At 46.0% G+C, this 127,394-nt stretch overlaps 1 protein-coding gene across 3 annotated transcripts; it reads right to left on the bottom strand.

Moving 5' to 3' along the window:
* Positions 1-13,499: 13,499 nt before the first annotated feature.
* On the bottom strand, positions 13,500-102,955 carry LOC117964831 (tenascin-like). 3 transcript variants are annotated; one of them, XM_059010780.1, is made up of 19 exons: positions 102,864-102,955; positions 84,103-84,692; positions 81,651-83,057; positions 80,089-80,204; positions 72,471-72,624; positions 68,784-69,053; positions 64,283-66,163; positions 58,585-58,707; positions 54,469-54,591; positions 52,680-52,823; positions 49,173-49,292; positions 48,719-48,865; positions 48,162-48,304; positions 47,428-47,560; positions 46,921-47,072; positions 27,780-27,876; positions 27,444-27,605; positions 26,234-26,397; positions 13,500-15,893 (listed from the first exon to the last, which is right to left on the bottom strand). In XM_059010780.1, exons 2-19 carry the CDS (start codon positions 84,566-84,568, stop codon positions 15,792-15,794), a joined length of 5,904 nt encoding a protein of 1,967 aa, XP_058866763.1. In that variant the 5' UTR covers positions 84,569-84,692; positions 102,864-102,955; the 3' UTR covers positions 13,500-15,791. The 3 variants fall into 3 exon arrangements, with proteins under 3 accessions (XP_058866763.1, XP_058866764.1, XP_058866765.1); XM_059010781.1 differs by lacking the exon at positions 64,283-66,163; XM_059010782.1 differs by lacking the exons at positions 58,585-58,707; positions 64,283-66,163.
* Between the last annotated feature and the right edge of the window lie 24,439 nt (positions 102,956-127,394).

Genomic DNA, 127,394 nt, shown 5'->3' with positions numbered 1-127,394 from the left:
TGACCTCAATGGAAGCCACTGTTTGTTAGTCGATTTTAAATTGGCTTCAAACGATAGCAGTTGAACGATCGGAAATGGAGTGAGGTAACCAGTGGTGTACCACAGGGATCAGTATTAGGTCCTCTGCTATTCCTAATCTGCATTCATGATTTAGATTCTGGTATAGTAAGCAAACTCGTTAAATTTGCAGACTACACAAAAATAGGAGGAGTGGCAAACACTGCTGAAGCAGCAAAGGTCATTCAAAATGATCTAGACAGCATTCAGAATTGTGGAAGACACATGGCGAATGAAATTTAATAGAGAAAAGTGTAAAGTATTGCATGCGGGCAAGAAAAATGTGCATTATAAACATCATTTGGGAGATAGTGAAATTGAAGAAGGGAACTATGAAAAAGACCTAGGAGTTTATGTTGAGTCAGAAATGTCTTCATCTAGACAATGTGGGTAAGCTATAAAAAAGGCTAACAAGATGCTTGGATATATTGTGAGAAGTGTTGAATTTAAATCAAGGGAAGTAATGTTAAAACTCTACAATGCATTAGTAAGACCTCACCTAGAATATTGTGTTCAGTTCTGGTCACCTCGTTACAAAAAGAATATTGCTGCTCTAGAAAGAGTGCAAAGAAGAGCAACCAGAATTATCCCGGGTTTAAAAGGCAAGTCGTATGCAGACAGGCTAAAAGAATTGAATCTATTCATTCTTGAACAAAGAAGACTACGCGGTGATCTGATTCAAACATTGAAAATCCTAAAAGGTATTGACAAAGTCGACCCAGGGGACTTTTTCGACATGAAAAAAGAAACAAGGACCAGGGGTCACAAATGGAGATTAGATAAAAGGGCATTCAGAACAGAATATATTATTATTATTATTATTATTATTATTATTATTAATTATTTCTTAGCAGACGCCCTTATCCAGGGCGACTTACAATTGTTACAAGATATCACATTATTTTTACATACAATTACATTATTTTTTACACATTATTTTTACATACAATTACCCATTTTATACAGTTCGGTTTTTACTGGAGCAATCTAGGTAAAGTACCTTGCTCAAGGATACAGCAGCAGTATAGGAGGGATATAGGAGGCACTTTTTTACACAGAGAATTGTGAGGGTCTGGAACCAACTCCCCAGTAATGTTGTTGAAGCTGACACCCTGGGATCCTTCAAGAAGCTGCTTGATGAGATTCTGGGATCAATAAGCTACTAACAAACAAACTAGCAAGACGGGCTGAATGGCCTCCTCTCATTTGTAAACTTTCTTATTTTCTTATAAAATCTACAATATGTATTTACTGAGCATGCATTAAATACAAATACATGCAAGTCTCTGCACATGCTACACCTAGAACTCCCACATGCAGTTTATTAAAGGAAAGTGATTAACCAAGAAAAGCAAGTACTGTTCTATAGAAGGTAATTATTCCCCAAGTAACGCAGTTCAAAGTACTTGCCATGTCAAAAGCACTGTTTTACTATATAAAAAAAGACTTCAGTATGAAGCAAATGCAAGACACCCTTGTTAAAAAAAAACAAAAACATAAATAACCGGCTGAATATAATTTAATTAATAGAGAATAAAACAAACTAAACTAACAATTACCTAGCCTATATTTAATGAATCCTTTTTTGTAGTCTCCACAAACTGCCCAGCATCTTCTGCTGCAGTCACACCGCTGCTAACGTTAGCTGTCGTAAATATTGAAGAGGGGGCGTTTTATTGTGGGTTTCTATTGATTTATTTTTAATGTTGGACTTATGGCGTCTTATGAATGATGACTTCTTTTTTTTTTTTTTTTTTTGGTTACATTTTAAACCGTTTATAGGCAAAACCATAACAAAACATAGAATAATAGTGTGAGCAAAAAAAGTAGAGTGGCAAAATAAATCGTTCGCCTCTCCTGTGCTCTATGGGCTAGGTGCCTATGGTTTCTGATTCAAACATTCAAAATCCTAAAAGGTATAGACAATGTCAACCCGGGGGAATTCTTTGACTTGAAAAAAGAAAAAAGGACCAGGGGTCATAAATGGAGATTAGATAAAGGGGCATTCAGAACAGAAAATAGGAGGCACTTTTTTACACAGAGAATTGTGAGGGTCTGGAACCAACTCCCCAGTAATGTTGTTGAAGCTGACACCCTGGGATCCTTCAAGAAGCTGCATGATGAGATTCTGGGATCAATAAGCTACTAACAACCAAACGAGCAAGATGGGCTGAATGGCCTCCTCTCGTTTGTAAACTTTCTTATGTTCTTATGTTTTTAAACTTAATGTCATCATTTAAAATGCAGGTCCTTTCACGCTGGGTACACACGGGGGGGGGGGGGGGGGGGGGGTGAGTCATACCCAGTGTGAAACGGTTCTTTAATTTAATCTCATCGCTTCATATTGTATCAACATAGAGATCCTTGCAAAAGTTTTTTTTTTCTCGGGACAGAAGAAGGGGGCTAATGAATCAGTCAAAACAGAGAATGCAACTACATAGAAAAAATAAATAAAACGACTTGCCCGCCCCAGGTAAGAGAGCATCTCCACTTTTTAACTGGCCAGTGTGTTACCCAATTTACAATGCAATTATTCATGAACAGTCTTACCTTGCTAGCCCTCTGCTGCTGCTGCTGCTGCTGATGGTGCTGATGGCAATCAAGGGAGAAGTTGATCTCGGTTAGTGTTAGAAAAGGGCGCTCCCGCTGGACCTTCTCGGCTCTCCATTTCCAGCACATTTTCCCGAAGAGCCTGGCACAGGTCGTGGGGCCCTTGTTGCGGGAGACGTCCGCCTTCCCTGCGTTGGCGTGAGGCTCATCGAGATGTTCGGCACTGGAGCTGCCCGCCGGTGACTTTCGGGCGTCGAATTCTCTGAGCCGAGCTTTGATCCTGGACATCGCTTTAGCCTTGGTCTCGGCTCCAGCTTTAGCACACAATTCAGCCAGAGCCCTGGCCTCCGCTTCAGCCTCAGTCTCAGGCCTGGCAGTCTCAGCCTTGGCCTCTGCTGCAGCTGCAGCCTGGCACCTAGCCAGATGCCTGGCTTTGATCCTGGCCTTCGCTTCAGCCTCCATTTTGGCCTTTGGCTCAATCTCAATCTCGCTTTTCTCCGAGCCCTAGCCCCAGTCTTAGCCTCAGTACCGGTCTCTGGTTCAGCCTCAGCCCAGGCCTCTGGCACAGCATTGGACCCAGGCAGATGCTTAGCTCTTCTCCTAGCCCGAACCCTAGACCCAGTTGTGGCCTGAGTCTCAGACCCGATCTCTGGATCAGCCTCAGTCTTGGCCTCTGGCTCAGCCTTGGGCCTGGGCAGAAGCTTAGCTCTGATCCTAGCTTTAACCTCATCTTCAGCCTTAACTTCAGCTTCAGCCCTGGCCTTGGCCTCATTCTCAGCTTCAACCCTGGCCTTGGCTTCAGCCTCAGTACTGGCCTTAGCCCTGGCCTTGGCCTCATTCTCAGCTTCAACCATAGCCTTAGCTTTCGTCTCGGCCTCAGTACTGGCCTTAGCAGCCCTGGCCTTGCCTTCAGCCTCGACCTTGGCTCTCGCCCGGGCCCTGGTCAGGGTCCGAGCCTCCCTTGCTCTGTCAAACTTGATCAGGAGCAGCGTCAGCTGGTCATGTTCTAACTGGTCAAGCTCAGCCCCCTCCTCCTCCTCCTCCTCCTCCTCTGCTCTGAACGTGAACACATCCTCATTGTCTCGGAACATCACTATCTTCATCTTCTCCTCTTTCTCTTTCAGTTCGGGTGTTTTTAAGCTTCCAATACTCCGGCGTGACGGAGGGCTGTCCAGAAGCTTGTCCATAACGTGGCTCAGACCCTTTAAATCCAGACTCTCCAAATCCTCCTCCTCTGCTGGGGTCACCTGTATAAAAAACAACAAACAATTGGGAGCTGTGCCTCCTAAAGAAATGAAATCTCTGAATAGGAAAGACTGCAGCTGTTTGACAAAATCTCCAGTGACGTTGACCAGTATTGATATATCTGCTGAGTCTGAAGGGTGTGACATCAGTATAAATACATTTTGAGCATTCGCCAGCTATAAATGTCTGCGATTCATACCTCAGCTTCAGCCTCAGCCCTGGCCTCTACCTTCAGCCTCGGTTCTTGCCCTGGCCTGGTAATCTCAGAACCTCACCTTCTTCTCCTCTTTCTCTTTCAGTTCGGGTGTTTTAAAGCTTCCATTTCTCCGGTGTGGCGGAGGGCTGTTCAGAAGATCGTCGATAATAAGGTCGAAATCCAGACTCAGCGCATCCTCCTCCTTCTCTGCTGGTGTCACCTGTATAAAAAAAAAAAGATTTAGATCAATGACACTTGCTGCTGCAGAAAAACAGCTGCGCTGCCGTGCACGCCGTGATGCAGAGCCGTTCAAAAGGCAAGACTATCTGATAAAAGAATAGCAGGAATGGAAAGAGAGGGAAGGTGAAGCCAGGTTCACTACTTGGCAAAAGACACACTCGTAATAAAAGGAAATACTGGAGGAAAGCTCAGGGAAAAGACAGCAATCGACTCCTTAGCAACACCTCCAGAAACCCTGAGCCAGGACCTTCAGGTCAGAGTCAGGCTACAGATTGTTATATTTGAACTTAATTTGAATTATTATTTATACAGGCTTACTAGTTGCATAGTTTTAAAAAAAGCATTGTTCATTATCATCTTGTATTGCAGTTGCATAGTTAAACAGCTCGGCTCAGTTAACAAACTCCAGCGTGCTCTAATATTATAGCAAGACAACATTCTGTTTATTACAACTGCTAAATGCAGATATTTGTATGATTGTATTACAATGACATTTGTGACTTCTATATCTGTGTTAAAAATCAACAAAATAACTGCTGCACTTACTGTCCTGTCAATTATGTTACTTTTGTCAACACTGTTACTCTGCTGTCAACTATTTACTTGCAGATATATTTCTCCAAATATTTAATTTTGTGTTTTGCTTTATTGCTTGGCAAAAGGGAAGAAAATGATCCATCCTGAATATTTTGTGAATTATGCTGGTGTCTAACACAATGTAAAATGTCAGTGCTTCAAAGTGCTGTTTGTAGATTCTGTAATATTATTTAAACTAAAAAGGGAATTCTTTAATTATTTTACACTTCATGGTATTTGTCTGAACATGTTTGATTTAAAATGTATAGAGCTTAAACACTTTGTCAGAGTCACTTATGTGTCCGTAAAAGAGTTGACGCAAAATATAGTTTAAACAGCAATTTATGGCTTTTAATTTACAGGCTTTTTGTTAAGCTTGGCAACAGTGTTTTCCGGTCCATTTTAAATGTTTTTATGAAAAACTTTTTTATTTTTTTTAAATACACAATGATTTTCAGTTTTTACAAGGTGCAAAAGGATGACCCAGGCACGTTATTTTTCTGGCCTGAAAACTAGTAATGTGCAGTTTGATTCATTTTACTGACACGATTTCATTCAGTTTAGTGAATCAATTCAGATTTGTTCATTTGATTCACTAACGCAAAATAAATACATCTTGCTGAATTACTCTTCAGTTCTGGCTGCCTGTCACAGACATGTGCTACAGAGGCAAGATCAGCCAAAGAGGTGCTGCGTGTCTCTGGCCTGACCCATGATGTCATCGCCAGTGCTTTTATGACATCATTGTTTTATTCTGATGTCGCTGAACTTCTCATAACAGACAGAGAGGAGAGAAAGAGCAAACATAGGGCAGAAAACAATGAACGCAAGAGAAGATAGCTGAAGAGAAAAACAGAGATAGACACACACACACAGGCAGACACACAGGCAGGCAGACTGACACACACACACACACACAGGCAGACACACAGGCAGGCAGACTGACACACACACACACACACACACACACAGGCAGACACACAGGCAGGCAGACTGACACACACACACACACACACACACACAGTCCCGGAGTGGTGATGTATTCTGTGCTCACTCACAGTGTTTTGCTCCTGGTTTGTGTTTGCCTCTCTGTCGGGGCTGCTGATGTCACTCGCCCTGCACAGCCTGCCACTGCTGAACGAACCAATGAGGGAGTGTCAAAACCAACAGAGATAGCCAATCAGAAGTCAGAACATACATCTGGGATAACCAATCAGAAGCCACACATTGAGTCTGGAATAGCCAATGAAATTAAGGACACACCAACTGAGACACTAGCACTGGGAGCTATGATTACCAGTTACATTGCTTCAGGTAGGTCCCTCTCTCCTCTCCTTCCTCTCCTGTCTCCCACCAATTATCTCTTCTCTCTCGCCTATTGAAATTCAACCTCGGTGATATTGCCAAAGCAGTTAAAAGTACAGTATATAATATACACATTCCATAAACATTATGAACATCAATATCCCTCGAATCCCTCTGTCCCCTCCCCTCCCCAACCCTGGCTCTCCTCTGCGCTCCGCTCAGCAAGAATCACACTGCGATCTGCTGAAAAGAAGTGGAAGAGAACCAAACTCTGTTGCCCTAGACTTTTACCGCACTCTCCTCTCCTCCTTCTCCTCTACTCTCTCCTCTGCTAAATGTACTTATTTCCAATCTGTAATCTAAGCCTCCACCCACGTAAACTATTCTCTACCTTCTCCTCCCTCCTAAACTCTCCCCCCGTCCTCCTCCCTCCTCTATCTCCTCTGATGACTTTGCCTCCTTCTTCTCGTCTAAAATCTCAGATATCCGCAAACATTTTAACACCTCTCCCTCCCCCGCACCCCCTCCTGCTCCAACCCCTACACCCACTGCATCCCCTACTAAACCACCCTCCTTCTCCACCTTCTCGCCCCTCTAAGACTCTGACCTCTCCTCCCTGCTCCAGGGTCACAAACCCACCACGTGTGCCCTGGACCCCCTCCCCACTCACCTCTTTCAAGCTGCTGCTTCTGCTCTACTTCCCTTCATCTCCTCCCTTCTCAACACCTATCTCCTTTCTGGTCTCTTTCCCTCTGCCTTCAAACAAGCCTCTATCACTCCCCTCCTCAAAAAACCTACCCTCGACCCCACCTCCCTCCAGAGCTACCGTCCTGTCTCCCTCCTACCCTTCCTCTCCAAAACCCTCGAGCGGACTGTACACCGCCAGCTCTCTGCTTTCCTGTCCAACCACTCTCTGCTTGACCCTCTCCAATCTGGCTTCCGCTCTGCTCACTCCACTGAAACCGCCCTCCTGTCTGTCACCAACTCACTTAAGTGTGCCCGAGCTGCCTCTCTCTCTCCTCTGTCCTAATTCTCCTCGACCTCTCTGCTGCCTTTGACACTGTCGATCACTCTGTTCTACTATCCTCTCTCGCTGACCTGGGAATCTCTGGCACTGCTCTGGCCTGGTTCTCCTCCTACCTCTCCAACCGCACTTACCAGGTAACCTGGCGTGGAGCAACATCCACACCTCGCCCTCTCTCAACAGGAGTCCCCCAAGGGTCAGTCTTGGGTCCTCTCCTGTTCTCTCTCTACACCCGCTCCCTGGGACCTCTCATCGCATCCTATGGTTTCTTATACCATTTCTATGTTGATGATGCTCAGATTTTCCTCTCCTTCCCCACCTCTGACTCCACCATCCCCTCCCGTATCTCTACCTGTTTGTCTGCTATCCTCCTGGATGCACTCGCATCACCTCAAACTCAACCTCTCTAAATCTGACCTCCTTTTCTTTCCCTCCTCCTCCTCCTCCTCCTCTGATCTCTCTATCTCTGTTCCTCTGGAATCTACCACACTCTCTCCATCTTCCTCCGCTAAAAACCTCGGAGTCACCCTGGACCCCGGCCTGTCTTATTCCCAGCACTTCTCCACTCTGGCACGCACTTGCCGATTCTTCCTGAGCAACATCCGAAGAATCCGACCCTTCCTCACCAACTACGCCACCCAGCTCCTGGTCCAGGCCTTGGTACTCTCCCGCCTAGACTACTGCAACTCCCTCCTGGCTGGCCTCCCTGCGTCCGCCACCCGTCCGCTCCAGCTCATCCAGAACTCCGCTGCTCGCCTGGTGTTCTCTCTGCTTCGCTTCTCCCACGCAAGTCCACTACTCCGCTCACTCCACTGGCTCCCGATCACCGCTCGCATCCAGTTCAAGACTCTTGTACTAGCCTACAGATGCCTTGACCAGACTGCACCCAGCTACCTCCAGACCCTCATCTCTCCCTACACCCCCACTCGACCTCTCTGCTCCTACTGCACTAGAAGACTGGCCTCTACGCTCCCCTGCCTCCAGAGCCCGCTCCTTCTCCACCCTCGCCCCGCAGTGGTGGAATGACCTTCCTACAGATGTCAGGACTGCCCAGTCCCTGACCACATTCTGGTGCCTCCTCAAGACTCACCTCTTCAGAAAGCACCTGTAGAACTCCTCTGTTTTTCCCCTGGGACACTTATCACCCTTCCTTAATTGCGCTTTACTTGCTCTTATCTGCCCCCTATTTTACTGCATTTAATCCTGTACTTCAGAGTACTGTAATCTGCAAAGTGTTTAATCTGTAGTATTTTGTATTTAATCATATCCTGATGTAACTGACACTGTTATCTGCTGTATTATTGAATCGTATTTTGTCACACTTGTACTTGCTTGAACCAAAGTCATTGTATTTATCTTGCTCTTAATTGTTTCATTACTTGTACTGTGATTCTTGAAATGTATTTTTGTTTACGACTGTAAGTCGCCCTGGATAAGGGTGTCTGCTAAGAAATAAATAATAATAATAATAATAATAATAATAATAATAATAATAATAATAATAATAATAATAATAATAATAATAAAATACCCCCCCACTCCTGTCAGTGCCCCTGTGCAGAGCGCTCACTGTGTGTCCCTCAGCCTGTGACAGGCACACACATACTGTGCAGAGTGCTCACTGTGTGTCCCTCAGCCTGTGACAGGCACACACATACTGTGCAGAGTGCTCACTGTGTGTCCCTCAGCCTGTGACAGGCACACACACATACTGTGCAGAGCGCTCACTGTGTGTCCCTCAGCCTGTGACAGGCACACACACATACTGTGCAGAGCGCTCACTGTGTGTCCCTCAGCCTGTGACAGGCACACACACATACTGTGCAGAGTGCTCACTGTGTGTCCCTCAGCCTGTGACAGGCACACACACATACTGTGCAGAGTGCTCACTGTGTGTCCCTCAGCCTGTGACAGGCACACACACATACTGTGCAGAGCGCTCACTGTGTGTCCCTCAGCCTGTGACAGGCACACACACATACTGTGCAGAGCGCTCACTGTGTGTCCCTCAGCCTGTGACAGGCACACACACATACTGTGCAGAGCGCTCACTGTGTGTCCCTCAGCCTGTGACAGGCACACACACATACTGTGCAGAGCGCTCACTGTGTGTCCCTCAGCCTGTGACAGGCACACACATACTGTGCAGCCAGTGGGTCTGTGTGTCCCTCCCTCAGTGGGGCTGTCACTCTCTGGACGGCTCATGTGTGAGAATCCTCTCTCCCCCTCTACTTGCTCTTGCCTCTCTATCCCTCCTCCACCCTCCTCCAATTGGACAACTCGACTGGGGGCCAAAATTACCAGTTACATCACCTTTTTAACTCTAATCTTCTCTTCCTTCTTCTCCTATCCCTTCCTCTCTCCTCTGTTCTCTCTCAGTGCTAGGGGAGTGTATCTGATCTCCTTTCTCAGTGCTAGGGGAGTGTATCTGATCTCTCTCTCCTCTCTCAGTGCTAGGGGAGTGTATCTGATCTCTCTCTCTCCTCTCTCAGTGCTAGGGGAGTGTATCTGATCTCCTCTCTCCTCTCTCAGTGCTAGGGGAGTGTATCTGATCTCCTCTCTCCTCTCTCATTGCTAGGGGAGTGTATCTGATCTCCTCTCTCCTCTCTCAGTGCTAGGGGAGTGTATCTGATCTCCTCTCTCTCTCCTCTCTCATTGCTAGGGGAGTGTATCTGATCTCTCTCTCTCTCCTCTCTCAGTGCTAGGGGAGTGTATCTGATCTCCTCTCTCCTCTCTCAGTGCTAGGGGAGTGTATCTGATCTCCTCTCTCTCTCCTCTCTCATTGCTAGGGGAGTGTATCTGATCTCCTCTCACTCTCCTCTCTCATTGCTAGGGGAGTGTATCAGATCTCCTCTCTCCTCTCTCATTGCTAGGGGAGTGTATCTGATCTCCTCTCTCCTCTCTCAGTGCTAGGGGAGTGTATCAGATCTCCTCTCACTCTCCTCTCTCAGTGCTAGGGGAGTGTATCTGATCTCCTCTCACTCTCTCCTCTCTCTCATTGCTAGGGGAGTGTATCTGATCTCCCCTCACTCTCCTCTCATTGCTAGGGGAGTGTATCAGATCTCCTCTCTCCTCTCTCATTGCTAGGGGAGTGTATCTGATCTCCTCTCTCCTCTCTCAGTGCTAGGGGATTGTATCTGATCTCCTCTCACTCTCTCCTCTCTCTCATTGCTAGGGGAGTGTATCTGATCTCCTCTCACTCTCCTCTCTCAGTGCTAGGGGAGTGTATCTGATCTCCTCTCTCCTCTCTCAGTGCTAGGGGATTGTATCTGATCTCCTCTCACTCTCTCCTCTCTCTCATTGCTAGGGGAGTGTATCTGATCTCCTCTCACTCTCCTCTCTCATTGCTAGGGGAGTGTATCTGATCTCCTCTCTCCTCTCTCAGTCCTAGGGGATTGTATCTGATCTCCTCTCACTCTCCTCTCTCAGTCCTAGGGGATTGTATCTGATCTCCTCTCACTCTCTCCTCTCTCTCATTGCTAGGGGAGTGTATCTGATCTCCTCTCACTCTCCTCTCTCAGTGCTAGGGGATTGTATCTGATCTCCTCTCACTCTCTCCTCTCTCATTGCTAGGAGAGTGTATCTGATCTCCTCTCTCTCTCTCCTCTCTCAGTGCTAGGGGAGTGTATCTGATCTCCTCTCTCCTCTCTCATTGCTAGGGGATTGTATCTGATCTCCTCTCACTCTCTCCTCTCTCTCATTGCTAGGGGAGTGTATCTGATCTCCTCTCACTCTCTCCTCTCTCAGTGCTAGGGGAGTGTATCTGATCTCCTCTCTCTCCTCTCTCAGTGCTAGGGGAGTGTATCTGATCTCCTCTCTCTCTCCTCTCTCATTGCTAGGGGAGTGTATCTGATCTCCTCTCTCTCTCCTCTCTCAGTCCTAGGGGAGTGTATCTGATCCCTTCTCTCTCAGTGTATCTGATCTCTCTCTCCTCTCTCAGTGCTAGGGGAGTGTATCTGATCTCCTCTCTCTCTCTCCTCTCTCTCAGTGCTAGGGGAGTGTATCTGATCTCCTTTCTCCTCTCTCAGTGCTAGGGGAGTGTATCTGATCTCCTCTCTCTCTCCTCTCTCATTGCTAGGGGAGTGTATCTGATCTCTTCTCTTTCCTCTCTCAGTCCTAGGGGATTGTAATTGCTCAGAGCTCCCTCGTGATGATATCCTGGTTCTGCTGCTCTTGTCTCTCAGCTCAGGGATCGCCATGGCTGCTCTCCTCCAGACTCTTTTGCTGCTGGCACTGGCAGTCAGGAGAAGGTGAGTCACTGAACAGCCAGGAGAATGAATCTCTTAAACACTCCCTCCCCCACCCCCCTCCCCTTTATCTGCCTCCAACTCTCCTCCCTCCCCTTCCTCACCCTCCCTCCCCTCATTTCTCCCTGTTTCTTTCCCCTCTCTCCTCTCCTCTCCTCTCATCTCCCTCTCTCCTCTCCCCCTCCTCTCCTCCTCTCTCCTCTCCCCCTCCCCTCTCTCCCCTCTCTCCTCCCCTCCCCTCCCCTCCCCTCTCTCCTCTCCCCCTCTCCCCCTCTCCTCTCTTCCTCTCATTGTTTCTTCTCTGTTTCAGTGGGGGGAAGCCGGAGGAGAGCAGTGCTGAAGATGTGCGCTGACTGGATTCACGCTCACCCCTCACTGCTGCCTGTCCTCTCAGCCTGCCTGCCTGCCTGTCCTCCCTCCCTGTCCCACGCTTCTCTTCACTCTATCCTGTGGGGCTCTGGGGTGGATATTGCAGCAGTGTGACGTCACAGTAGCAGCTTCGCCAAGCTTTGAATTCAGAGCTCCTCACAGCGACTTTAAATAAACAGCTTTATTAAATCTATGATCAGGAGTAAGTGTTTAATAACTGCGCCTGCTTTCCCTTGTAGTTTACCACTGTGAACGTGCACAGGAATCCCTCCCCATGCTTTTACCATGGTTGTACTGTGCATTTACTACAGTGTACCATAAGAACATAAGTAATTCTACAATGAGAAAAGGCCATTCAGCCCACCTCTGCTCGCTCGCTTATGCAAGCGTGTTCCGTTAGCACTCAGAAGAGGAAAAACAAACCCCCCCCTAACCAAGTTATAGGGGAAATTAAACCTCTGAGAATCCGTGGCTAGACGGAGCGCCCTTCCTCCAGGTCTTATCACTCCTTCTTTCTAGGATCTACAGATTCAGCTCTTTCAGTCTATCTTCATTTGACATACCCTTCAGTCCTGGAATTAATCGTGTTGCTCTCTGTACTCTCTCCAATGCCTCAATGTCTTTCTAATGATAAGGGGACCAGAACTGGACACAGTATTCTAGGTGTGATCATACCAGTGCATTGTATAGATTTGAATTCAACTGTCTTGGCTATATAACCTAACATTTTATTTGCCTTTTTTGGCTAAAGAGATTCATGCACTACTACCCAAGTCCTTTTCATACACAGCCTCCTCTGTTTCGTTACTATTTATGTTGTAATTGCCTCTAATATTTTGGGGCCCTACATGTGTCAGCCCAAGCTTTACAACAACTCTCTTGTGTTTTAAAATGCTTCCCTATGCTTTACCACACCTCTCTGTGCTTTACAATGCTTGCCTATGCTTTACCAGACCTCTCTGTGCTTTACAATGCTTCCCTATGCTTTACCACACCTCTCTGTGCTTTACAATGCTTCCCTATGCTTTACCAGACTTCTCTGTGCTTTACAATGCTTCCCTATGCTTTACCACACCTCTCTGTGCTTTACAATGCTTCCCTATGCTTTACCACACCTCTCTGTGTTTTACAATGCTTCCCTATGCTTTACCACACCTCTCTGTGCTTTACAATGCTTACCTATGCTCTAACATGCTTTCACTGTGCTTTATCACACTTTGCTGTGCTTTTACTGTGGGAAACTTCACTGTGCTTTATCACACTTACTGTGCTTTACCATGCTTTCACTGTGCTTTATCACACTTTACTGTGCTTTACCATGCTTTCACTGTGTTTATTACGACTTCTTGTGTTTTCCTTCTCTCCCTCTCCTTTCTTCCTTTCATTTTTTCGATGTGATAAATATTAAAAGATGATGGTGCTCACATTGAAAAACAAACATGATCAGAACTGCAGAGGATTCGAGACGCACAGAAATAAGAATGTGGCAACAGACAAGTTCTGCTGCTGTCCCCCCTGAGGCAGCTCATTACAGGGGAAGCAACTTCCATAGGAAATGTTTCCGCTTTCACTTGTAGGACCTCTTCCAGCCCCCAGTCCTCTGAGAGTCAGATCATCTCTCTGAAGAGAAAGCAGACTGTCTTTGTGTATGAACCTGTGATAGCTGGAACAGCACTGCGACACACACACAGAGTATGGAGATGTTTTATTATATAAACCTACAGCTGGGATCTGTTTCCCCAATTACGTTTCTGCATATATGCATTTATAGATATCAATGTAAATATACCAGACACACAAAACAGTGACCTGATACTGCCAGATAGGAAGGGGACGTCACACCTCACAATTAACTTCCTGTTCATGTGTCACTATGGTCCAGCCAATGGGGTAAGAGAACACAGACACACAGACAGAGAGAGATACAGACAGACAGACAAACAGATAGAGAGACACAGACAGACAGACAAACAGATACACAGAGAGACAGACAGACAGACAGAGACAGAGAGAGAGAGATAGGCAGACACACTTCTCGGAATAGTTAAGGGAGTTATTTTTGTTTATTTTTTTTAGACACACAGACAAACAGGCAGACACACAGTTGGCCTGGTTTTAAAGGGAGGTATGATGCCACCTGTCCATCTGAAAAAGAAACACACGTGATACCAAGAGAACAACACGCTAACAACGCGCAACCAAAGGACCCAGTGTGTGTGACATTAACACCAAACCGAAAAATAACATATAGAGAGAAAAACTGCTTCAGCATCTCCTCCAAAATTAAAAAAATAAAGCAGGCAGCTGGTAAGGATGCAGAATACATATTAGCAACATTAAGAAACATATAAGAACTCCAACCAGAATCAATCGAACTCCAATGAGACAGATTCTGACACTGTCCCTGATTCAAATAGTGTCCTGTTCTCCTGGTACACCCTGGGTCCCTTGATTACTCAGGAATGTTGAACCCTGATACTGCCAGTGAGGCGCGAGACAGAGAGACTTCAGGCATCGTGCACGGCCACCACAGTGATCTCAATCCAGCCGAGCATGGATGGGATGAACTTCAATCATCTGCCTGCCTCTCTGCACTAAATATGACTGAATGGGTCCCATTTGTCACCTTCCAGCACCTCGTGGCGTCTAGGCCATGTCAAGACTGTGATCAGGGCCAACACTGTCCCAATGCTAAAGTGGCTTGCCAGTATATATATATATATATATTATATATATATATATATATATATATATATATATTGCAAAGCGTTCTGTGATGCTTAGATGAAACGCGCTATAAAAATGTAACTTTGTATTGTCTTCAATTGAAGACATTGAGAAAGACTTCTGGTCAAAACATTTCTCAATTCATTTTACAATGTCTTTAAGGCTTTGCTGCATTTATCAATAGAGGTGTACAATAAAATACACACCAGCATTTACAAAAAACACAACTTAATACTTATATATATATATAATATATTTATATATAAAGACATTTATATAATACAAAATGTAAGCTTTTTGAACAAGTGCTGTGCTGTACAATTAGAAGCCCCGCCCCTCTGTATATAAAACACATTTAAAACAGCAAACCACGCCCACATCCAGTATTAGCCACTCCCTCACCTCTTTATCTCTGTAAACAGTGGCTGTCACACCTGCCAATCTGTTTCAGCTGCCTAGGGGAGATTACTTTTTTTTTTTTACAATAGAAATATACCGGGAGGGTACCCTTTACAAAAAAAATGAAGCTGAGTTTCTCAAACTGTGTGAAATGATTCCTGTTATAATAAGACATCACCACATGCCACACATTAATTATTAAAAATCACAAATGACTGGGACTGTATTCAGGAACTGCTGCTTAACATAACGATAAGAATGACCTCCGGGGTGAGACACTCACTGGCACTGCAGTGTCACAGTGTCATAGAAACGAGATAGGAGTGTCTTCTCATGAGGCCCGTCAAGATCAAATGAGAAGAAAGTCTTGCCTCATTTCCACTGCCTTCTCCAGGTCTAGCTGAGCTGGCCGGTCTGGGCGAGGTGTAGCTGGAGGGTTTTAACAACGTGACCTTTACTGTCACACGACTACTTCCTGGTTCAGCTATACCTAGGGAAAGACAGGGTCAACTGGACTATTAACTGAAAGTAAAGAACGCTTAATTAATGGCTGTCAGTTGCTAGGCTACTGTGCACACTTAAAATACTGGAATGTTGTGAAATGTGGCGTTTTGATTGGCTGAGAGGGGCTTCATCGTTTCTGTTGTGAAGAAGGGAGGCTGAGGCAGGATAGTCTCTATTGCGAGAGAGGGAAGCTCTGTTAGGATGGTCTCTATTGCGAGGGAGGAAGGCTGAGGCAGGATAGTCTCTATTGCGAGGGAGGGAGGCTGAGGCAGGATAGTCTCTATTGCGAGGGAGGAAGGCTGAGGCAGGATAGTCTCTATTGCGAGGGAGGGAGGCTGAGGCAGGGTGGTGACTACACGCTCCTCCTCGCTGGCTGGAAGTTGGCGGGTCTCATCTTCATTTCACTGAAGGGGATGGAGTAATCCAAACCTTTCCAGTCAAACCAGTTCACTCCCTGAAATGAGAGGAGGGAGAGCAGAGATGAGAGAGGAGAGAGGGGTGAGAGAGAAATTGGTTTTACACAAATCTGACATGACTACACCCCCATAGAAACACACACAGACCCAGAAACATCACAACGACACCCCCATAGAAACACACACACACCCAGAAACATCACGACTACACCCCCATAGAAACACACACACACCCAGAAACATCACGACTACACCCCCATAGAAACACACACACACCCAGAAACATCATGACTACACCCCCATAGAAACACACACACACCCAGAAACATCACGACTACACCTCCATAGAAACACACACACACCCAGAAACATCACGACTACACCCCCATAGAAACACACACACACACCCAGAAACATCACGACTACACCCCCATAGAAACACACACACACCCAGAAACATCACGACTACACCCCCATAGAAACACACACACACCCAGAAACATCACGACTACACCCCCATAGAAACACACACACCCAGAAACATCACGACTACACCCCCATAGAAACACACACACACCCAGAAACATCACGACTACACCCCCATAGAAACACACACACCCAGAAACATCACGACTACACCCTCATAGAAACACACACACACCCAGAAACATCACGACTACACCCCCATAGAAACACACACGCACACCCAGAAACATCACGACTACACCCCCATAGAAACACACACACACACCCAGAAACATCACGACTACACCTCCATAGAAACACACACACACCCAGAAACATCACGACTACACCCCCATAGAAACACACACACCCAGAAACATCACGACTACACCCCCATAGAAACACACACACACCCAGAAACATCACAAGTACACCCTCATAGAAACACACACACCCAGAAACATCACGACTACACCCCCATAGAAACACACACACACCCAGAAACATCACGACTACACCCCCATAGAAACACACACACACACCCAGAAACATCACGACTACACCCCCATAGAAACACACACACCCAGAAACATCACGACTACACCCTCATAGAAACACACGCACACACACCCAGAAACATCACGACTACACCCCCATAGAAACACACACACACACCCAGAAACATCACGACTACACCCCCATAGAAACACACACACACACCCAGAAACATCACGACTACACCCCCATAGAAACACACACACACCCAGAAACATCACGACTACACCCCCATAGAAACACACACACACCCAGAAACATCACGACTACACCCTCATAGAAACACACACCCAGAAACATCACGACTACACCTCCATAGAAACACACACACACCCAGAAACATCACGACTACAACCCCATAGAAACACACACACCCAGAAACATCACGACTTCACCCCCATAGAAACACACACACACCCAGAAACATCACGACTACACCCCCATAGAAACACACACACACACCCAGAAACATCACGACTACACCCCCATAGAAACACATTCTTATCCCCATTAGTTAGAGAAGTGTCCAGAGAGCAGGGCAGGGTTAAACAGCCTCACAGAGCTGCCTGCAGGGCAGAGTCGCTGTGCTTCAACATCTCATTGAGGATCTTCTCTGGGTTTCAATTTGGAAATGTGCTCTCTGATCTCATCAGTGGTAATGGGGGTGTCTAGAGGGGTTTGGTCGTCTTCACTCTCTGCCTCCAGGGAGCTCAGTTTGTTTAGAATGTCAGTTTGTTGGGGTGTGAGGGTGTCAGTTTGTTTAGCATGTCAGTTTGTTGGGGTGTCAGGGTGTCAGTTTGTTTAGCATGTCAGTTTGTTGGGGTGTGAGGGTGTCAGTTTGTTTAGCATGTCAGTTTGTTGGGGTGTCAGGGTGTCAGTTTGTTTAGCATGTCAGTTTGTTGGGGTGTCAGGGTGTCAGTTTGTTTAGCATGTCAGTTTGTTGGGGTGTGAGGGTGTCAGTTTGTTTAGCATGTCAGTTTGTTGGGGTGTCAGGGTGTCAGTTTGTTTAGCATGTCAGTTTGTTGGGGTGTCAGGGTGTCAGTTTGTTTAGCATGTCAGTTTGTTGGGGTGTCAGGGTGTCAGTTTGTTTAGCATGTCAGTTTGTTGGGGTGTGAGGGTGTCAATTTGTTTAGCATGTCAGTTTGTTGGGGTGTGAGGGTTTCAGTTTGGGTTCCTTTATACAATCACTGGAAATGTTCTGTCCAGATTTGACTATTCTGGATTGCTAGGGAGCTTTTCTGTTTGTTGGGGTTCAGTTTGTTCCAGGTTTTCCAGAATGAGTTGTGTTCCACGGCCTCTTCGATCTGGTCCAGTTTGTGTTGCATGTAGCTGTCCTGTTTGTGTCTGACAGTGGCTTTGTACTCTCTCAGTGTCTGATGATACGAGTCCCTCAGGTCTGTCCTGATTAATTGTCTTAATTTTACACAGTCTCTGTCAAACCACGGTTCTCATTTTTCTCTTAATTTTTCTTAGGCTTTTTTGATGTTTTTTTGTTTAATGTTTTTTTTATATCGTGTTTAAATCAGTAACTGCAAGATTGGTATAATTTTGAGTCTGATAGTAATTTTTGTTAAGGGAAGTATTAATCATGTCTTATTTCTCTCTCTCTCTCTCTCTCTCTCTCTCTCTCTTTGTATCTCTCAGTGTCTCTCTCTGTGCCTCAATCAGTTTTTCTCTCAGTGTGTCTCTCTCAGTTTGTGTCTCTCAGTGTGTGTATCTCTCAGTCTTCTCAGTCTCTGTCTGTCTCTCAGTGTCTCTGTGTATCAGACTCTCTCTCTCTCTCTGTCTCTCTCTCTTTCTCAGTCTCTCTCTCTGTCTCTCAGTATCTCTGTGTCCCAGTCTCTCTGTCTCTCAGTATGTCTTTGTGTATCAGACTCTCTCTGTCTCTCTCTCTCAGTCTCTCTCTAAGTCTCTCTCTCAGTCTCTCTCTCAGTGTCTCTCTCAGTGTCTCTCTCAGTCTCTCTCTCAGTCTCTCTCTCAGTGTCTCTCTCAGTCTCTCTCTCAGTCTCTCTCTCAGTGTCTCTCTCAGTCTCTCTCTCAGTCTCTCTCTCTGTCGCTCTCTCTCAGTCTCTCTCTCAGTCTCTCTCTCTGTCTCTCTCTCTCAGTCTCTCTCTAAGTCTCTCTCTCAGTGTCTCTCTCAGTCTCTCTCTCAGTGTCTCTCTCAGTGTCTCTCTCAGTCTCTCTCTCAGTCTCTCTCTCTGTCGCTCTCTCTCAGTCTCTCTCTCAGTCTCTCTCTCTGTCTCTCTCTCTCAGTCTCTCTCTAAGTCTCTCTCTCAGTGTCTCTCTCAGTCTCTCTCTCAGTCTCTCTCTCAGTCTCTCTCTCTCTCTCTCTCTCTCTCTCTGAGGATTGTGGGAGGGCTCTGCTGCGGCAGGGTTTGTGAGCTGTGTGAGAGCGGTAGTGGTGAATTTATCGCCATTTACTTATATATTTATTTATTATATATTTATTTAAACGTTTTTTAAAAGTATTTTTTCTATTCTTAGTACTTTTTAAACGTTTTAGCCAGTGTGTGCCCGAAGATGGGCTCCCACTCCGGTGGGTTGGGGGGGCTTACTAGGCGCCACGGTTTTAAAGTTTTTTCCGAAAATAATGATTCTGTTGAAGATGTGCTGCTTGCCGTGGGGCGGGTGGTCGGTTTTGAAAAAATCAAATCCGCCTCACGGATGAACAAAGCTATAGTCGTTTTTCTTAATCAAGAAAATCTGGTTAACAAAATTGTGGAAGAGGGATTTATGTTGAATGATTCTTTGGTAACTGTAACACCGTTATCTACGCCTCTTACCAAAGTGATATTGTCAAATATTCCCCCTTTTATTAATAATTCATTAATTGAAAGAGAACTTTCCAGATACGGTAAAATAATGTCGCCGATTAAAATGATTCCCCTTGGATGTAAAAATCCAGAAATTAAACACGTTATGTCTTTTAGGAGACAAGTTTTTGTACTACTTGATAACCCGGAAAAAAGTTTAAATGTAGCTTGGCGTTTTAATATAGAGGGCAGGGATTATGTTGTTTTTGCTAGCACAGAGGTTTTTAAATGTTTTTCTTGCGGGGAACAGGGGCATCTTAAACGGACCTGCCCCAAGCTACAAACTGAAGAAGGGACAAGTAGTCGTAATGATGACGGGAAGGCGGCCGCGGTTGTTCAGAGAGCGGAGGTGGAGGAGCCGCCGAGACCTGAGCCGCGGCCCAGGAGGAAGAGACCGGAGGAGCTGGGTACCAGCGCGGCTGCAGCCGAACCGGGGGCTGCAGCGCCGGCCGACGCAGACAAGGAGGGGGTGTACGCTGCAGTCATTAAGAAAAGAAAATTAAAAAAAAGAACATCTGCTGCTGCCGACCCGGCGGCGGGTGAGGAAGAGTCTGTGTGGGGGCCCATTATGGTATCTCACGACAGCGGCGTAGGGTCTCAACCCTCCGCTGTGGTGGAGCCGAGCACCGGGTCTGAAGGGCAAGAGAAAGGCGGGCCTCAACCCGCGGATCTCTTGTCTGAGGACTCGGTGCAGGAAGGGAGCGATGTTGGGGGTGATAGCCTCGGGGCTCAGGCAGGCCCTGTTGATGTCCCCCCCAGTGATGAGACTCCTCAGCCTGCTGGGTCGGTAGCGGAGATGCCGGCGGCTGATGGAGATTCTGCGGGCGAGGAGGAGGACGGATCAGCGGGATCGGAAGAGGATGGATGGGAGGACGGGCTCTCCGACACCTCGCAGCTCTCTGACATCACGGCCAGCCAAAGGGGGAAACTGTATTCACTAACAGAGATCAGCGACTTTCTCGAAAAAACAAAAGGTAAGAGGCGAGTAGACATTAAATCCTTCTTCCCAGACCAGAAACTGTTTTTGTGTTCTGCAGATTTAATTTTAAGGAAATCGACTATAATTGAGTTTGAACAGAAAAAAAGGTTCAGACTTAAAAAATATGTCAGCTTAGTTCGGAAAACGTTAGCCACATCTAAACATTTTTAATGGCTATTTTTATTAAGAATTTTTGTTTTTTAACGTGTTTGTTATTTTTGAATAATCTATTTTTATCAATGGAGAAAATTATTTTAGGCTCTTTTAACGTGAACGGGTGCAGGGATTTTAATAAAAGAGCACAATTATTTGATTTTTTAAACAGTAAGCATTCAAACGTGATTTTATTGCAGGAGACACACTCAGACAGCAGTAATCAGTCTCACTGGCAGTCTGAGTGGAGGGGCGACTGCATTTTAAGCCACGGTTCTAATTTTAGTGCTGGGGTTGCTGTTTTATTTTCTCCAGGATTTGGGGCGGAGATTTTATCTATTGAGGAGATTATTCAAGGTCGACTTTTAAAAGTACAGATAAAACACGCTGGTATTTTTATTGATTTTATTAATATTTATGCACCAAATGTTGGGGAGGAGAGGATTTTATTTTTTAAAAAGCTCAGTCAGGTACTCAGGGGTTGCAGTACAGATAATTTCCTCGTGGTGGGGGGAGATTTTAATTGTACTATGGATTTTAATAAAGATAGAAACCACGGGGAACCCCATCCCCAATCTGTCAGGGAGCTGGCCACTGTATTAAATATTTTTGACCTGGTTGACATTTGGAGGATTTCTCATCCCACAAGTAGACAGTATACATGGATCAAATGCAATCAAAATCAGCTGTCAGGGGCACGCCTGGATAGGTTCTATACTCCACAGCAGCATATTAACAAATTCATTAAAAGCAGTATAGTACCCAGTAGCCTTTCTGATCATCATTTTGTTTCCGTCACTGTTTCACTACCAATCCAATCATATTCAAAATCATATTGGCACTTTAATAACAATCTGCTACAGGATAAAAACTTCACTGATTGTTTCGAGTTGTTTTGGAAAAATTGGCAAAATGAAAAAAACTAATTATAGTAGTTTAAGACAGTGGTGGGATATAGGGAAGATTCAAATAAAACTTTTCTGTCAACAGTACACACTCAATGTCACCAGGTCAGTGGATGCAGTGGTCAGTGAGCTGGAGAGAGAGATTGTTGAGTTTGAGAGCCAGCTGGCCAGCGAGAGCGATGAGGGGGCGTATCGGGGCCTGCAGGAGAGGAGGCAGCTCCTGGGCAGCCTGCTGGAGAAGAAGGTGAAGGGCTCTCTGCTCAGAGCCCGCTTTACTGAGCTTAAAGATATGGACGCCCCCACAGCCTTCTTCTTCGGCCTGGAGAGGAAGACAGCAGAGCGCAAGACAATGTGCTGTCTGAGGCTGCCCGGGGGGAGAGAGGTCTCCAGCCCTGCGGAGCTCAGGCGTGTTGCAGTGAGCTTTTATTCTGATCTCTACAAGGCTGAGGGCTGCGACCCGGGAGAGATGGAGCGGCTTCTCCAGGGTCTCCCCAGCCTTGACAAGGAGGAGAGCAGCGGACTGGACATTCCGTTGGCATTCCCAGAGCTCACTGCGGCTGTGGTGCAGCTCTCCAAAGGGAAGGCTCCCGGACTGGATGGACTGCCTGCAGAATTTTACCAGAAGTTTTGGAACTGTGTTGGTGAGGACCTGTACCAGGTCCTGCAGGAATGTGTCCGGGATGGGGAGCTGCCGCTGAGCTGCCGCAGGGCAGTGATAACACTGCTACCCAAGAAAGGAGACCTCTGTAACATCAAGAACTGGCGCCCTGTCTCCTTGCTGTGCTCCGATTATAAACTACTTTCCAAGACTCTCGCTAATCGCCTAAAGACCAAGATTGGATCAGTGGTGCACACAGACCAGTCATACTGTGTGCCTGAGAGATCGATTTTTGATAATTTGTTTTTATTAAGAGATCTTTTTAATGTATCCAAAGTTTTTAATGTTGATTTTGGTCTAATTTTGCTTGATCAAGAAAAAGCTTTTGATAGAGTTGACCATGAGTATCTGTTTCGTGTTTTAAAAGCATTTGGTTTTGGCCCTGTTTTTACTTCTTTTATAAGACTCCTTTATCACAATGTTTTTAGTGTTGTGAAGATTAATAACAGTTTGACTGTCCCCTTCCCTGTGCAGAGGGGGATACGGCAGGGCTGCTCCCTCTCAGGGATGCTCTATGCCCTCTCTATAGAGCCCCTGTTACACCAGCTGAGGGAGAAACTGCCTGGGTTGGCAGTGCCAGCTGCACCCAATGCAACCCCTATTAAACTCTCCGCATATGCTGACGATCTCAGCGTGTTTGTTACAACTGACCAAGACGTCGCTGTGCTGGAGTCATGCATTATAATGTATGAAAAGGCAACCTCAGCACGAGTAAACTGGGCAAAAAGTGAAGCTTTTCTTGTTGGCAGCTGGGAGGATACCCCCCCTCCTTTACTGCCTTCGTTTTTAAGCTGGAGTAAAACTGGGGTCAAACTTTTAGGTATTTATTTTGGGAATGAGCAATTCATGCAGCAGAACTGGGAGGGGCTGCTGGACAGGGTGAAGGGGAGGCTGCAGAGCTGGCAGTGGCTCCTCTCTCGGCTCTCCTTCAGGGGCAGGGTCCTCATCATTAACAATCTTGTCGCCTCCATGCTTTGGCATAAGCTGGTGTGCCTGGATCCTCCCCTGTTTTTGTTAAACGAAATACAGAAATGCCTGGTGCAGTTTTTTTGGAGCGGGCATCACTGGCTGCGCCCGGCTGTTTTGTATCTCCCCCGTGAAGAGGGAGGGCAGGGGCTCATTGATATCCCTAGCAGGATGGCAGCGTTTAGGCTGCAGGCTGCCCAGAGACTGCTGTACACACCACAGCTGAGCTGGAGAGACCTGGCGTTTTGTTTATTGCAGAAGGCAGGGAGGCTGGGCTTTGACAGACATTTGTTTTTAATATCTCTTGATTGTTTTAGTGATGCAAGGTTGGAGGGTTTTTATAAGAATCTTTTAAATGCTTGGAGACTTTTAAAGATCACAAGGTCAGAAGAATCACAGAGCACACAGTGGGTTTTTGAAGAGCCCCTGTTTTTTAACCCCATTTTTAAATGCGAGGTTTTTAGCTCTGTTTTTTTATCCACTTTGTTTTTTAAAGCCGGTTTTACTAAACTGGGGCATTTAATTGACTTTAACCTTTTTAGTTGGAAAGCCAGCAGGGTTTTAACCCCTGCACTGAATATTAGATCAGAGCGTTTCCTGGAGACAGTGCTGAGTGATCTCCAGGCATCCCTCTGTCCGGCACTCTCCCAGTTTCTGAGCAGGTTTCTGGCGGAGCGCGTGGCTCCAGAGCAGGAACCCCTGTTCCCCGCAGTGCTGGTCTCCCCTTCAGTGACAGTGGAGGAGGAGCCGGCTGGAAAGCTGCTGTCACTTAGGAAGGTCACTGAGGTGGCCTTCCACACAATTGAGAAAAAGGCATTGTATGAGATCTGTGTGAAAACCAGACATTTTAATAAGCTGAAAGACCTGGTGGACACTAAGTGGAGGGCTCACCTTAGTGTCCCTGTTGATGAAGTTCCTGCCTGGAGGGTGCTGTATAAGCTTCCCTTGCCTAAGCGCTCCGGAGACCTGCAATGGAGAGTGCTGCATGGCATTTTTGCCACAAACCGTTATCTTAGCCGAGTGGAACCGGGGGTCAGTGTCCAGTGCCCCTTCTGTCCCGCGGAAGAGACTGTTTTCCATTTGTTTGTGGATTGCCCTCGGCTGCAGCCCTTCTTTTTATTATTATTATTATTATTATTATTATTATTATTTATTTCTTAGCAGACGCCCTTATCCAGGGCGACTTACAATTGTTACAAGATATCACATTATACATTATTTCACATTATACAGATATCACATTATTTTACATACAATTACCCATTTTTACAGTTGGGTTTTTACTGGAGCAATCTAGGTAAAGTACCTTGCTCAAGGGTACAACAGCAGTGTCTCCCACTGGGGATTGAACCCACAACCCTCCGGTCAAGAGTCCAGAGCCCTAACCACTACTCCACACTGCTTTTTGTTTTTAGAGAACCTGCTGGCTTCCTTGGGGGTTACTTTTACTAAAACTTTTTTTGTTTTTAGTGTAAAGTATAGTTTTGCACGGAGGGATAGGTGCTCATTGGTTAACTTTGTCCTTGGTCAGGCGAAATTAGCTATTTTAAAATCCCGAAAAAATAAGATTTTAGCCACTGGTTTTATAAATCCTATTAGTGTTTTTAGGATCCTGATGGTCTCCAGGATCAAAATGGAATTTGCTTATTTTAAAATGGTGCACGACCTGGACAATTTTGAGAGTCGTTGGTGCATTGGGGAGGGGGTGTGTGCCGTGACTGAGGAGGGGCAGCTTGTTATGCTCTTGTGAGAAACTATGAAAAACTAAGATCTCATTGAACTGGACTTTTTTAAACTGGGATGAGAAATGTTGGATTTGTTATGTTTTTTTGCACCAGTGTTTTTTTTTGTTTGTTTTGGCTTCATTTAGTTTTTATAATTGTTTTCTAATTTATAGAATAAAGGGATTTTAAAAGTCAAAAGTCTGTCTCTCTCTCTCAGTCTCTCTCTCAGTCTCTCTCTCAGTCTCTCTCTCTCAGTCTCTCTCTCAGTCTCTCTCTAAGTCTCTCTCTCAGTCTCTCTCTCAGTCTCTCTCTCAGTCTCTCTCTCTAAGTATCTCTCTAAGTCTCTCTCTCAGTCTCTCTCTCAGTCTCTCTCTCTCAGTCTCTCTCTCTCAGTCTCTCTCTCAGTCTCTCTCTCAGTCTCTCTCTCTAAGTCTCTCTCTCAGTCTCTCTCTCTCAGTCTCTCTCTCAGTCTCTCTCTCAGTCTCTCTCTCTCTGTCGCTCTCTCTCAGTCTCTCTCTCTGTCTCTCTCTAAGTCTCTCTCTAAGTCTCTCTCTCAGTCTCTCTCTCTCAGTATCTCTCTCAGTCTCTCTCTAAGTCTCTCTCTCAGTCTCTCTCTCTCAGTCTCTCTCAGTCTCTCTCTCAGTGTCTCTCTCAGTGTCTCTCTCAGTCTCTCTCTCAGTCTCTCTCTCTAAGTCTCTCTCTAAGTCTCTCTCTCAGTCTCTCTCTCAGTGTCTCTCTCAGTCTCTCTCTCAGTCTCTCTCTCTAAGTCTCTCTCTAAGTCTCTCTCTCAGTCTCTCTCTCTCAGTCTCTCTCTCAGTCTCTCTCTCAGTCTCTCTCTCTCTGTCGCTCTCTCTCAGTCTCTCTCTCTCAGTCTCTCTCTAAGTCTCTCTCTAAGTCTCTCTCTCAGTCTCTCTCTCTCAGTATCTCTCTCAGTCTCTCTCTAAGTCTCTCTCTCAGTCTCTCTCTCAGTCTCTCTCTAAGTCTCTCTCTAAGTCTCTCTCTCAGTCTCTCTCTCAGTGTCTCTCTCAGTGTCTCTCTCAGTCTCTCTCTCAGTCTCTCTCTCTCAGTCTCTCTCTAAGTCTCTCTCTCAGTCTCTCTCTCAGTGTCTCTCTCAGTGTCTCTCTCAGTCTCTCTCTGTGTCTCTCTTTCTCTGTGTTTACCTGGTGGTCCTTGTTGTTTGCGTACAGCCCGTTCAGGTTGACCCGGTGGCAGTTCTTGTACCACCAGCCCCCCTTGTAGGAGATGGCACAGCGGGTGAAGAAGGGCTTGGGGTCGTGGTCCTTGGTTGAGAACGGGCGGTCGTCATGGTAACGGAGAGAGTCACCTAGGGGAGAGGGGGATAACAGGGATTACCGAGGGAGTAGAGAAAACAGAAGGGTTCACTGCTGAATATATTACAGTGTGAGGAGAGAAGGAGAGAGGGGGAGGAGGAGAAGTTTAGTGGAGTTAAACAAATACATTTGAAGTTGAGAAGGGGTGAAGAGGGAGACAGGAAGATATAAAGAGAAGGAAGCATAAGGCTGTGCGGTCCTGTGGATAAAGAAAAGGGCTTGTAACCAGGAGGTCCCCGGTTCAAATCCAACCTCAGCCAGACTCATTGTGTGACCCTGAGCAAGTCACTTAACCTCCTTGTGCTCCGTCTTTCGGGTGAGACGTAATTGTAAGTGACTCTGCAGCTGATGCATAGTTCACACACCCTAGTCTCTGTAAGTCACCTTGGTAAAGGTGTCTGCTAAATAAACAAATAATAATAATAATAATAATAATAATAATAATAAGGGAGAGTGAGGAGAGGGAGAGAGGGTGAGGGGGAGTGAGGGGGAGTGAGGAGAGGGGAGTGAGGAGAGGGAGAGGGGAGTGAGGGGGAGTGAGGGGGAGTGAGGAGAGGGAGAGGGGAGTGAGGAGGGGGTGAGGGGGAGTGAGGAGAGGGAGAGAGGGTGAGGGGGAGTGAGGAGAGGGAGAGGGGAGTGAGGAGAGGGAGAGAGGGTGAGGGGGAGTGAGGGGGAGTGAGGAGTGAGGAGAGGGAGAGAGGGTGAGGGAGAGGGAGAGAGGGTGAGGGGGAGTGAGGAGAGGGAGAGGGAGAGGGGCGTGAGGAGAGGGAGAGGGGAGTGAGGAGGGGGTGAGGGGGAGTGAGGAGAGGGAGAGGGGAGAGAGGGTGAGGGAGAGTGAGGAGAGGGAGAGGGGAGTGAGGAGAGGGAGAGGGGAGTGAGGGGGAGTGAGGAGAGGGGGAGGGGGGTGAGGAGAGAGGGAGGGGAGTGAGGAGAGGGAGAGGGGGTGAGGGGGAGGGAGTGAGGAGGGGGTGAGGGGGAGTGAGGAGAGGGACAGGAGCGAGGAAGAGGGGAGTACAGTAGGAGAGAGGTATAGAGGTACCAGCGTTTCCGCTGTAGCCTGCGATGTGCAGGGTGTAGTGTTTCTTCTCAGAGTCGACTCTGAAGGTCTTGTAAACAGCGTGTGCCGTATCGTTCCCTGCCCTCAGATCCACTCTCAGGCTCTGGGGGTTGTGAGTTGTGAGGCTGTGCAGGTTCTCATTGCCTGAAACACACAGGAACCGGGCGGAGTTAACCCCTTCAGCAGCAGGGCACAGCAAGGTCTCCATATTATTGTTAAGCGTGAAGGCTGTAACAGTGTGCAGCCCACAGAGACACACACCGGCTGCTGTATGATACAGGCATTGTTATTAATCTAATGAATCAGTTTGACACTTACCCAGCCAGAACTCCTCGCTCACATTCCCAAAGCCAGCCTTGTACTCCTTCCAGCGCCGATAGAAATTGGTTTTACCATTCATCCTTCTTTGGAAAACCTGGGAGAGGAAGAGACGGAGGGAAAGGGGAGACGGGGAGAGGTGTGATGGAGAGAGCAGATGGGTGAGGGGAGGGGGATAGAGGAGAAAGGGAGAGGAATAGAGAGATCTTTTTTCTATATATCTTGTGGACGGACAGGTCCCACTGTTTTAATGAGGGTCTTTACTTATTGAACGAATAAAGCTTTAGCTTCTCTCTCTCACTGTTTCTCTCATTTTTTTCTTATTGTGTGTTTATTTGTTCATCGTTTTAGTTTAGTTTCTTATGTGTTTGGTTGTTTAGTGTTTTGTGTGTGTCGACCCCATCATGGGGTCTCTCTCCGGAGGGCTGGGGCTCTGACCTGACGACACGGTGTGTGCTGCTTGCTGAGTGCCGGGGTGTCGGGGTGTCAGTGGAGGAGTGCCTGCTGGCAGTGGGAGGGGTGGTGGTCTTTGAAAACAGCAAGTTGACAGCTCGTATGAACAAAGCTATCATCTTTTTGAGAGAGGTGCCACTTGCCAATAAACTAGTAGAGGAAGGCTTTTCAATGAAAGGTGACTGTGTTCAGGTGTCCCCCCTAGTAACTCCTGTAACAAAAGCAATAATAGCAAATGTTCCTTTGCTTTTGAAAAATGAGACACTGGAGAAAGAATTGGCATGATATGGGAAACCCAGGACAAGTGATCGATGTGGCCTGCAGCTTCACTGTCGAGGGTACCGGGTGCGCTGTGTTTGCCAGCTTGGGCACAATGCGGAGCTTCGGCTCTGGAGAACAGGGGCATCAAAGAAAAGCCTGCCCGAGATAGGAGGCAGGGCAGGAGCAGGGAGCTGCTGGAGGGGGGATGTTGGGGGTGAGTGGGAGGAAGAGCCGTCTCTCACACCGCAGCGGACTGGGACAAAGCCTCCGACACCATGATCGCAGCAAAGAGACCAGCCACAGCCTGTCAAAAAGAGACCAGCCACAGCCTGTCACAAAGAGACCAGCCATAGTCTGTCACAAAGAGGCCAGCCACAGCCTGTCACAAAGAGGCCAGCCACAGCCTGTCACAAAGAGACCAGCCACAACCTGTCACAGAGACCAGCCACAGCCTGTCACAAAGAGACCAGCCACAGCCTGTCACAAAGAGAACAGCCACAGCCTGTCACAGAGACCAGCCACAGCCCGTCACAGAGACCAGCCACAGCCTGTCACAGAGAGACCAGCGACAGCCCGTCACAGAGAGACCAGCCACAACCTGTCACAGAGACCAGCCACAGCCTGTCACAAAGAGACCAGCCACAGCCTGTCACAAAGAGAACAGCCACAGCCTGTCACAGAGACCAGCCACAGCCTGTCACAGAGAGACCAGCGACAGCCCGTCACAGAGAGACCAGCCACAGCCTGTCACAGAGACCAGCCACAGCCTGTCACAGAGACCAGCCACAGCCTGTCACAAAGAGACCAGCCACAGCCTGTCACAGAGACCAGCTACAGCCTTTCACAAAGAGACCAGCCACAGCCTGTCACAGAGACCAGCCACAGCCTGTCACAAAGAGACCAGCCACAGCCTGTCACAAAGAGACCAGCCACAGCCTGTCACAAAGAGACCAGCCACAGCCTGTCACAGAGACCAGCCACAGCCTGTCACAGAGACCAGCCACAGCCTGTCACAGAGACCAGCCACAGCCTGTCACAGAGACCAGCCACAGACTGTCACAGAGACCAGCCACAGCCTTCACAAAGAGACCAGCCACAGCCTGTCACAGAGACCAGCTACAGCCTTTCACAAAGAGACCAGCCACAGCCTGTCACAAAGAGACCAGCCACAGCCTGTCACAAAGAGAACAGCCACAGCCTGTCACAAAGAGAACAGCCACAACCTGTCACAAAGAGACCAGCCACAGCCTGTCACAAAGAGACCAGCCACAACCTGTCACAAAGAGACCAGCCACAGCCTGTCACAAAGAGAACAGCCACAACCTGTCACAAAGAGACCAGCCACAGCCTGTCACAAAGAGACCAGCCACAACCTGTCACAAAGAGACCAGCTACAGCCTTTCACAAAGAGACCAGCCACAGCCTGTCACAGAGACCAGCCACAGCCTGTCACAGAGACCAGCCACAGCCTGTCACAAAGAGACCAGCCACAGCCTGTCACAAAGAGACCAGCCACAGCCTGTCACAGAGACCAGCCACAGCCTGTCACAGAGACCAGCCACAGCCTTCACAAAGAGACCAGCCACAGCCTGTCACAGAGACCAGCTACAGCCTTTCACAAAGATACCAGCCACAGCCTTTCACAAAGAGACCAGCCACAGCCTGTCAGAGACCAGCCACAGCCTGTCACAAAGAGAACAGCCACAGCCTGTCACAAAGAGAACAGCCACAACCTGTCACAAAGAGACCAGCCACAGCCTGTCACAAAGAGACCAGCCACAACCTGTCACAAAGAGACCAGCCACAACCTGTCACAAAGAGACCAGCCACAGCCTGTCACAGAGACCAGCCACAGCCTGTCACAAAGAGACCAGCCACAGCCTGTCACAAAGAGACCAGCCACAGCCTGTCACAGAGAGACCAGCCACAGCCTGTCACAGAGACCAGCCACAGCCTGTCACAGAGACCAGCCACAGCCTGTCACAGAGACCAGCCACAGCCTTTCACAAAGAGACCAGCCACAGCCTGTCACAGAGACCAGCTACAGCCTTTCACAAAGAGACCAGCCACAGCCTGTCACAGAGACCAGCTACAGACTTTCACAAAGAGACCAGCCACAGCCTGTCAGAGACCAGCCACAGCCTGTCAGAGACCAGCCACAGCCTGTCACAAAGAGACCAGCCACAGCCTGTCACAAAGAGACCAGCCACAGCCTGTCACAGAGACCAGCCACAGCCTGTCACAAAGAGACCAGCCACAGCCCGTCACAGAGAGACCAGCGACAGCCCGTCACAGAGAGACCAGCCACAGCCTGTCACAGAGACCAGCCACAGACTATCACAAAGATAACAGCCACAGCCTGTCACAAAGAGACCAGCAACAGCCTGTCACAAAGAGACCAGCAACAGCCTGTCACAGAGACCAGCCACAGCCTGTCACAGAGACCAGCCACAGCCTTCACAAAGAGACCAGCCACAGCCTGTCACAGAGACCAGCTACAGCCTTTCACAAAGAGACCAGCCACAGCCTTTCACAAAGAGACCAGCCACAGCCTGTCAGAGACCAGCCACAGCCTTCACAAAGAGACCAGCCACAGCCTGTCACAGAGACCAGCTACAGCCTTTCACAAAGAGACCAGCCACAGCCTTTCACAAAGAGACCAGCCACAGCCTGTCACAAAGAGACCAGCCACAGCCCGTCAGAGAGACCAGCGACAGCCCGTCACAGAGAGACCAGCCACAGCCTGTCACAGAGACCAGCCACAGCCTGTCACAGAGACCAGCCACAGCCCGTCACAGAGAGACCAGCGACAGCCCGTCACAGAGAGACCAGCCACAGCCTGTCACAGAGACCAGCCACAGCCTGTCGCAGAGACCAGCCACAGCCTGTCACAGAGACCAGCCACAGCATTTCACAAAAAGACCAGCCACAGCCTGTCACAGAGACCAGCTACAGCCTTTCACAAAGAGACCAGCCACAGCCTGTCACAGAGACCAGCCACAGCCTGTCACAGAGACCAGCCACAGCCTGTCACAAAGAGACCAGCCACAGCCTGTCACAGAGACCAGCCACAGCCTGTCACAGAGACCAGCCACAGCCTTCACAAAGTGACCAGCCACAGCCTGTCACAGAGACAAGCTACAGCCTTTCACAAAGAGACCAGCCACAGCCTTTCACAAAGAGACCAGCCACAGCCTGTCAGAGACCAGCCACAGCCTGTCACAGAGACCAGCCACAGCCTGTCACAAAGAGACCAGCCACAGCCTGTCACAGAGACCAGCCACAGCCTGTCACAAAGAGACCAGCAACAGCCTGTCACAAAGAGACCAGCCACAGCCCGTCACAGAGAGACCAGCGACAGCCCGTCACAGAGAGACCAGCCACAGCCTGTCACAGAGACCAGCCACAGCCTGTCACAGAGACCAGCCACAGCCTTTCACAAAGAGACCAGCCACAGCCTGTCACAGAGACCAGCTACAGCCTTTCACAAAGAGACCAGCCACAGCCTGTCACACAGACCAGCCACAGCCTGTCACAGAGACCAGCCACAGCCTGTCACAAAGAGACCAGCAACAGCCTGTCACAGAGACCAGACACAGCCTGTCACAGAGACCAGCCACAGCCTTCACAAAGAGACCAGCAACAGCCTGTCACAGAGACCAGCTACAGCCTTTCACAAAGAGACCAGCCACAGCCTTTCACAAAGAGACCAGCCACAGCCTGTCAGAGACCAGCCACAGCCTGTCACAGAGACCAGCCACAGCCTGTCACAAAGAGACCAGCGACAGCCTGTCACAAAGAGACCAGCCACAGCCTGTCACAGAGACCAGCCACAGCCTGTCACAAAGAGACCAGCCACAGCCCGTCACAGAGAGACCAGCGACAGCCCGTCACAGAGAGACCAGCCACAGCCTGTCACAGAGACCAGCCACAGCCTGTCACAGAGACCAGCGACAGCCTGTCACAAAGAGACCAGCCACAGCCTGTCACAGAGACCAGCCACAGACTGTCACAGAGACCAGCCACAGCCTTCACAAAGAGACCAGCCACAGCCTGTCACAGAGACCAGCTACAGCCTTTCACAAAGAGACCAGCCACAGCCTTTCACAAAGAGACCAGCCACAGCCTGTCAGAGACCAGCCACAGCCTGTCACAGAGACCAGCTACAGCCTTTCACAAAGAGACCAGCCACAGCCTTTCACAAAGAGACCAGTGACAGCCCATCACAGAGAGACCAGGAGAGGAGGAAGGGGTCGAGATGTGTGCTGTGGACTTGGGGAGAGCTGCAGAGGGCTGAGCGTCTCTGATACCCCTGATAGTTAAGAGCTGAACTGCCTTAAACAAGTTAAACAGGTCATGGAAGATACAAAAGGGAGAAGGGGGAGGGGGCTGAAATTGAAAACTTCTTCCCTCATTTATGTTTACACATATTATTACAAAGGAAGCAACTTTAGATGAATTTGATCAATAAAAAAAGATAATGCTCAAAGAAAATTGTACAAGTGATAAAGAGAAAAGTCACTAATGTTTCAAAGCATCATTTTTAAAAGGCTTCTTTCAATATTACTTGTTTATTACTGCTTGTTTTGCTCTGCTGGTTTTAAGTTTTTTAGTCAGCACAGAGAAGTGCGTTTATATATCTTTTAACCTGAATGGCTGCAGGCAGTCTTTTAACAGAGCGCAGCTATTTGAGTGTTTAGATCAGAAGCGGGTGGGGTGGGGTTTTACAAGAAACACATTCTGACAGGGAGAGTGAGGCGGAGTGGAGGGGGGGTGATTCTAACAGGGAGAGTGAGGCGGAATGGAGGGGGGTGTGTGATTCTGACAGGGAGAGTGAGGCGGAGTGGAAGGGGTGCGATTCTGACAGGGAGATTGAGGTGGAGTGGAGGGGGGGTGTGATTCTGACAGGGAGAGTGAGGTGGAGTGGAGGGGGTGTGATTCTGACAGGGAGATTGAGGTGGAGTGGAGGGGGTGTGATTCTAACCGGGAGATTGAGGTGGAGTGGAGGGGGGGTGTGATTCTGACAGGGAGATTGAGGTGGAGTGGAGGGGGTGTGTGATTCTAACAGGGAGAGTGAGGCGGAGTGGAAGGGGGTGTGTGATTCTGACAGGGAGAGTGAGGCAGAGTGGAGGGGGGGTGTGATTCTGACAGGGAGATTGAGGAGGAGTGGAGGGGGTGTGATTCTAACAGGGAGAGTGAGGCGGAGTGGAGGGGGTGTGATTCTAACAGGGAGAGTGAGGTGGAGTGGAAGGGGGTGTGTGATTCTGACAGGGAGATTGAGGTGGAGTGGAGGGGGTGTGATTCTAACAGGGAGAGTGAGGCGGAGTGGAGGGGGTGTGATTCTAACAGGGAGAGTGAGGCGGAGTGGAAGGGGGTGTGTGATTCTGACAGGGAGAGTGAGGCGGAGTGGAAGGGGGTGTGTGATTCTGACAGGGAGATTGAGGTGGAGTGGAGGGGGTGTGATTCTGACAGGGAGAGTGAGGTGGAGTGGAGGGGGTGTGATTCTAACAGGGAGATTGAGGTGGAGTGGAGGGGGTGTGATTCTGACAGGGAGATTGAGGTGGAGTGGAGGGGGTGTGATTCTAACAGGGAGATTGAGGTGGAGTGGAGGGGGGTGTGATTCTGACAGGGAGATTGAGGTGGAGTGGAGGGGGTGTGATTCTGACAGGGAGATTGAGGTGGAGTGGAGGGGGTGTGATTCTAACAGGGAGATTGAGGTGGAGTGGAGGGGGTGTGTGATTCTAACAGGGAGAGTGAGGCGGAGTGGAAGGGGGTGTGTGATTCTGACAGGGAGAATGAGGCGGAGTGGAGGGGGGGTGTGATTCTGACAGGGAGATTGAGGTGGAGTGGAGGGGGGGTGTGATTCTGACAGGGAGAGTGAGGTGGAGTGGAGGGGGTGTGATTCTAACAGGGAGATTGAGGTGGAGTGGAGGGGGTGTGATTCTGACAGGGAGATTGAGGTGGCGTGGAGGGGGTGTGATTCTAACAGGGAGATTGAGGTGGAGTGGAGGGGGTGTGTGATTCTAACAGGGAGAGTGAGGCGGAGTGGAAGGGGGTGTGTGATTCTGACAGGGAGAATGAGGCGGAGTGGAGGGGGTGTGTGATTCTGACAGGGAGATTGAGGAGGAGTGGAGGGGGTGTGATTCTAACAGGGAGAGTGAGGCGGAGTGGAGGGGGTGTGATTCTAACAGGGAGATTGAGGTGGAGTGGAGGGGGTGTGATTCTGACAGGGAGATTGAGGTGGAGTGGAGGGGGTGTGATTCTAACAGGGAGATTGAGGTGGAGTGGAGGGGGGTGTGATTCTGACAGGGAGATTGAGGTGGAGTGGAGGGGGTGTGATTCTGACAGGGAGATTGAGGTGGAGTGGAGGGGGTGTGATTCTAACAGGGAGATTGAGGTGGAGTGGAGGGGGTGTGTGATTCTAACAGGGAGAGTGAGGCGGAGTGGAAGGGGGTGTGTGATTCTGACAGGGAGAATGAGGCGGAGTGGAGGGGGGGTGTGATTCTGACAGGGAGATTGAGGAGGAGTGGAGGGGGTGTGATTCTAACAGGGAGAGTGAGGCGGAGTGGAGGGGGTGTGATTCTAACAGGGAGATTGAGGTGGAGTGGAGGGGGTGTGTGATTCTAACAGGGAGAGTGAGGCGGAGTGGAAGGGGGTGTGTGATTCTGACAGGGAGAATGAGGCGGAGTGGAGGGGGGGTGTGATTCTGACAGGGAGATTGAGGAGGAGTGGAGGGGGTGTGATTCTAACAGGGAGAGTGAGGCGGAGTGGAGGGGGTGTGATTCTAACAGGGAGAGTGAGGTGGAGTGGAAGGGGGTGTGTGATTCTGACAGGGAGATTGAGGTGGAGTGGAGGGGGTGTGATTCTAACAGGGAGAGTGAGGCGGAGTGGAGGGGGTGTGATTCTAACAGGGAGAGTGAGGCGGAGTGGAAGGGGGTGTGTGATTCTGACAGGGAGAGTGAGGCGGAGTGGAAGGGGGTGTGTGATTCTGACAGGGAGATTGAGGTGGAGTGGAGGGGGTGTGATTCTGACAGGGAGAGTGAGGTGGAGTGGAGGGGGTGTGATTCTAACAGGGAGATTGAGGTGGAGTGGAGGGGGTGTGATTCTGACAGGGAGATTGAGGTGGAGTGGAGGGGGTGTGATTCTAACAGGGAGATTGAGGTGGAGTGGAGGGGGGTGTGATTCTGACAGGGAGATTGAGGTGGAGTGGAGGGGGTGTGATTCTGACAGGGAGATTGAGGTGGAGTGGAGGGGGTGTGATTCTAACAGGGAGATTGAGGTGGAGTGGAGGGGGTGTGTGATTCTAACAGGGAGAGTGAGGCGGAGTGGAAGGGGGTGTGTGATTCTGACAGGGAGAATGAGGCGGAGTGGAGGGGGGGTGTGATTCTGACAGGGAGATTGAGGTGGAGTGGAGGGGGGGTGTGATTCTGACAGGGAGAGTGAGGTGGAGTGGAGGGGGTGTGATTCTAACAGGGAGATTGAGGTGGAGTGGAGGGGGTGTGATTCTGACAGGGAGATTGAGGTGGCGTGGAGGGGGTGTGATTCTAACAGGGAGATTGAGGTGGAGTGGAGGGGGTGTGTGATTCTAACAGGGAGAGTGAGGCGGAGTGGAAGGGGGTGTGTGATTCTGACAGGGAGAATGAGGCGGAGTGGAGGGGGTGTGTGATTCTGACAGGGAGATTGAGGAGGAGTGGAGGGGGTGTGATTCTAACAGGGAGAGTGAGGCGGAGTGGAGGGGGTGTGATTCTAACAGGGAGATTGAGGTGGAGTGGAGGGGGTGTGATTCTGACAGGGAGATTGAGGTGGAGTGGAGGGGGTGTGATTCTAACAGGGAGATTGAGGTGGAGTGGAGGGGTGTGTGATTCTGACAGGGAGATTGAGGTGGAGTGGAGGGGGTGTGATTCTGACAGGGAGATTGAGGTGGAGTGGAGGGGGTGTGATTCTAACAGGGAGATTGAGGTGGAGTGGAGGGGGTGTGTGATTCTAACAGGGAGAGTGAGGCGGAGTGGAAGGGGGTGTGTGATTCTGACAGGGAGAATGAGGCGGAGTGGAGGGGGGGTGTGATTCTGACAGGGAGATTGAGGAGGAGTGGAGGGGGTGTGATTCTAACAGGGAGAGTGAGGCGGAGTGGAGGGGGTGTGATTCTAACAGGGAGATTGAGGTGGAGTGGAGGGGGTGTGTGATTCTAACAGGGAGAGTGAGGCGGAGTGGAAGGGGGTGTGTGATTCTGACAGGGAGAATGAGGCGGAGTGGAGGGGGGGTGTGATTCTGACAGGGAGATTGAGGAGGAGTGGAGGGGGTGTGATTCTAACAGGGAGAGTGAGGCGGAGTGGAGGGGGTGTGATTCTAACAGGGAGATTGAGGTGGAGTGGAGGGGATGTGATTCTGACAGGGAGATTGAGGTGGAGTGGAGGGGGTGTGATTCTAACAGGGAGATTGAGGTGGAGTGGAGGGGGGTGTGATTCTGACAGGGAGATTGAGGTGGAGTGGAGGGGGTGTGATTCTGACAGGGAGATTGAGGTGGAGTGGAGGGGGTGTGATTCTAACAGGGAGATTGAGGTGGAGTGGAGGGGGGGTGTGATTCTAACAGGGAGAGTGAGGCGGAGTGGAAGGGGGTGTGTGATTCTGACAGGGAGAATGAGGCGGAGTGGAGGGGGGGTGTGATTCTGACAGGGAGATTGAGGAGGAGTGGAGGGGGTGTGATTCTGACAGGGAGATTGAGGTGGAGTGGAGGGGGTGTGATTCTAACAGGGAGATTGAGGTGGAGTGGAGGGGGGTGTGATTCTGACAGGGAGATTGAGGTGGAGTGGAGGGGGTGTGATTCTAACAGGGAGAGTGAGGTGGAGTGGAGGGGGTGTGATTCTAACAGGGAGAGTGAGGCGGAGTGGAGGGGGTGTGATTCTAACAGGGAGAGTGAGGCGGAGTGGAGGGGGTGTGATTCTGACAGGGAGAGTGAGGTGGAGTGGAAGGGGGTGTGTGATTCTGACAGGGAGATTGAGGTGGAGTGGAGGGGGTTTGATTCTGACAGGGAGAGTGAGGTGGAGTGGAGGGGGTGTGATTCTAACAGGGAGATTGAGGTGGAGTGGAGGGGGTGTGATTCTGACAGGGAGATTGAGGTGGCGTGGAGGGGGGGGTGTGATTCTAACAGGGAGAGTGAGGTGGAGTGGAGGGGGTGTGATTCTAACAGGGAGAGTGAGGCGGAGTGGAAGGGGGTGTGTGATTCTGACAGGGTGAATGAGGCGGAGTGGAGGGGGGGTGTGATTCTGACAGGGAGATTGAGGAGGAGTGGAGGGGGTGTGATTCTAACAGGGAGAGTGAGGTGGAGTGGAAGGGGGTGTGTGATTCTGACAGGGAGATTGAGGTGGAGTGGAGGGGGTGTGATTCTAACAGGGAGAGTGAGGTGGAGTGGAGGGGGTGTGATTCTAACAGGGAGAGTGAGGCGGAGTGGAGGGGGTGTGATTCTAACAGGGAGAGTGAGGCGGAGTGGAGGGGGTGTGATTCTGACAGGGAGAGTGAGGTGGAGTGGAAGGGGGTGTGTGATTCTGACAGGGAGATTGAGGTGGAGTGGAGGGGGTTTGATTCTGACAGGGAGAGTGAGGTGGAGTGGAGGGGGTGTGATTCTAACAGGGAGATTGAGGTGGAGTGGAGGGGGTGTGATTCTGACAGGGAGATTGAGGTGGCGTGGAGGGGGTGTGATTCTAACAGGGAGATTGAGGTGGAGTGGAGGGGGTGTGTGATTCTAACAGGGAGAGTGAGGCGGAGTGGAAGGGGGTGTGTGATTCTGACAGGGAGAATGAGGCGGAGTGGAGGGGGGGTGTGATTCTGACAGGGAGATTGAGGAGGAGTGGAGGGGGTGTGATTCTAACAAGGAGAGTGAGGCGGAGTGGAGGGGGTGTGATTCTAACAGGGAGAGTGAGGTGGAGTGGAAGGGGGTGTGTGATTCTAACAGGGAGAGTGAGGCGGAGTGGAAGGGGGTGTGTGATTCTGACAGGGAGAATGAGGCGGAGTGGAGGGGGGGTGTGATTCTGACAGGGAGAGTGAGGTGGAGTGGAAGGGGGTGTGTGATTCTAACAGGGAGAGTGAGGTGGAGTGGAAGGGGGTGTGTGATTCTAACAGGGAGAGTGAGGCGGAGTGGAAGGGGGTGTGTGATTCTGACAGGGAGATTGAGGTGGAGTGGAGGGGGTTTGATTCTGACAGGGAGAGTGAGGTGGAGTGGAGGGGGTGTGATTCTAACAGGGAGATTGAGGTGGAGTGGAGGGGGTGTGATTCTGACAGGGAGATTGAGGTGGCGTGGAGGGGGTGTGATTCTAACAGGGAGATTGAGGTGGAGTGCAGGGGGTGTGTGATTCTAACAGGGAGAGTGAGGCGGAGTGGAAGGGGGTGTGTGATTCTGACAGGGAGAATGAGGCGGAGTGGAGGGGGGGTGTGATTCTGACAGGGAGATTGAGGAGGAGTGGAGGGGGTGTGATTCTAACAAGGAGAGTGAGGCGGAGTGGAGGGGGTGTGATTCTAACAGGGAGAGTGAGGTGGAGTGGAAGGGGGTGTGTGATTCTGACAGGGAGATTGAGGTGGAGTGGAGGGGGTGTGATTCTAACAGGGAGAGTGAGGCGGAGTGGAGGGGGTGTGATTCTAACAGGGAGAGTGAGGCGGAGTGGAAGTGGGTGTGTGATTCTGACAGGGAGAGTGAGGTGGAGTGGAAGGGGGTGTGTGATTCTGACAGGGAGAGTGAGGTGGAGTGGAAGGGGGTGTGTGATTCTGACAGGGAGATTGAGGTGGAGTGGAGGGGGTGTGATTCTGACAGGGAGAGTGAGGTGGAGTGGAAGGGGGTGTGTGATTCTGACAGGGAGATTGAGGTGGAGTGGAGGGGGTGTGATTCTGACAGGGAGAGTGAGGTGGAGTGGAGGGGGTGTGATTCTAACAGGGAGATTGAGGTGGAGTGGAGGGGGGTGTGTGATTCTGACAGGGAGATTGAGGAGGAGTGGAGGGGGGGGTGTGATTCTAACAGGGAGAGTGAGGTGGAGTGGAGGGGGTGTGATTCTAACAGGGTGAGTGAGGTGGAGTGGAGGGGGTGTGATTCTAACAGGGAGACTGAGGCGGCGTGGAAGGGGTGTGATTCTAACAGGAAGAGTGAGTCGGAGTGGAAGGGGTGTGATTCTAACAGGGAGAGTGAGGTGGAGTGGAGGGGGTGTAATTCTAACAGGGAGATTGAGGTGGAGTGGCTAGCGGAGTGCAGCAGCATGTGTGCTAAGCCACGGCTCCAGCACTACTGCAGGGGTGGCAGTGCTATTCAAGCCCAGCCTAGGAACCCTTTTATTACACATTGAAGAGATAAAAAAACAGAGGCTTTTAAAAGTGAGGACTAGGCTGGGCGATACTGTGTAAGTTTTTATTCATATTTATGCTCCTAATCGGGGGCAGGAAATTTTAATTTGTAATAAATTAAAGCAAGCACTTTTTAGAATTAAAAAGTAATGACAATTTAATCAGTTCTGGAATATTTGGAAAAAGGAGAAAAAACAGGAAATCCTGCTGGAGGAGAGGGTGAAGGGGGACCTTGTGCGCTCTCGTTTCGTGGAGCTGAGGGACATGGGGACGCCCCACCAGTTTCTTCTTCAGCCTGGAGAAGAGGAGAGCAGAGAGCCGGCAGCTGTGCTGCGTCCGGACGGCCTGCGTTAGAGAGCTGTACAGCCGGGAGGAGATCAGCAGGGAGACAGTACAGTTCTACAAGAACAGGGCACTGACCCGCTGCTCCAGGGTCTGCCCTGCCTCAGCGAGGAGGGACAGTGTCACCTGGATGAGCCGCTGACCTACGAGGAGCAGACTGCTGCTGGCACACAGCTCTCCAGTGGAAGACTCCAGGGATCGACAGACTGCCCGCTGAATTCTTTTTAAAATGTTGGAATGTAATGGGGAAGGACTTGCTCCAGGTACTGAGAGAGAGCCTCACACATAAACTGCCCCTCTGCTACCGTAGAGCAGTGATCACATTGCTGCCCAAGAAGGGAGACCTGTGCCTGCTTAAGAACTGGAGACCTGTATCGCTTTTATGTTCTGATTTTTACATCATTTCCTGTAATACATATGACCAAACATACATATTTGATAACTTGTTTTTAATTTGTGACTTTTTATCTGTAACAAATATCTGTGATCTTAATGTAGGGCTCGTCTCACTGGACTTAATGTTGTACTTTTACTGTGTTTATGAAGTTTTCATGGATTCTACCAAATATTTTCAATAAAGGTCAACATCTCTCTCTCTCTCTCTCTCTCTCTCTCGGATTGTGGGATTGTGGGAGGAGCCAGGTGGTGAGTGGAGGTGAGTAGAGTCTAAACTTTTGCAATTATTTATTTATATATATTTATATTTTTGTGTTTTATGTAATATTTGTTTGTTTGTTTATCTGACTATCGTAATAGTTTTAGTATATTTGTGAGTCGTTGTTGTTTGTGTAGCTGGTCGTAGATCAGCAGAAACGCCGATATGGCGTGTAGTTCAGGTGGAGGGGGGGTGCTGACTCGCCGGCACGGCTGCCGCTGTGTGCCTGATATCGGGGTGTCGGTGGAGGAATGCCTGGTAGCGGTAGGAGAGGTTGTGGGCTTTAATAAAATAAAATCAGCATCAAGGATGAATAAAGCTCTAGTCATCTTTTTAACTGATGTAGATTTGGTAAATAAGCTAGTGGAGGAGGGGTTTAGTGTGCAGGGGTCTTTTATTGAAGTTTCACCTTTAGTAACACCCGTAACCAAAGTAATACTGTCTAATGTCCCTCCCTTCTTAAAAAACGAGTTACTGGAAAGAGAGTTATCAAGATACGGAAAATTAATGTATCCCATTAAAACGATTCCTCTGGGTTGTAAAAATCCCAGTGTAAAACATGTTTTGTCTTTTAGAAGACAGGCGTTCATTTTACAGCATGATCCTAATTTAACTATTGAAGTAGCGTGGAATTTTAATGTCGAGGGGACGAATTGTGTTGTTTTTGCCAGTTCAGATATAATGAGGTGTTTTAAATGTGGCGCTCAGGGACATCAAAGAAAGCAGTGTCCCAGAAACAGGGATCGGGCTGAAACAGAGCAGGATAATGGAGCTCCTGGCGGGGAGGAGGTCGGGGGCGATCGGGGAGAGCGGGAGGATGAGCAGCCCCCGGAGCCAGCAGAGCCCGGGTCAGCGGAGCCAGCAGAGCCCGGGTCAGCGGAGCCAGCAGAGCCCGGGTCAGCGGAGCCAGCAGAGCCCGGGTCAGCGGAGCCAGCAGAGCCCGGGTTAGCAGAATCAGCAGAGCCCGGGACAGTAAAGCCTGGGTCAGCGGAGTCCGAGTCAGCGGAGTCCGAGTCAGCGGAGCCCGAGTCAGCGGTACCTGAAGCAGAGTTGATACAACTGAAAAGACACAGCCAAGCGAAAACAGCTTCGGGGCAAGAGGCTGGGCAAATTGATGAAGTGGTGGCGAAAAAAAAGAAAAAGAAAAACAAGCACTCTGAGGAAGGAGAGCCAAGGCAGGACTCTGGGTCTGTATCTGTGAGCAGCAGTGAGAAGACTCAGCCTCCCGGCGTGAAAGTTGCGGAGAGCGGAGGCGATCCACAACCGATGCCTGAGGGGGAACTGACGTCTTCCCCGGAGGCTGTGCCACCTTTCCCTGAAGAAGGAGGCAGAAGCACAGATCTCCCCCAGTCTGGCTACAAGACAGGGGGTGCTGAAGCTGAAGCTGTGGCTGTGGAGAGCAGCGAGGCCGCTGAAGAGGATGGGGCGGATGGCGAACAAGATGAGGGCATGTACGAGTCGGATGACGAGGGGCTCTCTGATTCCTCGTTAATCTCGGACGTCCCTGACAGCCAACCCGTCAGGAGAAAACTCTATACACTGCAGTACATTAACAACTTTCTCGACAGTACTAAAGGTAAGAGGGGAGTGGACATTAAAAGTTTTTTTCCCCGATTTAAAATTGTTTTTACATTCTGCGCATATAGTCTCCAGGAAGTCTACGCTTGAGGAGCTAGATCAGCAGAAGAGGTACCGTTTAAAAAAAGTAGTGCAGACTGTTAAGAAAATGATGGTACAATCAAAAACTTTATTTTAAAATGGATTTTTTTAAAAAAAGGAACATTTTATTTTTTAGTGTTTGTTTTAACTTGATGGTCTTAAATATTTTATCCGCCATGGAAAAGTGTACTTTTATTTCTTTTAACGTTAATGGTTGTAGACAGTCTTTTAAAAGAGCACAGTTATTTGAATTTTTAAAGCAGAAAAGGGCTGGGGTTGTGATGGTGCAGGAGACGCATATTGAACAGGAGAGTGAGGCGGTCTGGCTGTCAGAGTGGGGCGGTCAGGGTGTGTTCAGTCACGGCTCCAGCACCAGCGCGGGAGTAGCGGTGCTTTTTAAATCAGACCTGCCTGTCAGTGTACAGCATGTAGAAGAGATTGAGAAGGGGCGGCTTTTAAAAGTAGAGACACAAATAGCTGGTTTTAACTTTACTTTTATAAATATTTATGCACCAAATACGGGAAGAGACAGAATTTTATTGTTTAACAAGTTGAAACAAACTATTTTAAAATGCAGTAATAATGACGTATTAGTGGTTGCGGGTGATTTTAACTGCACTATAGATTTTACTAAAGATAGGAATACTGAAGAGCCACATCCTCAATCCTCCAGAGAGCTGACTGCAGTTTTACAGTCTGGTGACCTGGTTGACGTTTGGAGGTGTCTGCACCCTCAAGCCCGACAGTACAGCTGGTCCCAGTCCCGTAACAACTATACATCTAGAGCACGACTGGATCAGTTTTATTCATTTCGTTGTCACCTCAATTCTTTTGTAGGGGCAAGCATTATTCCTAACAGTCTATCAGACCACCACTGCCTGTTAGTCAGTGTACTTATTCCAACTGAAGGACACAAATCTTCTTATTGGCATTTCAATATTCAATTATTAAAAGACTGTAAATTTGGAAAAGTTTTTAAAGAGTTTTGGAAAGTTTGGCAAAATCAAAAAAACAATTATCAAGATTTAAGGCAGTGGTGGGACATTGGGAAAAAGCAAATTCGAATTTTTTGTCAGCAGTACACCCTGGAGGCTACCAGGTCACTGGACAAGGCAGTCAGGGAGTTAGAGAGAGACATTCTAAACATAGAGAATAATGGGGATCTCTCTAATGAGCAAACCTTTCAAAAAATAAAAGAGAAAAGACATGTGTTGGGCAGCTTGCTGGAGGAGAAGGTGAAGGGGGCGTTGGTGCGTTCTCGCTTCGTGGCGCTGAGGGACATGGATGCACCCACTTCCTTCTTCTTTGGCCTGGAGAAGAAGAGAGCATACAGCCAGCAGCTAAGGTGTGTGCGGACGCCCTGCGGCAGAGAACTACACAGCAGAGAGGAGATCAGTGAGGCGGCGGTGCAGTTCTACAAGCAGCTGTTCACAAAAGAACAGTGTGATCAAGATGACACAGAGACCCTGCTCCAGGATCTACCTAGCCTGAGCAAAGAGGAGCAGGGTGGACTGGACAAAGAGCTGACCTTTGAAGAACTGACCATTGCGATGACACAGCTCTCCAGCGGGAAGGCGCCTGGGATAGATGGCCTCCCCGCTGAGTTTTTCAAACATTTCTGGACAGTGATCGGGGAGGACTTCTTCCAGGTGCTGAAGGAAAGTCTGGAGAGAAAAGAACTGCCTCTCAGCTGCCGCAGGGCAGTGATCACACTGCTGCCTAAGAAAGGAGACCTCTGCCTTTTAAAGAACTGGAGACCAGTTTCGCTGTTATGTGCCGATTCGAAAATAATTTCCAAGTGTATCGCAAATAGGGTTAAGAAATGTATAGGTACTGTAATACATAGGGATCAAACATATTGTATCCCAGGAAGATCTATTTTTGATAACCTGTTTTTAATTAGAGATTTTTTAACCCTGAGTGAAATGTCATTTTAATGTGGGATTGGTCTCCCTTGATCAGGAGAAGGCTTTTGATAGGGTCGACCACACCTACCTTGTGAAAGTCCTGAGAGCCTTCGGGTTTGGCCCTGTTTTTATTTCTTACATAGAGCTTTTATACTCAAATGTTTTTAGTGTCTTAAAGATTAATAACGGGTTGAGCAAACCTTTCTCGGTGAGCAGGGGCATTAGACAGGGCTGCTCTCTGTCTGGCATGCTGTATTCATTGTCTATAGAGCCACTGTTGCATCTTCTGAGGGGCAGGTTGTCTGGCTGGGCGGTGCCTGCCTCACCCGTCCCTGTCTCTGTGAAAGTATCAGCTTACGCTGATGATGTGAATGTGTTTGTGTGCAGTGATGGGGACGTCCAGGTCCTGGAGGAGAGCTTGGCAGTGTTTCAGAGAGCATCTTCAGCACGGATAAACTGGGAAAAATGCAACACCTTTCTGTCAGGCAGATGGCAGGAGGGGGGTCCCCCCATGCTGCCTCAGGCCCTGCAGTGGGATCGGACTGGGATTAAGGTGCTGGGGGTGTTCTTTGGGACAGAGCTTTTCATGCAGAGGAATTGGGAGGGCCTGGTGGAGAAGGTGAAGGGGCGGCTGCTCAGCTGGCAGGGGCTGCTGGCTCAGCTGTCATTCAAGGGGAGGGTCCTGGTCATCAATAATTTGGTGGCCTCTATGTAATGGCACAAGCTGGTGTGCCTGGACCCTCCACGGGGAATGGTAGAGGAAATTCAGAGAGTACTGCTGGATTTCTTCTGGAGAGGGAGACATTGGTTGAGGCCGGCAGTCCTGTACCTCCCCACTGATGAAGGAGGGCAAGGCCTGGTCAGCATTGCCAGCAGGGTGGCAGCTTTCAGACTGCAGGCAGTGAAGAGGCTCCTGTACGCCGAGGAAGGGGCTCACTGGAGAGAGATAGCTTTTTATTTTCTAAGACGGGTAGGAGGAATGGGGTTAGATCGCAGCTTGTTTTTAATTGATTTCTCCAGGCTAGACAAGACAGGTCTCCCCTCTTTTTATGTGAATCTGTGTGGCAGACAGTAAGCGTGGAGAGGGAGGAGGGGTCGGTGACAGGTCAGTCTCTACTGGAGGAACCCCTCTTCTTTAATCCCCTTTTTCCCATTCAGTTTTTTCAGTCGGGGGCACTGTGTACCAGTTTTGTCAGGGCTGGTGTAACCCGACTGGCTCACCTGATCGTGTCAGGGCCCCCCTGTTGGATCTCAGCAGCTCAGCTGGCTAGGCGGCTGGGCTGGCACTCGGAGAGGCTGGCTGAGAAGATGATTCATGAGTTGAAAAACTCTCTCTCACCAAAGCTCAAGGAGGCTTTGGGGGAGGGAATAGCTGGGGGGCCTGATCAGGGAGGGGACCCCTTTTTTCCCACAGTTTTTTTTTATCCCCAGGTTTAGGTGAGGAAGAGGGTAGGGATGGAGAGAGAATAAGGAATATGGAGGGAGTTAAAAATATAGCACTCCAAGAAGCAGAGGGGAAAAAACTATACAAGCTGCATGTTAAAACAGTCCAGTCCAGCCACCTAAAAGGGACTGTGGACACAAAGTGGAGAAGCCATTTGCAGGTAGCAGAAGAGAGACAGCCAGTATGGAGGGTGCTGTATAAACTGCCTTTAAGCAAGAGAGCAGGGGACCTGCAGTGGAGGATCCTGCACTGTGCCGTATCTACCGGTAGGTTCCTCCACAGAGTGGACCCCAGCATCAGTGCTGAGTGCTGCTTCTGTGGGGAGGAGGAGACCGTGTTCCACACATTCACTGACTGTGTCAGGCTGGGGTCGCTCTTTCACCTCTTGCAGGGGCTCCTGCAGATCCTTGGGGTGTTTTTCAGCAAAGATACTTTTTGGGTTCCCGTATAGTTTTAAAAATAAGGATAGGTGTGTTTTAATTAATTTTATTTTAGGGCAGGCAAAATTGGCCATTTTAAAATCTAGGAAAAATAAGATTTTAGAGGCAGGGCTAGCAGATGCTGCCAGATTATTTCGTATTTTAGTTGTCAGCCGGGTAATGGTGGATTTTAACTATTTTAAAATGGTCAGTAACCTGGAGGGCTTTCAGGAGGGGTGGTGTGTGGGAGACGCCTTGTGCTCATTGAGTGAGGAGGGAGAGCTGCTGTTTAATTTCTAGTTTGAATTTATTTTTGTTTTATTGTTTTTACAGTGTTTTTATCACTTCACTATTTTTACAGGAAAACACTGTTTAGGTTTTTAATATTGGCTTTTTTGTGTTTTATTTATATTTTATGATCCTTTTATTTGGTTAAAATCTGGTTTTAAAGGAGAACATGATGTTGTTTTTTAGGATTTTATGCTGATGCTCTGGGGAGGTTTCGGCTGTTCCCAGGAGCCAGCAAGTATCTTAATCGTGTTTTACCTTATTATTGTTCTTGAATGGATTTTAATTGGAATGGTTTAATAAAGGATCTTAAAAGTCAAAGTCTCTCTCTCTCTCTCTCTCTCTCTCTCTCTCTCTCTCTCTCTCTCTGTGTTTTTTCCCTCAGACTCACAGTCCAGCCTCCCCCATCAGTCTCCATGTCACAGTAGACCTGTAGTGGTGTCTCCCTGCTCCCCCCCAGGTACACTGTGGTCTCTCCCGACTCCCGCATTCCGTTCAGCAGCTCCTGAGAGCAATCGACAGGGTGGGGGAATCGAAGCACACCTGAGAGAGAGGGAACAAGAGAGGAGGTGAGAGAGAGGGAGAGAGGGGGGGAATGAGAGAGGAGGTGAGAGAGAGGGAGAGAGGGGGGGAATGAGAGAAGGGGCATAAGAGAGAGAGGGAACAAGAGAGGAGGTGAGAGAGAGAAGAGAGTACGAGAATGAGAGCGGGGGTGAGAGAGAAGAGAGAGGGGGAGAGAGAATGAGAGAGAGAGAGAGAGAGAGAGAGACAGAGAGAGAGAGAGACAGAGAGAGAGAGACACAGAGAGAGAGAGAGAGAGAGAGAGAGAGAAACAGACACACAGGCCAACATACAGACAGGCACTCAGACAGACAAAAGGATAGACAGAGGGACTGACCGGTAGTGAATGCAGTTGTGATGGCCGCAGTCCTCTCACCCCCCCTCACTCCCATCACGCTCACAGTGTAGCGCGTTGCTGGGACCAGTCTGTCCAGCCTGTGACTGCTCACACCGGGGTCAAGGGTCACTTCCTGTGAGGGACAGACACTTTAAGCAAAGCACAGAAACCAGAACCAGAGGACAGGGGAGGACAGGGGACACTTCTTCACACAGAGTGGAGATGGTGTGGAATGGGTACCTAGTCATGTTGTTGAGGCAGAATCACCGGGATCTTTAAGACCCGACTTGACAAAGTTTTTAGATCAATCAGCTGTTAGGAACCAGACGAGCTGATGGGCTGAATGGCTGAATGGCCTCCTCTTGTTCAGAAACATTCTTAGGTTCTTATTTACACAGAATTGTACAGAAAAACTCCAGCATTTGCTGTTAAATTATTCGCACACTTTCACACAGACTCATACATTCTCATACACCCACACAGATTTCATACACACTCTCACACACTCACAGATTCATACACACACACACTCACTCACTCTCTCTCACACACACACACTCACACACTCATCACTCACCCACCCCCACACTCACACTTATTTACTCTCACACACACACTCTCACACACACACACACACACACACACACACTCACACACACACACACACACACACACTCACACACACACACACACACACTCACACACACACACACTCACACCCTCTCTGGTCTCACCTTGATGATCTCCCCGGCTGCACCCTGCACTGTCAGGATGTACCCCGTCACTGCACTCCGGGGGGGCCTCCACTGCAGGGTGGCAGAGCGAGGGGTCACCTGACTGGCTGTGAGGTCACGAGGCCCCTCCCCTCTCGATACGGCTGCAGAGAAACGGAGAGAGAGGGACGGTTAAAAAAACAAAAACAAATAGAATCAACAAAACTGGCAGAGAAAACACATATTAAACTGTGAACCCAGTGACAGACAGTGGAGAGACTGAATCAGAGACACACTTCATCCTCCACTGAACAAAACACACAGAAAGTGGAGAGACTGAATCAGAGACACACTTCATCCTCCACTGAACAAAACACACAGACAGTGGAGAGACTGAATCAGAGACACACTTCATCCTCCACTGAACAAAACACACAGACAGTGGAGAGACTGAATCAGAGACACACTTCATCCTCCACTGAACAAAACACACAGTGGAAGTGCAGAGTAGAGGCCTGTCAATACATTGAACACATCTGCTCTGTTCAGACTGGGATGTATGACGGTCAGGGGCTGACCTGTGGTGGTAAACGTGGTGCTGGCCGGAGCGCTGGTCACTCCTTCCCGCTCACTGGTCACTGTCACTCTGTACAGAGTGTTGACCTTTAACCCCTTCAGCTGCAGTTCGGCTACGTTGCCAGACCTCGTCACGGTCATCTCTGGGACTGCGGAGGGAGAGATTGTGTGAGACAGAAAGGGGGAGGGCAGGGAGAGTCAGGTTAATGGCTTCATAAAACTCGAAGATGAAAAAACACTGCAATCATTGTCGAGAGAGGTGGAGATAATGTGCTGCTGAATATGTAGCTCTGCCTGCACATCTGTTACTGTTAAATTAAATATGTACAATAACATGCATGCTCTAATTAACACAGCCCATTCCACAGTCAGTCTGCTACAATGTTTTTTTTTTTTTCTGAGTGGACGTGCCCCCCCTCATTGTAAAGTTTAATAAGCAGAGTCTCGTGAGCTCACCGCCTTGGGCGTTGTATGCAATGATGTAACGGTCCACTGTGGCCAGCGCCGGTCTCCATAGCAACAGCGCCATTGAGTCTGTCACATTGACAGCACGCAGATCTGTGGGAGCGTCCGGCACTGGAGACAAGACAATAAACACTGTGAATAACACACTTCCAATAACACACTGTGAATAACACACTGCCAATAACACACTGTGAATTACACACTGTGAATAACACACTGCCAATAACACACTGTGAATTACACACTGTGAATAACACACTGCCAATAACACACTGTGAATAACACACTGTGAATAACACACTGTGAATAATACATTGCCAATAACACACTGCCAATAACACACTGTGAATAACACACTGTGAATAACACACTGTGCATAACATAGTGTGAATAACACATTGTGAATAGCACACTGTGCATAACACACTGCCAATAACACACTGTGAATAACACACTGTGAATAACACTGTGCATAACACACTGCCAATAACACACTGTGCATAACACACTGTGCATAACACACTGTCAATAACACACTGCCAATAACACACTGCCAATAACACACTGTGAATAACACACTGTGAATAACACACTGTAAATTACACACTGTGAATAACACACTGCCAATAACACACTGTGCATAACACAATGTGCATAACACACTGTGCATAACACATTGTGAATAACACACTGTGAATAACACACTGCCAATAACACACTGTGAATAACACACTGTGCATAACACAGTGTGAATAACACATTGTGAATAACACACTGTGCATAACACACTGCCAATAACACACTGTGAATAACACACTGCCAATAACACACTGTGAATAATACACTGCCAATAACACACTGCCAATAACACACTGTGAATAACACACTGTGAATAACACACTGCCAATAACACACTGCCAATAACACACTGTGAATAATACACTGTGAATAACACACTGTGAATAATACACTGCCAATAACACACTGCCAATAACACACTGTGAATAACACACTGTGAATAATACACTGCCAATAACACACTGTGAATAACACACTGCCAATAACACACTGTGAATAACACACTGCCAATAACACACTGTGAATAATACACTGTGAATAACACACTGTGAATAATACACTGCCAATAACACACTGCCAATAACACACTGTGAATAACACACTGTGAATAACACACTGCCAATAACACACTGCCAATAACACACTGTGAATAACACACTGTGCATAACACACTGTGCATAACACACTGCCAATAACACACTGTGCATAACACACTGCCAATAACACACTGTGAATAACACACTGCCAATAACACACTGTGAATAACACACTGTGAATAACACACTGTGAATTACACACTGTGAATAACACACTGCCAATAACACACTGTGAATAACACACTATGAATAACACACTGCCAATAACACACTGTGCATAACACACTGCCAATAACACACTGTGAATAACACACTGCCAATAACACACTGTGAATAACACACTGTGAATAACACACTATGAATAAGACACTGCCAATAACACACTGTGCATAACACACTGCCAATAACACACTGTGAATAACACACTGTGCATAACACACTGCCAATAACACACTGTGAATAACACACTGTGAATGACACACTGCCAATAACACACTGCCAATAACACACTGTGAATAACACACTGTGAATAACACACTGCCAATAACACACTGTGCATAACACACTGCCAATAACACACTGCATAACACACTGCCAATAACACACTGTGAATAACACACTGCCAATAACACACTGCCAATAGCACACTGTGCATAACACACTGCCAATAACACACTGTGAATAACACACTGCCAATAACACACTGTGCATAACACACTGCCAATTACACACTGTGAATAACACACTGCCAATAACACACTGCCAATAACACAGTGCCAATAACACACTGTGAATAACACACTGTGCATAACACACTATCAATAACACACTGCCAATAACACACTGTGAATAACACACTGTGAATAACACACTGTAAATTACACACTGTGCATAACACACTGCCAATAACACACTGCCAATAACACACTGTGAATAACACACTGTGAATAACACACTGCCAATAACACACTGCCAATAACACGCTGTGAATAATACACTGCCAATAACACACTGTGAATAACACACTGTGCATAACACACTGCCAATAACACACTGCCAATAACACACTGTGAATAACACTCTGTGCATAACACACTGCCAATAACACACTGTGCATAACACACTATCAATAACACACTGCCAATAACACACTGTGAATAACACACTGTGAATAACACACTGTAAATTACACACTGTGCATAACACACTGCCAATAACACACTGCCAATAACACACTGTGAATAACACACTGTGAATAACACACTGCCAATAACACACTGCCAATAACACACTGTGAATAATACACTGCCAATAACACACTGTGAATAACACACTGTGCATAACACACTGCCAATAACACACTGCCAATAACACACTGTGAATAACACACTGTGCATAACACACTGTCAATAACACACTGCCAATAACACACTGCCAATAACACACTGTGAATAACACACTGTGAATAACACACTGTAAATTACACACTGTGAATAACACACTGCCAATAACACACTGTGCATAACACAATGTGCATAACACACTGTGCATAACACATTGTGAATAACACACTGTGAATAACACACTGCCAATAACATACTGCCAATAACACACTGTGCATAACACACTGCCAATAACACACTGTGAATAACACACTGTGCATAACACACTGCCAATAACACACTGCCAATAACACACTGTGAATAACACACTGTGAATAACACACTGTAAATTACACACTGTGAATAACACACTGCCAATAACACACTGTGCATAACACACTGTGCATAACACACTGTGCATAACACACTGCCAATAACACACTGCCAATAACACACTGCCAATAACACACTGTGCATAACACACTGCCAATAATACACTGTGAATAACACACTGCCAATAACACACTGTGAATAACACACTGTGAATGACACACTGCCAATAACACACTGCCAATAACACACTGCCAATAACACACTGCCAATAACACACTAAATAACACACTGTCAGTAGCACACTGTCTATAACAGACTGCCAATAACATACTGCCAATAACACACTGTGAATAACACACTGCCAATAACACACTGCCAATAACACACTGTGAATAACACACTGTCAATAACACACTGCCAATAACACACTGTGAATAACACACTAAATAACACACTGTCAGTAGCACACTGTCTATAACAGACTGCCAATAACACACACAATCAAATGCAATCACACACAAGACACCAACAAAAAATTACATAATCACACATCACACGCTGACAATGCCACAATAACAGTCGTAATCCTGCTCAATCCCATTATTCACCTGTCATGACGACTCCTGTGATTGGCTCACTCTCGTCCATTCCCCTGACAGACATCACGCTGACCTCGTACCGTGACCCCGGAACCAGTCTGCTCAGCGTGACCCGCGACTTCCTGCCCTCGACAGTAACACTGTGGGGCTCCCCTGGGGGGGAAGGGGGAGGTAAAGAGATAGTACTTCCATTGTTTAGGCTTCAATTATTATATTCAATTAATCACAGTTAACTTCTGTGATTAACATGTTAATTTCTTTGGCGATTCATTTTTTTCGCGCACGTTAATCACACTCCTCTTGTCTTGAGTGTCTCAGCATACCGTAACTCATTCCCTGCGTCACCAACATACTGGAGCGCACGCAACCCAATGAGTGCAGTCTGCGTTTGCATAGAAGGTTAGTCACAGAACTGCATTGTGGAGGAAAGTACTAAAAGTGAATGACTTGAATGGAAAGTTTATTTAAAAAAACAAAACCTTCTGACACATCTACTGTGAAATTGAAGCTTTCAGTATCACAAACATAGGCTACATCTAATCTGGAGCCCCATCTGCGTCCTAAACATGCTTTCACTGCTCAAAATACACCAGAATACGTTTTCAAACAGGATTTAAAAGATTCAATTGTGCTAGCATTCCTGATGTGAATCGGAAGCCAGTTCCAAAGACGAGGGGCATTATAACTGAATGCCCCAGCTCTGACAGAGTTCAAATGAATTTTACAGACTGTCAAAAGATTAGCATTTTGCGATGTCAAGCAATAAATTTCTCAAATCGCTTGACAGCCCTAATTTTAAAGATAATTAGCACTTCTTTAAATAAGAACATAAGAACATAAGAAACTTTACAAACGAGGGGAGGCCATTCAGCCCATCTTGCTCGTTTGGTTGTTAGTAGCTTATTGATCCCAGAATCTCATCAAGCAGCTTCTTGAAGGATCCCAGGGTGTCAGCTTCAACAACATTACTGGGGAGTTGGTTCCAGACCCTCACAATTCTCTGTGTAAAAAAGTGCCTCCTATTTTCTGTTCTGAATGCCCCTTTATCTAATCTCCATTTGTGACCCCTGGTCCTTTTTTCTTTTCTCAGGTCAAAAAAGTCCCCTAGGTCGACACTGTCTATACCTTTTTAGGATTTCAAATGCTTGAATCAGATCACCGCGTAGTCTTCTTTGTTCAATTTTTTTAGCCTGTCTGCAACGACATAAGCTACTAACAACCAAACGAGCAAGATGGGCTGAATGGCCTCCTCTCGTTTGTAAACTTTCTTATGTTCTTATGTTCTTATGACATGCCTTTTAAATCCGGGATAATTCTGGTTGCTCTTCTTTGCACTCTTTCTAGAGCAGCAATATCCTTTTTGTAACAAGGTGACCAGAACTGAACACAATATTCTAGGTGAGGTCTTACTAATGCATTGTAGAGTTTTAACATTACTTCCCTTGATTTAAATTCAACACTTCTCACAATATATCCGAGCATCTTGTTAGCCTTCTTTATAGCTTCCCCACATTGTCTAGATGAAGACATTTCTGAGTCAATATAAACTCCTAGGTCTTTTTCATAGATTCCTTCTTCAATTTCAGTATCTCCTATATGATATTTATAATGCACATTTTTATTGCCTACATTGCCCACATTGTTATTTGCCATGTGTCTGCCCAGTTCTGAATGCTGTCTAGATTATTTTGATGATCTAGAAATGGGGGGGCAGTGATAATGTTAATAAAGCTAATAAGAGGTAAGAGTACGGATTGCAAAGCCTGGTTAGCAGTGCTGTGTAGAGCACCGCACCCACCTTCCTGTGAGTGAGTGTAGGTGATCTTGAAGCTGTCCACTGGGGCTGAAGGGAGCCTCCAGGTGACCCCGACGGTGGTGTCAGTGATGTTGCTGAAGGAGATCTCTTGTGGGACATCAGGGCCTGTGACACAGACACAGACACTTAGAATCACCCTTTAGAAAACTTACAGTCATTTTCATAAAGGAGCACCCAATAAATTTACCAAACCAGATATAATCCACTTTTAATTTAACAATTTGTAGGTAGTCTTAAATTATTTTTTTTGTTTTAGAACTGTATTTGGTGTTTTTTCCCTTTTACATCAAAATTGCACTCATGATGATTTGGAGTAAATAACTTTGAAAATCTAGCCCTCAGTCTCTGTAATATCACCATTCCCTAATCCAGCACTCCCTCGATATCTCAGTCTCCCTAATCCAGCACTCCCTCAATATCTCAGCATTCCCTAATCCAGCACTCCCTCAATATCTCAGCATTCCCTAATCCAGCACTCCCTCGATATCTCAGCATTCCCTAATCCAGCAATCCCTCAATATCTCAGTCTCCCTAATCCAGCACTCCCTCGAAATCTCAGTCTCCCTAATCCAGCACTCCCTCGATATCTCATTCTCCCTAATCCAGCACTCCCTCGATATCTCAGTCTCCCTAATCCAGCACTCCCACGATATCTCAGTCTCCCCAATCCAGCACTTCCTCGATATCTCACCATTCCCTAATCCAACACTCCCTCGATATCTCAGTCTCCCTAATCCAGCACTCCCTCGATATCTCAGTCTCCCTAATCCAGCACTCCCTCGATATCTCATTCTCCCTAATCCAGCACTCCCTCGATATATCATTCTCCCTAATCCAGCACTCCCTCGATATCTCATTCTCCCTAATCCAGCACTCCCACGATATCTCAGCATTCCCTAATCCAGCACTTCCACGATATCTCAGTCTCCCTAATCCAGCACTCCCACGATATCTCAGCATTCCCTAATCCAGCACTCCCTCGATATCTCACATCCCCTAATCCAGCAAAAAAATATGGAGTCCTGTATTTTCCTGTGTAAGGCTGGTTTATCAGAGGTCTGAGAGTGGGCAGTGTGTGCAAAGAATTGAAAATGTCTTTGACACGGCAGTTTAGTGCTTTGATATGGTAGTTTAGTGCTTTGATACAGTATTTTAGTTCTTTGATATGGTAGTTTAGTGCTTTTGGCCAATTTAGAGAGCCATTGTAAATCCTGAAGATATTCTGCAAGCTTGGAGAGCCATTGTAAATCCTGAAGATATTCTGCAAGCTTGGAGAGCCATTGTAAATCCTGAAGATATTCTGCAAGCTTGGTGAGCCATTGTAAATCTTGAAGATATTCTGCAAGCTTGGTGAGCCATTGTAAATCCTGAAGATATTCTGCCAAAGAAGACTACTTTTGAGTCAGAAAGGCTTCAAGTTCCCGTTGCAGTTCATACACATGGAGTAGCACTTCACCATGGGATAACCATCGCACTTCGGTGTGTAAGAGTAAACACTCATTATTCCCACACAGTGGCCCCACTGGAGTCCATGTCCTGTCACTCACTCGTTTAGAACTCGAAAGATTTCAGCACCGGTGGTATTTGCTGCAGTTCTTCACAGCAGAGCAGATCTTCGTGAAACGCACCTTCATATACATAGCGCACATAAACAATAAGAATTACACTATTAGAAATGTCAGTCGACTCATCCAACTGCAATGCAAACCAGCCTGATGTTTTCACTTTGTCTTATCAATTGTGCTTCAATATCTTCTGCAATGTCAGTGACTCCACGTTAGACAGTATTATTTGACAAAGGAATGCAACTCACTTTTTTGGCAGCCGGTATCACCCAAGACTTCAACTATTATTGAAGGTATTATTAATTCTTCACCAATTGTGAATGGTGATTTGCATTTGGCTATGTGATGGGACAGCAGGTATGACGCTCTTAACACACCTTGATTTGTTGCTGTGGCAGCATGCACTAGTTTCTGTTGTGCCTTCACTTCATCTCGCTTCCGCTGGAAGAATTCCATTGGCTTCTCTTTTAGATTTGGTCACGTTCTGCTATCCGCCACGACTAAGTACTGTGAAGACGTGCGCACCAACTGTGAAGACGAGCAGCACCATGGCAACTGAGGTCAACTCAATTAAGGCACTCCAGGGGGAGAAAGTAATCATGATTTTTATTTATTTATTTTATTTTATTTTTTAAATCCCATGGACTGGTAAGGAAGCTGTCACAGACTGGTCGTTGAGAACCTGCTCTAGGGGACACCCAGCCCAGGTTGAGAAGCCCTGGTCTAACTAGAGGACGCCCAGGTTGAGAAGCCCTGGTCTAACTAGAGGACGCCCAGGTTGAGAAGCCCTGTTCAAGACTCTAGAGTACGCCCTGATTGAGAAGCCCTGGTCTAGACTCTAGAGGACGCCCAGCCCAGGTTGAGAAGCCCTTGTCTAGACTTTAGAAGATGCCCAGTTGTGCTCTGTGCAGGGGGAGAGTGCCTGCAACAGGTCCTGTCACTCATTCACTGTTTTCAGTGTTTCGTGTCTATTTTGTGTTTAAGTTGGATAGCGAAACAAACAGGGAGTGCTGCATTACCTTTCTTTACCTGATTCGAGTGACTGTAGCTACAAGATCCTACCTGCTGTGCACTTCCATTCATTAAGAAATACTAAAAGAAACAGAATCAGTTCAATTCGTCTCACAGGTGTGGTTTTGAAAGATGATATTGTAAAGATGCATTTTTATTGTATAACATCTGGTGCTGCACTTAGTTTGAAGTGAGTTCACAGTTTCTGTGTCTTACTTTCAGGAAATCTGTTGCACTTCCTAGGTTACCTCATCAGTGTGTGCTGGGCTACTGGCTCGGTGTCACTCACAGGGAGGGCAGCAGCTAGCTGGTTTATTTCACCTCATCAGTGTGTGCTGGGTTACTGGCTGTGTGTCACTCTACAGGGGGAGCAGCAGCTGGCTGGTTTATTTCACCTCAGCAGTGTGTGCAAGCAGAGATCTCTACTTAATCAATAGCAGGACCAGATATCGTGTTTTCAATGAAAATACATGTTTGCTTTAACACAGGCTACTTTCAAACCTGCATGTTTGAGATCTGTGCAACGAATAAGAGGTTGTTTGTTGTCTATTGAGTTCTGTATTGTATATTGGGTCCTGTATTGTCTGTTGAGTTCTGTATTGTCTGTTGAGTTCTGTATTGTATATTGGGTCCTGTATTGTCTGTTGAGTTCTGTATTGTCTATTGTGTTCTGTGTTGTCTATTGTGTCCTGTATTGTCTATTGGGTCCTGTGTTGTCTGTTGAGTTCTGTATTGTCTATTGTGTCCTGTATTGTCTATTGGGTCCTGTGTTGTCTGTTGAGTTCTGTATTGTCTATTGTGTCCTGTATTGTCTATTGGGTCCTGTGTTGTCTGTTGAGTTCTGTATTGTCTATTGTGTCCTGTATTGTCGATTGGGTCCTGTGTTGTCTGTTGAGTTCTGTATTGTCTATTGTGTCCTGTATTGTCTATTGTGTCCTGTATTGTCTATTGGGTCCTGTGTTGTCTATTGAGTTCTGTATTGTCGATTGGGTCCTGTGTTGTCTGTTGAGTTCTGTATTGTCTATTGTGTCCTGTATTGTCTATTGTGTCCTGTATTGTCTATTGTGTCCTGTATTGTCTGTTGAGTTCTGTATTGTCTATTGGGTCCTGTATTGCACTTTAAATAAAACACATTTGTGCTTCAACAAGCACGGTTTAAAATTAAGGAAAAAAATGAGTCAAGAATTAGTTTGTAAACTCTGAAAATGAAATGAACTGTTCATGATGTTAACTGTTTCTTTACTGTTAGCAATGTAAGGTTTGCAACTGCAACAGAGCTGACTGCAACAGAGTATATTTCTTGCACTAATGAATTGACTGAATTGCATAAATGAGAGAGAGAGAGAGAGAGAGAGAGAGAGAGAGATTGATGATGGTCTGTCTTTCCTGATCCCCCTCGTGCACATGCCTGTAAATGGGTAAATGGGACAGATTTAAATGAAATGAACGCTGATGAGAAGAGAGAACATCATTCCCCTGGAAACAAAGTGATAGTGTGATGTCATGCCCTCGCCGTGGTTACCTGGAGCACGTCCGTTACCCAAGCCTGGCCTTGGCCCCTCCCCCTCTCCCTCCTCCTCCTCCTCTTCCTGTGACTGGTCGATCTGTGTAATCGTGGGCAATGCATTTTCTACATTGGGTGGAGCTAGAAATGTGGGTGGGTCAGTTTAAAGAGGTGAGAAAAAAATACACATTGACACACACACACACACAAACACACACACACACACACAGACACACACACACACACACACAGAGACACACACACACACAGACACACACACACACACACACACACACACACAGACACACACACAGAGACACACACACACACACACAGAGACAGACACAAACACATACACACAGAGACACACACACACACAGAGACATACACACACAGAGAGACATACACACACACGAGACACACACGAGACACACACACACTGAGACACACACACACAGAGACACACACACACAGAGACATACACACACACAGAGACATACACACGCACACGAGACACACACGAGACACACACACACTGAGACATACACACTGACACTGAGACACACACTGAGACATACCAACACACACTGAGACACACACACAAGAGACACACACACAGAGACATACACGTACTGAGACACACACACAGACACTGAGACACACACAGACACTGAGACACACACACGAGACACACACACAGACACTGAGACACACACTGAGACATACACACACACATGAGACACACACACACTGAGACACACACTGAGACACACACACACTGAGACGCACACACTGCTACACACACACTGAGACACACACACTGCTACACACACTTACACACACACTGAGATACACACACTACACACACACTGAGACATACACACACTGCGACACACACACTGCTACACACACTGAGTCAAACACAGACACACACAAACACACACAGACGAGGGACATACACAAACTCATACATTGAGACACATGCACACACTAACTCACAGAAACTCTGAGACACACACACACACACACACAGACATTAACATATAAACTGAGACACACACACAGCACACGCACACACACACACTGAGATGCACACACACAAACACACTGATAAACACACACAGGAATCCCCTACTTGATACTAATTGACTTTTTTAAATTAAACAAATGAGGATCTAAACTCCTGTCACATAATTAACTAGAGGAGCCTCACAAATAGAGAGCACTGGGGACACCCCAGTATAGAAGTAGTATAGCACCCTATCCACTCAGAGCCCTGTGTGATCATCCCTGCACTCTCAATACAGCGCCCTGGAGTTCAGAGCTTCATTAAGAACCTATCCACTCAGAGCCCTGTGTGATCATCCCTGCACTCTCAATACAGCACCCTGGAGTTCAGAGCTTCATTAAGAACCTATCCACTCAGAGCCCTGTGTGATCATCCCTGCACTCTCAATACAGCGCCCTGGAGTTCAGAGCTTCATTAAGAACCTATCCACTCAGAGCGCTGTGTGATCATCCCTGCACTCTCAATACAGTGCTGGAGTTCAGAGCTTCATTAAGAACCTATCCACTCAGAGCCCTGTGTGATCATCCCAGCACTCTCAATACAGCGCCCTGGAGTTCAGAGCTTCATTAAGAACCTATCCACTCAGAGCCCTGTGTGATCATCCCTGCACTCTCAATACAGCGCCCTGGAGTTCAGAGCTTCATTAAGAACCTATCCACTCAGAGCCCTGTGTGATCATCCCTGCACTCTCAATACAGCGCCCTGGAGTTCAGAGCTTCATTAAGAACCTATCCACTCAGAGCCCTGTGTGATCATCCCTGCACTCTCAATACAGCGCCCTGGAGTTCAGAGCTTCATTAAGATGAAAGAACGTGTTAATGGCATTCAGAAGGCAGGTTTAAAGGAATGCTTTGTTGTACCCCTCTCTGAGTCTGCAGAATATTTCATTGTTTTATTTGTATTATTATCTTTAATGAGAAAGCGGCTTCATGTATTTATATTATCTTTAATGAGAAAGCAGCTTCATGTATTTATATTATCTTTAATGAGAAAGCGGCTTCATGTATTTATATTATCTTTAATGAGAAAGCAGCTTCATGTATTTATATTATCTTTGATGAGAAAGCAGCTTCATGTATTTATATTATCTTTAATGAGAAAGCAGCTTCATGTATTTATATTATCTTTAATGAGAAAGCAGCTTCATGTATTTGTATCACTGCCCCTTCCTTTTTTATGTTTGCAATCGTTCTCACAGCTTCTAATTGCAATCACTCAATGTCTGTCTGTGTTGTTTTATATTATATCCATCGTTATTAAACACTCCATAAGGCTGCATCTAGAGATCCTAAAAAGAAAACTCAATGACAAACGTATCGACTAGAATTCTCAGTGTCTTCAAAAAAGACCTCCAGTCGAAATGTTTGTCATTTCATTTATTATGTTTCTTTTAGTATTTCTACATTTTTGAAATGACAAGTCTGTGTTGCTCTGGTTGTGAGTTCAGGAGCTGCTCTGATCAGTCTGTGTTGCTCTGGTTGTGAGTTCAGGAGCTGCTCTGATCAGTCTGTGTTGCTCTGGTTGTGAGTTCAGGAGCTGCTCTGATCAATCTGTGTTGCTCTGACTGAGTTCAGGAGCTGCTCTGATCAATCTGTGTTGCTCTGGCTGTGAGTTCAGGAGCTGCTCTGATCAGTCTGTGTTGCTCTGGTTGTGAGTTCAGGAGCTGCTCTGATCAGTCTGTGTTGCTCTGGCTGTGAGTTCAGGAGCTGCTCTGATCAGTCTGTGTTGCTCTGGTTGTGAGTTCAGGAGCTGCTCTGATCAATCTGTGTTGCTCTGGTTGTGAGTTCAGGAGCTGCTCTGATCAATCTGTGTTGCTCTGGCTGTGAGTTCAGGAGCTGCTCTGATCAGTCTGTGTTGCTGTGGCTGTGAGTTCAGGAGCTGCTCTGATCAGTCTGTGTTGCTCTGGCTGTGAGTTCAGGAGCTGCTCTGATCAGTCTGTGTTGCTCTGGCTGTGAGTTCAGGAGCTGCTCTGATCAGTCTGTGTTGCTCTGGCTGTGAGTTCAGGAGCTGCTCTGATCAGTCTGTGTTGCTCTGGCTGTGAGTTCAGGAGCTGCTCTGATCAGTCTGTGTTGCTCTGGCTGTGAGTTCAGGAGCTGCTCTGATCAGTCTGTGTTGCTCTGGCTGTGAGTTCAGGAGCTGCTCTGATCAGTCTGTGTTGCTCTGGCTGTGAGTTCAGGAGCTGCTCTGATCAGTCTGTGTTGCTCTGGTTGTGAGTTCAGGAGCTGCTCTGATCAATCTGTGTTGCTCAGGCTGTGAGTTCAGGAGCTGCTCTGATCAGTCTGTGTTGCTCTGACTGTGAGTTCAGGAGCTGCTCTGATCAGTCTGTGTTGCTCTGGCTGTGAGTTCAGGAGCTGCTCTGATCAGTCTGTGTTGCTCTGGATGTGAGTTCAGGAGCTGCTCTGATCAGTCTGTGTTGCTCTGACTGTGAGTTCAGGAGCTGCTCTGATCAGTCTGTGTTGCTCTGGCTGTGAGTTCAGGAGCTGCTCTGATCAGTCTGTGTTGCTCTGGTTGTGAGTTCAGGAGCTGCTCTGATCAGTCTGTGTTACTCTGGCTGTGAGTTCAGGAGCTGCTCTGATCAGTCTGTGTTGCTCTGACTGAGTTCAGGAGCTGCTCTGATCAGTCTGTGTTGCTCTGGCTGTGAGTTCAGGAGCTGCTCTGATCAGTCTGTGTTGCTCTGGCTGTGAGTTCAGGAGCTGCTCTGATCAATCTGTGTTGCTCAGGCTGTGAGTTCAGGAGCTGCTCTGATCAGTCTGTGTTGCTCTGGCTGTGAGTTCAGGAGCTGCTCTGATCAGTCTGTGTTGCTCTGGCTGTGAGTTCAGGAGCTGCTCTGATCAATCTGTGTTGCTCAGGCTGTGAGTTCAGGAGCTGCTCTGATCAGTCTGTGTTGCTCTGGCTGTGAGTTCAGGAGCTGCTCTTCAGTTCTAGTTCATTGTCATGTGTGATGTAGGGAAGCGTCTTTATATTAGAGCAGCAGCATCTCCACAATGTAACTGGATCCAATGTGGCACACCACTAGAGGGCGCTTTGCTGATCTAGCCTATGTTACATAAAGAAGCCATCTAATAAACAAATAAAAATTAAAATATTCTGTAAATTCTGAAGGTATAAAGTTCCTTTAAATTATGTTTAAGCTCGACAACCATGAACACACACACAGAGACAGGAGTTCATTTGTCAAACAAAACCACGACAGCATCTTGGAAACAAACTGCGAATGAGGCTCTGGCAGAAATAAAAGAAGCTGCTCAAGGGTGGCCAACGACAACCACACCCTGGGCATAAGGAAGGAAAGATGCTGATGTTAAGGGCCAACCATGATACTACCCTAAGGTTAATGGGGAGAAAGAAGAAATATGAATATTAATAATGATCATAAGAGGATAATGGTCACACATAATCTTACCCTGGAAAAAGGGAGAAGGATTCAGTGATGTGCAAGGATGATTTTGCCCTTAGGTAAAATGTATTTTAAAAAACTGAAGTAGACAAACACGTTCAGCCTCTTTCCCTTGCTAATAAAACTGAAACGTTGGCCAACCATTTGTTAACCCTGTGAAAAAAAGAGTTGCAGAGTTTTTTTTTTTATTTTAACCCTGAGTTCTTCCAGAGCTAGAAAAAAAGACTGTTAGCTGAGGTGGCCAAACATCATCTTACCCTATTTCCCAGGACACCATGGACTAAAGACTCAATGATGGATGACAATGACCTTTCCCTGAGGATAGCAGAGAAGAAGCAGGATCAAGTTTAGCACAGCATGTGCATGAATATTAATGTGATCTGATTAATATTCATGAGGAGTTAAAACTGAGATGAATACTCATGCGAGACTAAGCAGCATACAATTATACTACTTTTTTTTCAAAATAATCAAACCCATTTTTTGACAGAAACGAAAGCTCCATTTCGGTCACATTGTCTCTTCAGGCAGCTTTTTACCATCCTGAAAAGGTCTGGAGCAGGTTTTGTGTTTGGAAGTTTGAAGCATGTTATAGCTTTGAATCAGCATGCTGGTCTTATTCCAGATGTAACTCAACAGATACATTTGGGTCTGCTGATGGTGGCCTTAATACTGAAGTTTACATTGCTGTCAAAATGAGCAAATCAGGAATGAAAAAAGTGGCCTTAATTGAGAGGCAGCTTAAAGCACTGGTTTCACTGTTTTCTGAAAGGTTCAGAATCTCTATTGTCATTCTCATGACTGCACTGTAATCAATATGTGACCTGCCATCTGTGATGAATGATATGAATATTCATGAACTCTGGACCACTGCACAGCACAGCAGACACTGAAAGGATACAAAGGGCTTGAGTGATGACTAACCATGAATTAACCATAAATTCTTACCCAGACACGTTGTTGGACGACAATGAAATACAGAGGAGGAGAGCGGGACTGAAGAAAGAGAGACAGAGAGAGTAAGAGAAGGAGAGAGGGAGGGGAAAGAAGGGTGATGGGGAGAGAGAAAGGGAAAAGATAGAAAGATAGTGAGATGGCCAACAATGGACTAACCGTGGAAAGTACAACCACGAAAAAGCAAAACAACTAACAAGATCCAAGAGAGACTCAACACACCACATCCGCAACTCCATCCAAACACTTCCTGTCATTAAAACACAACCGGGAATGAAGACCCTGCTCCCAAATACCTGTGAGGGCTGTGAGCCTCTCGATCCTGGACCTCTGTCCATGGGACGTCCCAAACACAGACAGGGTGTACCGTGTGGCGGGCTTGAGACCCCCAATGAGGGCAGAGCGTGCCTCCCCAGACAGGACTCTCTTAACAGGGAGACTCTGGGCCCCGAATTCCTTGTGCATCACCACGAAATGAGTGAACTCTCCCTTCTGTGCTACCCAGGACACCAGCATGCTCCGAGAGGTAGCGTTTCTGACCCTGACGTCTTGTGGCCCCCTGTCATCCCCTGGGGGGCCCTGTAAAGGCTCCCCTTTCGGCTCTGTGATGGTTTGCCGTCCATTTTGGGGAGCAGGTGCCCCGATTTTGGGTTTGCGTGACCACAAATCCACCACCCTAGTTCCCTGGTGTGTTTGGTGCCCTCTTATGATAGTGTCAGTGCTGGCATCTTTGGGTAAGGCAGAGGGTAGATTCCTCTTTGGTGCCCTGTTGATGAATCTGGTGACATCCTGGGCCATCTTCTCCTTGGTCTGGTTGTCTCCTATCGATGGTCCCACATGTATGAAGATCCCATGGATAGTGGGTCTAGATTTGGAGGTAGGCTGGACCGCAGATGCTTCTGGAGATTGCTGCTTAATGGGATTTAAAGTTGGATGAACAATTTCGGTAGAGTGAGGGTTGTCTGTTTTGGTGGTCAGAGAAACAAACCCTTCCTTGGTCTTCACCTTCAGAGTTGTAGGAATAATTGTGGTGGATTGAGATTGATCTAGAAGCGTCAAGACTTTCTCAGGTTTGGGTTGGGTTGAATCTGGAGACTGTTTCTTAACAACTTGGGTTGAAGCTGTAGGTATACCTTTGGCAGTTGGAGAATTCTCTAGAGGTGGCAGGACTTTGTCTGGCTTGGTTCTAGATGCAACTGGAGATGGCTTCTTTAGAACAGGTTTGGGAACTCCAAGAATCTTTTTCGGCAGGGAGGTCCTGTCGATTTTCAATCTGGTCCCGTTCCTGCCCGGGAAAGCTGGCTTTAACTTCCCTCTCACTGCTGGACCCACAGGTCTGACCCCCGACTCGTCTTCATTAAGCTTCACTTTGATTGTCTTGGCGTCGTTAGCTCTCTGGTGAGTGGTAGGTGAAGGTCTGTTCTTAGATCCATTGACAGAAGCTCTCGGCTCCATTGCGTTTGAGTTTGCAGTGGGTAAGACTGTATGTTGTGGTCCAGGGTGCGGGGTGGGGGGCTGCACCTCGCCAGGCGATATAGAGGGGACCGTTCCAAGATTTTCAGGTTCAATGGAGGGCAAACTAGTAGGTGCTCCCTCAAGCAGTCCATCCAGGTTTGGAGAGACTTTGGGGGAGGAGATGTTGTGCAGGACTTTGGTTGCTTTGGTTGGAAGATCTGCATATGGAACCTTCTTGGTTTTTGAAGTTTCTTTCGATGAAGGCAGTGTGGGTCCTGGTGTTTCCTTATCAGATGGTGTTTCTTTGCTCTTGTACTGAGTGGATGGCTCTTCCTTGATTTTGGTTACAGCCGGTAAAGAACCATTTAGATTCACCTGTGAGATTTTTCCAGGTATTTTTCCAGATTCAGTCTCAGCATTCTCCAAAGTAGAACTATCTGTCTGGAATTTCCCCAAATCTTTGCTGCTGGTGCCATTCAACTCTCCCCTGGGAGAGGAAGCAATGACCGTCCCTGGCCCCTGAGCTTTGATCCCGGGTAGGACCCATTTCTTGACCGCTTTCGTTGGGGGTCTTTGTTGGAGGACCTTCTTTCCACTGGGGGGCGTAGTTGAGGTTCTGTTGGCTTTGGGGATCACCAGCTTTCTTTTGAGGGGTCCTTGGGTTTCCTTGGTAACCATTTCCATAGCCGGATCGGTCAATCGGTCATCAGCTATCGACCCTGCTGTAGTGAGCAATCAGCGTTGGTAACACACAGACACTACTAACAATACTACAAAAAGCTATCTTCAAAATATATCCTGTCTACCTCTTTATACACTGGTTGTAAAGGCACATTCTGTCCTGTAGGGGGCCTTTTTTACTGTCAACTTTCCTTTTTATGGTGTTTGCAAAAAGTCAAAAACAATGTTTTTAAAATTATAAGTCTGTGCTAAGGCTCTTTGACTCAGGAGCTGCTCTTCAGTTCTAGTTGCTGCCACAGAATTATGTAACACGTGGCTGGATCAGCCAAAGTGTATTTATAGACGTAGGCGCCATCTAGTCATCTGCTACTTTGGATCAGGTTGCCTTTAGTTTTGCTGGCAATACATTATCTGTGCACTAGGTGGTGCTGTTGCTTACTAATACAAGGACACTTTGGTTGATCCAGCCTACATTACAGATAACAGGCAACTAGAACTGAAGAACAGCTCCTGAACTAAGTCAAAGCAACACAGACTTAACAAAAAATATCTAAAAACACATTATTTGAGTGATTGCAATAATGACCTCTCAGAATGATTGCAAACGTCGTAAAAAGGTAAAAGGGCAGCAATAAAACAAACTAAAATCTGCAGGTACTTAGAAAGCATGAGAGGATGTTATATTCCTAAAAACTGGGGAAAACCCTGTGAAGTTAGAGCTGTGAGTCTGTTCCTCTGGGTCTGTGAGCTGGGTGAATTCAAGGGGCAGAAACCTGCACAGAGAACAATGAAAATTAGAAGGATTTATTATTATTTTTAAAATTCATCCTGCAGAAGTAAACGACAATGGAAAAGAACAGGTAAAAACTCTGCATATGTGTGTCTGCCTATGTGTCTGTGTGTCTGTCTGTCTGCCTGTGTGTCTGTGTGTCTGCCTGTGTGTCTGTCTGTGTGTCTGCCTGTGTGTCTGTCTGTCTGTCTGCCTGTGTGTCCACCTGTGTGTCTGTGTGTCTGCCTGTGTGTCTGTGTGTCTGCCTGTGTGTCTGTGTGTCTGTCTCTGTCTGTCTGTCTCTCTGCCTGTGTGTCTGTGTGTCTGCCTGTGTGTCTGTGTGTCTGCCTATGTGTCTGTGTGTCTGCCTATGTGTCTGTGTGTCTGCCTGTGTGTCTGTGTGTCCGCCTGTGTGTCTGTGTGTCTGCCTGTGTGTCTGTCTGTCTGCCTGTGTGTCTGTCTGTCTGTCTGTGTGTTTGTCTCTGTCTGTCTGTCTCTCTGCCTGTGTGTCTGTCTGCCTGCCTGCCTGCCAGCCTGTTTATATGTCTGCCTGTCTATCTGGTCTGTCTGTCTGTCTAAAAGCTAGACCCCTGTGTTATGGTATCAAGGTAATTTGTGTAAGTATTGTAGTTTCAATAACATATATATATATATATATATATATATATATATATATATATATATATATATATATATATGTCTATCTATCTATCTATCTATCTATCTATCTATCTATCTGTCTCTTAATTCATCTATATAATTTCTATGGCCATCTGTGTTTTTTTTTTGTCTGTTTGCCTGTTTGCCTATTTGCCTATTGACCTTTCTGTCTATCTGTCTCTCTGTCTGTCTATAATGTTGTCTGTGTCTATTAATCTACCTGTTTGCCTGTGTGTCTATCTTTCCCTCTGTCTGTTAATTCAATCTGTGTGCAAATCAAATTATCTTTCTGTGTGTCTATCTATCTATCTATCTATCTATCTATCTATCTATGTCTGCAGTACCTATTTGTTATCGACTTATCTATTTTCACTGTAAAGCTGAAATCACTGATACAGTAGACAGCAGTGGGGATGTATCTGTCTACAAACAGCAGTTTGACCAAGGAACTCAAACTGATGCCTGACAGAGAAACAGAAATAAAGACAAGAGAGAGTGCACACCTCCCCTTTAAGAGAAGAGAGAGTGCACACCTCCCCTTTAAGAGAAGAGAGAGTGCACATCGGCCCTTTAAGAGAAGAGAGAGTGCACACCGGCCCTTTAAGAGAAGAGAGAGTGCACACCGGCCCTTTAAGAGAAATCATATCAGCATTGGAAAGCCAGCACACTCTCCTGTCCGCCACTCTGCGACTGGAAAAAATCAAAACAAGGAGCCGCTGTTAATGAGAAAGTTCACATTGTTCATTAGGGCTGTTGTAGTTTCTCCCTGTGTGTTCTGTGGTTGAACCCTGATTGGGATATTTCACTGGAATTTGCTATTCTAGCCCATCGCCACAGATTCTATGGTCAAATCCCTATATCCTTCAATATCATTTCTATAGCCATTTCATTTAAACTTCCCACTCCAGTCATGTTACATCATTATAAGGCTATTTAATTTTAGCGTGTCACTGGTCCTTCAGATCATTATTCACTTCATTAGAGCATCTGTATGATTGATATGGCTGTTCCATTGGTCTGTCTCTAGAATGTCTGTGGCTGTTTCATTTTATCTCTTCACTCTATAATTTCTATGGATTTTTAATTTCCCCTTGTCAATCTACTCCTCCTGAATTGTTTATATGGATATTCCACGTGACTGCTACCACTCTAGTCCTCCAGTGTCATTTCTATGGCTGTTCCACAAGCCTACGTCGCCCGCACTGTATTCTTTCTATGGTGGCTCCACCTACCGGCCGTGGCCTGTGTCCTGGCAGGCACGCTGCGACTCCGCCCCTTCTCAGCCACCAGTGTGATGTTGTACTGTCGCCCCGGGACCAGGCCGGTGAGGTGGGCGGAGTCTCTCTGGGGGGGCAGGTCCATGTCTCCTCCACGCCCCTCCCCCTCGCTCGGGATGAAGGAGAGGCGGTATCGATCCACACTGGAAACTGAGCGATCCCATTGGACCACCACCTCGCCCCCCGTCGCCTTGATGACACGCAGGTTCTTGGGGCCTCCGATCACTGAGGGGGGGGGGTTAATTACACAGATCTAAGATAATCATTACAGTAAAATCTGATCTAATATTCATGAAATATCGTAGATCCAACATGTATTCTCTGTCTGTAAAAGACACACATATTGTGGTAAAAGTGTATTTGATTTTTGAATTATTTTTTTCAAAATTATCTGAATTTAAGTTTGAGAAAAACAGTGGGAAGAGTGAGAACATAAGGAATGAGAAGGGTGAAGTGAAGAGTGAGTACATGAGCAATGAGATGGGTGAGGTGAAGAGTGAGAACATGAGGAATGAGATGGGTTAGATGAAGAGTGAGAACATGAGGAATGAGATGGGTGAGGTGAAGAGTGAGTACATGAGCAATGAGATGGGTGAGGTGAAGAGTGAGAACATGAGCAATGAGATGGGTGAGTTGAAGAGTGAGAACATGAGGAATGGGATGGGTGAGGTGAAGAGTGAGAACATGAGCAATGAGATGGGTGAGGTGAAGAGTGAGAACATAAGGAATGGGATGGGTGAGGTGAAGAGTGAGAACATGAGGAATGGGATGGGTGAGGTGAAGAGTGAGAACATGAGCAATGAGATGGGTGAGGTGAAGAATGAGAACATGAGGAATGAGATGGGTGAGGTGAAGAGTGAAAACATGAGGAATGAGATGGGTGAGGTGAAGAGTGAGAACATAAGGAATGAGATGGGAGAGGTGAAGAGTGAGAACATGAGGAATGGGATGGGTGAGGTGAAGAGTGAGAACATGAGGAATGGGGTGGGTGAGGTGGAGAGTGAGAACATGAGGAATGGGATGGGTGAGGTGAAGAGTGAGAACATGAGGAATGGGATGGGTGAGGTGAAGAGTGAGAACATGAGCAATGAGATGGGTGAGGTGAAGAGTGAGAACATGAGGAATGGGATGGGTTAGATGAAGAGTGAGAACATGAGGAATGAGATGGGTGAGGTGAAGAGTGAGTACATGAGCAATGAGATGGGTGAGGTGAAGAGTGAGAACATGAGCAATGAGATGGGTGAGTTGAAGAGTGAGAACATGAGGAATGGGATGGGTGAGGTGAAGAGTGAGAACATGAGCAATGAGATGGGTGAGGTGAAGAGTGAGTACATGAGCAATGAGATGGGTGAGGTGAAGAGTGAGAACATGAGCAATGAGATGGGTGAGTTGAAGAGTGAGAACATGAGGAATGGGATGGGTGAGGTGAAGAGTGAGAACATGAGCAATGAGATGGGTGAGGTGAAGAGTGAGAACATGAGGAATGAGATGGGTGAGGTGAAGAGTGAAAACATGAGGAATGAGATGGGTGAGGTGAAGAGTGAGAACATAAGGAATGAGATGGGAGAGGTGAAGAGTGAGAACATGAGGAATGGGATGGGTGAGGTGAAGAGTGAGAACATGAGGAATGAGATGGGTGAGGTGAAGAGTGAAAACATGAGGAATGAGATGGGTGAGGTGAAGAGTGAGAACATAAGGAATGAGATGGGAGAGGTGAAGAGTGAGAACATGAGGAATGGGATGGGTGAGGTGAAGAGTGAGAACATGAGGAATGGGGTGGGTGAGGTGGAGAGTGAGAACATGAGGAATGGGATGGGTGAGGTGAAGAGTGAGAACATGAGGAATGGGATGGGTGAGGTGAAGAGTGAGAACATGAGCAATGAGATGGGTGAGGTGAAGAGTGAGAACATGAGGAATGGGATGGGTTAGATGAAGAGTGAGAACATGAGGAATGAGATGGGTGAGGTGAAGAGTGAGTACATGAGCAATGAGATGGGTGAGGTGAAGAGTGAGAACATGAGCAATGAGATGGGTGAGTTGAAGAGTGAGAACATGAGGAATGGGATGGGTGAGGTGAAGAGTGAGAACATGAGCAATGAGATGGGTGAGGTGAAGAGTGAGTACATGAGCAATGAGATGGGTGAGGTGAAGAGTGAGAACATGAGCAATGAGATGGGTGAGTTGAAGAGTGAGAACATGAGGAATGGGATGGGTGAGGTGAAGAGTGAGAACATGAGCAATGAGATGGGTGAGGTGAAGAGTGAGAACATAAGGAATGGGATGGGTGAGGTGAAGAGTGAGAACATGAGGAATGGGATGGGTGAGGTGAAGAGTGAGAACATGAGCAATGAGATGGGTGAGGTGAAGAATGAGAACATGAGGAATGAGATGGGTGAGGTGAAGAGTGAAAACATGAGGAATGAGATGGGTGAGGTGAAGAGTGAGAACATAAGGAATGAGATGGGAGAGGTGAAGAGTGAGAACATGAGGAATGGGATGGGTGAGGTGAAGAATGAGAACATGAGGAATGGGGTGGGTGAGGTGGAGAGTGAGAACATGAGGAATGGGATGGGTGAGGTGAAGAGTGAGAACATGAGGAATGGGATGGGTGAGGTGAAGAGTGAGAACATGAGCAATGAGATGGGTGAGGTGAAGAGTGAGAACATGAGGAATGGGATGGGTGAGGTGAAGAGTGAGAACGTGAACAATGAGATGGGTGAGGTGAAGAGTGAGAACATGAGCAATGAGATGGGTGAGGTGAAGAGTGAGAACATAAGGAATGAGATGGATGAGGTGAAGAGTGAGAACATGAGCAATGAGATGGGTGAGGTGAAGAGTGAGAACATGAGGAATGGGATGGGTGAGGTGAAGAGTGAGAACATGAGGAATGGGATGGGTGAGGTGAAGAGTGAGAACATGAGCAATGGGATGGGTGAGGTGAAGAGTGAGAATGTGAACAATGAGATGGGTGAGGTGAAGAGTGAGAACATGAGGAATGAGATGGGTGAGGTGAAGAGTGAGAACATAAGGAATGAGATGGATGAGGTGAAGAGTGAGAAAATGAGCAATGAGATGGGTGAGGTGAAGAGTGAGAACATGAGGAATGAGATGGGTGAGGTGAAGAGTGAGAACATGAGGAATGGGATGGGTGAGGTGAAGAGTGAGAACATGAGCAATGAGATGGGTGAGGTGAAGAGTGAGAACATGAGGAATGAGATGGGTGAGGTGAAGAGTGAGAACATAAGGAATGGGATGGATGAGGTGAAGAGTGAGAACATGAGCAATGAGATGGGTGAGGCGAAGAGTGAGAACATGAGGAATGAGATGGGTGAGGTGAAGAGTGAGAAGAAGGGTGAGGTAATTAAGAAACATTAAGAGAATTAGAAAAAGAAGACTGAGAAAATGCATCAACAAAACAAGGAGAGGAGACAAAAAGAGTGAGAAGAATGAGGTGAAAAAAACACACTGAGACTGGGCATAATGAGAAAAGTGAGGTGGAGAGTGAGAAGAGTGAGAAGAAGAAAAACAAGTATGAGTAGAGTGAGAACAAGAGTGAGCAGGCGGAGAAGAAAGTGAGAAAAAGAGATAGAGAAGGGGAGGGAGTGAGAGGTAGAAGAGTGAGAGTGTAATGTGCTCCCTCACATGTTGTGAAGTCAATAGAGGCCTCTGGTCCCAGCTCCTGGTTGCGCTCGGATCTCAGAGTCACTCGGTACTCCTGCCCGGGAGCCAGTCCTGTCTGAGTATAGCTGGAGACCCCGCCCACCAGCCGTGAGGTCAGCTTCTCATCATCCTCCTTCTGTAAGGGGACAAAAAGGAGAAACTAGAAGAAACTGAGTCCAGCAGAGAAGCGTTTCAGCTAGTGCCTCCACCAGTGTTATTGAAACTAGAAGAAACTGAGTCAAGCAGACAAGCGTTTGTTTCAGCTAGTGCCTTCATCAGTGTGACTGAAACTAGAAGAAACTAGAAGTCAAGCAGACAAGCGTTTCACTGGAGACATTGAGACAGACTTGTATTATTATTTAATTGTATAAGTTTCTCTTAACATTACTGCATAAACCACTGGGTGGGTCTTCTTTGGGGAAGACTCCAGAAAGCAGGAAGGCAATGCAGTTTGTGGAATGACCACTAGGGGTGTGTGTGCGGCGCTTGTTCCTGTCCCATCCTCTCTGGACCGTGAGAGAGCTTTCTTTTTCTCTCCCCAGATGGAGAGCAGACCTGCTCAGTTGAGTCGGCAGCATTCCTGTGACATGTCGTACACAGAACACAGCTGGGCTCTACATGCAACCAGAGCAGAGTAATTGAAAGCAACTGGCCCAGAGCAGAGGCCAGCCAGGGATGACACAACCACAGTGACAGAGCCAGAGGAGCATTCATAATATTAGCCATTGCTGCTCAGCTGCTCGAGACACTGTCCAGGGCTGTTTGTTAGGGTTGTGCCAATACTCGGGATCTCTAATGAATTGTCTTCAAGAAGTATTTGTTGGCAGGTATTAATTAAATACTTTTATTAACGTGTTCATTTCAAAACAAGAAGAGCTGCCTTTTCCCTCACCCTTGCAATTGAATACAAAGCAATGGCAATGAATGCACTTCCGCACTGAGTGTTTCAACAGCTGATTGGAAGTGAAGTTCCCTCTCATCCGGGACACTGACATTCTGAGGAGGCTGTGAACTGACAGTGTAAATGTGTTGCGAAACTAGAAAACGCAACTGATTTGTCACGTAAATGATACCTTTTGTTCAACCTAACCCAAGAGCTGCCACTGTTGAAACTGGGAGATGTATTTCTTTGTAAGGTTTAATTAGAGGTTACATCTTGACCAGGACTACGATCCCACAATGCACTGCAGTGATGACGCATTTCAAAGGAAAGGGAAATAAAAATGATTTCAATGATTTCATATTAAAAAAAGTATAAAAGAAAGGCAAGAGAAATACCCGTTTAAAAAATCTACATGAGTTTGAGTGAGTTTGATCATGACAGGTTCTATATTAATAACATTGCTATTGATTGATATGTAATAATTGTGCAAACAAGGGAAACTGAGGAGCCGCATTGTTTTGTGTTGAGTAATTAATATGTTTTATTCCATTTAATTAATACTGAACAACTTCAAATTTCTTAAAGGTAATTACTCGAAAAAAACGAGAATTGACACATGCTACTGCCTGCACTGCATTACTGTGTTTGCATTACTTTACTGTGTTTGCACTGCATTACTGTGTTTGCAGTGCGTTACTGTGTTTGCATTACTTTACTGTGTTTGCACTGCATTACTGTGTGTCTCTATATATACTGTTGTGCTGGGATTCAATTACTAATTAATTATTCACTTGAATCCCAGCACGTGAATTCATTAAGTGCAACCCCGTGCTCACATATTACATTTAACCAGCATGTGAAGTGATTTGTGCTCTCCTCGTGCCTAAATACAAATCTACATTTTTAAATACAAGTGAAACACAGACCCGTTTATATCCCGTGTACCAATGACTATACACCAACATTAACACATGCACCATACAACACATAACACACAAATGCACACGGGCGGGGCGCATTGCCACATATACCCCCCCTTGTGCGCAGCACACATGGCCTCAATGGCCACCTCCCCCCTTAAAAACCCAGCAGTCCAGGACAAAGTCTCGGGCTGGGAAGGGAGGCTTCAGTGGGCCCATGGCTGGCAATGCTGTCAGCACACCTGCCGGTAGTGGCACGGCTGACAGCATGCTGGTCCACTCCTGCAGCGAAATTGCTGCAGGGGATGCTGGTCTCCTGACCTCTCCCCCTTTCTTCGTAGCCGGTAGCTCCCCTTGGTGGGGCTCCGACCACAGTATTTCCGGCAGCGAAGAAGCTGCAGTGGGAGCAGGTCTCCAGACCTCTCCCACGATCTCCGGCAGCGAAACTGCTGCAGTGGGAGCAGGTCTCCTGACCTCCCCCACCTTCTTCGTGGCCGGCAGCTCCCCTTGGTGGGGTTCTGGCCACAGTACTTCCTGCTGCGATGTGGAGCAACAGGCAGCCCCAGGCGATGCGGAGCGGCTGGCAACCCCAGGCGATGCGGAGCGACAGGCAACCCCAGGCAATGCGGAGCGACAGGCAGCCCCAGGCGATGCGGAGCGACAGGCAACCCCAGGCGATGCGGAGCGACAGGCAACCCCAGGCAATGCGACAGGCAACCCCAGGCGATGCGGAGCGACAGGCAGCCCCAGGCATTGCGGAGCGACAGGCAGCCCCAGGCGATGCGGAGCGACAGGCAACCCCAGGCGATGCGGAGCGACAGGCAACCCCAGGCAATGCGGAGCGACAGGCAACCCCAGGCAATGCGGAGCGACAGGCAGCCCCAGGCGATGAGGAGCGACAGGCAACCCCAGGCAATGCGACAGGCAACCCCAGGCGATGCGGAGCGACAGGCAGCCCCAGGCGTTGCGGAGCGACAGGCAGCCCCAGGCGATGCCAGACAGGCATCCTTGGGCGAAGCGTGGCAAGCATCCTTGGGTGAAGCGAGGCAGGCATCCTTGGGCGAAGCGAGGCAGGGAGTCAGGACAAGCTGGGGTGCGGGTGTTGGCCCTCTTCTCGGCCTCTGCAGCCGGGCGGTTCCAGGACCGCCAGCATCTAGTCCTGGTCCTTCTGGTGAAGGGAGAGGCAGCTTCTGCTCCTCTCCCCCTGATGGTGATGGAGGCAGAGGCAGCTCCCGCTTCTCTCCTCATGATGGTGGGGAACGTGAGACCAGCAGGCATTCATCCTCTGCTGGTGGAAAGGGACCCAGCAGGTATTCACCCTCTGCTGGTGGACGGGGACCCAGCAGGCATTCACCCTCTGCTGGTGGACAGGGACCCAGCAGGCATTCACCCTCTGCTGGTGGACAGGGACCCAGCAGGCATTCACCCTCTGCTGGTGGACATGGCGGGGGCAGAAGCAGCTCCTGCTGCTCTGCTCCTGCCGGTGGAGGTGGGAGCAGCGTGTAGTCTCCTGGCGACGGAGGTGGGAGCAGCGTGTAGTCTCCCCCTTTTGCAGGGGACTGGTGCTGCTCTGCCTCTCTTGCAGGGGACTGGTGCGGCTCTGCCTCTCTTGCAGGGGACTGGTGCGGCTCTGCCTCGGAAGGGGAAACCAGCAGGCATTCTTCCTCTGCTGGTGGAGATGGGGACAGCAGGCATTTTCCCTCTGCTGGTGGAGATGGGGACAGCAGGCATTCTTCCTCTGCTGGTGGAGGTGGAACCAGCAGGTATTCTCCCTCTGCTGGCAGCTTGGGTCCTAGGGCTGTGGACGCACCGACTTCCCTCTCTTTGGGCTGTGGACGCACCGACTCCTCCCTTTTGGGCTGTGGACACACTGACTCCTCCCTTTTGGGCTGTGGACGCACCGACTCCCCCCTCTTGGGCTGTGGACGTTCAGGCTCCCCCCACTCAGGCGTAGGACGTTCGGGCTCCTCCCACTCAGGCGTAGGACGTTCGGGCTCCTCCCCCATCTCTAGGAAGGTGCAGCTGGCCATGAATCCTCCTGCTGGAGACCCGGCTACCTGGGCTGCTGTTCCACTTACAGCTGCCTCCAGGTAGCTGAGGACCAACTCCACACCTTCCTCCCAGGTGGTTAGGGTGTGTTCCCTCTCATAGGCCTCCCATCGCTCCCTATCCATCAACCACAGGATCCGGATGGCTACTGGCATAGACTGGGCCTCCAGCCCAGCATTTTCCAGGATCCAGTCCTGTAGCTTGTAGTCATCTGCCATTGCACCCCCACTTTTTTTTTTTTTTGGTTGGTGTTTTTTTTTTTTTATTCCTGTAGTACTCTCTCTGGCCTGAGTCTGGAGGCGCTGTCGTCCCGGTTCTGACACCACGTGTGACAGGCTGGCTGCAGGGAGGAACTCAGAACCGGAGAGAGAGAAACACACAGACAGGCGGTGGTGATGAGTAGCTCAGTGCAAATGGTAGCACTCAGCGTTTATTAACAAAATAAAAGGTTTAAACAGAACACAAAAACAGGACACAGCACTTGCGGCCAAAATAAAATAGACAAACAAAACGTACTAAACAGTAAACCACCGGCGTAGATTTAGCTAGGGACGGTAGGGACATGTCCCTACCAATGTCAAGGGAGCGTTGAATTGTCCCTACCAATAATTTTGATAAATCTGAAACGTCTTTTGTCATGTTATTTTATCCGCTCCACAAAGGGTTAACTCTCTCAAGATCCCCTCGTTGCTCCTCCCTCCTCCAAAAAACAAACAAAAAAAAAACGCTAATTTGATTGGCTTAGGCACTATGTTCTCAACCTGGGATTTGTAGGTGTTTGGTGGGGTTTTGGGGTGTAATCAGCAGACAAGAAAACTACAAATTCCATAATGCATCACTAACACGGACTCAGTGCGCGGGTGACGTCAGCGACCAAGCAGAGTGTTCTGTTTTTATTGAGGCGCGAAAGTGAACAAGGACTCGGGAGTTAAAGGTGATTCTCTGGATTTAAAATAAGGAACATTCTAGTCAATCTTAAACGGTGTATATTGTGCCACATTTTTCACATTTATTTTAAAAAATAAGAACAAATATAATCAGTTAAATTCAATATTTAGTTTGTTTGTTGGTTAATGCGTTGTCACATTATTTCAATCCTCCTCCTTCCTCCCTTTGTAACTAACTTACTCCTTGCTTGATATTTTTGTATCGTGTGTGTAAAAAGCGAACACGAACATATATTTGATTGAATGGACAGTGTGACTATCCAGGCGGCTAAATAAACGCTCTATATTATATAGGTAGTCATAAAAAAATATATATTAAAAAGTCAAATTAACCGGGGGGAGGAGATATAAAAATAAATTTCAGTGGGGCGTGAGTAAAAAAGGTTGAGACCCGCTGGCTTAGGCTGGACTCTGGAAAGACGCTGATCTGAAGCTGCCGCTTGCCGGTCAGTCTGATATGAGTGTGAGCCACTGACTGAATGAAAGCCAGGTACCGCGGCTGAAGGTATTGTCAGCTCATCAGCAACATAGTTAGAGAATAAACCTACCGACCTACCTAATGGGTAGGTAAGTAGGTTTATTACGTTAGCGACCCATTGCTAGCTGCTAACCCCACGTCCTTGGTGGCTAGCTAGCTTGTTTCACAGCTAATCATTATGTGTGTGTGTGAGAGAGAGAGAGTGTCAGTGTGCGTGAGCATGTTTTGATATCGTCAACCAACTAACGTTAGCGAATCACTTCAATTTGGCTTTAGGTGACTAAAGCATAATGGCAGCCAAAAAAATAAAGATGGACATAAGGAAGTTTTTTTTTTTACAAAAAGTCAAAGTGTAAGTAGGAAGATGTTATTAAAGTAATAAACACAATTGATAATGATTCTCATAGCAAATGTAAAAATAATTTACTAATGAAGTTAGCAGAGTCATACTTTCTCTCTAAACAGCATGCATCAATTTATCATTTTATCAGGTGAATGAAGCAGTGCAGCCTGGTAAAAGCAGTACAGAGGCAGGTGGAGCAACAGGGTCGCAGGTGAGGTCTATAATGGCTTAGTGATAATAAAAGTGAAAGTGTTAGACTCAGTTTTGAGATATATTATTGTTTGAGGCACATTGTGATATGATAGTAGGCTAATGCTGTATAGTAATACTCAGCAAATAAAGTTAGCATAGCCATATATTTTCTCTCTATATGACATGCATTAATTTATTATTTTATCAGGTGAATGAAGCAATGCACCCAGGTACGAGCAGCAGCACAGACACAGGAGAGGCAGGCAGAGCACGTAAGCGTGCATGTGCTCATGCTTGTAGCGGCAGGGGTATTAGTAGCTTACAGTAAGGCTGGGATAGGTTATAATTCAGGTTATTAGTAATTCTATAGCAGGGATGTCAAACCAGCTTCCAGGAGTGCCACTTTATCATAGTGTTTTAAGTGTATACCAGCCAACTTCATGTCAATCAGATTATCCTCGATTCATTCATTTTAAGCCACCAGAAGTGACCATTTAACAGTTGTCTTCTAAAAAATGTCTTCCCGGGGGGTCACGCCCCTGAACCCCCCTAGCGACCGCGACTCCACCCCCCTAAAAAATTGTGTCCCCACCAATGTTCAAACCAAACCTACGCCCTTGCAGTAAACAGACACGGACAGACAAACGAAACACGGTGAGTGAGACACTTCTTTTCTTCTTCTTCTTCTTCTTATTCTGTTTACCTCCGTCTCCTATCCCGTTCTCCACTCACCGAACACCCAACCATGAGTGAGTGCTATGTGTCTCTATATATACTGTTGTGCTGGGATTCAATTACTAATTAATTATTCACTTGAATCCCAGCACGTGAATTAATTCTGTGCAACCCCGTGCTCACATATTACATTTAACCAGCACGTGAAGTGATTTGTGCCCTCCTCGTGCCTAAATACAAATCTACACTTTTTAAATACACGTGAAACACAGACCCGTTTATATCCCGTGTACCAATGACTATACACCAACATTAACACACGCACCATACAACACATAACACACAAATGCACACAGGGGCGGGGCGCATTGCCACAGCACTGCATTACTGTGTTTGCACTGCATTACTGTTTGCACTGCATTACTGTGTTTGCACTGCATTACTGTGTTTCCACTGTGTTACTGTGCTTGCACAGCATTACATTGTTTGCATTACTTTACTGTGTTTGCACTGCGTTACTGTGTTTGCATTGCATTACTATGTTTGCACTGCATTACTGTGTTTGCACTGCGTTACTGTTTCCACTGCGTTACTGTGTTTGCACTGCAGTACTGTGTTTCCACTGCAGTACTGTGTTTCCACTGAAGTACTGTGTTTCCACTGAAGTACTGTGTTTCCACTGCGTTACTGTGTTTGCACTGCAGTACTGTGTTTGCACTGCATTACTGTGTTTGCACTGCAGTACTGTGTTTCCACTGCAGTACTGTGTTTCCACTGAAGTACTGTGTTTCCTCTGCAGTACTGTGTTTGCACTGCAGTACTGTGTTTGCACTGCGTTACTGTGTTTGCACTGCATTACTGTGTTTGATCCATTTCAGGGAGGAGAAGGCTGTTTCGGACCCACAGGCTAAAGAGCTTAAGAACACATTAGAAAGGAAAGGCTGTGATTAGGAGAAACAGACAGGCAGACAGACAGACAGACAGACAGACAGATGGACATACACAAAGATAGACCTGCAGACAGATAGATACATTGGCAGACAGAGAAATACCTGCAGACACAATCAGACACAGACAGACTGACAAACAGAATTGCAGACAGATGTACTGTACCGTGGTCTGGAAGCTGATCTCATATCCATCGATCTGGACATCCGGTCGATTCCACTGAACCAAAACCGAGGAGTCCGAGACATTGAGAGTGCGGAGCCCAGAGACAGAGGGGAGCTCTGAGGAGACAGAAGAGGAAAAGAGTCAGGGGAGCTCTGAGGAGACAAGAGAGGAGAGGAGACTGAGGGGAGCTCTGAGGAGACAACAGAGGAGAAGAGTGAGAGGAGCTCTGTGGAGACAGCAGAGAAGGGGAGACTGTGGGGAGCTCTGTGGAGACAGAAGAGAAGAGTGAGGGGAGCTGGAGACAGCAGAGGAGAGGAGACTGGGGAGCTCTGTGGAGACAGAAGAGAAGAGTGAGGGGAGCTCTGAGGAGATAGCAGAGAGGAGACTGTGGGGAGCTCTGAGGAGACAACAGAGGTGAAGAGTGAGGGGAGCTCTGAGGAGACAGAAGAGAAGAGTGAGGGGAGCTCTGAGGAGACAACAGAGGTGAAGAGTGAGGGGAGCTCTGAGGAGACAGCAGAAGAGAGGAGACTGTGGGGAGCTCTGTGGAGACAGAAGAGAAGAGTGAGGGGAGCTCTGAGGTGACAGAAGAGGACAGGAGTGAGGGGAGCTCTGAGGAGATAGAAGAGGAGATGATTGAGGGTAGCTCTGAGGAGACAGGAGAGGTGACTGTGGGGAGCTCTGAGGAGATAGAAGAGAAGACTGTGGGGAGCTCTGAGGAGACAGAAGAGGAGAGGAGAGCAGACAAACGTTTCAGCTAGTTCCTTCATCAGTGTTATTGAAACTACAGCTATGGCCAAAAGTTTTGCACTATATGAACATAATTTTGATATTTTACTGAACATCATGTAATCAAAGAAACTACAAAATGGTACCACAAAATTTTACCAGAAGCCATAATATTAGTACAATATTTAATGATAGATTTTGAAAATGCCACTCTTTTCAATTGTTGTCAGTTGTTTGTTAAGTATATGGAGAACTGTTAATATAACATTATTCAGCAAGTTTTATTTGACTTTATGAAGCAGAATTTGTTTGGAACAGGCTGCCAGAGTTGTTGAAGCAGAGACTATCAGATCTTTCAAGAATAGACCGGATGCTGTCATGATCAATACTGTATAACCCTCCCTGTGACCACAATAAGACCTTCAGCTAGCCGTCTGGAGGAAGGGCGGTCCGTTTAGCCACGGACTCCCATAGGTTTCATTTCCTCTACGAACTTGGTTAGAGGTTTTTTTGTTTTTCCTCTCATGCATTACGTGAGCGAGCATAGGTGGGCCGAATGGCCTTTTCTCATTCTAGAATTTCTTATGTTCTTATGGTCTTAATTATATAGAGTGATGCAAAACTTTTGGCCATAGATTTGTCCATTAGATTTTTGCGATATCATTTTGTAGTTTCTTTGATTATGTTATGTTAAATAAAATATCTAAATTATATATATATATATATATATTTAATTATGTCAATCCTAAAATTGTAGGTAAAACTTAGACTGGGTAAATCTGCTATGCATGGAGTGTTATTTCCACTCCTGTCAAGCAGTGTAAACCGGCCCTCACCCAGGGAGCAGTCTTTTCCTGTGAAGCCCTGTTGGCACACACAGGCCCCGTTCTCACACCTTCCTCTCTGGCTGCAGTCTCGGGGGCACACGCGCATGTCACACGCTTCACCGGTGAACCGGGGGTCACAGAGGCACACCCCCTTCACGCAGCGCCCCCTGTCATTGCAGTTCACAGGACAGGCTGTTTCCCCGCAGTCCGGACCAGTGAAGCCACGCCGGCACACGCAACGGCCCTTCACACAGCGCCCCCTGCTGCTGCAGTTCTCAGGGCAGGCCAGCACGGAGCAGTCTTCACCTGTAAAGCCTTCCTCGCAAACGCACATCCCGTTCACACACCTCCCTCTGTTCTGGCAGTTTCCAGGACAGGTTTTGCTGCTGCAGTCCTCTCCAGTGAAGCCCTCACTGCACAGGCACTTCCCGTTCACACACCTTCCTCTGTTCTGGCAGTTTCCAGGACAGGTTTTGCTGCTGCAGTCCTCTCCAGTGAAGCCCTCATTGCACAGGCACTTCCCGTTCACACACCTCCCTCTGTTCTGGCAGTTTCCAGGACAGGTTTTGCTGCTGCAGTCCTCTCCAGTGAAGCCCTCATTGCACACACACTTCCCGTTCACACACCTCCCTCTGTTCTGGCAGTTTCCAGGACAGGTTTTGCTGCTGCAGTCCTCTCCAGTGAAGCCCTCATTGCACAGGCACTTCCCGTTCACACACCTTCCTCTGTTCTGGCAGTTTCCAGGACAGGTTTTGCTGCTGCAGTCCTCTCCAGTGAAGCCCTCACTGCACAGGCACTTCCCGTTCACACACCTTCCTCTGTTCTGGCAGTTTCCAGGACAGGTTTTGCTGCTGCAGTCCTCTCCAGTGAAGCCCTCATTGCACAGGCACTTCCCGTTCACACACCTCCCTCTGTTCTGGCAGTTTCCAGGACAGGTTTTGCTGCTGCAGTCCTCTCCAGTGAAGCCCTCATTGCACACACACTTCCCGTTCACACACTTCCCTCTGTTCTGGCAGTTTCCAGGACAGGTTTTGCTGCTGCAGTCCTCTCCAGTGAAGCCCTCATTGCACAGGCACTTCCCGTTCACACACCTCCCTCTGTTCTGGCAGTTTCCAGGACAAGTTTTGCTGCTGCAGTCCTCTCCAGTGAAGCCGGTATTGCAGATGCACTTGTCCTCCACGCAGCGCCCCCTGCCTGTGCAATTCCTGGGACAGCCGGCCTGCCCGCAGTCTGCCCCGGTGTACCCTGGGAAGCAGATGCACCGCCCATCCACGCAGCGCCCCTGGTCACTGCAGTCTGCAGGGCAGTGCCGGTCAGCACAGAGGGGGCCGCTCCAGCCAGGCTCACACTCACAGCGACAAGATCCCGACTCAAAGGTACCGTGACCGGAGCAGACAGACTGGACACCGCGAGAGCCTGAGAGAGGGGGAGAGGGGGAGAGGGAGAGAGGGAGAGGGGAAGAGGGGGAGAGAGGGGGAGAGGGTGAGGGAGAGAGGGAGAGGGAGAGAGGGAGAGGGGAAGAGGGGGAGAGAGGGAGAGGGTGAGGGAGAGAGGGAGAGGGGGAGAGAGGGTGAGGGTGAGGGAGAGAGGGAGAGAGGGAGAGGGGAAGAGGGGGAGAGAGGGAGAGGGTGAGGGAGAGAGGGAGAGGGGGAGAGGGGGAGAGAGGGAGAGGGAGAGGGTGAGGGAGAGGGAGAGGGGAAGAGGGTGAGGGAGAGGGAGAGGGGAAGAGGGTGAGGGAGAGAGGGAGAGGGAGAGGGGGAGAGAGGGAGAGAGGATAGAGGGGAGAGGGAGAGGATAGAGGGGGAGAGGATAGAGGGGGAGTTAGAAATATTATTATTATTATTATTATTGTTATTATTATTATTATTACCATTTTAAAAGTGTAATTAGCTTCAAATGATATATGTCACATATCACCTTATCTTTCCATGATGTTTACAATCAAGGGATTCTTAAAGCCAACATTAACTCAAACATTAAGGCTGCCCCCTTGTATTCAGTGTTATCAGCAGTCCCCAAGTGTATCGCAATGTATAACACTATCAGACGCCTTCCTAAAACCCCTCAGGAATTGGGTGGATACCTAAACTCAGCGTTGAATAGCAACGGCACTAATCTTAACGCTGACGGCTATTGACTCTAGCGCTGGCTCAGCGCTGACTCGTCGAACTCTGCGACTCGAGGGGCTGGGGAGCGCGCCAACACAAAGGACAGCGACACCCACAACCAGCGGGACTGAAATAACAACATTTACTGCTGTGTGTAAATCTACTGGGTGTGAAGGATACAGAGCACAAGGAATCGTTTTTATTCACGATACTTAAACAATAATAGTAATACAATATAGTTTTTTTTTTCAGGTATGCAGCGTTCCTAAACACCCTGAGTTATGGTATGCATAGCTTCAGACTGTAACTCACATTAAACTACAAATCAATGCAATCCTGTTTTGATCTCTCACCTGTAGCAGCCAGGTCCTGCTGCGCACAGCAGCTCCCGGCAGCCCCTCCCCCACAGCGCTCCCTCAGCTCTGAGATCTGGCTCTCCAGGGCTGTGATTCGCTGGGTCAGGGCGGCGGTGTCGGCTGGGTCGCAGTGGCACGAGGGGGCCAGCCTGATCCTGTGAGTGAGGACCAGGGGCGAGGCTGGATCCAGGGAGTGAGTCACAGAGGCTCCTCCCTCCTCCTCCACCTTCCCTCCGCACTCTCCAATCAGCTGTAGGGTCAGGGTCAGTGGGGCGGGGCTCTCCCGGGCCGCCCTGCCACTGGAGTTGGATGGGGGAGGGGCTTGCTGCTTTTTGTCTGAAGAGGTGGGAGGGGCATTTTGTTTTGTCAGGGCAGGATTTGGATTGGCCGCTTTGGAAGGGCTCTGGTTGGCTGTGGAGTGAGCGAATAGGAAGACCAATAGGCAGAGATAGGGCAGGCCCATCTTTAAAGGGGTTGTGTGCTGTCTTAAAGGGGCAACGACAGGTTTGTGTCCATCAGTCAGTGTGTGAAGGGAGCTGTAGAGGGTTGAGGGGTTGATGCTCTATTAGCCTTGAAATGCTGCTTGTCTGGAAAGGAGGGAAAAAGAGAGATTAAATTAACTGGATTTCTGTCTCAAATCATGTAAGAGAAATCAACCAATCACTGTGTGTTATTTGTTGAAATTCCAGTCCAGTCTCTGTATTTCTGTGTATCTCTGTGTAAGCGTATGTCTCTGTGTGTCTGTCTCTGTATGTCTCTGTGTCCCTGTGTGTGTCTAAGTGTCTCTATCTGTCTGTGTGTCGATGTGTCCCTGTCTCTGTGTGTCTGTCTCAGTGTCACTGTGTCTCCCTGTGTCTCTCTCTATATGTCTCTCTGTGTCTGTCTCAGTGTCTCTGTGTCTGTGTGCGTCTCTATGTGTCTCTGTATCTCTATGTGTCTCAGTGTCTCTGAGTGTCGGTGTCTGTGTGTGTCTGTCTCTGTGTCTCTGTGTCCCTGTCTCTCAGTGCATCTGTCTCAGTGTCTCTGTGTCTGTTTCTGTCTGTCTCTGTGTCTCTGTGTGTCTGTGTCTCTGTGTGTCTGTCTCTGAGTCTCTATGTGTCACAGTGATTGTTTTTCTCAGTCCTGGTACATGATCTCAACTCCTGGATATGAACTCCACTGGAACTTCAAGAATGACAAGTCCACTGAGGAAGAGAAGAAGAACAATAGGAAAAACCATGTTCCATGTTCTCTCATCCTCCTCTCTCTCTCCTTCCTATTTCCATCTCTCACATGCTCAGTAACACTGATGAAGGCACTAGCTGAAATGCTTGTCTGCTTGACTCAGTTTCTTCTAGTTTCTGTAACACTGATGAAGGCACTAGCTGAAACGCTTGTCTGCTTGACTCAGTTTCTTCTAGTTTCTGTAACACTGATGAAGGCACTAGCTGAAACGCTTGTCTGCTTGACTCAGTTTCTTCTAGTTTCAGTAACACTGATGAAGGCACTAGCTGAAACGCTTGTCTGCTTGACTCAGTTTCTTCTAGTTTCAGTAACACTGATGAAGGCACTAGCTGAAATGCTAGTCTGCTTGACTCAGTTTCTTCTAGTTTCAGTAACACAGAGGCATTCCCAGCTCTCAGATTCCTGTTTGTTTTTTTCACTTTGGATGATGAGGTCATTCTTTCCTTCAAGGTCAGACGAGATCTTTTGCAACCGTCCAGGGACCAACATGCTCCTGGCCCCTTCTCAGCATGCCTCAGCCATGTGCGTGGGAGAGAGGGGAGAGAGCAGCCTGCTTTTTTATTTTTAAACACTTTCATTTTTACAGATGAGTTTGACTTTTTAATGACTTGGGAACCAAAACAAAATGAGAGAGTGAGGGAAGTAGAGGGAGCAAGAGTGAGAGATAGGAAGGGAGGGAGAGAGAGAGTGAGGGAGGAAGGAAGGAAGAGAGGAAGAGAGTCTCTGTAAGTCACCTTGGATGAAGGCATCTGCTAAATAAAGAAATAATAATAATAATAGAGGGATGGAACGAGAGCGAGGGTGGGAGAGTGAGGATGGGAATACTGACAATCGGAAGCAGAAATTCCTCCATAAATAAAAACACTGAATCAGAAACTAAGGAGGAACATAGGAAAAGTTTGGGAATGGGAAAAGGCCATTCAGCCCATGAAGGCTCGTCCCTTGTTGGCACACCATTCTCCTATACGGCACAGATTTTGGTCTTTTTTAATGTTCCCAGGGTTTTAGATCCTGCTACTTCACCTGGCAGGCTATTCCATGCATTTCTAACTCTCTGTGTAAAAAAGTGCTTCCTACCTTCTGTTCTAAACTTACTTTCTCAGCTTCCACTTGTGCCCTCTTGTTCTTCTCTCTGTGCTAAACTTGAAGTAGTGTCTTGAGTTAATTTTATCGAGACCACTTATGATTTTAGTGACTTCAATCAAGTCCCCTCTTTCCCTTCTTTTTTTAGGCTGAAGAGATGTAATTATTTTAACCTGTCCTCCTAGCTCATGTCATTCAGTCCTGGGATCAGCCTGGTTGCCCTTCTCTGTATCTTCTCCAGTGCAATGATGTATTTTTTGCAGTGAGGTGAACAAAACTGCACACAGTATCCTAGCTGGGGTCTAACTAGGGCATTGTACAATCTCACATGCCTCTCTAGACTTGTATTCCATGATTTTTGTAATATAGCCTAACATTCTATTTGCTTTGTACTTGCCTCTCCATATTGGTGAGATACTTTTAATGATCTCAGTTCAGTACAAAAGGATACTTCTGTGCTGTCATCTCCTCAACGTTTTATTTTATTATTTTCATTTATAAATCTTTTTTCATTTTTTTCACTTAAGGGTGGGGTGCAATGACATAAAAAAGTCATTGCTGAGTGCAGCTAAACTTTCTATACATGTCCTGCAAGTTGCATTTAGATTTGTTACTTATAAAGTGGAAAAAAACGCGGTTAGACCGTTTTCAAAACCCTTTGAGACCTCTACCCGGAAGAGCGCGTGTGCGTGACATCACAGCAGGACATTCACTGTTGTAAAGAAAAAGCTTGTTTACATTTTCACTTGCTTCTCTCTCTTCTGTAGTTTGTTGTAGTCTTGATGAGTAGCACATGACAGGTGTTAGAGTTTCAGGTTTTTTAATTTGAATTTGTTTCTTGGCGGTATTTTCACGCATGCTTTTAGTGAAAAGCTTGTGCCAAGCATCCTTATTCAGATGGCAAATTTATTTTGAAGAATATCGCTTGATTGTTGCATCTATGCATCCCTGCTGTAGCGCGTTAGTGGAATTTAGATATTAATCAAACAAGAGGTTAAATGATCAATTGTATGTTTCGACTACGCCACCCTCAATAAGGTGAGGGACCTTAATTATCTCCCGCACAGGTATTTAACTGGGCAGGACATCAGGGACTGATAGGAAGTATACACAACAACAAGGAGGCAGATTGCAAAAGAATTGAGCGTTTAGTGTTCAGGTTCACAGTAAAAACAAGACACAGACCCTGAAGTATTATGAAAGTTTTAGATATTGTTACATTTTTTTTTATAATCAGATGTTCAATAGTGATGGGATTTACTTGAGGTAACACCAGACTTTACATAATAGTGCAGTCAATTACACAGTGTCACACACACACAGCCCGATAACCTTCACTGTCTATGGAGGCTATGCTTTGCTGCAAAGGTTCTTAGTCACTTGGTCGGCTGACACCCTTTAAACATAAACAAATAAACAAAAACGAATACAGACTCTACCGTCTTTGTTTCGAGACACAAAGAACAAAAAAGGTGCATTCTCCCAGCTCAGAAACTCCGTACAAATTAGCCAGTCTCTCACTGTAGGGTTTTTAAAAGCCGAGCAATAGACACAGAGTGTGTCGGATCTCCATGGCAACAGATTAATTTAACATGCAAAACATGTACAGTAATATCTGTCAACTTATGAAAACACGAGAACCAGAGGTCTCCTTTTTCGGACTTACTGCATGACTTGCTCTGAACAAATCAATATAATAATTCTTACATTTACAGTAAATAATACTTTATTCTTAACTTGTAGCCTAGTATAATCTGATACAGCCTACATCAACATCATAAAGTAGCCTAAAGACATTTTCACAGGTCGGGAGGGGAAAATAATAATAAATAAATAAAGTTGAAGTTTATGTTAAGATTGGCAATCTAAATAATCCGGAGGCAGAAGATCTTACGCAGGAGTGTCCCGACGAAATCGAGACTTCACAGGAATGCATATGAGAACGTGACATAACGTGATCATTTTATCACATTATTTATTAATAATGTACATGGGAGGTTGTTGGCTATATAATCGTGTCACTTATTTTCATACATATTTTCATCACACTAAGAGGTAATGAAATGATAGGATCATGTCCTTACCCTCTGCACCTCTCTTTTCCTGGCAGCCGCTCGAGTCCTGGTGATTTATTCCTTTTTTTACTAGAAGAAGATGCTGCTGTCCTGCAGGTAGCATCTGGATAAATGGATGGTTCTGCATCCTTATTTAATTACATTTTTTAACAGCACCCATCTTGAACATCATTACATTAATAAAGCTGTCTTGGGTGGGTGCTGCAAATGCAGCTGCTGTTGGGCTTAGCATCCCAATCTCTGGTCCTCCTCAAGAACTTCACCCATTGCCGGCATCATGCCAGCTCTTTAGGAAACTTGTGAAGAGATACCATTGGCCCTGCTGTGTTGGAGCAGCCATATATTACACACCTATCTACCATGGCACCTCTCCCCTGGGTGCCTTGTGTCTTGGTGAGTGGCAATGCAGGAAAGCAGCAGGCGGGATGGCGAGCCGCAGCTTCGAGTGAGCTGGACTTTTCATAGAGGTGTCAACTTCAGAGTTGTTTTTTATAAACTTAGCGTTAAAAACCTATTAAATTAAAATCATTAAAATAAAAAAAAAACATTGCACCCCATCCCGTTCATTTTATACTAATAATACACCCTGCCTGTGGAATTCTCCTCGTCACACCCTGCCTGTGGAATTCTCCTCGTTACGCCCTGCCTGTGGAATTCTCCTCGTCACACCCTGCCTGTGGAATTCTCCTTGTTACACCCTGCCTGTGGAATTCTCCTCGTCACACCCTGCCTGTGGAATTCTCCTCGTTACGCCCTGCCTGTGGAATTCTCCTCGTTACGCCCTGCCTGTGGAATTCTCCTCGTTACGCCCTGCCTGTGGAATTCTCCTCGTTACGCCCTGCCTGTGGAATTCTCCTCGTTACACCCTGCCTGTGGAATTCTCCTCGTTACACCCTGCCTGTGGAATTCTCCTCGTTACGTCCTGCCTGTGGAATTCTCCTCCATCTTCAGGTTTCTGTGATTCCAGAAGAATGCTTTTCAGTTGACGTGACATTTATGTCTGATGCTTCTGCATTGAGACACAGGCATTTCATTTTTCAGTCTATGTGACTTGCACCATTAGCTCTAACTACAACCTGATTTTGGTTCCCACCCCCCTGCCTAGTTTAAATCCTTTCTGGTCTTCCTAAGGGTTCTTTCTGTGTTCCATGCCAGAATAGCTACTCCCCTATCATTAAGGTGTAAGTCATCTCGCTTTTTCCCCAAAAGGTGCTCCAGTTATCCACGAACCCAAAACCCTCCTTTCTGCATTTATTCTCTAACCATACATTTAAACCAATTATTCTGCTAAGCCTCTCCTTCCCTGCTCTCAGAACTGGAAATACCCTGGAGAAAATCACTTGACTCCTTTTCTCTGTAAGCCTGGCAGTGAGTTCAGTGAACCTCTCTCTCAGTACCTCTGGCAGTGAGTTCGGTGAACCTCTCTCTCAGTACCTCTGGCAGTGAGTTCGGTGAACCTCTCTCTCAGTACCTCTGGCAGTGAGTTCGGTGAACCTCTCTCTCAGTACCTCTGGCAGTGAGTTCGGTGAACCTCTCTCTCAGTACCTCTGGCAGTGAGTTCGGTGAACCTCTCTCTCAGTACCTCTGGCAGTGAGTTCGGTGAACCTCTCTCTCAGTACCTCTGGCAGTGAGTTCGGTGAACCTCTCTCTCGGTACCTCTGGCAGTGAGTTCGGTGAACCTCTCTCTCGGTACCTCTGGCAGTGAGTTCGGTGAACCTCTCTCTCGGTACCTCTGGCAGTGAGTTCGGTGAACCTCTCTCTCGGTACCTCTGGCAGTGAGTTCGGTGAACCTCTCTCTCGGTACCTCTGGCAGTGAGTTCGGTGAACCTCTCTCTCGGTACCTCTGGCAGTGAGTTCGGTGAACCTCTCTCTCGGTACCTCTGGCAGTGAGTTCGGTGGACCTCTCTCTCGGTACCTCTGGCAGTGAGTTCGGTGAACCTCTCTCTCGGTACCTCTGGCAGTGAGTTCGGTGAACCTCTCTCTCGGTACCTCTGGCAGTGAGTTCGGTGAACCTCTCTCTCGGTACCTCTGGCAGTGAGTTCGGTGAACCTCTCTCTCGGTACCTCTGGCAGTGAGTTCGGTGAACCTCTCTCTCGGTACCTCTGGCAGTGAGTTCGGTGAACCTCTCTCTCGGTACCTCTGGCAGTGAGTTCGGTGAACCTCTCTCTCGGTACCTCTGGCAGTGAGTTCGGTGAACCTCTCTCTCGGTACCTCTGGCAGTGAGTTCGGTGAACCTCTCTCTCGGTACCTCTGGCAGTGAGTTCGGTGAACCTCTCTCTCGGTACCTCTGGCAGTGAGTTCGGTGAACCTCTCTCTCGGTACCTCTGGCAGTGAGTTCGGTGAACCTCTCTCTCGGTACCTCTGACAGTGAGTTCGGTGAACCTCTCTCTCGGTACCTCTGACCTCCTCTCATCCATGTTAATTGTCCTTACATGGACAATCACTGTTGCTTCTGTACCTGCCCTGTTTGTGACCCGATCTACTCTGTCGATCACTCCTTCAACTCTGGCACAAGGGAGCCAGATCACAAGCGCTTCGGCTAGTGCCTTCATCAGTGTTATTGAAACTTGAAGAAACTCAAGCAGACAGTATATCTAATGACAGTGTCAATGGCAGTGGTGTTTAGACCAGGAAGGGAGACTCAGACACAGAAGGTCCATGTCTAATTATAAATACAATGAATAAACAAAACACTAAACATTAGACAGAATAAAACACATGAACAAAATAAACAGCACAAGAGCCAAAACTAAAGGGCTACAAAAACACTTATTGAGACGTAAACAAACACGAACACAGACATAAATACAGCACGGAACACAGAACGCAGACCACAGAACACAAAACACAGAACGCAGAACGCAGAACACAGAACCTCCACCTTTAACACCAACATCAACCCTATCCTTACTATACGAACACCCGTGATCACCCTATTTATACACTTGTGGCTGGAGCCTTAATTAATCATGTAATCACTTATTCAATTCCCCCTCCAGCCACATTCCCATGTGTTTTTGCAGGGAGGATTTTAACTCCCTCCCTGCCACCCAATATCCCCCCCCCCCACACACCCCTGTGCTCGCACCCTGCCACACTGTCACATGCACATATATGTACTCAGTTGTATTTTGTGAAGTCATTCTGTTTACTTTTACAATACTGCAGTCCTCAATGCATTGCTTATGGTTGATTATTGCCAGGCTGATACTTCATTAATGAATTGATTTGCCAAATAGTGACAGACTCTGCTATTGTTTGAGTTGGAAAACGCACAAAGAAAAAAAAAAAAAAGAAAAAACATTACAAAAATGTTCCTTGGTTTGACTGAGCGCTGGCCTTCTGCCAAACAATGTAATTTCTGTGTCCAGGATACAAAACAACACACAGCAACACACTGACTCTGCTAAGACTAGCCAGCGATATGACGCATGCTGCATCTGCTGCTGAGACCAGTATGCTCCCTAAACTGGGACCAGCACACAACACCTGCACAGCTCCTGTGATAAAGTAACGTCCTGCTCAAGGCTTGGCAAGCGACAGGAATGCAGGCACAGACTCCAACACTGTCATTTAGCAGCTTTTAATAATAATAATAAACTTTATTTATATAGTAATATAATAAACTATATTTATATATCGCCTTCATGCTAAAAGCAGCTCAAAGCACTTTACAAAGAAAATACAGAGAAAATAAACATGTAAACTAAAGGAGAGAATTTAAAAAATATTAAGAATTAGTAGAAAAGTGATAAAAAAAAAAAACATTCATTTGAACCAGTAGAGGCAGCAGAAACAAAACACGTTGAAAGCACATTTAGTTTAAAAAGGCTATGTTGTAAAAATGAGTGTTAAGCCTTGTTTTAAAATTGCCATTGAGGGTGCTTCTCTGACAGAGGATGGCAGTGAGTTCACAGTCTGGGAGCATTACAACAAAAAGCAGCTTCTCCTTTCTGTTTGCGCTTTACCCTCGGAACACAAAGTAAGTGTCTGTCAGCTGACTCAGTCTCACTGTACGCGCAGGCTGATATAGAGTTAACATCTCAATTAATAGTCTGGTGTCTGGCCATTAAGTGCTTTAAATGTTAGTAATAGAATTTTAAAATCAATCCTATAACAAACTGGAAGCCAGTGCAGTGATGCCAACACAGCAGTAATTTGTGCCCTTTTCTTTGTTTTAGTTAGGACCCTCTCAGCTGCATTCTGCACAAGCTGCAGATGTGACAGGGAGTGACTTGGAAGACCAGAAAACAAAGCATTGCAGTAGTGCAGTCCAGATGAAATAAAGGCATGAACTACTTTCTCAGCATCAGACAAGTAAAGAAATGAGCTAATTTTAGCAATGTTTCTCAGATGATAAAAATACATTTTAGTAATTAAGAACATAAGAACATAAGAAAGTTTAAAAACGAGAGGAGGCCATTCGGCCCATCTTGCTCGTTTGGTTGTTAGTAGCTTATTGATCCCAGAATCTCATCAAGCAGCTTCTTGAAGGATCCCAGGGTGTCAGCTTCAACAACATTACTGGGGAGTTGGTTCCATACCCTCACAATTCTCTGTGTAAAAAAGTGCCTCCTATTTTCTGTTCTGTTTGTTTAATATGAGATTCAAAGCTGAGCTCAGAATCAAATATAACCCCCAGGTTTCTCACCTTGGATTTCAAATTTGAAGTCAGGTTACCCAAATCTATTTTTGATAACTCTCTCTGTTTCTGAGAACCTATTAATAAGACTTCTGTCTTCTGTTTAATTGCAGAACATTTTGAGAGATCCAACTTTTAATATCAGCAAGACACTCAAATAAAACTGTAGTAGCAACAAAGTACCGTCAGTCCATCAGATATGATCTAAACCAGTTCAGAACAGTCCCAGAGAGACCCACCCTTTCTTTAAGACAATCAATTAAGATTGCATGATCCACAGCATCGCATGCAGAACTCAGGTCTAAAAGGACTAAAATAGACACAGCATATGAATCTGCACACATAAGTAGATCATTTGCAACCCTAACCACAGCAGTCTCTGTGCTATGATTTGAACGAAACCTTGGCTGGGACTAAATCAAAACTTTAACAACCCGCTAATCACACTTAACAAAACTGTATTTAATAGCGTTTTCTTTTTTTTTTGTAAGTATCTTATTCCTTCTACTCATAAAAAGAAAATGCTATTAAATACAGTTTTGTTAAGTGCGATTAGCGGGTTGTCAGAGTTTTGATTTGGTCCCAGCCCTTGACTGAAACTTCTCCAAAACAGTATTACTATCGAGGGAACAATTCATTTGTTTAAATACCACCTTTTCAAGAGCCTTAGCAAAAAAAGGAAGGTTGAAAGAGGTCTATAATTACTCAGAATTGAACTAGCTAAATTACATTATAGGGGTTTCAACAGGGCACTTTTAAAAGCAAATGGAAATTCCCTGTTCACAGAAAACTATTAATTATAGTTCGAGCAGCATTGCACAAGCCACTAAACATTCAGCAATCTAACCAAACAAAAGCAAACACAGGAAGGAATCAAAATATTTAAACACATGCTCCATATAAACAAAACTCTACAGAACAGTACAAAACACACCAAGCTTTGGCTGTGGCGGTGTGTCTCTGACTCATTGTTCAGACTGACCTTCACTGAGCCTCACCTCTCTCTCCCCAAACAAACATCACTTTGTGTTTGATGTACAGTGTGGTCAGGGCTGATTGACAGTCACTCAATCATCCGCAGACGTCTCTAATGACACAATGAAACAACGGCATGTTTATACGACAATTAATAAAGAAAATAAAGATAGTACAGGGGTGGATGTGCAGGGGTGCAAATCCTTTTGAAAAACTGGTGCTAAACCATTTTGAAAGTTTAGCACCAGAGAGCCCCAGCCATATCTGATCACACCCGTTTGTAACCATGGTTACCTGCTTTGTATTTTGTAAAAAGGAAATTCTGTAACATCTCTCTCATCCCTAGCAAGACTCATAGCAGCCTGTAATCTTATTGTAATAGAAAAATAATTCATAAACAAATGTACTTATAACGAGGGTATTTTAGATGCGGGTAGATGTAGTTTAATTGTCATTATCTATCTATCTTGTTATCTATCTATCTATCTATCTATCTATCTATCTATCTATCTATCAATCTATATATATATATATATATATATATATATATATATATATATTCAGACCAAAATTGTTATATTAAGAAACTTAAGAAGGCAGACCTGGGTAGCCCAAACGTTCAACATATTACTGAAACAATAGCTCATGAATTCAGCTACACTGAATTATATTAATGGATTAGATTTACATTAGCTGCACAACTGATTTGGTTTTAACATCAATCCGTGATTATAGCCGTGCATCTAAACCAAAGCATCAACAAAATGTGTTTATAAACTAGCAAAGCTTAACTTTTGTGGTAAAATGAAGAGGCTTGCGAACACAAAACATTATTTTACAAAAGTGCAAAAGTGAGCTTCGACATGTTTGCTATCACTTTCCCACACGACACGCACCGTCTCTCCTGTGTGTGGATGAGTGTGGGCGGGTCATGTGAGTAGTGCAGACCCAAAGAGAAATATCATCATCTATGCTTGCTAAAGAATATATATATATATACAATGCCTATAGAAAGTCTACACCCCCTTGAACTTTTTTCACATTTTGTTGTGTCGGTGCCTCAGAGTTTCATGCATTTAAATGAGGATATTTTTTCCACTTATCTACACACCATACTCCACACAGTTAAGGGGAAAAAAGTTTTTATTGAGAAAATAATTATATATTAAAAATACAAAACTGAAAAATTATAATTGGATAAGTCTCCACTTGGTGGAGGCACCTTTGGCAGCAATTACAGCTGTCAGTCTGTTGGGATAGGTCTCTACCAACTTTGCACACATAGATTTGACAATATTTGACCATTCTTCTTTACAAAACTGTTCAAGCTCTGTCAAGTTCTTTGGGGAGCGTTGATGGACAGCAATCTTCAAGTCATGCCACAAATTTTCGATTGGATTTAGGTTGGGGCTTTGACTGGGCCACTCAAGGACATTTACCTTTTTGTTCCTTAGCCACTCCAGTGTAGATTTGGCTGTGTGCTTTGGGTCTTTGTCATGCTGAAAGGTGAACTTCCGTCCCAGTTTCAGCTTTCTTGCAGAGGGCAGCAGGTTTTCCTCAAGGACTTCTCTGTACTTTGCTCCATTCATTTTCCCTTCTATCCTGACAAGTGCCCCAGTCCCTGCCGATGAGAAACATCCTCATAACATGATGCTGCCACCACCATGCTTCACAGTAGGGATGGTGTTCTTTGGGTGATGCGCTGTGTTGGGTTTACGCCAAACATAACGCTTTGCATTTAGGCCAAAAAGTTCAATTTTAGTTTCGTCAGACCACAAAACTTTTTGCCACATGGCTACAGAATCTCCTGAGTGTTTTTTTGCATACTTCAAACGGGATTCAAGGTGGACTTTCTTGAGTAATGGCTTCCTTCTTGCCACCCTACCATACAGGCCAGATTTGTGGAGTGCTTGGGATATTGTTGTCACATGCACACTTTGACCAGTCTTGGCCATAAAAGCCTGTAGCTCTTGCAAAGTTGTCATTGACCTCTTGGTAGCCTCTCTGATCAGTCTCCTTCTTGCTCGTTCATCTAGTTTGGAGTGATGGCCTGATCTAGGCAGGGTCTTGGTGGTGCCATACACCTTCCACTTCTTAATAATCATTTTAACCGTGCTCCAAGGGATATTCAAGGCCTTTGATATATTTTTATACCCATCCCCTGATCTCTGTCTTTCAACAACTTTGTCCCGGAGTTATTTTGAAAGTGCCCTGGTGCTCATGGTTGAGTCTTTGCTTTGAAATGCACTACCCAGCAGAGGGAACCTAAAGGAACTGCTGAATTTATCCTGAAATCATGTGAATCACTAAAATTTAACACAGGTGGAGACCACTTAACTCGGTGTGTGATTTTGAAGGCTATTTCAGTTTTTATTTTTAATTAATTTTGTACAAATTTCTATCAGTTGTGGGGTAGGATGTGTAGATAAATGAATACAAAAATATTTTAATGCATTTTAATTCCAGGCTATAAGGCAACAAAAGGTGAACATTTTGAAAGGGGGTGTAGACTTTCTATAGGCACTGTATATATATTAAACATGTCTACAGGCACAAGAATTGAATGTTGCTGGCGCTATGTGAGGTACACTGGTGCAGCCGGGTCGGCGTCAGGGGGGGGGAGCCCATCCCCGAGTCAATTTTTTTGTTTGTTTTCTGAGCCCACTTTAATGACTAGATGTAAAAAGTATAGCGGTGCCGTCAAATCTACTGTGATTTGAAAAAGAAACCATAGCAAGGGAGCACTGGTGGGCTGTCAATCAATCAAATTAGCAAATCACAGCTGACAGATTATCTGGAGCCGGTAGCAACAGGGTATTACTGCAGCCTGCAGTGGCTGTCTCATAGCTGCTGTTTCATAGCGGCTGTCTCATAACGGTTGTCTCATAGCGACTGTCTCATAGCGGCTGTCCCATAGCGGCTGTCTCATAGCAGCTGTCTCATAGCGGCTGTCCCTTAGCGGCTGTCTCGTAGCTGCTGTCTCATAACGGTTGTCTCATAGAGGCTGTCTCATAGCAGCTGTCTCATACACTTTTCTGCTTTCTGAGGGAGACTATTAATAATAAGACATGCACTGCAAATCTGATGAGGGACATCCTAAATAAATGAAGAAGTCCTCTATTGTTACCTTCATAATGAAATGCAGACACACACCATGCTGGACCCCAAGCAGACACACACCATGCTGGACCCCAAGCAGACACACACCATGCTGGACCCCAAGCAGACACACACCATGCTGGACCCCAAGCAGACACACACCATGCTGGACCCCAAGCTCTGCAACTATCTGACAGGTGCAAAAGCAGGTGTATATGAAAGACACATTTTCTAAGTCATAGAGCATTTCCATTTTTTAACACATTTTTTAAGAGCATGCTTTACTGACACAATTGTACTGTCTGTCATTTTATCTGCCAATAACAAATGAATGGCATAAACAAGGAGGAACCAATGACACAAACAATGTTTGTGTAGAAACTGTGAAAGCAAGGGGATTGAATACAAAGTAAAAACACTCTCCACTCAGATGCTTTCCAAAATGTTCTTTGCTGTAAGGAACGAGGTGTAGGTGTTATTTCAGATGGAAGCTTAATGTTTATATTGTCTAATTTCCCCATATATCTATGTAAAGAATAAGGTTTTGATGAGCTAGAAGGATCAAAGCAAAAGATTAACTAACTGTCTACAACCCCCAACAAAACACAGAGCATTTAATCAAGAATTATATAAAGGTTTGGAATGAACATCAAGCCACTAGTGCCCTTAATTCTAACAAAATAAATGAAAAAAACAACATCAGAATAATAATTCATGTTTGAAAATGATGTGTGAAGCATTTAGGTAACTCAAGGAGGTGGATTAACATGTGTTAAACACATTTAGTCACCCTGTTAGAATGTGAATCCTTGTTTAGAAAACAAATGTATTGGCAAGAATTTTTTTTTCTTCAGCAGTCATCTGAGCACACCGTAATAATTGTTGTAAGATGTACTTTATGGGTTTTTTGCATGCAAGGTAAAAGGCAGTAAATGCACACTGAGGGGGGCAGGGCTGAGTAGGCTATAGACCCCCCCAACGAACCAAAAAAGAGCTCAGCCTTGCTATAACGTTTCTTTCAGCAGGTTATACAGCTTCTGTGTTGTTCTGCTGCGCACCAGACTGACAGCTGACAGCTGTCTCGGTCAAAACTGCGGCGTGAGCAGGGGGCGTGGCTACCAGTCTGCGTGTTCTGTGATTGGTTATTTATGCATTTATGTTCTGTAATGTGTTTGGCACACTGGACTTGCAGGGCGCTTCTAGCACGCGAAAGGACAGAACTGTAGGAGGGGTGGTTTAGCTGACGGTCAATAATGTCGGGTTCGTACGGTCATGGAAATCATGGAAAAGTCTTGGAATTTTAAAACAACGATTTCCAGGCCTGGAAAAGTATTGGCCTGGAAAAGTATTGTTATTGTTTTGTTTTTTTTCTGTCTTTTTCCTTTTATTTGTATTTTCTGTGGTTGCTAAGTAACGAACTTAGCAACGAAGGCATATACGTTACTGCTTAGCCATTGCGTGGGGGTTTATATATTTTTGGGGGGTGGGGGGGTAGGGGGGGTGCTAGAAGCTAGCGCCAAATTTGCAGCCCTGATGTAGCTGGTGGAATTGTACACATATATACGAAAGGAATGAAAGTGACAGGTCTTCATTACATCACATCTCCAAACTTACTAGCACCTGCTAAAACATTGCTTTGGTATGCCCTGGTAAAAGCACAGCACAGTATAGTAAAGCTCAGAGAAGATAATGAACCAGCCCCTTCTCAAAGTGTATTAAAGCACAGTGAAGATAATGAACCAGCCCCTTCTCAAAGTGTATTAAAGCACAGTGAAGATAATGAACCAGCCCCTTCTCAAAGTGTATTAAAGCACAGAGAAGATAATGAACCAGCCCCTTCTCAAAGTGTATTAAAGCACAGTGAAGATAATGAACCAGCCCCTTCTCAAAGTGTATTAAAGCACAGTGAAGATAATGAACCAGCCCCTTCTCAAAGTGTATTAAAGCACAGTGAAGATAATGAACCAGCCCCTTCTCAAAGTGTATTAAAGCACAGTGAAGATAATGAACCAGCCCCTTCTCAAAGTGTATTAAAGCACAGTGAAGATAATGAACCAGCCCCTTCTCAAAGTGTATTAAAGCACAGTGAAGATAATGAACCAGCCCCTTCTCAAAGTGTATTAAAGTGAAGATAATGAACCAGCCCCTTCTCAAAGTGTATTAAAGCACAGAGAAGATAATGAACCAGCCCCTCTCAAAGTGTATTAAAGCACAGAGAAGATAATGAACCAGCCCCTTCTCAAAGTGTATTAAAGCACAGTGAAGATAATGAACCAGCCCCTTCTCAAAGTGTATTAAAGCACAGTGAAGATAATGAACCAGCCCCTTCTCAAAGTGTATTAAAGCACAGAGAAGATAATGAACCAGCCCCTTCTCAAAGTGTATTAAAGCACAGTGAAGATAATGAACCAGCCCCTTCTCAAAGTGTATTAAAGCACAGTGAAGATAATGAACCAGCCCCTTCTCAAAGTGTATTAAAGCACAGTGAAGATAATGAACCAGCCCCTTCTCAAAGTGTATTAAAGCACAGTGAAGATAATGAACCAGCCCCTTCTCAGAGTTTACTTCTTTGGGATCCTTTCAAGGCAGAACCAGTTGTAATGCTGCTTGTGCTCAGATTAGACCCCCTGTTGTTTGTTTTTGTTTTTGGAGAATCGTATCTGATGTAACGGAAGCTGTACCATCACTCCATTCTAAAGAGAACACAGCTGCTCCAGCTCAGATTGGAAGAGCAGACACACAGCAGGATTGTGCTGTTCCAGCTTCTGGCAGTAACTTGAGTCCATCAGAGCAGCAGATGCAGTTTCATTCAAATCAAAAGGAAGTTTTCAATCACTAAGCTACATGAAGAAATGTGCACTTCCATTCATTACAGAGGTCTGAAACGAGCGGCTTTGAAAGAAACCCACGCTATAGTAAAGAGACCAACATGACGTAAAACCGTCAACTTCTGAGCTGACTGCAGACCTGAAAACTGGGAGGCAACAAAATGCAACTCTTTCCCATTTGGTGTAGATAACACTAAAACAGAGCCGTCTGATATGAGAGAACTCAAAGCTAAATCTGGCCTGATTGAACTGCTCAATACAGACTTAAAGACATTAAACTAAGAATCTATTTTAAAATATCAAAATCCTTTGGTGTGTTAATATAGAGGTGTGACTACTTGTTATCATTTACATTCTCCAAATAGCACTGTATCCATGTTCCAGGGGTGGAAATATGTCTCCCATTTCATAGCAGCTCGATCCATTCCTGGTTTTACTGTGAGTTTAATCAACCCACCTGAGCTTGTTATTTATGCACTGTGGCTAATCAGGCTTGCAGTGAAACCTGGGATGGGTATATCTGCTATGCAATAGGAGTCTTATTTCCATCCCTGTGTTTAATATCATGTTCACTTTAATTATCTAGTGCTGCTTCTGCCTCAGCATTATTTACCAGGGTCACTAAGCTAATGGCCTTTTCAATGCTGATTTAATTTGTGGTGGTTTTAGGAATTATGTTTTAAAGGTTTTAGCAGCTGTGGCTCCTGTGAGTTAGTAAAGAGGAAATCAGAGGGGACAGAAATTACAGCTGCATGCCCCCTAGTGGTCATTTTTGCTGGAATAGTTATTAAGCCTGAAAAATAATGCTCTAATCAAAAACAGCAATAGCGAATCATACAGAACACACACACTAAAGTGGGGAGAATAAGATTCCTGTTGCGTCGCTGTTTCACCCATTCCAGCTTTTATTACCAGCTTGATTAGCCACAATTATTATAATAAAGTCTGAGACCAACATGTTCCAAAGTGGAAGCTGTGCAGCAATCCTACTACTAATAATAATACTGAGTGATAGAAGCAGATGTAAATCTGCTAAGAAGCCGCTGCCAGTAGGGCTTCATCAGGGCTGAAGGAAGAGAAAGCTGTCTATCTGCTGTCATTCAGTTTAGAGAACGAGAAATAGGAAAAGGGAGAGAATGAAGAATTGGTTTGTGCAGCTACTGGAATCTGTGAAATCTACTGCCTCTGTACCAGTAAAAATACTACTGTGAGGATACTGCAAGAAACACCTGCAATAATACAAAGAGGATGAGGAGGAGGAGGAGGAAGAGGACCCATAATAAAACAACAACAACAACAATCATCATCATCATCATCATCATCATCATCATCAGCAGCAGCAGCAGCATCATCATCATCATCATCATCATCATCATCATCATCATCATCATCATCATCATCATCAGCAGCAGCAGCAGCAGCAGCATCTTTGAACCATGCATGTGCAAAACATACAACAAAACAAAACAAAGAACAAGGTCTCAGAGAAGTGTTTGAATCCCTCAATGGACTGGCACCCTGGTGGGTAAGACAAGAGAACTGGCCTCTGCTTCTAGCCGAAGCGTTTGCCTTGCCTTTTTTAAAACTGAGAAACAAGCAGCTGGAGGCAGCCGCAGTGCTTCAGACACACGCTGAGTTTTACTCTGGCTTGCTTGAATTCTAGTTTTATTAAACTAACAGCTGTGTTTCTCCTGTCAAAAAATAGGTGTTCATCAATACTGGAGGAATCGTTTTGATTATATACAGATCTATTGGAATACTGCCACCCTAAAATGTATAAACCTCATTATTATTATTATTATTATTATTATTATTATTATTATTATTATTATTATTATTATATAAACAAAACAACAACCTAGATGAATAACAATCAACTAAAATAAAATAATCTAGCTAGTCAGTCTATCTGAGTCCTAATATAATAATAATACTAATACAAATATATATATATATATATATATATATATATATATATATATATATATATATATATATATATATATATATATATGACAAAAATTAAGAATAAATATTGTTTCACAACATTTGAAAACAAAAATATGAAACTATTCTCTTTCGTTTCTTGCTTTTTCCTATTGCTTAGATCAATCATGCTGTTAACGGTGGTGCTCAAAAGTATTGAATCATTCCATATTTTCAAAGCAACATGCTAAAATCCACATTGATATTATTACCACTTGGGAAATGTGAACTACAAACTATATCTAAAAATTTCTAAAAATGAGCAGACAAGCGTTTCAGCTAGTGCCTTCATCAGTGTTACTGAAACTAGAAGAAACTGAGTCAAGCAGACAAGCGTTTCAGCTAGTGCCTTCATCAGTGTGACTGAAACTAGAAGAAACTGAGTCAAGCAGACAAGCGTTTTAGCTAGTGCCTTCATCAGTGTGACTGAAACTCGAAGAAACTGAGTCAAGCAGACAAGCGTTTCAGCTAGAGCTTTCATCAGCGTCAGTATTTCTACTTTTGTAGTTTTCAGTGGCAAAAATGACCACGTTCATATTTACTCATATAATAGAATTTATTAGAGATGCAAAATGATATCAAGCAATGAAACCAATGCATGACTGACGCCTGAAATAAATCACACACACTGTACAGAAGAGTGTTTCTCTCCTTCTTCAGTGAGTCATTTGATGGGTTCTGGGTTATTTTACTCATTATTTTTTTTACTGCAATATGATACAAATTATTCTTTTGTTTCCCTGTTAATAATTTTTGTTAAAGAAAATTGAAATGTGAACAATCCACTATTTCTATGAGCGCTCTGAGCCCAGCTCGGAGTTTAGGTATAAAATTAAGAATCCTTACCTGTGAATGATGAGTGAAGACAGTTAGCTCTCTATCTCGGTCTCTCTGTCTATCTCTCTATCTGTCTCTTATCAGTTCACACTGAGAGTCTGTGAGAGAGTGACTGAGAGAGAGAGAGAGAAAGGAGGTAGCACTTGATTGAAGGAATGACATTCACACCCCTCATAGAGAGAGGGAGGGAGGAAGGGAGGAAGGGAGGGAAAGGGAGAGAGGGATGTTAAATATTTCTGTACATTTGCTGCTTTAACTTTGGCAATCTTTTGTATGACTTGCCATGTAAGTAAAGACCATTTGAATTTTAATTAAAATTTAAAGAGAGGATACAGAGAGCAAGGGGAAAGAGAGAGGGTGAGAGGGAAGGAGAGAGGGAAGGGGAGTGAGAGAGGGTGAGAGGGAAGAGAGAGGGAAGGGGAGTGAGAGAGGGTGAGAGGGAAGGAGAGAGGGAAGGGGAGTGAGAGAAGGTGAGAGGGAAGGAGAGAGGGAAGGGGAGTGAGAGAGGGTGAGAGGGAAGGAGAGAGGGAAGGGGAGTGAGAGAGGGTGAGAGGGAGAGGAGATGACCTTAGGTCACTGGTCTCTCCCTTCCTCTCTCGATTTCAAATTGCCACTATTGTACAACACAGAAACAAATGCAAGCGCACTGTTTAAATTGTGTCTCTCTCGCATCTCTCTAGAGCTACATTTTCAGAAAGTTCTGTTGTTTTCTCCAAAATAGCTGCAATCTCTCCCTCTTCCCCTGATGTAATGCAGTTAGTCAGGCATTGCCCTGCTTTAAAGAATTGAGAGTCCTCCAATTTCTATGAGTTCATCTCAACCAGCTTATAAAACATGGGTCCTGGGGGAAGTGCAAAGATGACATATTGTGGTGAATTAAAGAGAGACTTTAAACTATTGTAACTAATGTAAGCACTGCTAGACTGCACTAGAATTACATTGTAACTGCAGATCACTAGACTAGACTGTACTAGAATTACATTGTAACTGCAGATCACTAGACTAGACTGCACTAGAATTACATTGTAACTGCAGATCACTAGACTAGACTGTACTAGAATTACATTGTAACTGCAGATCACTAGACTAGACTGCACTAGAATTACTTTGTAACTGCAGTTTAAGATCACTAGACCAGACTGTACTAGAATTACATTGTAACTGCAGTTTAAGATCACTAGACCAGACTGTACTAGAATTACATCGTAACTGCAGTTTAAGATCACTAGACCAGACTGTACTAGAATTACATTGTAACTGCAGTTTAAGATCACTAGACCAGACTGTACTAGAATTACTTTGTAACTGCAGTTTAAGATCACTAGACCAGACTGTAGTAGAATTATGTTGTAACGGCAGTTTAAGATCACTAGACTAGACTAGCAAGATATTGTAAGTGCAGTTTAAAATCCTATTCATTACAGTAGCAGCTCAGCTACCTCAAACATGTAACTTTTGTTGCTTTTTTGGGAACAGCAGTTCATTGGTTAGGGTTCAAGTTAACAAGAATTGACGTTTTGTAATAAAGGTAAATTGTGGTGATTTGGAAAGAAAATCTGATGTTGTACTTTTATGAGACAAGCAGCCTGAGGGCAGGGTCTCTTACTCAAAGCTTCCATTGCAGAATCACCACTTTATACAGAATCACATACAAATTCTGAAAAACGAAATTATCCTTTGGCCACACAGACCAGACGTCTTACTTAGGTAGCCTAGCAACAACACAACTATTCCTCCAGCTTGGGTCTAAGTGGATTGTACAGCTGCTTTCTACAGTATGTCATGTGACAGCATCTCTAAAAACCCAGGTTCCATTTTGTAGTTACTGTTACAAAGCTGGACAAACACATACTTCTATAATCAGGACAGAATTCTCTTTTAAAGGACTGTTCTTCAAAATCATTACCTCTTATTTTCAGTTGCAACATTATAACTGTTCCCTTTTAAAGCAGTGCTGACCACCCTTCTGCAGAACCCTTTCTCTGATCTCTTATTTGCAGCAGTAGCATTATCCCTGCACCCCCTCTAAAGGAGTGCTGACCGGCTTCTTTAAAATACATCCCCTTGCCTCTTATTAGCACCAGCCAATGTACAGAAGTCAGAGCCAGGCCATCTTAAAACACTTCGGTTGCCAACATTACATGAACTGAAAAAGCAACACAGGCTTATCAAAAACACATCTTTGAGTGACTGCAATATTATTATTATGTGTTTATTTAGCAGTCGCCTTTATCCAAAGCAACTTACAGAGACTAGGGTGTGTGAACTATGCATCAGCTGCAGAGTCACACTATGTCTCACCTGAAAGACGGAGCACAAGGAGATTAAATGACTTGCTCAGGGTCACACAATGAGTCAGTGGCTGAGGTGGGATTTGAACCGGAGACCTCCTGCTTACAAGTCTGTTTCTTTAACCACTGGACCACACAGCCTCATCCAAAGATATCACATTATTTTTATATACAATTACATTATTTTTTACACATTATTTTTTACATACAATTACCCATTTATACAGCTGGGTTTTTACTGGAGCAATCTAGGTAAAGTACCTTGCTCAAGGGTACAGCAGCAGTGTCCCCCACCTGGGATTGAACCCACAACCCTCCGGTCAAGAGTCCAGAGCCTTAACCACTACTCCACACTGCTGCCCTGAAGAAATCAGGATGACTGCACACATCATAAAGAGGAAAGGGGGACAGTGAAAATAGTGTCATTCGGACAACCTGCTCTTCAAGGGGTCTCTCAGTGTAGTCACATGATTTCATTATGAGAATGACACTGAAACTGGTGACTGGTGTCCGAACAGTGAGGCATCCAAAATCAACGCCTTCCTCAGGAAATAAATCATGAAATCTGCCCGGCGACAGAGGAACGTGTGTGTGTGTGTGGGGGGGGGGTGGTGTTCAAAAGTTCAAAAGAGACAAGGAGCCCTACTGTCCCAGGACGGAGAGCTAAGAAAGGGCAGCATTGTCCATTTGCGGAAAAAGCTTTTTCATTCCGACACTAAAATGCCGGCCTGTTCCACATACCCTCGCACTCCTTTCCATGCCACCTCTAATGGAGGGGTGGGGCACAGGGGGGGACGGGACGTTTTCATTGGCTCGCCAGCCTTGCTTTGCTTGGACTTGTGTTTGCTGCTGGTTAAACACACGCTCCGCTCACAAGAATTCTCTTCATCAAAATCGACTCCCCCAGCTTGTTAAATCTTTAATGCTAAATCAAACAAATATTATTTTTTAAAACAAAACTGAAAAGCTTATATCAGATATATCTGAGGAAAGCATTAAATGTGCACAGAGAGGCTGCTGTACGCGCACACACACGCACACACACACACACACACACACACACACACACACACACACACGTTGAAACCTGCTACTAGAATTACACGTCTAACTACTGTATTCTTCTTGTTAAATTCACTTTGTATACTTTTCTGTTTCAGTCGTCACATCCTGGGGACTGTTTAAACAGTTAGTAGCCTCTATAGAGCTCAGAATCATGTCTAAACTCTACACTTGTTCTTATCTGTTACACTGCTACAGTATTTATCTATCTATCTATCTATCTATCTATCTATCTATATAATGGGCTCTATGTACCATTAATTTTTCTTCCGTCTCATGACTTTTCGTAGGTTTTTGTGACTTCGTAGACCTATCGCAATGTATTAAAGTCATTTTCACTCCCGTAACTTACAGTGGTTTGCAGAAGTATTCACCCCTACCAATAATGTCACATTTTGTTGAATTACAAATAATGTATGCACAGTTTTTCAAACAAACTTTTTTTTTTCAAAGCTGTAGTGGTTAAACTGAACACTGTTATATGAGGAGGAGGTTAAATGTCAGCAAAACCTGTAAAGAAAATGTACAAAATGAAATTTACTGGTTGCATAAGTGTTCAGCCCCTAAAGTCAGTACTTGGAAGAAGCACCTTTTGCAGCAATTACTGCTATGAGTCTTTTGGGTAGGTCTCTACTAGCTTTACACAGTAGGATGATGTAATTTGTGCCCATTGTTGACGGGAAAATTGCTCCAGTTCTGATAAGTTTGTTGGGGATCGTCGATGGACTGCAATCTTCAAGTCTCGCCATAAATTTTCGATTGGATTCAAATCAGGACTTTGACTGGGTCACTCAAGAACAAAGCTTTGGCTTTGTGCTTCGGGTCATTGTCCTATTGAAATGTGAATTTCCTCCCCAGTACTTTGCACCATCCATTCTCTCCTCTATCCTGACAAGCTTCCCAGTCCCTGCTGAAGAGAAGCATCCCCATAACATGATGCTGCCACCACCATGCTTGACAGTTGGGATGGTGTTGACTGGGTGATGTGCAGTGTTGGGCTTGCGCCAGACGTATCGCTTGGAATTTAGACTGAAAAGTTTAATTTTTGTCTCGTCTGACCACAAAACCTTTTTCCACATATCTGCAGTATCATCTACATGCTTTTTCGCAAACTCCGTACGTGCTTTAAGATGAGGCTTTTTGAGTAATGGCTTCTTTCTTGCCACCAATCCATACAGGCCAGTTTTACGTAGGGTCCGGTATATTGATGTGTGAACACTGACTCCCATCTCAGACACAGAACTTTGCAGATCTCTCAAGGTTATTGGTCAAGGACCCTTTCTTTTAGATCTATGTTTTGGTTTGTTTTCGCTGTGCTCAGGGTCTGCACTACGGTAAACACATTCAGTTTGTTCTGTTTGTTTTTTTATTTTCTGCTGCTTTCTTTTTTGTAATCCTCCTAAGGTCATGCCATTTTTTTAACGTCATGTGTCTGTCGCTTACAGTGTCCCAGTGAATTTATTTTGCTAGTTACCTCTTTCCATGTTTAGTTTTGAGAAGTGTTAAATTATATTTCCAGATTTGTTTCCATTTCACTAACAGGTCAGTTTCGTCTTTGTGTAAATTAGTTTTCCTTTTCTTTTTGGCCGGTGCCATAGTTGCATCACGGTCGGAGTCTGCAGAAGCCACAGCTCCATCCTATTAGATTTATCTACTACTTCTTTCTGTTCACTATACCACTCATTTATCTTCAGCCCACTTTGTGCTTTCACGTGATCTGATTGGCTCTTGTAATGCCAATCGGGAAATATATGCAGATTTTGGCATTACAAGAGCCAATCAAATCACGTGAAAGCAAAAAACAGGCAGAGCTCATTTGCATACAAACGCCAGATTTAGCAGGGTAGTTAAATATTTATTATTATTATTATTATTATTATTATTATTATTATTATTATTATTATTATTTCTTAGCAGACACCCTTATCCAGGGTGACTTACAATTGTTACAAGATATCAAGATTATAATAATAATAATAATAATAATAATAATAATAATAATAATAATAATAATAATAATAATAATAATACAAATACAAGCTTTTTTTTTACACATGGCACCACATTATATATATATATATATATATATATATATATATATATATATATATATATATATATATATATATATATATATATATATATATATATATATATATATATATATATATATATATATATATATATATATATATATATATATATATATATATATATATATATATGAACATAAGAAAGTTTACAAACGAGAGGAGGCCATTCAGCCCATTTTGCTCGTTTGGTTGTTAGTAGCTCTCTGTCTCAGTCTCTGTCTCAGCAACACTCTCGTTCTCCAGCACTCTCTGTCTCAGCAGCACTCATTCTCAGCAGCCTGTCTCCCTCTCCTCTCCACTCAGCAGCAGCAGCCTGCATCCAGGGCACACCCTTGGTGCACCAGCCACCAATCCCAAGCAGACATGGCTTCCTGTTTTCAATCTCCTGATTATTGCAACATCTTGTCTCTTGATTCTGCCAACAATGTTGAAACTGGGGACACTGGCACTGCAAGCCAAACACCTGCTGTACTAAACTGTTGAGCCTGGGCCAGAACCTTTCCGAACACGGTTACCACAGACCCAGGGTTGTTACAATATTTTGCCTGCAGCTCGTAAATATTTTAACTTTCTGACTCTTTTTGTGTTCCGAGCAAAAATCTAAAATGGCCAGAAAGGATGAGAACAGTTGTAAAAATCCCAGTTCCGACAGAATGAGGAATGTTATGCAAATTAAGTTCTGTACCTAATTAACATACCTCCTGTGCAAAAATCAAAAGGGTTGATGTGGTCGGAGTGAATATTTTCTGCCTAAAGTGGTTCAGCCTGTTTCAAAGAGTCCTGATTGAGAGAGGAACCTATTTCAAACAGGCTCCGTCTAAAGAAGGCTCTGATGTGGGTGCAGTGACTCTGACTACTTCAGCGATGGAGCCCAATGTGCTGCTAGAGATTGCTGTGATTTTAGAGAATGAAACGGATAACGTGGCTGCTATGCCAAAATGAAAAATAAATAAATAAACTAACACATAAACGAATGAGGCTGCATTATGAGCTCTCTAACTTTACTCTTCTCTCTCTGTCCTGACGTACTTGCTTTATTAATGTTCTATTAAATGTATCTTCTCTTGTTTCTCCATATCTCCTGAAACACACGTCTGTTTTGTCTTTCTCCGCCTTCACTACCTTTCAATCCCACCCTGTCCATTGACTGAAATCCTGAAATGACATAAAAAAAAAATCATTCAAATCATTAACATGCAGGTTTGTCATTTAAATACCAAATAGTTATTCCGCCACCTTTATGTAAATTGCAACCATTCCACCTGTCGGAAACCAGCAGAAAAATGTTTAATTTTATGATGGAAACAACGTTCCGGATTAGAGTCGGGTTAAAACAGACGGAGACAGCGAGTTTCGGACTGTCAGAAGACGCTTTTGATATTCAGGGACAATATGCCAAGGCCAAACACGATATGAATCAATAAATACAAATGTATTTATCAGTTATATCATGACGCACATGCATCAGCATATGAAATGAACAGAATAAGAGAAAAGCAATAGGCAAGCGTATGTTAATAAACTAGAATAATAAAGTAACAGACAAACTAAACTAACTGAGTGATGATAAACTAAATGAACAAAGCACCCCTATGTACATGCAGCAGCGGCTCTAACAGTAATTATGAATACGGGAGCCCTATTCAAGACAAGCATACATTTTAACACATCAACACAGCACCCCTGCACACGTTATAAAACGCAGCAACAGCTCTAGATTAATTATGAATACAAGAGCAATATTCATGCCAATAGCAGAAATGGAAGATGAAGCTAAGTTTTTACTTCTGCTTTACTTTTAAGAAGATGACGACAACCTCGTAAACTGAGAAATCATGTGAGAAATCCACCTCAAACGACTCCATTTCTGTAAAAAAAAAATACTTCTCAGGTCAACTGGAGGCTGACAATGTGTTGATTTGGCGATAATCTAGTGACAGGTTTTCAGAGCAACAGGCTTCACCTAAGTATTGCACTAAAATGAATGACGATACAAGCATTGTTTTGTATCATGGTGTTGATAGTCACTGTAATTGTTAATTACACAAGTAGGTATTTAACTTACCGATTTCTTTCAGAGCAGTTTTCATCACCGGATGCGGTCCAGTCTTCTTTTAGGCCCTGTCCACACTGTGCCTTTAAACCGTATTAGTTGCCTTTAAACTGGCTTAAAAGTACTAAATACGGTTAGCCTCCACACTACGTACCGAACTCGAGGACCGGACTCGAGAGCACCTCAGGGGGCAGTCTCGATCCGGTTCTTAGATCGCATCAGGTAGTGCGCTTTGTCAGAAGTGTGGACGCTGTAATACCGAACTACATTCTTTGTGTATCCTCCAATATCCCAAAATGCTTTCTGATATGTTTTGGCGCGTGGACATTACAAATACAGCTCACAGAACAACATGTGCCTGAAGGAGTTGAGAACGACTATCAAGATAGCTCTATTATATTGTAACGTGCTATCACCTCCATTGTAGAAACAGGGGAAGCAGGATTAGGGACCCGCCTGCCTATAGCACATTAGGGGGGTCTTGATTGACAAGTGGGGGTCCCATGAGTGTTTTTGCGGGTTTAATATGGGATTATGATAGGGGATTGACTCTCGTGGGCGGGATAAGAGAATGATTATATAGGGGTGCGCGGGGTTAGCCCCGGCGGAGTTGAGTTAATCGTAACTTTCCGGTACGCTGTTAGAGTGGGCTGGCACAGTGTAAACAGTTAAAGGGCAATAAATATTTCTTTGTACCTGAACAATGTGGTCCGGAGTGCCTCTGTGGGGTCAGTCAATGGGGAACGCTACAATGGTGTCAGAAACGGGACATGTATTTAACCCCGCTCCGCACGGCCATGAGTTGCGAGAGGTGAAAGTGGAACCGGGCCACCGAAGTCCGACGGGCTGCCTCCAAGTAAGAAACAGCGCGGCAGAAATTCCTCCACGGCCATCACTGAGACAAAAACCACCAACTTATGATGGTAAATCCAGTTGGGAGACGTATATCACCCAGTTCGAAATTGTCAGCCAGCTAAATAACTGGACCGAGGAGGATAAAGGTGCATACTTGGCTACGAGTTTGAAAGGGGAAGCCATGAATATTCTGGCCACGGTAGCTACACAACAGCGCTGTAACTTTATAGCACTCTGCCAGGCTCTCGCGCTGAGATACGGGGTAGAACAGCAAGTAGCGATTGCTAGGGTGCAGTTAAGAGCAAGAAAGAGAGAGGTGGGCGAGACATTGCCGGGGTTTGCTGGAGACCTTGAACGTCTTTTCAGAATAGCGTATCCTGGGTCGGGGTCGGAATTGCAAGAACAGATTGTGACGGAACAATTCATAGAAGGTTTAGACTATGCCGATCTGCGCATACAAGTTAATCTGAAATCGCCTAAAACACTGAGAGAAGCCTTGCTAACTGCGCTTCAGGTCGAGACTGTGTTTTGGGCTGAGAAAAATGCGCATACAGTAATGAAACCGCAAGTGTTCGAAACTAACGTGTCGTCCTCCACGTTGGGCATATGTGCTACTGAGAGACCCGCCTTCACAGGAAGTGACGTAACTGCTACCGCAGCTGTGGTTGAGTCCTCACAGGACAGGTACCGGATGAGGGGCAATGAGGTCAAAAGCGACGCCATTTTTATGAGGGGCAATGTAAAGCAGCCTGTTTTCTCTATGGATAATCCAACAATCGGTAATATGGGGAATGTGAGCTTGTACACCAGCCCTCAGAGCATTGCCTGGACGCCCCAAATGGGATTAAATATTACAGGCAGGAACCTCAATGCCCCACAGATGGGTTTGCTACCCCATGCACTCCACAGCGCCCCCTTTATTACAAATGTAGGTTTTACACCAAATCGACAGCCAGAAGTCCAGCCTGTGGCCACGTTTGATGTAAACACAACCCCAGTGAGTGCTATCAATAATGTGAATGCCTTTTACAGCAGAAACGTGACTCCACAATTACCTGCACTTGGGAGCGAGCATATCCCCTGTCAATCCAGCATGCCCGTTATGACTCAACTCACCATGCCAAGCTATCAGCCCGCAGCAGCGCCACTCCAGGGGCCATCTGGGAGTTACCAGCCAGCCATGCTGCCACACCACCTGCCAGCCACCTATCCCGGGACTGGGTGGATACAGGACTGGTCACCTGAGCCATACAGCCAGAGTCAGGGTGGGCTGAGAGAGACATTGAGGGCGGTGATGTCCTGCATGGAAGAAGACGGAGCGGGTCACATACCCACTCGGGGCCGGAGACTGGTTTGCTGGGTGTGTGGCCGTCAAGACCACGTGGCTCGCAACTGCCCAAAGAGGTATGGTGGGCCAGTGGGGGGCCATGGCAATGTGGGGAAGCGGTCGGGAAACTGAGGGGAGCTAGGATCGTGGGGCGGAACCTGGCTCTTACAACCCATCAAAAGGCCCCCAAAACAGCACCCCCTGGACGTAACAAAACGGTTCCCTCACGGCCAAAGGATAACAGGGGACAGTCTGCAACCAATACAGCATCCAACACTGGTTTGAAGACCACAAATAGGACAAGGCAAAAGAGCAAGCCCTGTGGGTCGACGATAGCGGCAGCACTTTCAGGTAGGCAGTCTCCTAGTGCCCCAAAATGGAGCCAGATGCAGCGGGTTCAGGCCAGGCCCATTCCCAAGGAATGCAAGGAGGGCCGCCAAGACATCCCCGGAGCCGACCTCACACCGAGGCGGGGCACCGCGAGGAGGGGTCCAACTTTAGAGGTCTGCCAGCTGGGACGGGCGCGCCATCTCCGCGTCGGGTGCTGTGTGGAAGACACTTACTGCCAGGGTCTCATCGACACCGGTGCCTCGGTGACCATTGTGAGGGCTGATGTCCTGGACAGGGGAGGACAGGGATGGAGGAAAATCTCCGGCCGGTGGATGGTGAGCTGTTGACGGCAACCGGTGAACCAGCTCCAGTGCTGGGAGCTGTGACCTTGAAGTTTGAGCTAGGGAGGATATCCGTTAGGCATGAGGCCTGGATTGCTGAAGTGGAGGATGATCTGATCCTGGGCCTTGACTTCCTGCGTGCCACCCGAAGCTGCCTGGATCTTAGCCAGGACAGGCTGATCTTGGGGCCCCGGGGTCAGCAGTTCCATGTTGGATTGGTGAGGCAACAATGGGAGTCACTGCAGCCGAGCGCCTCTGGGCGCATGACACAGGCAATGCTTGAGATGTGCCACCGGGGAAGTCGCTGCCTGGATAGGGAGGAGCAGAGAGCCATGTGCTGTCTGGTGGAGGAGTTTTGGGATGCCTTTCCCCAAGGGAAGGGTGACAAAGGGTGCACAGATTGGGTCCAGCACTGCATCGACACTGGCCACTCCACCCCGATTCGACAGCCTCCACGAAGCATGCCCTGGGCCTGCCGTGAAGAGACTGAGCGTCTCATACGGGAGATGCGGGAGACAGGAGTAATTGAGCCTTCGGACAGCCCATGGGCATCCCCGGTGGTGTTAGCAGACAAGAAGGACGGCACCAAGCGGTTTTGTGTTGATTACCGCCGCCTTAATGAGGTCACGACGAAGGGTTCTTACCCCATTCCCCGCATTGACGATACCCTGGATGCTTTGGCCGGGTCCCAGTGGTTCTCCACTCTAGACTTGAAGAGCGGGTACTGGCAGGTGGAGGTGGAGCCAGCATCACGGCCAAAGACAGCATTCAGTACGGGCCAAGGGCTGTGGCAGTTTACTGTCATGCCATTCGGGCTCTGCAATGCCCCGGCGACCTTCGAGCGATTGATGGAGCAAGTCCTTGATGGCCTTCCCAAGACGGTGTGCCTCGTCTATCTAGACGATATCCTGGTCCACGCAAGGACGGTGGAAGAGGAAATGAAGCACATGCGACTGGTATCGGAGCGCTGGGCTGAAACTTCACCCAGCCAAGTGCAATCTCTTCCAAAGGAAGACCCCGTTTCTAGGCCATGTTGTGAGCGGAGAAGGGATCTCTACTGACCCTGGGAAAGTGGACGCTGTCCGGAAGTGGCCACGGCCCAAGAATGTTCATCAGTTGCGCAGCTTCCTGGGATTCACGTCCTATTACCGACGGTTTGTCCGGGGGTTTGCCACAGTGGCGCGACCATTGCATAGGCTTACAGAGGCCAAGCAGAGTTTTGTTTGGACGGAGGAGTGCGAGAAGGCCTTCGAGTCTTTAAAGCAAGCCCTCTGCACGACCCCAGTCTTAGCCTACCCCATCCCAGGCTGCACCTTCATCTTGGACACCGATGCCAGCGACCAGGGAGTGGGGGCAGTGCTCTCCCAGGAGACCGAGAATGGGGAGAAAGTGGTGGCTTTCTTCAGTCAAACACTTAACGAAATTACTGCATGACACGGCGGGAGCTTCTGGCTCTGGTAAAGGCGGTAGAGCATTTCCACCCCTATCTGTACGGGCAATCCTTCATGGCAAGGACAGACCATGCCTCACTCCAGTGGCTAATGAGCTTTCGTAACCTGGAGGGCCAGATGGCTCGATGGCTGGAGAAGCTGCAACAATACGACTTCCAAGTGTTGCATCGCCCAGGCCGTCACCACAGCAATGCTGATGCCTTGTCTCGGCGCCCCTGCCTAGAGGCAGAGTGCAAATACTGTGACCGAAGGGAGGAGAGGGAAAGTGAGGTTTGTTGGGTCCATGCCATCAGGGAGACAACAGTGTGGGAACCAGAAGAGTGGACGTGGGAGCAGCTGGCCAAACTGCAGCAGGAAGATGGGGACATTGCACCACTGCTGGGGTGGAAGCGAGCAGACCAACGGCCTACTTGGGAGGAGGTTGCCCCGCACGGAGCGTTGGTGAAGGCTCTATGGGCTCAATGGGACCACCTGGAGATGAAGGAAGGCGTGTTATACCGGAAGTGGCAGACGCTGGCAGGAGACCGCACCATGTGGCAGTTGGTGGCACCCAGTGCCATCCAGTCCTCCATCTTGAGAGTTGCACATGACCTGCCCACAGCTGGCCACTTTGGCGTTACCAAGACGCTGCTCCGGGTGCGCCAACGGTTTTATTGGGTCCGCTGTAGGAGGGATGTGGAGAGCTGGTGCCGTCGCTATGACGCCTGCACGGCGCGAAAAGGGCCCCAACACAGAGCGCGAGCCCCAATGCACCAGTATAAAGAGGGGAGTCTAACCGGCAGAAGCGGCAGTATGACATCCGTGCCCGAGAGACCCACTTTCAACCTGGGGATAAGGTGTGGGTCTACTCACCGCGCAGGATCAGGGGCAGGAGCCCAAAGCTCACCAGCGCCTGGGAGGGCCCCTGTGCCGTGCTGGAAAGGCTCTCAGACGTTGTCTACTGGGTGCAGCTTAAGGGAAGACGGCGAAAGGTCATCCTTCATCAGGACCGGCTGGCACCCTATCGTCCTGGAGAGCATAAAGAGAATGAGACGCAGGTGCCCCTGTCTGAGAGGGAAGATCCCCCTCTTGACCTGCCTGTCCTTTTCCAGGAGCCTGTCACTGTTCCTCTTTCTCCCAGGGCTACGGTTTCAGACCCCTGTGACCCCCACCCGGAGTGTACGCCGAACGCTGCTCCAGGGGAGGAGGCCAACGAACCAGACCTGCTGCCCACAACAGAAGAGTGGCCCCACTCTCCAGTGGGTGAGCCTCAACCGCCGAGGGTTCCTGCTGTCCCACACAGACCGAGGAGGGCCACAAGGGCCCACACGGACTGCCCATTCTGCTGTCGGCTGGGTTTCCCAGCCACCACGGTTACCCAGGACGAGGCTGACAACCTCAGCGGTGGAGGACCTGGGGAGTTAGGGGAAGTTGTCATTGTAAATAGTTAGGTTAGGGGGAGTGTTAAGAATAGGTGGATTCGGGAGTCACAGGGTGGTTTATTTTGGGGACCCCCCCTCTGGCTAGGGATGTAATTTTAACATATTCGGGGACGAATGTGTCTGAGAGGGGGGCAGTGTAACGTGCTATCACCTCCATTGTAGAAACAGGGGAAGCAGGATTAGGGACCCGCCTGCCTATAGCACATTAGGGGGGTCTTGATTGACAAGTGGGGGTCCCATGAGTGTTTTTGCGGGTTTAATATGGGATTATGATAGGGGATTGACTCTCGTGGGTGGGATAAGAGAATAATTATATAGGGGTGCGCGGGGTTAGCCCCGGCGGAGTTGAGTTAATCGTAACTTTCCGGTACGCTGTTAGAGTGGGCTGGCACAGTGTAAACAGTTAAAGAGCAATAAATATTTCTTTGTACCTGAACAATGTGGTCCGGAGAGCCTCTGTGGGGTCAGTCAATGGGGAACGCTGCCATATACAGTTTCTGAGGCTTGCTGTATAATGGTGGATCATGGAGCAACGTGATCAGATGGCGAAATCAAGGCACACTGATATCTGGAGCGATGAAATCGGTCAAGGAGAACTTCAGAGTTCAAAACAAAACACACACATTATGATAAAATGTACCTTGTGCTTTTAAGAAACAAAGACATCATTATTCATGCTAAGAAGCACAGTGTCTATAGTCGGCACGGGCTCCAGATTTGCCGGGTTGTAAACAGACAGTGCATGGTGGGATACTATCGTATTAAGTCCCACAGTCCATTGCGTTCCTAGGAACTGTAAACCAAACTATTCTAATAGTGTGTGGATGTATTAAGCCTGTCTAAACATGAAACGGTACTTCAGTGTGGACGCTTTGAGCTGGATTAAATGGTTTCGAGTACAGTTCTCGAGTTCAGTTATATAGTGTGGACAGGGCCTATAGCACGACTCTGCACAAGAAAATAAACTCTCACTCACTTGTACAGTGTCTTGCTGCACGCATTTCCATTCATACTGCAGTTTGATTGGTAGCGTCTCCTGTTATTCATTTCAGGGGTTGACTGAGATTTTTGCAGATGGGTAATCATTTATAAACATGTTTCTGTAAGTAAAAATGAACTGCACTCCAAACATGAAATTAACTCGAAATCACCCTATTAAGAACCGTGATGCTTCACCTCACAATCGCATTTAGAACCACTACTATGCACTTATCAAAGTAAAACAAATTAAATAACAGACATAATAACCTACCTTACCTGATGTTTAGATCCCCAAGTCCATCCTCCTGTTTTTCATTGAAAACTTGTTGAGTACTTACAGGTCTCGGTTTCACAACAGCCATTTAAAGAATGATTCGCACAAGACTACAAACCAGAGTCCTCAGAGTTGGTCAAAGTCGGTAAATTCAAAATGAAATGCAATGTTGTGCCAGAGAAGGCTCTCTTGTGCATGATTTGTAAACAATGAAATGGGTTTAAACAACTAATTTTGTTGTATCAAAGGCTAGAATAACCATTTAGTGAGCGATGTTTTGTATTTTCGCCCGTCCCCAATTTTGTTATGCCCAATTGTTGTGTTTTACTGAACTGTAGAATCTCAGGACAGATCGTACCAATGTTAATATTATATTATGGTTTATTGTGAAGGCTGGTATTGCTTTGAGGCGAATTCCCCGGGAATGCTGTATCAATTGTAACATAACACTGACATGGTCGATTCACAAGGGTGTAAAACTAATAGGACGCCTGAATTTTACATTTTACAGGTCCCCATGTCCTGAAAAACTAATCAGACGACCTCTGAGGAAATGATCTGGGATAATAAGAAACGGATGGTTCACACGGGGCAAAATTTCAACTATGTCAGTAAAAATTCTGAAACCATCTGTTTATGTGGTGATTTCTTGTCCTGTGCGAATCAGGCTTTAGATTGCACATAGTTACTGGTACACCTGGTGGTCCTGATGGAAACACTGGTACTTGAGATGAAAAGGTTGAAAACTTTGGTTGAAAACACTGGTTTAAGGCAGCAGGACAAATGAAGAAATCACTAATTCATGAGTTCCTTTTTCCTTTTCCCGTAATGCTAGTATTAGCTGAGGCCAAAATTTCTATATTAATCTTCGACTTCGACTCTCATCACACGTTGGTTGGGACAGTCCGTGCACACGCATGGTCCAATCAAAGGAGATGAAGGCTGAATCTGGTGTGAAATGACAGGACTCTGCCCAATCACTAGATAAGTGTGCTTAGGTGGCCAGCGAAGCAAACAGCTCACTGGTCTGAGCTTACATTTGTTGGGACAGTGGGGTTTACAATGTCACAGGTAACATTTTGTTCTCTCCAACTTATAAAAGTTAGCTGTACTTTTATTCTTTACATGTTTTACAAACAGTTCACAAACCATGTTTGCTTTTCTGTATAAGGTACCTGACCTGTAGAACAGCTCTGTAAGTAGAAGCTTTTTTGTTATTTGGTAATTGGAAATATGCTGGGATGAAGCCTGAGTGAAGGCTACCAGACCACAGATGGAATTCTGAGCAAACCGCATTACTCACAGAATAATGAATAAAATGTTTGTATTCATTAGCAACACAAACTTGTGCTGCATAAAATCATGAAAAAAACAAATAGAAAAACTGTAAATATTATTATTTTTAATGTATCCATATTCTAATAGCAATATAACCCTCATAAGAGGGTTTTATCATCTGGTAAGACCCTTCTCGTTATGTTAACCTTAGTTAGGCACATTCTACATGTAGTTAGTACTCCAGGTGGAGTTAAGATTTTGTTTGTTTTGTTGTGGTTTTGTTTTCCATTGATTGTAAATAAAACACACCCATAGTTTTGGAAAACAATCAGAAATCTCCAAGCACTCTATTGTGGAAATCCTGCACAACATACAGCCACTCTGTCACAATACATACAGTTGTAGTCAAAGGTTTACATACCCCAATGGAAATTTATAATTTCTAGAAATTTCTCGAAAACAAATAATTATAGGAAAAATCTTTTGTAGCAAAACTTTCATCCAGGGGAAGGTCAAGGGCTATGTTTGGATCCAAAATTTTGACCCCCGGGGTACTTAGTATTCCCATTGCTGGATCACTGTAGTAGCTCATGTATCAAGAAACCCACAAAACCAAAAAATAATAAATAAATAAAAAGAACAACAAAAAAATTAAAAATGGCAAAATCCCCAAAATAAATAAAGTTTTAAAAAGGGAAAGGGGTCCGAGCGCATTGTGCGACACCCAAGATCGGTAACTTATAGGAAACCATAAGGCTACCGTTCCCCAATTTGTCATGCGTGAAACATTGAAATATTGAATTTCCCCGGGCAACGCCGCGTACTTCAGCTAGTTATCAATAAGTCAGTATGGGAAAAAAGTAAAGAGCTATCTGAAGAGCTTAGGCAGAAAAGAAGATTTCCAAGCATTTTAGTATCCCAATTTCAACTATTGTTTCTATTATCAAGAAGTACAAGACTCATGGTACTGCCACAATGCTCCGTACCTCACATAGTCATCTCACACATCTTCTCTCACTCGCTTCTCAGCTGGGAAAAAAACTGCTCACCAGAGATGATATAAAATATTGCATGGGGTGGGATGCTTGGATAAACAGCTTGGGCTTCGCCCTCGGGGTTCATGTAAGCACCCCCTCAGGTGCATTGCATTCTCATTCACACACTACCCCATGCATTACACTCTCTCTCTCTCTCTCTCTCTCTGTCTCTCTCTCTCTCTGTCTCTCTCTCTCTCTCCCTCTGTCTCTCTCTCTCTCTCTCTCTGTCTCTCTCTCTCTCTCTCTCTCTCTCTGTCTCTCTCTCTCTCTGTCTCTCTGTCTCTCTCTCTCTGTCTCTCTCTCTCTCTGTCTCTCTCTCTCTCTCTCTGTCTCTCTCTCTCTGTCTCTCTCTCTGTCTATCTCTCTAGCTCTCTATTTCTCTACACACCTAAAAAGCTTCCTCTTCAGTCCAGGATCTGGTGGAAGGAATATAATTACTTTTTCCAGACTCAGCTCAGCTCATTAGCATTTGGATCACTTGCATCAACAGCATTCCTGTCATTTTGAGCTAAAGCTCATATTTTTGTATTTCTATTTACTTTCAAAGAGTGAATGCAGGCTTTCAGGGCAGCCTGGATACCTTTCAAATGCTTTCAAATCCTGCCAACAGGATTTGAAAGCACACACTTCACACACTCGGACCATTCACAGAAACCTGCAGAGTACAATATCGAAAGAAAGTCCTGATATTTTACACACGTTCTCCTCTCTCTCTAACCATGACCAGACACTTGCTTTTGACCCCTCTTGTGGGATTTTGGCTGTTTTGAAGCCAGAGGCCTAGCAGTCTTCAAAAGCCTGAGCCTCGCCAGCTGGTACCAAGCCAGGCCTCAGAGCCCTTTGAAGGCACACAGCTTGGCTTTGAGGGCAAAGGTATTGGTCACTAAAAACCTCATAAAACATGCTTTTTAAAATCATATAGAAGTAACTGTAGTTTAGTAATGATAAAAACTAAAATTGAACCAGTTTAAAATCACTAGCTTGATGCAGAATTACTGTAACAAGGACCAGGGGCCACAAATGGAGATTAGATAAAGGGGCATTCAGAACAGAAAATAGGAGGCACTTTTTTTACACAGAGAATTGTGAGGGTCTGGAACCAACTCCCCAGTAATGTTATTGAAGCTGACACCCTGGGATCCTTCAAGAAGCAGCTTGAACGAGCAGCATGGGCTGAATGGCCTCCTCTTGTTTGTAAACTTCCTTCTTATGTTCTTATGTTCTTATGTTCTTATGTTCTTATGTTCTTATGTTCTTAACTCAGACCACCCAAGTGACCCGCAAACTGACATTAAAACCCACAGACCCGCAGCAGACACTGAAGTTTGTCATTATCATCATATGATTGGATGTTCACTCCATCATTGATGGGTTCTTAATTCAAGTTGCAATTTATATTATTTTAAATGAACCAATGTTATTGTTTTTATTTTCTTTTATTGCTTTGACACCCCTCCCCCCGCCGACTCGAAAAATAGTCTGGACCAGCATCCTGGTGATGAAACTTGGGACCCATGTAACTGCAGATTAGGATCACTAGATTAGACTGTACTAGAATTACATTGTAACTGCAGATCACTAGACTAGACTGAACATAAAAACATAAGAACATAAGAAAGTTTACAAACAAGAGGAGGCCATTTGGCCCATCTTGCTCATTTGGTTGTTAGCAGGGGCTGTGCCACGCTTGGGCCTGAGGGGTCTGGGCCCAGTTATGGAGCGATTGACAATTAAAAACATTTCATGCCAAACCGTATCAGACTGTAATCCTCTGCGGCGAGTCTAGCTCATCCTTGTGGTTCAAAAAATATATCTGTCCCACCCACCTCAGCACGGTTGTCATGGTTATGAAAAAAAAAGATTGGTGATTGGATGGCTGAGATATGAGATCTTACGTCTTTGATATTATAGTATTGAAATTACAGCGCGTCGGCAGCACATACAGGGACTTTTCTTTCATTACACGGCATGCAAGCAACTAGCTATCTAATTACCTACACAGGGCAACAGTGTGGAGTAGTGGTTAGGGCTCTGGACTCCTGACTGGAAGGTCATTGGTTCAATCCCAGGTGGGGGTGGGGGGCACTGCTGTTGTACCCTTGAGCAAGTATAAAATAGTAATTTTATGTAAAAAATGTGATATCTTGTAACAATTGTAAGTCGCCCTGGATAAGGGTGTATGCTAAGAAATACAATACAGAATGTTTAGCTAACTTTGCAGTAAACCATAGCTATATTTGTGTCTTATGCATTAGCAATGTCACGACAAATTTTGTAAAAAGTAAACAAACCGACAAATCAACAAATGCGCCAGTAATGTAAGTACCTACATTTCATTTTATCAACTTGGATTCAGTTGACTGATGCAGCTGAGATGTATGTTATGCTCAACTCATGCCTCTATTCCTGTTTTATTTTTCTTCCCATATAACTTTTTTAAAGCTCAAAGGGAAGTATTAACATTCACTTTTAGTCACTAAATTTAAGCTGACTTTGGGAAGTTGAAACACGTTTGAGAGCTTTTGTCAGACGCTGTTGGTGGTAAATCGGATTTCCGACTGTCAAAATGTTTTGGTAGAGTGTGCGATCTTGGAGAATATGGTGCTATTTCTGACAGTAGAGTCAAAGATCCTCTAGTTACTATAAAGATCTTTGATAGAGTGTCCTCACTACGCATATTAGTAATTACGTCATTACGTTTACGTCATAAAGTCATAAACAGCCCGTCCGTGAAAATTTGGGGCCCAGCCAGGAATAAAATCTTGCAGTCGCTACTGGTTGTTAGTATCTTATTAATCCCAGAATCTCATCAAGCAGCTTCTTGAAGGATCCCAGGGTGTCAGCTTCAACATTACTGGGGAGTTGGTTCCAGACCCTCACAATTCTCTGTGTAAAAAAGTGCCTCCTATTTTCTGTTCTGAATGCCCTTTTATCTAATCTCCACTTGTGACCCCTGGTCCTTGTTTCTTTTTTCGGGTCGAAAAAGTCCCCTGGGTCGACATTGTCAATACCTTTTAGAATTCTGAAAGCTTGAATCAGATCAGTAGTCTTCTTTTTCAAGACTGAATGAATTCAATTCTTTAAGCCTGTCTGCATACAACATGACTTTTAAACCCGGAATAATTCTGGTCGGTCTTCTTTGCACTCTTTGCAGCAATATCCTTTTTGCAGAGAGCTGACCAGAACTGAACACAATAATAGACTAGAATTACATTGTAACTGCAGATCACTAGACTAGACTGTACCGGAATTACATTGTAACTGCAGCTCACTAGACTAGACTAGAATTGCATGGTAACTGCTCACATTTTTCAGCAGTTTAGTTGTCCGGTGAGGCCTAGCACACATACAAAGCCTGAGCCTTGCCAGCTGGTGCCCGGCCAGGCATCGCTGCCCCTTGGAAGGCAGACAGCTTGGCTTGGAGGCCAGAGGTATAGCTCATCCTGCTGAGAAACTAAAATCTCTCTTTCATTTCTATATATCCTAGATAAACAGTTCACTGTGTACACTTTAGAGTGTTATAATTATTGACATTATTACAAAAATTGTGGTAGGGCAGAAGCCCTGTGTGTATTTACTGAATCCACACTATTTACAGATGAATGATTTTGAATTTAAGTTTGGCAGGGATGGGGTTAATTCACATGTCGGATTCACGAGTGGAATGTGGCTGGGGTTTGATTGGTGAATTGTTGGTCAATCAACCCCAGTCACATGGTATATAAAGGGAGCCTGACCCATTGTTTGTTGGGTGAGTTTAGGAGAGAGAACAGCCAGTGAAGGTGAAGCCCAGCCTGAAGGGAAAGAGTTTGACTTGTTTTTGTTTTATTTTTGTTCTGTGCACAACAGTGTTTTAACAGCAGCTTTCTAGCCTTGGAGTCTGTGTTCACACTGGGGCTCTTTAGAGGGTTTGGTGTGAAGTGTGTGTTATCAGGGGACACACACACACACATAATTAAGGCTGTTTTCACACTGGGGCTCTTTAGAGGGTTTGGTGTGAAGTGTGTGTTATCAGGGGACACACACACACACATAATTAAGGCTGTTTTCACACTGGGGCTCTTTAGAGGGTTTGGTCCGCACTCTGTACTGTTCGGTACATTTGGTGTGAAGTGTGAACAACAAAGTCCGCTTGGGAAACGAACCATACCGAGTCCACCTAAAGAGGTGCTCCCGGTCCGCTTGGCAAACGCACAGTCTGGTTCGTTTGCTAAACCTCAATGTGAACATCTGGACTCGGTCCTTCTGTACATAGGAAACAAACTAACCTGACTAGGAAGTAAAGAGCAAATTAATAGCAGAGTAATGTATTAGGTTGTGTGTTCGCGCCATTCAAAAATAAAATAAACAATCTTATGGATTATCTGTTTAATCATTCTGATTATGTGTATACCATATGTTTACATGGTAATAGCGGATCTATTTTTAAAATCTGGATTTTTGTACGTTTAACATGTTTTGACAATATAAAGAAAATAATTAACTGTTATCATCTGCAATAAATTCACCTCATGTTTAATTTGTAAACTATTACTGTGTTATTTTACACTGTGGAAATCTGGCAATCCTAAACTACATGGACAATGTGAGAAACTGAAGCTCTGGTAGAGAGTTTGGTCACACACCGAAATCCAAGCCAACCTGGACAAAAATCACAAAAATAGTCAAATATATTCAGTATTTTCTCAAATGACTTTGTTTAATGTCGACATTAGAAGAACCGTTCAGCATTGCGTAAACTGCATTCTCCTGCTGTAGGCTTTCAAGAAATAAATTCATTAAATTAGCGAAGTGCTCCCCCAGTGCTTTCTTCCACAGCAATATGTAAGTATCTAAAACAGGCTCTATTAAAAACCACAGCAATACATCAATAGCTGCCATCTTTCAAAATGCCTCACACACCATATCAACGAGCCAAGTGCACGTGCAAACTGCATTGTGAACACAAACGAACACGGTCCTTCACAGATCAGTGTGAACAGCAAGCACGTTGATACATTGTTTCAAACGAAATTAACCAGGCCAAGTCAGTTTGAAACTGACCCAGTTACAGTGTAATTCTGCAGTTACAGTGTAATTCTGCAGTTACAGTGTAATTCTGGTCCAGTCTAGCCTAATGATCTCAAACTGCAGTTACAATGTAATTCTAGTACAGTCTAGTCTAGTGATCTTAAACTACAGTTACAATACAATTCTGGTCCAGTCTAGTCTGGGATCTCAAACTGCAGTTACAATGTAATTCCAGTGCAGTCTAGTCTAGTGATCTCAAACTGCAGTTACAATGTAATTCCAGTACAGTCTAGTCTAGTGATCTCAAACTGCAGTTACAATGTAATTCCAGTGCAGTCTGGTCTAGTGATCTCAAACTGCAGTTACAATGTAATTCCAGTGCAGTCTGGTCTAGTGATCTGCAGTTCAAATGTAATTCTAATCCAGTAATCTTCACTGTATCTGAAGTTTCTTTTAGTATTTGTAAATGCAGCACTCCTGAGTGTTTATAGTTATGAATAAAGTGCAGTGCAGCTTTTGCCAGACAGTAATTCTGCTTGCAGGCAGATGGTTAGCACATTCCACCGTAGAGGTATCTAGAAGCACCATAACTGTTCATTGAAACATGTGTGCACTGTTATTTTCCACACCTACAAAAACATGTGTCACGTTTAATGGGCTCCATATGCTGAAAACTGGGTATAACAAATTCCACATTGCATTCCTCAAAGGGTTACATCCCCCTATAGGTGAATAAAACTGGACATGTTGAGAAATACCTTTACAAGCAGAGCGAGGGTGTCGTGTACATAGAGGCCAGTTAGATAGGAGCTGAGAGACCCAGGGCAGGGTTTAAACTGCTCTACACTGCCCCCCTACAGGAGAGACTGTGTCTTTACAAGCAGAGCGAGGGTGTCGTGTACATAGAGGCCAGTTAGACAGGAGCTGAGAGACCCAGGGCAGGGTTTAAACTGCTCTACACTGCCCCCCTACAGGAGAGACTGTGTCTTTACAAGCAGAGCGAGGGTGTCGTGTACATAGAGGCCAGTTAGATAGGAGCTGAGAGACCCAGGGCAGGGTTTAAACTGCTCTATACTGCCCCCCTACAGGAGAGACTGTGTCTTTACAAGCAGAGCAAGGGTGTCGTGTACATAGAGGCCAGTTAGACAGGAGCTGAGAGACCCAGGGCAGGGTTTAAACTGCTCTACACTGCCCCCCTACAGGAGAGACTGTGTCTTTACAAGCAGGACGAGGGTATCGTGTACATCAGTGGTTCCCAACCCTGGTCCTGGAGGACCCCCTACCCTGCTGGTTTTTGTTCCAACCGAGCTTGCAATTACTTAATTGAACTAATAATTTGCCTAATCAGAGCCTTTTAATTATTTTAAACAGTTGGGGTTGCAAGTTAAGCATAAAATTGTATAAGGAACTTGAATTCTCCGACTTTTTATAAGTTACGTAATTTAAAAAGTCAATTTAAACAAATTATTACTTAAATTAAGGGATCAATTAAGTAATTGAGAGCTCGTTGGAACAAAAACCAGCAGGGTAGGTGGTCCTCCAGGACCAGGGTTGGGAAGCACTGGTGTACATATAGGCCAGTTAGACAGGAGCTGAGAGACCCACATTGACTGGAAAGCAGTCTAAAATCAGACTCGTTCATATCCATCAACAGCAGATTGGAAATCAAATCAATTTCAATCTATTTTCTTTACATGATGTATTGTAGTAGATGTTTGCATTGTGAGACAACAACAGAGTTTTCCTGTCAAGACCATTTACATGTCTGGTATCGTGATGCATATTGCAATAAGTATCGTATCGTGACATTAGTGGATCGTGACACCCCTACTGGTTTCATGGTGCTGATGGAAATAGGAGACATGAACTCCTCTTATAAACGTTTACCACAGTATATCTGCAGTCATTTAGCCCATGCTTTTCCAATGGTTATACTGTACATTTTCTAATGTTTACCTTGGTTTGCCATGCTTTTAAAAAAATGTTATACTCTTTACCATCCCTCTGTGCTTTACAATGCTTGTCTGTGTTTTACTATGCTTTCACTGCACTGTGTTACACTTTACCATTCATTGTACTGTGCTTTATCCCAGTTTGCTGTGCTTTTACTGTGAGAAACTTTACCATGCTTTCACTGTGCTTTATTACACTTTACTATCCTTTCACTGTGTTTTACTTCACTTTGCTGTGCTTCACCATGCTGTCACTGTGTTTTACTTCACTTTGCTGTGCTTCACCATGCTGTCACTGTGTTTTACTTCACTTTGCTGTGCTTCACCATGCTGTCACTGTGTTTTACTTCACTTTGCTGTGCTTCACCATGCTGTCACTGTGTTTTACTTCACTTTGCTGTGCTTTACCATGCTGTCACTGTGTTTTACTTCACTTTGCTGTGCTTTACCATGCTGTCACTGTGTTTTACTTCACTTTGCTGTGCTTCACCATGCTCTCACTGTGTTTTACTTCACTTTGCTGTGCTTTACCATGCTGTAACTGTGCTTTCTGTGTGAGCAGGCAGCAGTAAATCAGGATGGCTTTAGAGCACATTGTCAGATACTGGCATGACACCACACAGAGAGATCATGTAAACATCTTTACACTTCTGAATTCCTCAAACCACGAGCGCCGTACCAAACCCAGGCAGTTCCTGCATGTCATCCACATTGATTTTTATAATATTCAAACTATATTTAACACTTTGTTTTTTTTAACGTCTTCAATATTGAACAAACATGA

The sequence above is a fragment of the Acipenser ruthenus genome, chromosome 41, assembly GCF_902713425.1.
Source record: "Acipenser ruthenus chromosome 41, fAciRut3.2 maternal haplotype, whole genome shotgun sequence".
Taxonomy (NCBI): domain Eukaryota; kingdom Metazoa; phylum Chordata; class Actinopteri; order Acipenseriformes; family Acipenseridae; genus Acipenser; species Acipenser ruthenus.
The sequence above is the reverse complement of the archived record's forward strand: the minus strand, read 5'-3'. Positions and strand labels throughout refer to the sequence as shown.

What these genes read in the sequence shown, in the direction of transcription:
- LOC117964831 (XM_059010780.1), bottom strand. Translation starts at nt 84,568, where the DNA reads ATGGGCCTGCCCTATCTCTGCCTATTGGTCTTCCTATTCGCTCACTCC. An exon ending in CTCTATTGACTTCACAACAT is followed by an intron (nt 69,054 to 72,470) that starts GTGAGGGAGCAC and finishes CCCCCCCCTCAG; the next exon opens with TGATCGGAGGCCCCAAGAAC. An exon ending in GGGTAACGGACGTGCTCCAG is followed by an intron (nt 54,592 to 58,584) that starts GTAACCACGGCG and finishes TCTGTGTCACAG; the next exon opens with GCCCTGATGTCCCACAAGAG.